The 144,179-nt window shown below is 37.9% G+C and overlaps 5 protein-coding genes and 2 long non-coding RNA genes across 56 annotated transcripts; 1 reads left to right on the top strand and 6 right to left on the bottom strand.

Annotated features, from left to right (window-relative positions):
* Positions 1 to 37,037: 37,037 nt before the first annotated feature.
* LOC147516895 (uncharacterized) lies at positions 37,038 to 39,733 on the bottom strand. 3 transcript variants are annotated; one of them, XR_015211253.1, is made up of 6 exons: positions 39,689 to 39,733; positions 38,211 to 38,275; positions 37,996 to 38,108; positions 37,560 to 37,658; positions 37,296 to 37,450; positions 37,038 to 37,207 (listed from the first exon to the last, which is right to left on the bottom strand). It is a non-coding gene; the product is annotated as an uncharacterized LOC147516895 (long non-coding RNA). The 3 variants fall into 3 exon arrangements; XR_015211252.1 differs by having other exon boundaries at positions 38,211 to 38,270; XR_015211251.1 differs by lacking the exons at positions 38,211 to 38,275; positions 39,689 to 39,733 and having other exon boundaries at positions 37,996 to 38,132.
* A 3,884-nt stretch (positions 39,734 to 43,617) lies between these two features.
* LOC147516894 (uncharacterized) lies at positions 43,618 to 77,752 on the bottom strand. Of its 42 annotated transcripts, none has more exons than XR_015211247.1 (20): positions 77,565 to 77,752; positions 69,372 to 69,442; positions 69,212 to 69,265; positions 69,038 to 69,120; positions 68,782 to 68,870; positions 68,476 to 68,500; positions 68,171 to 68,367; positions 67,312 to 67,908; positions 67,088 to 67,227; positions 66,700 to 66,911; positions 66,330 to 66,555; positions 66,084 to 66,212; positions 65,680 to 65,777; positions 65,027 to 65,099; positions 64,882 to 64,934; positions 46,191 to 47,815; positions 45,857 to 45,995; positions 45,584 to 45,697; positions 45,089 to 45,238; positions 43,618 to 43,967 (listed from the first exon to the last, which is right to left on the bottom strand). XR_015211247.1 is itself a non-coding variant. In XM_086589369.1 (18 exons), the coding sequence occupies exons 13-17, from the start codon at positions 47,369 to 47,371 to the stop codon at positions 45,146 to 45,148; spliced, it is 543 nt and encodes a 180-aa protein (XP_086445495.1). In that variant the 5' UTR covers positions 47,372 to 47,489; positions 47,569 to 47,627; positions 47,710 to 47,815; positions 64,882 to 64,934; positions 65,027 to 65,099; positions 65,680 to 65,777; positions 66,084 to 66,212; positions 66,330 to 66,555; positions 66,700 to 66,911; positions 67,088 to 67,227; positions 67,312 to 67,656; positions 67,746 to 67,908; positions 68,171 to 68,319; the 3' UTR covers positions 43,618 to 43,967; positions 45,089 to 45,145. The 42 variants fall into 42 exon arrangements, 31 of the variants coding, with proteins under 31 accessions (XP_086445495.1, XP_086445499.1, XP_086445514.1 ...); XR_015211243.1 differs by lacking the exon at positions 77,565 to 77,752 and adding an exon at positions 69,778 to 70,105; XR_015211246.1 differs by lacking the exon at positions 77,565 to 77,752 and adding an exon at positions 69,778 to 70,105 and having other exon boundaries at positions 69,038 to 69,117.
* Positions 77,753 to 78,080: 328 nt separating this feature from the next.
* On the bottom strand, positions 78,081 to 79,423 carry LOC147516893 (tRNA-splicing endonuclease subunit Sen2-1-like). Its single transcript, XM_086593413.1, has 3 exons — positions 79,186 to 79,423; positions 79,016 to 79,064; positions 78,081 to 78,843 (listed from the first exon to the last, which is right to left on the bottom strand). The coding sequence occupies exon 3, from the start codon at positions 78,825 to 78,827 to the stop codon at positions 78,081 to 78,083; it is 747 nt and encodes a 248-aa protein (XP_086449539.1). The 5' UTR covers positions 78,828 to 78,843; positions 79,016 to 79,064; positions 79,186 to 79,423.
* A 7,584-nt stretch (positions 79,424 to 87,007) lies between these two features.
* SCO2 (protein disulfide isomerase) lies at positions 87,008 to 100,657 on the bottom strand. 7 transcript variants are annotated; one of them, XR_015211237.1, is made up of 5 exons: positions 100,055 to 100,623; positions 99,845 to 99,971; positions 98,954 to 99,041; positions 94,028 to 98,560; positions 92,186 to 92,397 (listed from the first exon to the last, which is right to left on the bottom strand). XR_015211237.1 is itself a non-coding variant. In XM_086589354.1 (4 exons), the coding sequence occupies exons 1-3, from the start codon at positions 100,415 to 100,417 to the stop codon at positions 98,968 to 98,970; spliced, it is 564 nt and encodes a 187-aa protein (XP_086445480.1). In that variant the 5' UTR covers positions 100,418 to 100,623; the 3' UTR covers positions 87,008 to 87,407; positions 98,954 to 98,967. The 7 variants fall into 7 exon arrangements, 3 of the variants coding, with proteins under 3 accessions (XP_086445480.1, XP_086445479.1, XP_086445481.1); XM_086589354.1 differs by lacking the exons at positions 92,186 to 92,397; positions 94,028 to 98,560 and adding an exon at positions 87,008 to 87,407; XR_015211234.1 differs by having other exon boundaries at positions 94,028 to 99,041; positions 100,055 to 100,657.
* Positions 100,658 to 107,091: 6,434 nt separating this feature from the next.
* On the bottom strand, positions 107,092 to 107,889 carry LOC147516891 (uncharacterized). Its single transcript, XR_015213759.1, has 2 exons — positions 107,834 to 107,889; positions 107,092 to 107,320 (listed from the first exon to the last, which is right to left on the bottom strand). It is a non-coding gene; the product is annotated as an uncharacterized LOC147516891 (long non-coding RNA).
* Positions 107,890 to 121,489: 13,600 nt separating this feature from the next.
* On the top strand, positions 121,490 to 121,998 carry LOC147516890 (transcription factor LRL2-like). The gene is made up of 2 exons (XM_086593412.1): positions 121,490 to 121,563; positions 121,620 to 121,998. The coding sequence occupies exons 1-2, from the start codon at positions 121,490 to 121,492 to the stop codon at positions 121,996 to 121,998; spliced, it is 453 nt and encodes a 150-aa protein (XP_086449538.1).
* A 4,909-nt stretch (positions 121,999 to 126,907) lies between these two features.
* Positions 126,908 to 128,224, bottom strand: LOC147516889 (uncharacterized). The gene is made up of 2 exons (XM_086593411.1): positions 127,781 to 128,224; positions 126,908 to 127,597 (listed from the first exon to the last, which is right to left on the bottom strand). The coding sequence occupies exons 1-2, from the start codon at positions 128,222 to 128,224 to the stop codon at positions 126,908 to 126,910; spliced, it is 1,134 nt and encodes a 377-aa protein (XP_086449537.1).
* Between the last annotated feature and the right edge of the window lie 15,955 nt (positions 128,225 to 144,179).

Below are 144,179 nucleotides of genomic sequence, written 5' to 3'. Positions count from 1 at the left end.
AATTTTTTAAGTCCAAACGACCCAGCCATGTCGCCCAAGAGAGTCCCCAAACGACCCCGCCATGTTGTCCTGGAGATTGCCCAAACGACCCCGCCATATCGTCTAGCAAAAAACCAAGAGTTTTGTCTCAAATGACACGCACAGACCACTTGAGTGTACAATCAAACTACATGGTGAGGTCGTTTGAGTGTACGCTCAAACTACTTGGTGAGGTCGTTTTAGTGTACATTCAAACTACATGGCGAGACCGTTTGAGTGTACATTCAAACGACCTAAGGGGTTAGTTATGGCGAGACCGGTTGGATTGGTTGTTGGGCCTGGGCTTTGATGGAAAACTTGTAATATGGCAAACTTATAATATTTCTTTTTTTTGCGGTTTGCCCAATACAGGACCCTTTCTTTATTATTTGTTTAAAACTATGGCAAGTGTGGTGTCAATCTAACGAATGCAGGTGGTGTGCAACCAACGTTGGATAATGGCAATGGAAAACGTAAAGATTGAAAAAACGATTAACACCCAACTGAGATGGTATCCGAACATGGAAGTGATCTTGGTTGAGGTGTTATTGGAGGAGGCTGCTAGTGGGGGGGACAGAAGCCTGATAATGGTTGGAGGACAGAGAGTCTTAAGTGAACTGCTAATGAAATAAACTGACGACTAAATATGATTTTTGTATCTGACAATGTCCAATTGAGGTGATGGTTCACAAACTGGTGAAAGCTCAACTGGTGTAGGTGATGGTTCTCAAGCTGATAGTGGAGTGAAAAGCTAGAGTTAAAAGCACTACCCCAACTGCCAAAGAGGGTCAGAAGTCTCGGTTCTTTGAGACATACCTGAACCCCATTTTTTAAGGTGTTTACTGAAGCGGTTGTTGAAATAACAAACTGATGGAGATCTTCTTGGGGCAAGATGAGGAAATGAAGACACCTAGGCTGTTTAGGAAGCTTCATCAGGCAGGGCTGTGAGGGTCAATGTTAATTGTGGTGGTCATGTTATGAACTCATTAGTTGTTTGTGTTAGGAACTCTTTATGTGCAACTCTCTTGTATTTTGGGAGTGCATTAGTTGTTTGTGGTTGTTTCTTTACAGGCAACTTTCTTGTGTTTTGGGAATGCTCATTTATTTTGAAGTTGTTATGAAGTCATTACTCTGTTATGAACTCGTTTATTTTGAAGTTGTTATGAACTCTTGACTATGTTAGGTGTTGACTGTTGAGTGCATGTGATGATTGGGTTAAAGTGATGTTTCGGTGTTGGTTTAGGTTGGTGTTTGTGTGCAAGTATGTTTAGAAGTGTTGGTGATGGTTGGGTTAAATTGGTGTTTCGGTGTTGGTTTAAGGTGGTTGGTGTTGGAGTATGCCACTGTTGATGACATATTGTTGAAATCCTTTTGTTCAAGTCGAATAGATCCAAATGAGAAGTTTGAGTTGGAGTATGACACCGTTGGAGACATACATGTAGCAATGTGTCAGTACTCGTGCAATAGAACATATATTACATCTAATCTACATACTCATAAACAATTTGGGTGCCTACTTCAAATGTCCCTTGCATATTCTTGTTCCACTTGGTTACTCTGACATTTGGGCCTGCTCTTTTGTGCATCTTCCACAACATGGGTCTCATTATTTGCAAGTTCGCCTCTTTGTGGTCGCTGCACTCGTATAGTCTCTTGTTTCTGTAGTGACGGTCGTACTTGTTTGTCCACATTAGATGGCTCTTGTATTGGAGATAGTAGTTGCTGCTGCAGTAGTTGTTCTTGCGCTTCAGATCCTGGTACATACCGATGCCCATGATAAATCTCTGAACAATTGCATATCAAATTTATGACTATAGAAGCTATGTATGTTAGGCCTTTGATCGATCTACTGAAAAAATTATTAAAACAGAAAATGTACGAAACCAATCAAACCAAACTACCAACAAACCATAAGGCAGCTAGGTATGGTAGATTAAGGATTTTTCAAAGTCTGTTATGCTAGAGTAACAGATGAATGCATACAATTCTACAAGCACATTAACTTTGGTAGTGTCAATTCTTACACAGGAGAAACAGAAAAATCATAAATTGACAAAAAAGGGTTAAAAACCCTCATAACCTAATTGTGTTCCAATATAGTTCACCTGATTGTGTTCCCTCATAAGCTCCATTTACCCCTGGTTTTCTAACTTGTTCCCGATTGTAAGTACATCCAAAACGATGGTACTCAACAGTGATGTTGTTGTCAGGTATAATCAATTATGCATGGTTTTGGAATACACGTCAAGAAATCTACCAATATAGATGCTCGGGAAGTTTGTAGCATATAATAGCCCCAAGTAGTTAGTACTAAAGATAACAGTCATTTAGGATGATTTATATAGGGTTTTTTAGACCAAAAGTTACCTGGAGTAACGCCATCAAAAAATTGACCCACTCGTGAGCGAAGGCAAATCTTGTTAGGGAGAGCTACTTTAACCGCAATAATCGTTTCTCTATGCAGGTCTTTCTTTGGTTTCTTTTTCATTGGGCCATCTAATATATGAATGAACAAAATAAAAACACACAGTGAAAAATTACTTTACATGACAATACGACACAGGAAAAGGTGAATGATAAGATAAACATGATCAATATATAGTCGACTTACCTATTACACAATCCAGTCTGCTGTGAACCTGAGCCACGAAAGGAGCTGGAGTTTGTGGAGTACAACAAGGTGAACTTTGACTTTGATTACAAAGCCCGACTGTTGTCTCAAAGACGGGAGGCTTAACATGACAGCTTCGAGCTACTTATAAACCGTTTCACAACGTATATATTAAATGCTATGACTATGCTTTCACAACGTATATGTGATTTAATGCGCCTTTAATAAAAATTTGAACAATCTTGTCTATATTATTAATTATTAATTTAGCACAATGTCTAACGGGAATGGTTGCACATCACGAAGAAAATGGTGCTAATAATATATCGTTAACCATCACCTTGTATGAAGGGCGGCAAAAGTTATTTGATACAACGTTTATTAACTACTTTTTGGTGATAGAGTCTGCCCTAGGAATATACGATGTTCTATTATGGTTCCGACATTATTTAATGACAAATATCAGTATTGAGCACAAGTACAATAATGCAATGACAGCAAAGGTAACCCTTTTACCTTTAACCTCGATCACATTCACCCTCGCACCACCTCCATTATTGTTGTCTACACATTAATTCGTTATTTAATGCACATACAGAACAAATTTATAAGTCAAATATTTGAAATTACGCACAATAAAATTACTATGGCAAATTAGTTAATATAATATAATAATAGAGAAATGCTAGTGAGCTACCCCTCTTTGGCTCTTTCGCGTAGCATGGTCATACCCCGTAAGAATACAAGAAAACTTAAGTTGGTGCTTGTATACATGGGAAGTTCACATTTAATACGCAATAAAAAGTATTCTCTCTGTTCCCTCTCTATTTTTCAACCTTTTTTAAGAATATTGTGCCGTCGCAGAGTTGTCTCCTAATCCTCATGTTTTCACCAAAGTACATTGTTTCAGTGGATGATTGTTTATGACCAAAGTATATGAAGATTAAGGACTTATGTCAAATATACAAATTAAAGTGCTTCAAATTTTACAAACAAGCCCATTCATGTATATACGAACACTGTTAATGTCAACATGCTACCCCGAAAGATAACACGGATGTGAGGGTGTAATATTATTGAGATATAAACCAAATAACGCAAATGAAACTTGCTACCTTCATGCATGTCCCTCTTCGCACTATCTTCGTGCACCGAGTTCAACATGTTTACATTCGGGCCAGCGCGACTACCTGCATAACCAATCAAAACAAAATCAAACTTACACAACATATATTAAATGCTAACATTGCATGGATGTTAAATTTAGACATTGTTGAGTTGATTGTAAGACCTAATAGTACTCTGTAAGTCCAGGTTGCATATCACAAAACGGTACTAGTACATCGGTTACCATCACATATACAGTCTCAAGGGCAACATAAGGTTATTAGATATGGTTGCGCACTACCTTTGGTGGTTTGTTCCCTCCGAAGAATCGTGTTCCATTTCGATTCTAAAATAAACTACCCACCAACAATTACCATTATATACCAATTACAAGTATTTATATCAAATATTATTAATTTACAAGTATTTAGTACAATTACGAGTATTTTTCTAATTTAATAGATATATAGCATAGAAATAACATTGTGTATAATTTTTTTTCTTTATAATTGCATTAACATAGATGTACCCAAATAGTTGCAATAAAAACCTGTTTACTTGCACAGATGTCCGACATCTCCGTTCCTTCAAACACCGACTTCAACATGTTTGCATCCGGGCTACCACAAGTACCTGCATAACCAATGGAGAGAAATGTGCATTACAAGTAACCCATTTACATCAAAACATAGTCATCCTTGACTAATTTACCTTCGATCACCTCCTCCTCGACTTCTTCTATGCCACTTGCACAGCCTCCACTAATATTATCTACACCAATAAAATTTAATTCATATACGGTAAAAAAAAAAGGTGAGCAACTCCAACATTTATTGGTTGTCGGCATGCACCTACCATATTCAGGGCGAGGACTAGGTTGTGTTACAGTAACGACAATATTATCAGTTAAATGAGAAAAATGCATAGCTCTCAGACTAGACCAACTTCCTACATAACAATAAGGAAAAAGGTAAGTTAGAATGATGAGTTTTAACAATACCACTTCATTCATTTTTCTCTTCAAGTATACGTACAGACCAAGATTTAACTACAATGACAATATAATAAAAATCATGTCAATCTAGAAAACTTATACTGCTGAACAAACTATCATACACCACCAATAATGAATCAATTTATAGTTGGACCCCATTACTTGAAGGCATGGTTTGCCTTCCTCGAGTCCCTGTAGATGGTGAAATATCTTCAAAAATATCCGGTTGAGCTTCCGTAATATTGTCTTTTTGGCCAGATTCTTCCAAGTCACTGCCACTATCTGCACTTGAATATGTTAATGCCTTAAATAGACCTTCTTGTTCAAATTCATTGTGATTATTACTCAAACCATTGCCACCACCCATTTCAACTAGTCGACCATTTTTCAATATCTCTGCACGCAACAGTTGTAACTCTTGTGGGATTTCTTCATCAGGAATTGTTTTCAATAATAGTTCAACCAACTCTTGATAGTCATAACGGCGCACCTTCTACAACAAGTCTAACGCTAACAATAAGCAGATAATGAAAACAACGTTGAAGATATATAAACTAAAAAAACCTCATCTATGTTTTCATAATGTTGTCAATAAATACTTAATCTAGGCATGGAGGATACTGGTATGGGAATTGGGAAGGCAAATTGGTGGTGGCTAAAGTAATATCTTGTGTACTTCTTATCCACCTACACCACATAAAATACAATTGTACGTTTCGATTAGAATAAATTCCTTCCACTGAATTAAATACAAGCAATTTTTACGAAAACATAGATAACGGCATGTTTTTATTACATTACTTCATCAAAAATAACATATTGAGCTGATGAGAACCTATGCCGTAAAAAATTCAGCAAAAAGAAGAAATAATTGCCACCTTTTTAGCTTTCCAACAAAAAGGCATCAGTAGGTTACACTTACAAGAATTATTTTGAAGTCTAAACTAAATGGATGGGATAATTACAGTCAACAGATTAAAAAAAAATAGTGGTAAAACAAAATAAGCAATTCATTGCAAATTTACCTCTTTACTGCACTAATTCATGAGGAACAACTCCATTAAGGAAAATGGTTGAGTGCGACTCATATAATGCTCCTGATACCAATCTAGATAAATTGCATTTGAAGTAGAAGGAAAGTTGACTTCAACTTCACAACCACCCTTCCACCAAACATTCCACTCCATAATACATCTTTCCAAAAAAGAACCATTTGCTTTAGGATCCCACCTGAGTGGCTGCTCTGGTATGTGTTAGTCAAGCCCAAATTGACGTATACATCGATCAGGCATATACCTCTACACGGAGTCGAAATGGATCATCCATGTAGAGACAGGCAGCACGCGAGAATGGCGAGAGGCAAAATGAGGAGCATGTACCCATTTATCCCACAGCTGCCAGATAACCTAATAGAATAGAATCAATACTAGTAAGAAAGTAGACAATAGTTTGGTACAGTTTGATGAGTTGTGGGTACTAATTTTATACTAACCTGATCTTCACCAAGTGAATCCAACTCTTTGCTTAGGACCTTATACACTTGTTTTGTACAAGGCCGGAATTTGGAATTTTTCCATCTGCAAGCAACAAGGAACACAATTTTCGATTCCCATTTCAGTGGGTGTATGCGGAACCATTCATAGAACCATGCCTACAAGCAAGTTTTCAAAAGTTAATAAAAAAACAATAAGATATACAGAATAAAAAAATGATCAAGTATAAACGGGCTATACGTACCAACAACAACGTAGACGAACCACAAATATTTTTCACAAAATTAGATTCCTTTTCTAGCTTGTTCCTTTTCTTTGTTGTGGATTTATGGCAAAGTGACGCTCGACTGAGCGCTTTAAATAGATATGCAAGAACAGCAGTAGCCCAAGCATAGATAGCACACACCTCTGTATTAGCTAGGTATTTTAGGTACTTGGTGTGCACGCAATTGTCGCCACCTTTTGAAAATATTGTGCTCCTAATGAGGTACAACACATATGCTATTGTGCGTTTTTCCTCATCAACAACAATTCCAGTGCCTTTAAATGTATCTCTCAACCAGGAGACATGAACGGATTTCCTTCTAATTTTATCTTCTGGAGGAGATACTCCCAAATATTTTAAACAAGCTTGTTCGGCAGTCAATTCTGAGGTGTTGACGATTGCTTCCCCAAAGGCATTCAAGCCCAATATGTGGGCCACATCCTGAAGTGTAATTGTCATTTCAAATGACGGGAAGTGGAAAGTATTTGTTTTTGGCCTGCAACGGTCAACCAGAGCCGAAATCAGGTCTCTATCAGCTTGGAAATGTCCAATTTTCCTGATGTTTTTGAAACCCATTGCAGAGATAAGCTTCTTCTAGCTATGACTCAACTTCCATTCTTTCAATTTTTGGTTGTGCTCATGAATCTGCACAATCGGACGCTCATATTCACCACTTACACTTGTTATTGGTTGTGAAGTCAAATAAGCAAACCGAAACCGGAGTAATAAATACCAAAAAATTACCGCTCCATGCATTAGTAAGGAAGATATGTGGCGACTCTGCATATACAAGTATTGATTATTTGTTGCCCCTCTCACCATCCCCATCTCGTCTGGAGATATACTAAAATAATGCAATAGATTAGTATAATCAAACTAAGACAATATATACACAGATGACAATATAAACCCCTTTCAGAAAATCAGATGTCTACAATGTATAAAACAACTAAGACATATATTCCGTTAATCTATCCAAGTTTATGTAGCAAAATCATCGTTCTCATATATTGAATGTTTGTAAGAGATAACAGTGAACTATAGACATATGTGGAGGTAACGAAGGTGAGTTCTCAACAAGTGCAACCAAATCACACTCTCAACCACAACCACTGCATGTAAAGAGGTATCCCAAAAACTCCTCTTTCAGATTAGCGATGTGTGTCAGAAAGATGATTGGAAGTCTTTTCCAAACAGGAAGCACGATTGAAAAACTATTAAATAAATTTCATTGTTGCAACACTCCATTTTAGACAAGTCAGCATTTCTAAAGAGGATCACTGCATTAATTTAAACCATGAAGTGAGCGGAGCTTATAACTTTGTCATGTGTCCATTTGAGTTCACTAAGTATGCTACTTCATTATTTAAAATGTTGGTTTTTGACTGAAGCTGATGGTGCGAAAGAATATGATATATTACTTCATGAATCAGACATAAGTTAGCAACTCTCCATAAATACTTTAATTCTTGACGCTAGTGACTCTTTTCTCAATTTGATAGTACGGGAAATACTCGAGACATTATCACAACAACAAAACTACTAATAATCTGAACACATACCCTAGTGACCAAATCACAAAAAACCTTGAAAATTTTATCAATTGTACCATCAATTCCAGCTTAGTGCATATTTGTGAAGCGTCATTACTTTGTGATCGAAACGTTTTTTATTTGTTTTTAACAATTGATTGGCAATACGTGAATTTCGCATACAAGTTTCAGTAAAAATATGTAAGATATAAGAGGAAAACATGTTACCAAAACCACGTGACTTTAGACGGTGGAGATGGTGGGTTCTAAGACGCTGGTGGTGGCGGACGTGGTACTCGGTGGAGTGTGAGGGAGGGTTTGTGTTTATCGAAAAAGTGAGGGACGGTTTCTGCAGTAGGAGTAGTGTTGGAGAAGTTTCATAGAGAGGATTATGAAAAGAGGAAATGAAAATTTGCTGACGTGGTCAGAGACAGGAGGGAAATTTGAGTGATTGCATGGATTTGATTTGAGGGGTGGGGGAAATTTATGTTGAAATTGTTAGTTACTTTATTCAGGAGAGCGATGGAACATTTCACTCGCTACAGATATTATTTCCTGAAATATCATGGTACAATATATATATTTTGAGCAAGGCCCAAAATATTGGCAAGATATCTCATTTTTTGGGTACACCGAGATAGAAATATCCGATATATCTCAATCGAATATTGAATCTATTTTTTTCCGATATATTTCACAATTTCCGATATAACGATATATATCGACCGAAATATACGATATATCCGATATAAATTGTTGACTTTTACCGATATTGTTGACTTTGACCGAATATTATTGACTTTGACTGATATATTGACGATATTTCTGATATAATCGACAATATATCCGATACATCGACATACAAAACAAAATTTTGACTGGTCAACAAAAAAATGGATATCTCTGATATTTCTGATATATCTCGGTTTTTTGGTACATCGAGATATTCACCGAATTCGATATTTTGGTCCTTGATTTTGAGCACACATCATCTTGCAGTCTTGCCCAGTTTCACTTCATGCACCGTAGAATTTAGGGGTGCAAACGGATAGGTTCGGATTTGGATATGCCTGTATGTATCCGAATCCGAATTTGAAAATTTATACCGATATCCGAATCAGATATCAGATAATATCAGATCCGAAAATTAATATTAATTAAAATTTTATTTGTTTTGAATAATTCATTTTACCACTATAAAAACTATATTATAAATATATATATTTATCATTTATTATTATTATTATTTTGTTATTATAGTTTATATTATTAGTTTATGATTTTATATAATATTTTATACAATAACAAATAAATTAATTAATTATATATAATAACTATTAATTTTTTAAATCGGATCGGATATTTTCGGATGCGGATATGGCAGTATCCGAATCCATATCGAAAACCAGTTCGGACATAAAAAAATTATCCGAATCCGATATCCAAAATTTTCGAATGATATCCGATTTTTCAAATACGAATTCGAATGAGATTCGAATATTTGGATATCCACTTGCACCCCTACCGTAGATTTAGGCATTTAGCTAAAAGGGACTAAACTAGTTCAACAACAATGACAATGCTTATCTAGGTTCTCTTCTACAATTTGTCCATAAATTGTCCATGCAAAAAGAGGAACATGCTAGGTAATGTTGGGGTTGTCCCTCACCATGAGGCAAACGTACGCAGCTTAGAATGGCATGAAGTATGACACTATTTGTGGCTTAATGTTTATATTCTAAGTTGCGTACTTCTGCCCATGCTCTTCGCTGCCTCATGGTGAGGGACGATGGACAACCCCAACATAATGGACAACTGCTTCACTTCCTAAAGCCTCATCTAGAATTTATGTTGTGATCTTAATCATCGATTGAAAGATGATTTTTTTTAATTTGCAGTTTCATTCGTCCACAAATATGGGAAATAAATTTTTTAATGGTAGATTTAACAGGCCTAAATGAATAGGCTAATTAAAACCCTACTTTAATTATACTTGCAAGGGCACGAGGTCTATTGTATTAGACAAGCGAGAACGAGGTCGAACCCACAGGGATTGCTATCTAGGAATAATTGAAATCTAAAATCTATTTAACCTAATCCGAATGATTATGGTTGTTGATTTGAAAGTGGTTTGAATTAACAATTGAAACTATCTACTTTAACTATACTATGAAAACAGTAAACTTTAATTAACTATGAAGGGTGGTAAAACTAAGGCATTTGAATCCACCCTAGACAGTTGTAGGTTCTCTTAATTAACTAATCTAAAGTTCTCTTTTGAATCACGAGTAGCATGAGAGAAAGGAAACCCTAGCTTGCTCGAATATATGATCGTTAAGTCCTAATATGCATCTATGTATGCGCGGTTGATTAGAATTTCAGCATACAAACGTATAAACTCCTAGCAAAAGTTGTCTTCTTACAGCACAACTTCTCACAACCTTATATAGACATTAAAAGCCGATGTTTAATTAGATAATAACGACACTTAACCTAACTATTGATTAGTCAAAACATGGTATCACATGCTAGATATAACCAATGAAAGAAGCTATATATACTAAAAATCTACTTAAAATCAGTATGAAATCGATCACTTAAACATTATATAATTCGAGAATAGTAAACAATGAATAAAAGAAATCCTACGCAAGTCTAGGGCTTCATCTTTTTTACTTCTTTTTTGACTTTTTGACTTCTTTTTTGAGAAAGTCGAATTTTTTGTGACTATTGTTAGTCATAGAAAATTTGGAATTCGATGTAAATTTGGCAAGAATGAAAATATAAAATTCGTAGAAATTCAATTAAAAATTCTCAAAATTTTGTAGGAAGCCATAATTATCAAATTAGAAATAAGATGAGCGTTAACATAAATAATTATGCAGTGTGTGATTGCGCATAGTGTCAGTGTTTTTGGTTTTATTATAACATCCAATTATATGTGGTATAGGCTATAGACTGTATATAGGCCCTAAACCGAAAACCTTATAATTTTTGTGTAGGATCTCAAATTATACATGATTACTTCTCGAAATGAATTTATCAATTGAATTTTGTCATGTATGTATAATTTTGAAGGAATGAGTGTATGTGCATAACTTAAGATAATGCCTATGATCCTCTTATGCCTAACTTTTGCTTAGTCGCTTTATGACTTCGATTTAATCTAAAGAAATGGTCACTCAATTTTGACTAGTCTCATGAGTATCTATTTTGCCATCACCAACATATAAACTATGCTAAGAGTAAAGCATATTCATTTGTATGATTTCAACTAGGAAGAGAGTGTATGTCAAAAGGATTGGCATTTTGGGTGCATGTTATGTGATTCTAGTTAACTGACATATGCAGAAAATAGGTTGTACGTAATTAGACATGTAATTATTACAATCAAAATTATAGAATGATATGCTACAGCAGGCACCAAATGATCTACTGACTTAGTAACTTATATGAAGACCATGTGGGAAGTACTTTAGATGAGATTGTTTGTTGGCACAATTTCCTTCATTTAGATCAGTGTAATCAAGTTAGATCGTGCACCCGTTAGTATTGCATCAATATCAACACAAACACTTCCCATCAACTTTGTTCTTCTTCGCGCCTAGCATTAAATGTCACATCCATTCACAAACTTCTCACAACGGACTTGAATCATCATCTGAACCATACAACTCTTCGTAAAAAGTGCCCCTCTTAGGCCCACTCATCCTTAACTAATCACTAGTTCTCATTCTCACACTAGTTCTCATTCTCACAACTTCACTTCAGTACTTCATCACACTCCAAAATCAAAGTTTCAGTTATGAAATAGAGAAATCAACAATGGCGATCCAAAAAAGTAAGTTGATATTTAATATTTTTAAGCTTCTTGTGTACGTATCTTAGTGGGGAAGATGATGAATAGATGTATTGGAGTATTGCAGTTGTTATTACATATGATTGCAAAGTTACTTCATTTTTACATATTCTCTTCATCACACGTATGGTCATCTCCTAGATCTGCTACAACAACAAAAGTTTCACACTTACAATTTTAGTTACAGAGTTTTAGACACTAAAGTGACAGCCTTTTGGTATGTTGCTTCATTATCCTTGGTAAAGTGTGACATTAATTAGAAGCAAAGTGTGAATCATATGTGTATGTGTTTCAGTACCATATCTAGTATAGAAGCACTATCTATTTTTATGACAAAATCTTATTTTTTTGGTGAACTGTTCATAATTTTTTTTCTAGACTTTAGTGTACCAAATTCATATTCCTACTTGTAAACTACCATATATTAGCTATGCATAGATAACAAGTTGGTTTTTTTCGCAATTCTTCTGCATATATATGGCAGAAATATTTTATCTTGACTAGTGTTGTTATGTTTTTTACATGTTCCGCATCAAAGATGCAGAGCAACACAAAGTGAGGACTGAAACATACAACCTGTATGATAGAGTTAATTCAGTTTAAGCTTAGTTGAGGGAAGTGATAAGAGACCAAAACTATAGTTTTAATTCCTTAATAATATTACATTTAGACCAATTATGTGTATAATAAATAAGAGTTAGTACTGTTTACGTGTTTTTGTATATTTCAGGTCTTGGAGTCAAATATGTGAAGAAACATGTCACTGTTGCAAGAGAAAGGAGTAAGGGTTGGTTGCTAAGAAAGATCCATGACTAAAGGCCAAGATTCAAGGAGAAAAAGCCTTTTTAAAGCTCGGTCAAAGCTAAAAAGTCAAAGTCAACGCGGGCAGAAATATAAAATAAAAGTCAACAGAACTTTCGCAGGCCATATCTTTGGACTCAGACCTCGGAATTGGGCCCACTATATGTCAAAACGACCGGCTCGGAAAGTGATTTCTAATGGTCTAGGTTTTGATCCAATTAGAGGAGTAAAAGTAGACGAAAAGGCTGTTATAGTAATTTCCAATAGAGAAACCCTTTTTGGACTTAAGTAATTATATTTTGAGCTTGATTTCATGACCCAAAACATAGCTCCAAAGCCCATGTACAAAATTATAAACCTAGCCCTCTCCTATATAAAGAGGACTAAGGCATAACTAATTAGATACTTAGTTTTAGTTTTTAGAATAATTTTCTCCCTTCCCAGTATCTAGGATTTAATTCATATAACTCTTTTATTAGTTTTAAGTTAGTTGATTATTCAATACTTAGTCTTTAAGATAGCTTTAAATTCTTAGACTCTCTTCCATTAGATTAATAAAAGCCAAGTTATTATTATTATAATGTCTTCTTCTTATTCTTCTATTAATAATAGTCTAATGAATTCTAGCTAAACCTCCATTAGAGGGGTTTGATGAAGCTTTGATAAAGACTTGATGTGTTAGTTAGAATTATTGTTTATTAAAGAGTTTAACTCTTGAGGTTAGTTTATTCACCATGAGAATGGGTTAAATTTCCTCACATACTAATTATTAGTTGGTAGAGATTGCCATGAATAATTAGGGATCAATTATTTAATCTTTATTGGTTAGGATTGCAATAATCTACACTAGCATATTAGGAATTTATCTAAGTGAAATCAAATCCCCCTAATGCATTCTCCATATTCACATCTTAGTATTAAATTGTCACAGTATAAGTTGAAACATCTTAATTAGTTTAATCATCATATTAGTATAATTACAATCCATTACTCTCATTGATTTTGTTAGAATAGATTAAACTAGAGAAACCTTACGTCTAAGAAACTAAGAGTGGAACGAATTCTTTACTCCACCATATCGCAAGATAATCGAGAGTAGAAAACTTTGATCATCTAGTGCTAAAACCTTTTTATTTTTACTTATTCATAGCATAATTAATTAAGAGTGATTAAAACTATATTTTTTACATTTATCAAATGGCGCCGCTGCCGAGGATTGATGAAGCTTTGATGAAAACTTGATGAGTTAGTTAGAATTATTGTTTATTCAAGAGTTTCAATCTAGAGGTTAGTTTATTCACCATGAGAATGGGTTAAACTTCCTCTCATGCTAATTATTATTTGGTTAGAGATGTCATGAATAGTTAGGGATCAAATACTTAATCTTTATTGGTTAAGGTTGCAATAATATACACTAGCATATTAGGAATTAATTAAAGTTGAATCAAATCCCCCTAATACTTTTCTTCTTATTCATATTTTAATATTAAATTGCCTTAGTATAAACTAGACCATTAAATCTTCATAATTAGTTATTTTTATCATATTAGTAAATTCACATCTATAAATATTGCTCTCACCATTGTTTTCTTGTGTTTGATTAATTGAATTCTATTTATGTCTTGGTAATTTAGGAGTGGAACGATTCTGTACTCTATATATTGCATGAGTATACATGTGAGAGTAGGAAATAAATAATTGATAACGTAAGATCAAGTTAGAGAAATCTAGTTTAGTTTTTACGGGTTATCAGGAAGTCCAAAATGAATTGAAAAAAGTGAAAGGTGCTTTAGGTGCTGCGGTTTGTAAACTGGTGGAAGATGTTGCTCAACTGATGGTAGAGTTTGCACAGCTGAAAAAGCAATTTTCTGAATTGGTTAAAGACAAAGGGACACCAATATTGGAAGATGACATTAACATTATAAGTGTCTCTTCTTAAGAAAAGAAAAGCTTCAAGACTCCTCCTTTTGTTAAAAAAGGCAGACAATTGTTTAAATCACCTCCAAAGTCTGCAAAGAAAATGAAAGTGGTATCAATGTGGAGGTATCCTCACTTGGCCATATACAAAATATTTTTATTTAGGTGAATGATAAATTAACATTAAAATTTGTTTTCTTTTCTAGGCTCAACCTGACAATGATATTGAAGATTATCCTTTCAAGAATTTGAAAGAGTGGTTGAAGCCACATAAGTCATTGACTACTAAAGAAGCTAACTTCTTCCGATAGATATTTTCACTATCTGCCGACTCGAGGTAAAGGGTGTCGTCTTTTTGACGTTTTTTTTTAAACGCTAATTAACTCATCCACCAATTCAAATGCCTTAATTTCTTGGTTGTAGGGACTTCATTGTGCATTTCACAAGGTGGCAAGAGACACGAAGTACATTCAGATGCCTGCTAGGGAATACTAGTGTGAGAAGCTTTGTATGTTGATCACCAGACACAAAGTACATTCAGATGCCTGCTAGGGAATACTGGCGTGACAAGCTTTGTATGTTGATCACTGCAATTAATGTTCGATTTACTTCCTTTTAAACTACTAGTGTTGCTCTAATACAATAGTTATTTGGTGCTTATTCTTATATTTGTCGCAGATAGTCTTTGCTTGGTGTGCATACCTAAATGACAAGGAAAAGCACTCAACTTCCACCATAGGTCGGAGCTACTACTATCCTGCCATGATCATGGGGGCGACTTCAATTAAGGTATCAAGCAGAAATCAATTTTTTTGAGAATAAATGAGACATGGACTCAATAGTCAAGCACTGTAGTGATATTAGTAGAGATGTAATTTATAGTGATGAATGCCCATATATATATATATGCATGACAATATTAACTGCTTGCTGACCAATCTTCACTCTTCATGTCTATTTTGTGCATCCATGCATGATTTTCAATTTCCAAAATATTATTTTGTACGAGACTGAATCAGAGGATATTGACCTCCTAGAAGAATTATGGGCGATCCACCTGGAACACCCGATCCACGAATATCGCTTGGTAAGATAATTTTGCAGTACACGATGTGGTATAGTATAAGATAATTGAATATAATTTGATTTATAGGTCTAAGTGATAAGCACCCAAAACTGTAATATTAAACCCCGAGAGATATAGCATTTTGGTGGACTATGTGTTTAATAATCATGTAATAATTATATTTTCGTACTTTTGTAGGTTTCCGCATTTAAAATGAATATAATGATAAAACATGCGTCGAAGTACGGGAATACTGGAATATTTGAAGTTTCCCACTCAACCCCAGTGAAGCCCAACAGAGCCTGACTAGAGCCAAAGTTTCCAAAAGAACAAAACCAATACAAAACGGGTCCACATATAAAGAAGTAGCAAACTTCTGAAGCTCAAATCTGATAAATCGGGGTGCCGACGTTGGCTAGTGAACTGCCAGAGCGACCAGGGCGACAAACTCTACGCAAAGACAGAAAGTTGTAAAAACGCCAAAATCGGTGCCACCAATTGGACATACTAAGTGGACCCACTTTCGGCGGGGGCCAAAAGGCATGACGAGTCAACATAGGCAGGTGGCAAGAGATGGTCACAAAATTGTGCCACCTTGCAATGAGAGAAGACACGCACTGCTCAAAGATGGAAATGAAATTGAGCAAAGGGACAAATACAAAGCACAAACGATCGAAACATTAAATGAAGTTTTGTTTTCAGAAAACAAAACTTTGGTTTAAAGGAAGTCAAAAACAAAACTTTGAATATCAAAGTTTTGAATGTCTCAAATGGAGAAACATACAAAACTCAATTAAATCATTCTCCGGTCTCCACCGGCTATATATATGAGGGGTAGCCTTCATATATTTTCCTTCAACATTTTATGCTCTTGCTTCCGCTTTTAGCAGAGTTAGTTTTAATTCAAAGACTTACATTCCGTCATTTACTTTCCAAAGAAATTTTAAATATCGTAAGTCATTTTTACCCTTTAATAATACCATTTCTTTTCTAGTGTAATTCCCTCGTCCCCGCATTTATTTACTTAATGTATACAACAAGTTTTATTATTCCTTCAATGACCATGAGGCTAATCCCCTGGGAGAGGTTATGTTTACTTCGTGTGAGAATCTGGATTGACTTGTTAATATTCTAGAATCACTACTTAGAATTAGGCATAGATTAGACATCCGGTCCCAAAATGATCGAGATCGCATAAATTTGGAGTGTTGATGCTCCGCAACAGCCTCGGGTGCGACTCTATAGTGTCAGACAGCTCTCCAATTTGTCCAGTTGATGTGGAATCGAGCCAGGAGCTGAAATAATATTTCAGAGATGAAATATTAGTTCAACTCCTTATGCTAGTGTGATGCTCGAGAGATGTGGGCATGCGCTAGGGATCAATATCGACGCCGCCCCTACACACGAGACGAATTAGAGATGTAGTGATGTGGTAATATAAACTGTTAAAAATGATTTTTGCATGAGTATGATTAACTCTCTCCCTGTTTCTCTATTTTGGTTAATCTACATATAATCACTGTAGTAATTTACATTATTTGCATTACCGTTAATTTAATTAAAACCAACTAAAAAACCTAAAATCCTACTCACCAAAAGTTGTAATTCCAGTTGTACTGTGAACTTTTTCCGAGCCCTAAGGTTTGGACGATCCCTTACTCGACTTATCCTACCAAACCCACGTGAGTAAGGTAACTTGACTAAAACGTACGACTATACGGACTTCGGACTTTGGACTTTGGACTTGGGTCTTTGGACTGTGGACTGTGGACCTCGGACTTAAGAAAATAAGTAACTGAAAACAATAAACGTTGTATAAAGAGTGTTTTATCAAATGGCGCCGCTGTCGGGGAAGGACTCTGGACTTAACGTAATAACTGGAATATATCAAACATAAACCCCCTCCCCTACCTCTTCATTTTTTAAATTTCTATTTCTTTTACGATACTGACGTGTTATGTAACTGTTTGCCTTAACTTTTTCTACTAACAAATATCTGTGAACCAAGTTTTGTTTATTTTTATTAGCACAGTTTAAGTATTTCGTAGGAACTTGAAGTACTGAACTGACAAAAGAGTCTCGACGAGACTAAATTAGTAGCGAGAGACTAACCTCGAGTATCAACACTCGGTTTTCGTGTACATGCCACTTTCCTTTTCAAGACTCTTTTGGACTCTCTTGTCCAGGTTTAGCAAGTAAGTTCACAAGCTCGAGTTAGTTTGATCGTAATCACGAAATCGCGGGACACCGTGTTTCAAATCCTTAAACTCCTCAAACTTTGTCGAAGATATTATTTGGTTGTTACTATAACCTGTTTTACCTTGCATGTTTGTGTGTGGCATAAGAACTCTTTGCATATAAATGTGGTTCGTCATTACATATTCACGCTTAACACGATCAATATGATTCAATATATTTGGATGTATGTGTAGTTTCAAACCACCGCTTAGAATATTTTTGTATGTGTATGTTACATCAATTCACGACGCTGTATTCATTCATCTATATGAGTTCGTTCTCGACATTCTCCTAGCTCACATATAACTTACATATATAGTTGCACGATAAGTAATATAGATTTGCATGTGTAGACTTTCTGCGTAAACTAGTATATGTTAATTAGTTTCTATTTTGGCATCCATCGTTTTTAATTGCATATTTCGTAATCACGTCTCCATAATACATTAATTACGTAAACAAAAAAATAATAATTAATTAATTAATTAATTAAAATAAATAAATTAAAATAATAAAAAATAAATTAAAATAATAAAAATAAAAAATAAAAAAATCATAGTAATTAAAAACTTCATCTAAATCATCTTAATAACACCTCGCATAATACACCATCATAAATCATCATCCTATTCCATCAGTGCCTAGGAAACTTGAAAAAAAAATTGAGGTTGCCTAATTAAGGAACGTGCTAGCACGAACAACCTCCCTCAATTCTCGGGTGACTGTCTGTGGAATATTCACACGCTATCCTAGCTTACCTCGCTCAAGTTAGCAATTTCGAAGACGGTTTCACCTCCTTCTTTCCTTAATTCTAAAACCTCCACCATAACTCGCTCCTTATGAACCTTAAATTAAAATTTATATTTGTATGAGACTACGGTCCGGTAAACATAAGGAATTAGAACTTACATATCGGCCGAAATACAATAAACAACCGCTATGCTATCTCCTAGACATAGTTCCTCCTCCTCAGAAACCAACCTCGTCAAACATCTCCATTGCCATCATCTCCCCGTAATTATGGCCCAGAAAAATCCACAAATGAGAAACCCCTTTCGATTTCTATACTGCCTTACAAGAAGGACCTGCTTCTTGCATTAAATTCGATGCTATTGTAGGTGATTTTCGAATTCCGCCAAACATTTTCGGTTTGTTACCTGTTTACCATGGTCTAGACCATGAAAAACCGTACAATCACCTTCGTTGGATGCAACAAGTAGTCACCACTTTCCACCATCTGACTGTTACCAATGAACAAGTCTTGCTTAGGTTGTTTCCCTTCACCTTAGTTGATAAAGCTTCAATTTGGCTCATAGGCGAAGCGCCGCAATCCATTGACACATGGGCCAAACTCGTACAAGCATTCATGATAAAGTTCTATACTCAGAAGAAAACTACATAAATGCTTCAAAAGATTCAATTCTTTCGCCAGCACCCCCAATAATCCTTTTCGAAAGCATAGAGCAGATTTACTGATCTGCTTCTCGAATGTCCCCATCATCAACTCGACACCGCTGTATTAGTCCGTTCATTCTTTAATGGTCTCTCTGACCATCAAAAGGAAACCTTAGATATCATGAACGGCGGTTGTTTCATGGACAAGGGCGCTACTGAAGCATACACGTTTCTTGAGAAACAAAGCTTCAATGAAGCACCCATCGGGGAAACACTTATTCTTCTAGATCTTCTAAAGACACTCCTACCAAAGTTACGCCTATGTTCGAGGTCAAACCCGATCCGAATTAAAACTCTAATCGAGTCCCTAAACAAAAAGGTTGATGCTCTTTCGGTACAAGTAAATGATAAAAAACCCAAACAGGTCATGGCTGCCAACGCTTCCCCATGTCCTCTTTGCTTAAGTCCGGAGCACGCCGATTCTTATTATCCTTTGGTATACGAGAGCCCTCCCCAACCTTCTGAAGAGGCTTGTGCTTTCAACATCCCTAATGCACCTTGGCGACAACATCCGAATTTAGGTTGGGCACCCCCTGCCCAACAACATGCTCCTCCGGGTGTCAACAACGTTCATGTACGACAATTCCTATCGTCAAGGAAATTCTCCGCAATTCCAGCAAGGGCAAAGTAATTTTCCAAACAATGCAAATATAGGGTACCAAAATAACCGCAACCTTGTTCCCGCTAATCAAGGATATGGCTACCAAAATCAACCCGTAAATAATAACCGTGAACTAGTTCATGCTGTTCCGCTGGTACAATCCACAGCCGATAAAACAGCGGAAACTTTTCTGACATACATGAATCAACAGAATCAAATCCTAGCTTCCATCCAACAGTCTCTTCAGCTGTTAGCTCAGGATAAAAGTAAAAAGGGCGTGTTCCCTGGCCAAGCAGTTCCAAACCCTAAGCCTACAAACACTGCCTTTGAACTCAACAATGCACCAGGACTTGGTAATCCAAGCCAGGGTGAGGTAAATGCCATTACCACTCTTCGTTCTGGCCGAACCATTGACAATAAAATACGTATGCCAGACGAGGAATCGACGGAAACCACGGCTGACGTCCTTCCAACTCCTACTTCGCGAACCTATAACGGACGGTTGTACCTTCCAATTCTACACCCACGCCCCTAGGGAAAGACGCCATCGATCCTTATGTGCGATTCCGCCTAAAAGCTCCATTCCCCGCCCGCTTTGGTAAAGAACAAACGTGACAAACATTTCGATGAGATCCGCGGAAACCTTCAAAAATTTGACCATGAACTTACCTTTCCTAGATGCGCTTAAGCATTTACCCAAGCATGCCAAGTTTTTGAAGGACATGTGCACCACCAAACGACGCATCTAATGTTCCTCAACAAGCGTTCCTCATCGAAAGCAGTTTTCTCAATTACCACTACCAATGGTGTGGTAAAGTACAGGACCTGTGTCGACCAACCGTATTCATGCACGCCATGACAAGTATACCGCTACCGCGACTTTTTAGACCTAGGTGCCGTGTTAACCTACTTCCTACTACTACTTATTTAAGCAGTTAGGTCTTCATGAATTAAAACCTACCAATATGACTCTGCAACTTGCAGATCGCTCCATCAAGTACCCAAAGGGCATAGTAGAAAACGTCATAGTCAAGGTCCAAGATTTTTACTACCCAGTTGATTTTGTCATTTTAGATACTGAAGTGGCTTGTGACTCCATTCCTATCATCTTGGGACATCCTTTTCTTGCAACTACTAACGCTCTCATAAATTGTCGGGATGATTCAATGATATTGTCTTTTTTCGAACCTTTCTCATTTAACTCAACGATTCAAATTAATGAAACAATTTCCTGATCCTATAATGGAGGGCGAGATTAGTTTGGTTGATAGACTGGAACATGATTATTTCACAAACTTTTTTCCCCTAGACGAGATACACCAATCTCTTTTTTTTGATAATCCTAAGTTTGATGATGACTCGTACATAAGGGATGTCCACGCATTATTAGAGTCGGTACCACTATTTGATCCTACTACTGCGTTGCAAACTGATTTAGAAGAACCGGATTTGCTATCTTCCATTGAAGAGATGATCCCTCATGAATCCTTGATCCCCAATCCTCCAACTCCGGATTTAAAATCTCTACCCTCTGATTTGAAGTACGTGCATCTCGATCTCGATGGTAGTCACCCTATAATAATTTCTGCTCACTTGACTACCGACGAAGAGGCACCTTTGATTCATGTCATTCGTGAACAGCGCTCCGCTATCGGATGGTCCTTAGATGATATCAAGGGAATAGACCCTAGCATATGCACGCATCACATACATCTCGATGACGGCACAAAGACATCGCGAGAACCACAACGCCGCCTTAATCCCGCCATAAAGGAAGTGGTGAGAGAGGAAGTTCTACATTTACTTGATGCAGGTATCATATACCCTATTTCTGATAGTGATTGGGTTAGTCCTGTCCACGTTGTTCCTAAAAAGTCCTTCATTCAAGTGGTACAAAATGAAAATGGTGAGTGCATCTCCACTCGCATTCCATTAAAATGGAGAATTTGCATTGACTCTCGCAAACTTAATGCAAGAACACGTAAAGATCACTTCCCTTTCCCATTCATTGACCAGATGCTAGAACGTTTAGCCGGTCATGCTTACTACTGTTTTCTTGATGGCTATTCCGGATACTTCCAAATTGTCATCGATCCCACCATCAAGAAAAAAGACAACTTTCACATGTCCCTTTGGAACCTTTGCATACGCATCGATGCCTTTTGGTCTTTGTAATGCCCCGTGCACCTTCCAACGCGCATGCTTCTTCACATTTTCGAGTGATATGGTGGAACGTTATATGGAAGTCTTCATGGACGATTTTTCCATCTACGGGAATTCCTTTGACGACTGCCTATCCAACCTTTCTAAAGTATTGATGCGTTGCGAAGAGAAAAATCTGGTACTCAATTGGGAGAAGTTTCATTTCATGGTTACTAAAGGACTTGTTCTGGGTCATATTGTTTTGAAAGACGGGATAGAGGTTGATAAAGCTAAAATTGTTAAAATTTCTTCGCTACCTTTCCCACGTACAGTTCGTGATATCCGTGCCTTTTTTGGCCACGCTGGGTTTTACAGGAGATTCATTCAGGATTTTTCTAAAGTTGCTCAACCTTTAACCAATCTCCTGCTTAAGGATGCGGTATTCGACGACTTCAATTTCAATTGTAAACAAGCTTTTGATACTCTAAAAACCGCTCTGACTACTGCTCCTATCATTCACCCCCCCTGATTGGTCTCAACCATTCGAACTAATGTGTGACGCAAGCGACTTTGTTATTGGTGTCGTACTAGGCCAACGACGTGATGACAAACCCGTTGTCATTTACTACGCTAGTAAAACTCTTAATGACGCTCAACGTAATTACACAACAACTGAGAAAGAGTTCCTAGCTGTTGTCTATACTTTGGATAAGTTTTGCCCTTACCTAGTTGGAACATCCACCATCGTATATACTGACCATGCCGCACTTCGGTACTTACTCGCAAAAAAGGACGCAAAACAACGATTGTTCCGCTGGATCCTTCTCTTGCAAGAATTCACCCTGGAAATCAAGGACAAGAAAGGAACCGAAAATGTCGTGGCCGACCATTTATCAAGGTTGGTTGGTGACATTGATAGTGATTCTGAAGCCATCTGTGATTCCTTCCAAGACGAATATTTGTACTCTATTTTCTCATCTCCATGGTACACGGATATCGTTAACTACCTAGTTACTGAGGAACTTCCTTCCTCTTGGTCACGTTCTGATCATAAAAAGTTCTTATCCACCGTAAAATATTATTTTTGGGATGACCCCTACCTCTTTAAGTATTGTTCCGACCAACTCATTCGTCACTGCATTCCCGACTGGGAGCACACCGACGTATTATCCTTTTTCCATGAACAATCTTGCGGAGGTCATTTTAGTGGAAAGAAAACTGCGGCCAAGGTATTACAATATGGTTTTTACTGGCCTACCCTTTTTTGCGATGCACACGAACATTGCATAGCTTGCATTCGTTGTCAGCACCTAGGTCGAATTACCAAACGAAATATGATGCCCCTAAATCCTATCTTGATTGTGGAAATTTTTTATGTTTGGGGCATTGATTTTATGGGACCTTTCCCTATTTCTCAAGGTTTTTTATACATTTTAGTCGTTGTAGACTATGTGTCCAAATAGATTGAGGCACTCGCATGTCGCTCCAATGACCATAAGACTGTCGTGAAATTTGTTAAAGAAAACATTTTCTCTCGTTTTGGTGTCCCTAAAGCTATCATCAGTGATGGGGGTACACATTTTTGTAATAAAATTTTTGGGTTTTTAATGAAAAAATATGGAGTTACTCACAAGGTTGCTACTCCATATCACCCACAAACGAGTGGCCAAGTGGAAGTCTCCAACAGAGATAAAGTCTATTCGAGAAAAAAACCACCAACCCATCAAGAAAGGATCGGTCTCTCCGCTTTTATCGGATGCCTTGTGGGCATACCGAACAACATTTAAGACACCTATAGGGATGTCTCCTTACCGCATTGTTTTTGGAAAACCTTGTCATCTGCCAATTGAACTTGAGCATCGTGCCCTTTGGGCCATCAAAAGCCTCAATTACAATATCATCAAGGCAGGCAAGAAGTGAAAACTGCAATTAAATGAGCTTGAGGAGATTCGGAGTGATGCATATGATCTCTCGAAATCCTACAAAGCTAATATGAAAAGAGTGCACGACAAGCACATTTTTATGTAAGGATTTTAAAATTGGCCAAAAGTTATAATTGCATAACTCCGTTACACATTTTTCCCCGTAAATTGAAAACACGATGGTCTGGTCCTTTCATTGTGTCAGCTGTGAAACATTATGGGGCAATCTCTTTGCTTAATCCACAAGATAACAGCGAATTTCAAGTCAATGGGCAACACCTAAAACATTACCACGAATTACGCTCACCAGATGTTGAACAGACTCTTCTTTAGGATCCGGTCTACACAGACTAGATGTTTCGTTTGGCGTACTCAATCTTGTTTCTATAGAGGGTACGCCATTTTGGTAGTCGGGCCATCTTCTATCTCATGATCTCCATAGTTCTTTGAAGTGTGTGGTTGTTGCAAACTTTGAACCTTAGTCCACAAAAACTCTATTTCAGAACCGAAAGTATAAATGTCTTCTCGCAACACGAGCAAACGTGCTTTTCGTAAACGATGGGTACCTAAAATTTCACCTCCTTCCTTCTCTTCCCTTTTCTACTCTCTACCTCGCAAACTTCAGCTAATCATTTTGGTGTAAGTCTCACTCATCACTTAATAGGGAATGGTCGTAGTACTTTTGCTCGTGAAACGACGGCGTCTGCGAAGGATGGGCTGGTGTATGCATTGTCATACACCCTTCTGTCTAGGCCCTAACTTCCTATCCGATACTAGCCAGTTTAAGGTATACTTTTGTCTGACACCAGCTGCGCAGGATAATCTTCGTCGCCGCGCAATTACCCCATAGGTTGGGATTCGTCTTGAGAATCTGACATTAAAAGACCCGACTCGTCTTGAGGATCTGACGTTAAAAGACTCACCTTGTAAATATGTTTATATTGTTGCCTTGTCCCTTTGTATTAAGTTTTACACATGAGATTCGTGTCCAACCTCAGATGTTGCATACTTGGAACACAAACGGGCAATGGATTCCACCAAACCAACCCTAGAATTGGTTACTTTGAGTTCCCTTGGGGTGGTTTGAGGATAGCCGTATGTAATAAGGGCAATTTTATTAGACCGTAGCGCGCACGGTCCAGGATGGTATTGTCCTGCCCCTAACCCCATAATATATAGAGGTAAAGCCACAGTCTGGCTGGATTGGATTTGCTCTAGATCCGACATGACAGTTGTCTATGATTTAAGATGGTGACTCTTCTGGACATCTAGTGTTTTTCACGTATATCTCCCTTGTATATAAATAAAACCCTTGTTTATAAATAAAACACTCTCCTTCTTTTCAAAAACTCTTGTGACCTTCAAGAATGACTCATACAATTAGATAGCATTTTTCGTGCCGATTGTTTCGATATCTCATTCGTCCAATTCGGAGTCCGAACGAGTCGTGGGTAAGCATTTGAATTTTTAGGCTTAAATCGGGCTTTAGGCTTGATTTGGGCTTGGGAAAATTTTTTGGCCCAACCAAAATATTGAATTCTTGGTCCATTTAAACACGAAAAACCCAAAAACACGCGTCACCCTTACATTCTTCTTCTTCCCAAAAAACCAGATCTTGCCCCCTCTCGCTTTAGTCTCGCATGAGACAGGCCCACACTATATCCAGTGTCTCGCTAGCTCTTACAAACTCGACCACAATTCCCTTCCGTCAGCAAGTCTCATTTCTTCCCCTCATCATTAATCATTATCCAGCCTCTCCCTAAGACCAGTAATGGCCGGTAACAGGCGTATTTGTGTGGAGAAAAATTTTGGAAATTTATTTGAAAATGGGATGTTTGCTCCATTCTTTGATAATGAAATTCACTCTAGAGGATGGGAGTACTTTTTATATGATAATGGATGGCTTTATTCCAAGGATTTGGTGATGAAATTCTACGATAATGGGAGCTTTAATGGCGACCATTTTTGGGTAAACATCAAGGGTGTGTAATGCCCGAAGTCACACCTGCTTTTGCTCTCCCGGATCACGGGCATTCCTCTAGTCGACCGCGTCGATTCGGCAGCAAGCAGTCCGTGTACCCACGGACTTACGACCTAATGCTTGACACGCTAATCGAGGGAGAGTACAACATAGACGGGAAATGCGCGTATCAGCGCTCGGTGCGATGGAACTAGCTGGTTGTGACTCAATGGCTGGGACTGAACGTCATCGGCACCTCGAAGCCCTCAAACATCAACAAGACCTTCCTCCACCTTCCCTAGATCCTGCAGGAGCGAAAGGGTCACATTTTTTTCAAATCTTCTACAATGGAAGCTCCAAAGATGATTCCAGAACAATCTTTCCATTCGTTGCTGAATTCTCCGGCATATGGACATCTTTTCAGAGACTACATCACTCAAGTTGGTTGGAACTCTCTTATTCTACACCCGGAGCAGACGTACTCCCCAGGTTTGGCAACTTATTTTTATGATCACATGGAAGATCTACCAGCTGTCCAGGGTTTCCCTTTGAATGGTTTTACACTACGTATTGGTAACACCAGACACTCTTTTTACAAGCCAACTGTTGTTATGGCCCTAGATCTTCCTCCTCTTCAGCCAGACCTCCCAATTCAATACATGATAGAGAATGACTTTAATGACTATTCTAGGGAAGATTTTGCTGCCCGGTATGGCGATGGCATTGCCCACGTCAGAGAACGTGCCGAAGCTGGCCGATGGCCAGATTTCACTATTCCACTAGCCAGTATGACCATGAATGTTGGAACTACCATGTTATTTATTTTTCAGTCTTGTATCATAGGGGATTGGCATTTTTCCATTTGCATCAAAGTCAATGTAAGACATTCCATGCATTGGCCCAAAGAACATACCGCCTTTGACATTACGCACCTAGTAATTGAGAATCTTAAGAAGGCTTATATAGTCTTTTCGGCAAAGACTATATCACTCGCCAATTTTACAACATGCGGGATAGTGAGGGCGTACTTCCCACGCTTTGCCACCTTTTAGATTTGGGTAAAGGTTCGACTCTATGTGTCCAACAAACAAGATAATTCGTTCTTTGCAATTTAGGACATGGCGACGCCCGCCGGTATCTAAAGAAAGTTCATTCTTTCCCCGATGATGATAAAATGATAGCTCATCTAGACAATGCAAAAAGAGGAAGTGGAGTGAAGTCTGGAAAGCTATGATAGATTGGAGGGATGCAAGGGAATGACATTTCTACAGGGACGAGGCAAGGATGGACTATCCCCTAGTTCAAGGTTGGGGCAATGTGAGTTGATGCATGTACATATTTGTTTTACGCTTTGATGTGAAATAAATAAATAACCTAACAAAGGTGCTACTCTAACAACGATTGTGCTTCTACTTTTATGATGTATAATATATAGTGTGTTACAATAAATTTCTGTGGAAGATGTCAGCTAGATTTTTGCTCAAAGCCTCTCAGGTATACTCTTTCTTCCTCTTAACACTTTGAGGACACAGTGTCCGACTGTTTGGGGGTGGTGAGAACCTTTTGCAAAAAAATAGGCATGCATGGTTGTATATAGTTTACTTAATGTCTAAATAAACGTATTTAGTGACAAATTCTCGTTTCCCTTCTATGATGAAAAATATTTAGAAATCTCACCCTAGCATCAGAATTAGGACTTGTTCTTAGAAACTTAATTTAATACGTATGCAATAGTTTTTACATCTTTTCAGAAGCATTCATGCACTGACTATCATTAAATGTACACAGCAGTAAGTTTCTGGGACCCACGGTTAGACAACTTAGTTTTCATATCCTGTAAGAATCTAACCAAAAGCCTCAAAATGTGTGATATATGAATAATGACACAGAGGAGTAGTTCTTCCGAATAGAGAAGTTCACACGTCTACTTACTTGATCACTACCCAAATCCTAGGCGAGAATTTAGGCCTTCTTTGGATCGATATAGCCAAAAATTCACACCTGTAAAAATAAAAATTTACTGCTAATCGCTCCACTGAACCTTTCATTAATCCTTTCTACTTCACAAAAAAAAATCATTACCCATCTATTAACCACAAATAAATAAGCCTACCTAGATGATGAGTATGAGAAATAGGATGAAGTGCAGAAAAATAAGAGAAAAACCTTGTCACAAATCAAAATCAGTTACCTATTTCAGAAGAAAAGAAAAAGAAAAAAATAGAAATATGTTTCCAAAAATCAAAAGAAATATCAAGGTTAGAATTCCCCCCAAAAAATCAAATCAAAAGGGAATGCAAAAGCTTGAAAAATCCAAGTATGGAAACCCATGTTAGAAGCAGGAAAGAAAATAAGGATTCTCTAATATAAATATCTCGAAGACCTTATTCTCTCATACTTATCATTTTTGAATTTTCCATTCCATTTTTTTTTCTACACTACCACCTAAGCCCCATAACACCTAATAAAAACCTTTAGCTCAATTAGGAATAGGATAGTGTGATAATAAGTAGTAGTTGTGACTTCTCGACCTCGACTCCTCTGACTGTCATTGAGTATGTGAGGAAACATGTGCCCACTGCACACTGGAGATAGCAAAGCTTGAGTGGAAAAATAAGAGAGAAATTGTGTTTCGACACATACCTGTGAGAACCTACTTAAGGACGCTATCCAAAGGATCCAGAAACGGCCCTACTCGTACATTTCAATATTAGATCACTGCATGCATGCTCATACGTAGATGTTTCAATTATTGTATGTATATTAACTTGAATTTCGAAAGAATAAAATCCTTGTTTCCCCTGCTGGTGAGATGTCTAGATACATGAGATTAATTAAGGAAACAAGCCTTTGTTAATGAAGTCGCCAGTAGTATAAATGAAGTTTGTGAGTATCTTCTCTGGAAAACTCTCACGAGGCTATAACTCGTCCACTAGGGAATTCCTAGTGGTTCAAGGCCTTGTTGCATACGGTCAATGCAACCGCACTCTGCGAAATGAGGTTTAGCTTAGGACAACACATTTTTGACCACTTATCATTTTAATGTCTCCTCTTTGCTTGAGGACAAGCAAAATCCTGTTTGGGGGTAGTGTGATAAGCACCCAAAACTGTAATATTAAACCCCGAGAGACATAGCATTTTGGTCGATTATGTGTTTAATAATCATGTAATAATTATATTTTCGTACTTTTGCAAGTTTCCGCATTTAAAATGAATATAATGATAAAACATGCGTCGAAGTACGGGAATACTGGAATATTTGAAGTTTCCCACTCAACCCCAGTGAAGCCCAACAGAGCCTGACTAGAGCCAAAGTTTCCAAAAGAACAAAACCAAAGTCGTAAGCGGGTCCACATATAAAGAAGCAGCAAACTTCTGAAGCTCAAATCTGATAAATCGGGGTGCCGACGTTGGCTAGTGAACTGCCAGAGCGACCAGGGCGACAAACTCTACGCAAAGACAGAAAGTTGTAAAAACGCCAAAATCGGCGCCACCACTGGACATACTAAGTGGACCCACTCGGCGGGGCCAAAAAGCATGACGAGTCAGTATAGGCAGGTGGCAAGAGATGGTCACAAAATTGTGCCACCTTGCAATGAGAGAAGACACATACCTGTTCAAAGATGGAAATGAAATTGAGCAAAGGGACAAATACAAAGCACAAACGGACAAAACATTAAATGAAGTTTTGTTTCGTAAACAAAAATTTGGTTTAAAGGAAGTCACGTGAAAACAAAACTTTGAATGTCTCAAATGGAGAAACAGCCAAAACTCAATTAAATCATTCTCCAGTCTCCAGCCTATATATATGAGGGGGTAGCCTTCATATATTTTCCTTCAGTATTTTATGCTCTAGCTTCCACTTAGCAGTAGTTAGTTTTAATTCAGCACTTACATTCCGTCATTTATTTTCCAAAGAAGCCTTAAATATCGTAAGTCATTTTACCCTTAATAATCATTTCTTTTCTAGTGTAATTCCCTGTCCTACATTTATTTACTTAATGTATACAACAAAGTTTTATTATTCCTTCAATGACCATGAGTGATCCCCCTCGGGAGGGTTATCTTTGCGTGTGTGAATCTGGATTGACTTCGTTAATATTCTAGAATCACTACTTAGGAATTAGGCATAGATTAGACATCCGATCCCAAAATGACCGAGATCAGACAAATTTGGAATGCCGATGCTCGAATAAACAGTCTTGGACGCCGCCCAAAATGTCTCGCTAACTTATGGTGTCGAACATGACTCTCCAATTTGTCCAAATTGATGTGGAATCGAGCCAGAGCTGAAATGATATTCCGTAGATGAAATATTAGTTCAACTCCTTATGCTAGTGTGATCTGCGCTCGAGAGATGTGGGCATGCGCTAGCTGGATCAATACTTTGACGCCGCCTCCTAACACGAGGCAATTAGAGATGTAGTGATGTGGTAATATAAACTGTTAAAAATGATTCTTGCATGAGTATGATTAACTCTCCCTGTTTCTCTATTTTGGTTAATCTACATATAATCACCGTAGTAATTTACATTATTTGCATTACCGTTAATTTAATTAAAACCAACTAAAAAACCTAAAATCCTACTCACCAAAAGTTGTAATTCTAGTTGTGAACCTTTTCCGAGCCCTAAGGTTTAGACGATCCCTTACTCGACCTATCCTACCAAACCCACGTGAGTAAGGTAACTTGACTAAAACGTACGACTATACGGACGTTGGACTTTGGACTTTGGACTTGGGTCTTTGGACTTCGGACTTTGGATTGTGGACCTCGGACTTCATAAAATAAGTAACTGAAAACAATAAACGTTGTATAAAGAGCGTTTTATCACTAAGTACAAAGCAGAAGCTTCAACTAATTATGTTTCGATGTGAGTGTGTAGTGGTTCGTGCCAATTGTGAACAACTACCATTGGTGGTTGTACGTCTTTGCACCTGAACAGAAGAGGGTTGTCATTATGGATTCCCTAACTAGTTTAGCACGAATATCGGGAGGGGAGCAATCAATGAAGAGAGTGGTATGATATATGCTAATGACCAATTATGTGATCATAATTTTTACAACATGTTCTGAGTTATGCCAATGCCATGACTTACTTTTGTGTTTGTTTTATTAGGTCACCTACATGTATCACATCATGTCTCTACTTGGAGATGAGTTCACTGGGAGCTGTACAGTTAAAGACTGGAAGATTGAACAATTGATCGAGAATGTTCCACAACAGCTGAATGGGTAATCTCAATTTTCAAGCATAAATTTGCAACAACCTTGGCTTGTAGAGTTACTAAACTATTTGTCTCTTTGTAGATTCGATTGTGGAGTCTTCATGATGAAATATATGCAGCTTTGGGATGGTCACAAACTCTCCGAAGAGTTTTTACAGGTAGTTACTTAATTTAATTGTTCAAAAGCACCATGGTTTTATTTATTCACACATCCATTTTGACTATGCATGACTGTATATGCCAACTTGCAGGCGGACATGCCATATATTCGGAATAAAATTGCCGTCGAGATGGTGATGTATGAGTTGAACAAATCACAACCACAGCTGGACAATATATATGTAACTTTGGGAAGTTTTGAATGTTTGGGGACCCTCATCATGTGCTTTTGAAAACTCTTATTAACTTCAACATGTGGATGCAATGATTTTGGAAACTAGGGATGTATGTTATGTCGTATTTTGCCACACTGTCCATGTAATATTTCGAAGACTATGTAGCAGGATTGAAGTTAGGATTTGTACCATTCCAATTTCAATGTGCCGTGTTATGTACTGTGTGTGTAATGTGGATGAATATTTTGGTGTCAATGCATGAATATGTTACTTGATCAGCACATGCAAGCAGGTAGGTGATCACATCCAACAATTACCTGTTTAAATTTTGTGTAGCTGCATGAACCCATGTAAAATATTTACTAAAGGAACACACCACTGCAGGAATGGTTGTGAATGTTGTTGTTTTTCCTCTTTTCTTTTTTAGGATTTCTACTCTTTTTGTTCATTCAAGATCCTTAATGTTGTTAAACTGCATAAGTTATTAGAGGAAGTTATATAGCGGATGCAACTAATTTTTCTAGTAAATATTGTTGGGCAGAGATATGTCAGTGGAGTATGACACTATTTCTGACATATGTGGAAATTATACGTATTGTTTGGTACTATGGAGCCGAACGGAGAACAAAATTGTTGTGCTTTACTAATATTTCATTCCAAGTGACCAAAAGTTTGCACTTTATCTTAGTCCAGTAAATGAAGATTAAAAAGTTCGAAATACAAACAAAAGAGGATAAACAAATTTGGTTACAGATTAATTGTCAGGGATCATATAGCCTAGGTATAATTGTTTGAACCACTCACCGTTTTGATCAGATACATCATACATGTTACTCTTCCATTTAACTACGTACTGTACAAACTGTTGCCAGTGTGGATCACATATGTTGAAATTCTTCTGTTCGGCACTAAAGAGTCAAACAGAGCCAAATGTGAGATTGGAGTTTGGGGTATGACACTGTTGGTGCCATACATGTACTAATGTGTCTGTTCAGCAATAGAGTTCCGAATATGAAAAGTCAATGTATTATGTCACTGGGAGTGACATAACTTTGACGTATGACAAATATTATGTTATAGTCCTGCACTGCCACAAAATATGACGATATATGCCGATTTTTTAGCAAACCGATATCGATATTTGACAAATTATTGCCTCGTATAGGTAGGGCTAGTCATCGAGTTACTTGAGTACCCGAGTCAAGTTTTGCTATACTGAAGCTCGACTCACACATGTAGAAGCTTGACTCGAATTAGTCATCGAGCTTGCTCGACTCGTCCAAAGCTACTAATAGCTCGAGCTCAACTCGGCTCGACTCGTTTTGCACTTGGAGCTCGATGACATACTTCTCCAATTCCATCTTTTCCTTCTTATATTGCCTCGTTCATAGTCTACTTGATAGAAGGGTATGTAATTGAACAGGCCAAAATAATCTAACACCAGCCAAAAGTTCAAAACCACAACAAATTAGAGTAAACTGACTAGAGTTACTCAAAATTGATGGATATTTTCTGACAAACTCGAGTTTCCTTAGTTTACAAGGAAAATTTCTGACAAACTTAAGGAAATTAATTTAACTAAAGAAAAAGTACAAGGGAGTAAACCGACTTGAGTTTCAAATAGAGTACACGGGAGGAACTAGTCTTACATACAATTTTGAGTACATGTTCATCCATTTATATTGAGTTTTGAAAATTCTGACAGAGTCATTTTTAGTGTAACGATAGGTTCCGCAGTTAAAGTGGTTTTCTTCTTTCTTGACTCCCTTTTCAGTGCATCTTCAAGTCATTCAAATCCCTTGCAACTCTCGCATTTCAAGTACTTCTTTCCAACATTTAATCCATGCTTGGTAGTTTTTATAGTCCTCCTTCCCTTACAATCATTTTGAATGCAATGACAGTCTACCCAAGGGCACTCTGCCATCCAATGGCCTACTTGACCACACTTAAAGCATTCATTTGTTGATGAGCTTGATCTGATCCCAGAATTTTTTTTCAAGAACAACTTTATCCAACCATTGCAGATAACTTCGACATGTCGAATGCTGGCACTTCAAGTATTTCCTTCCCGGATTCTTTGTTGTTTGCGATATGCCCAACAATCGGATACCGTCATATGCACCTTCCTTACAAGGAGAGCACATAAATTGGCACTCAATAGCTGAGTGTCCAAGTTGATCACACAACTGACATTCAACCTGCGGTCAACAACTCAAATATATACTAATTCAAGAGAGTTGAAACAACAAAATTTTCACATCAATGAAAGCTCAAGAAAAGTGCAAAAAGGGGGATAAAAGGTCACTACATCAGGTTTTAAGTAGTGTAGTACGTGCTTCATGAAACTGGAATATAGTGGCGAGGAAAGACAAGAACTTATTGCCTACCAATATGATGTCTTAGGTGTGTTGGGTATGCTTCTATTATGAGTTATGTACTAGAGAGACCAATGACTAGTGTCCAACTTTCATTACCTCTACTACTTCCACACGACACCTCAGATCCAACACCAGCATTAGCACCATCACTGCCACTACCACCATGCCCACCACATTCCCAGCAAATACTCGTATTAGATATGTGATAGCTCAAATTCTTATACTACAAAGTATCTAGACTCACCAACAAAAAGAATAAAAAGAGGAGAGGGAAGCAGCATTGATAGCAACTCAAATGAATAAGTGTGCATCATTATTAAACAAAACAAAGTCTATCATATTTCCTCGACTATTTCTTCAGACGTTGATTTCGTACTTCAAAAAAAAAAAGTACAAGAATTCTACATTTCAAAATCAAATGAGTTGCAAAATTATCTATATGTGCATATAGACTCAATAAAATGTTCAAAATTTATCGTAAATTACCTTCATTGTTGCAAAATTAGAGCTCGCAATTCGATTGTTTGCACCTTGATTCAAATCTTTCAGTAGCAATAATGGGTGGTCGTATTTGGAAGATGCAAAAACAATATCAATTTGGTGGGTATGTATTCGCACCATGAAGAGTCAAACTCGTGTTTGGAAGATGCAAAAATCAAGGTTTGAAGCTGTTCAAAATATTCATCTGAGATCTGACGTGGCAATGGCGAGTTTAGTGGAGGGGTTTTGGTAATCTCTACTATTTCATTAGGTCAATTTTTATTGCTAATTTTTATTCCTCTTATACCATGGAAATGTGGGGGCTATCGTAAATGATCTTCAACGGGGTATTGCAAAAGCGATCTTTGAATGTGGGGGTATCGCTAATTTACCTTTTTTATTATTATGTGGGTCCCACAAAAAAACCAATGTTCTTGCTTTTTTTAAATTGCTAAGTTAACAAAGACGAAAAAAATAAATAAAAAAGATGAGGAAAAAAGATAACGATTAAAAAAACAAAAACTAAAAATACGTTGGGGCTCACTGTTGAAAAAAAAATTAGATTTGTGGGGCCCACGTGAGCTTTTAAAAGAACTTTTGATTTTTCTCTTTAAAATTAGAGGACTATTAAAATTTCCTAATTAATTTACTCTAATTAGTGGAAACTTTTTTTAATCTAAAATTTGATATTTTCATGTCGGCTCCATCATAATAAAAATGTAAGTCTCACGAACACTAAGTCCCCACTTCATATTTTATCTTTTTTTTGTTCACTTATTAATAAAATTGCTATATCTATGGTGGAAAAAAAATTGACATAAACTAAATAATATGATTAATAATAAAAGGAAAATAATAATATAAAAATTATTTATTTAGTTTTTTTAAGTTATATAGGACCTACAAAATAATAATTAAATAATAATCTATACAATAAAACACAACATGATTTCCACTGTGCAACAGACGTCAAATTATGCCACAGTTACTAATCTATAAAGAAAGTACTGTGCAACAAATGTCAGATCATCTAACAGTCAGTAATGTATAAAGAAATTATTTCACAGATGTTCCGTATCAACTCCACGGACACCATGTTCCTACCAGTAAAGAAACCTAAAATAAAAACAAATAATAGCTCTTCAATGCACAGGATTATGTTTTAAGCCACATTTCGTGCATTCTATAAACAATGCATAGTTCCAGAAATGAACGTTAGTAGAAAAACTATTTACATAGGTCGGACTTTTTTCCGTATCTATATTCAAATTGTATACCCCACTATAGTCCCTACCTCAAATTGTATACCTCAACCACCATAGTCCATTGGGAAAAAATTTCAACCCCACTTTTTTTGCGTCCAGATTCTCTCCCACAACTGCTTCTGTCGTAGTTGGTATGCCATTTATTACTTTACAAAACTATTTTCTGATACGCCTCGCCTCAATTTCCAGCATGACAGGTTAGTTTTCCTTGGGAAAAAATACATAGAGAAACTAATGTCTATCATTTATGCAATAGGTGATAAAGATTGTGTTTAGCATTGAACAAGAGATGAGATCTATTGATTTTAAAATGAAAAGTTTGTATACTATAAGGAGTGTCAAGTGTTGAGCTCTGATACCGGTAAAGATGTAAAAAAAATATTTTATCAAAGAGAAAGAATTAGGTTTGCATGAAAAGGGTAAAAAAAATATATATATCACTTATTATAATTAGATATACTACAAATTAGCAGAAAAAAAACACAAAAGAATTAAATATATTCCCACTTCCATATTTACCCTTTTTATTATGTGGGTCCCACAAAAAAACAATGTCTTGATTTTTTTTTCTATTGCTAAGTTAACAAAAACGAAAAAAAATAAAGATAAAAGATAATGATTAAAAAAAATAACCAAAACTATGTGGGGCTCATTGTTGAAAAAATATGTCTTTTTTAGGTTTTGTGGTGCCCACATGAAAATAAAATAACTTTTGATTTCTCTCTTTAAAATTAGAAGAACATTAAAATTCCGGGTTTTTTCGGCTTAACCACCACCCCCCCCTTCCTTTTGAGATAACCACCCATTTTGAAAATTATTACTGATTGCCCCCCACTCCGTCTGTTACTCTGTTTTGTGCGTAATTGACGTTGGTATTTTTCATATTGATAATTTTGGCCCTACTTCAAATTTGTAAAAAAAACCCCATTTTTAACATACATCTTTGACCATTTACCAACCTTCTAAAAAAAATCGGAAAATTAGAAAAAAAAAAAATCTCAAAACTAAAAAAAAAAATGAAAAAAAATTGCAAAAACTTGAAAACAAATTAAAAAATGTTCGATAAAAGGAAAATGCAAAATTATAAATAAAAAAAAAATTGAAAAAACTAATCGGAAAAAAAATTCTAAAAAAATTTCAGCAAAATAAAATAAAATCGAAAAAATGAAGAATGCTCACTTTGTAGTCTGTACTGAGCCTTAAGACTACACAGGTTAGGCAGACAGGAAGATGAAGAAGACCAAAAGGTTAAAATATCAGGGAGAAAAAGTTTAATTGTCCAGCTACTTTCCCAGCATGCAGACTTGGCATATCTTTCCAGGCATCCGAATATGGAATGTTGTGAAGAAAAAGAAATATAATCAACTAATTAAGCTCAAACCCCAATTCATTAATTTTTTTTGGCTCCCAGGGTGTTCTATAAGAAAGCTTTAATGAATAATACATATAATCTTTCAACGTTCACTTTAATAACCCAAGACTTAAAAAAAGTTCAAATGATAAAAAGAGTCTTCTCCATTCTAGTTTGATGCAACCAACCTGCATAGAATTTATCACCACAAATAAAAACCTTAAGCATAATGTAGGTACCCTCATATTCAACGACACACTAAATACACAAAACTACCTGAAACATGCTACTTGTATGTACTTTTCACGCAAGGAAGCTAGAATTTCTTCCCTATTTTGCTTGTGAACGAGCAGTGTCCAGCTGTACAGATGAAATGAATGAAGTTGATTCCTAACAATCTCACAAACTTTCCGCATGGTCTCAGGTTTGGCCTACCAATCAACCCAATATAGGCATATGCGGTTTTATTAGACAAACATTTTCTTGTGAACATCAAAGGAAGAAAAAGAAATAAGAAAAATCGCAAAGTAAATTATTTACCGAGTAAGACACGTAGAAAACAGTGCACCTTAGAAAAGGAAAACTCTTACTTTTCCAACTTGCATGAGTAAGCTTTACAGTGGATGTCCTCCCATTTACCTACACATTTTCAGGTTCAAGACTTCATTATGTTGTCATCCTCCCATTTACCTAGACACATTTTCAGGTTCAAGACTTCATTATGTTGTCCTCCATGCATTTTTAGGTTTAGAACTTGAGACACATTTCAAAAGCTATATTCAAACAAACATTTTGTGATCAGGGGTGGGCGGGTGGCTCAAGATAATTTGCAGTACCATGCGAAAACTAAAAAAGCTTAGTTCCACTTCAATGTCTCAACAAAGAAAAGACATAAATTTCTTTACGCATTGACTGAGAATCATATGTGAGCAACTTATACCCAAATAAAGAAACGGAGCACTTGAAATAAACTTACAATAAAGCTTGGTTCCACTTCAATGGAGTTGTAGGAAAACCACTATCTCTTTTTCAATCGCCTTTTAACACACCAAATATATGTACGTCGGATGTCCACTCAAGAGTCTTTATCTGTCTTCAACGGTGATGTTATATGAAAAAGCTAATTTACAACAACTTCAGAGATATGCATGGCATGCTACCATTGTGAAGAAACATGTTGCGGATGCATACTTTAGCATTGTTCTCCAATTCAAAGGAAACTGCCAAGGGGTCCCCCCCCCCCCCCCTCTCCTTTTCTTGCAGCATTTTCAACATAATAAAGTTAGAATAAAATATTAACAAAGTGCTATATATTGGGAGAAACAAAATCAGCATTTTCTAACACAGCTTGCTCGAGAACTGAATTGAACTGCAGCCCAAGCTCAATGCTATACATTAACAAAGTGAACATTCTATGATTGGATAACAAAGAATAGCATAACATATAGGTAGCATAACAACTACCCACGCATTAATTTCATCAGAATTGCCACTAAGCACATCATATTTTGGAGCAACTGCTGTGATACATCATGTCTATAACACGTACAATCAAGAAGTGGAAGGGCGTCAATAGGGAGGGCACAGATCAAAGCTTGCTGGTTGAAACCAATAGGTGAAAGATTAGTGATCAAAACAAACAAAAAGTTGCTCACGAATCAAAATATGCCAAATCTATGTTTAAGAGTGCGACAAGTAGCCCCTTAACAATAAAACTTCAATTCTGAACATTTTCAAATCAAAACAATCACTTAACAAATCGCAATATACAAGCAGTACAATGTATCAACTAACACTACGAAAAACAATCTCAAGTTAACAAATCTTTGATACGGTAGAATATTCTTCTTAATACCAATGCAAAGATCCAAACAAAACAACCAAATCATACAACAATAATTCAAACAAAACACCTAAAAATGTAAAATTTCAACCATTTTCAAATAACTAACATCAAAACACCCAAATCTAACAACGAAACAGCAACCAACTCATTTTAATCCAAAACCAAGCTAAATTACAATCCAATCCAAATTTCAAATATCAAATCAGATCCAAAACCATTAAAAATGATATTCAATAGATAGATACTCGAATAGAGATTGTAATCGTACCTCTAAAATGCTGAAATAATTATATTTCAAATTCATGATCAAATCAGATCTGGTTTAAGAAGAGAGAGAAATTGATAAAGTGGGAAATTGAAAGATGAAAAAAAAAATGAATAGAGAATCGAGGTGAACACCGAAATCACAATCAGCTTCTTCTTCTCCCAAGTTTGGTGAGTGAATTTGAAAAAGATTTAACCAAAAAAAATATATGAAATTGAAACTAACATCTGGCTCGAACCCACGACCCGATGGAAACTAAGCTCGTAAAAACCAATTGGGATCCGTTCCCGACAGTGTCCCGTTTCAAAATTCTAATTAGAACTCATATCTCGAGGTTAATCGGCTACTCAGTAGCAGTTGGATGGCGCTCAAAATGATCCGGACCATCCTTTATTATAATTTTGTACTGTAGCAGAAAAAAAAGACCATATCTTTCTAGATGGATATATATCACACGTCATTTAAATCTGAATAACGGAGAATATAATAAGTGTATCAAATTGAAACATAAAAAAAATTCATTAAACAATGAAAGAGAAAGGAGTTTTGAGAGGTTACCTTGAGAGAGTGAAGAGGCACGACTGACTACTGAACTCAAGCCTCAAGATGTGTTCTTGGAATTTGTAACTTATTGAGAATCACTGATATATTGAAAATATCAGTTTGATATTTCCGACTGAAATATTGAGGCCTATGATAGTTTGAAAATATCGGATCCCATTCCACATTATACCAGTCGATAAATCAAGCATATTGGATGTTTTTGGATCAGGCACCAGTCTTATGCAACGGATTGACCAGAGACCAACTACATTACCATAGAAAAAATATTTTTTGCCTCGTTTTAGCTTGAAGTTTTTTTCATGACTTCTCTTCCTTTCACATGTACAACTACCTAAATATACCACTGCTAATATATGACACATAGCTAAAAAGTGTGTTACATCTCTGACTAAGTTCTTTTATTGAGTAACTTCTTATTCTCTTCGGACATTGCTCACGAACTCCATCGGTGATTGTTTGTTCATCTACGGTATAGTGTTTTAAACATGAAGAGGAGACTGTGTCACAACCATTTTTCTCTATATGAAGAACTAACAATGTCTTGGCAACACCACCTTCAAGGCGAACTGTGGTATGAATTGAAGGTCGGGCCATGCAAGCAAGCGAGCATTTCTACTACTATTATATTCTGATACAAGGACAACATACTCAGAATGACCAAGAGAAGGATGATAACTGTAGGCCACAAAGTCCACACCATACTGAATTCCTGACCTCACAACCCAATATTTTGCTCGCAGATGAGAATACACCTTGTAAGAAATTGGAAATAAGGCAGTTGATGAAGTCAAAGATAGCCCTATTTCCAATTTCTTACAAGGCGTATTATCATCTGCGAAAGCAAAAAATCGGGTTGTGAGGTCGAAATTCAAGATGGTGTGGACTTTGTGGCCTACAAAATCATCCTTTCTCTTGGTCATTCCGGTATGTTGTCCTTTGTATCGTAATGTAATAGTAGTAGAAATGCTCGCTGTTTGCATGGCCCGACCTTCATGCCACGTTAACCAAGGTGGTGTTGCCAAGACATTGTTAGTTCTTCATATAGAGAAAATGGTTGTGACACGCGATCTCTTCATGTTTAAAACACTATACCGTAGAGGAACAAACAATCACCAGATGGAGTTCAGAGCAATGCCGAGAGAATAAGAAGTTACCGAATAAAAGAACTTAGTCAGAGAGGTAACACACTTTTTAGCTATGTGTCATATATTAGCAGTGGTATATTTAGGTAGTTGTACATGTGAAAGGAAGAGAAGTCGTGAAAAAACTTCAAGTAAAACGAGGCAAAAAATATATTTTCTTTGGTAATGTAGTTGGTCTCTGGTCAATCCATTGCATAAGACTGGTTCATGATCCAAAAACATCCAATATGCTTGATTTATCGACTGGTATAATGTGGAATGGGATCCGATATTTTCAAACTGTCATAGACCTCAATATTTCAGTATGAAATATCAAACCGATATTTTCAATATATCAGTAATTCTCAATAAGTTAAAAATTCCAAGAACACATCTTGAGGCTTGAGCTCAGCAGTAAGTCGTGCCTATTCACTCTCTCAAGGTTACCTCTCAAAACTCCTCTTTCATTCGTGTAATGAACTTTTTTTTTGTTTCAATTTGATACACTTATTATATTCTCCGTTATTCACAGTTAAGTTCGATTTAAATGACGTGTCATTTGTTACTATATATATGTGTTAGGGTTTAGAGTTTATGGGAATTATTTTTTTCCCTACATCTAATTTACACTAGTAGATTTAGTAAACACGTGAATTTAATGCTCAAAGAGTGTAAATTTTTTACGTGACCTAAATAGAGAAGTCTGAATATGACAGCAAAATGGACCTTTATGTGAGAATCAAATACGCTTACGAAGTATTTAATTTTTTTTTCCAATCTGTGGTTCTGATTTTAATGTCTTGAACACGTTTCAAGTTTGAAAATTAAGTTAAAGAAAAAAAAAGTTTTTAATGACTTGTATTATAGAGTCTACACTGGCTCTAGACCATATGCATTCTTTTATTAAAGGATATTTAGACATTTTTGTATGATTCCTAAATATTTCAACTCCTCGTTCTCTTTTTTTTTTTTCTCTTTTTCTGTTCCTCTCCTCTCTTTTCCTTTAGCGGCCTCATTTTTTTCTTCTCACCCTCTTCCTTTTATACCTCCCTCCTCTCATCTGGACCGTCCATCTGTCCTGTTATCCCATGGCTCTCCTTTAGACTGTACGCATGCCACGTCCGCGGTCTTGATTCACTACTCCTCCGTTTCCTTAGTTATGTTGCATCCTATCTCCTGCACCGCTGACTTAGTCCAATCTTCCCACATTGTGTCACTACAAATGCCCCTTCTCGACTCCGGAATCCTGTTAATGGATCCGGGGTCGAGAACTCTCATTGTTATTCTCTTTCCACCGCCCATGTTCTTTTTTCTTGGTTTGCGTGTGAGGTGGGCTTCAGTCATCATGCGCATTTTCAGCCGCCGCTCGTACCTTGCGCTGGCTGGACTGTCCGCCTAACTCCTTGAGTTCCACAAATCCCAATAATTACACTTTTACCCCTCCCCTGTTTAAACTCCCCTCCCTCTCCCTATTCCTCATTTTGTTTTCCTCTCTCCCTTTGCTTTCCACTGCTCTACCATTTCCCCTTCTCCAATCAACCTCCAGTTTGTGTGCGCTTCCTCGGTCTCCTGGCGGTTATTTCATCTTTCCGGACCTTTACTCAGGCATAACCACTCTCTTTGCTTCAGTCGGTACGTTTTCTAGGCTTCCTTTATTTTTGTTCAAGCTAAATAGTTGATTCTGTTTGTATCCCGTGTCTGTCCTTCTGTTTTTCCGATGTTGGGCTCTAACTCCGGCGACTCTTCCACTTCTCGCTCACATAGAGTAGCGTTTCCGCATCCTATTGCCCCTACGGCGGCCCTCTCCACCTCCGGGCACCAAGTCCTTTTACTACCTCCACCCTCGCGATGTCGCCGCCCTAATTTGGACGCAATTAGGGGAGCTTATGGCCTTCTAGCCAACATAACTTTAGAACACGTGCCATCTATCACACACTACCCTCACCTGGTTCCCCACCGTCCGGGGTACTTTTTAATCACGGTGGGTCAAATTATCGCCAGTCTACGGTTGCCCCTCACTCTCCTGGACGTCAAGGTGTGCAATTATTTCAACATCCCACCCTGTCAAGACATAGGAAATTTTTGGAAGATTATGTATGCCGCGAATGCATACAATAAAACCGGCGAACCTAAAATCACTAGCCGCGATATCTTCTCCCATTATTTCATTAAGAAAAGTACCAAAGACGTCGGTGTGGGATACCAGTCTTATTGTGTACGCCCTTAGAAGCCATCACTCTTGCTCCGTATCACATCCTCAAACAAAGTGTGACATCATTATCCTTTAGACATATCAGGACAATTTATGTACGTAGACATTCACTACACCAGAAAAAATGTTTACCAACAGTTATATCCGTTACTTATATTTTTACCAACAGTTATATCCGTTAGCTCTAAAACGTTACTGTCATTTAGGCCAAATTTAGTAACGGATATAACCGTTATTGAAATTATAGTAACAGTTATATCCGTTACTATAATTCTTTGTAACGGATAGCCAATTGTTGATAGCCCGTTTAAATTTGTAATTTCTAATGGATACATGTGTTAGTAATGTTTTGGCGCCTTACTTTTCTAGTGGGAAAACAAATTTAGTTTGTGACGGATATATCCATTAGTAATAAATGTGTCATACTATTTATAACAGAAATATCCGTTACTAAACTTTTGTCAATAAAAAAAAAAAATTATATTATTTTTTCTGGCTCAAAGAGCTTCCACACTACACATCTAGCTTTAGCACATCTGATTATTCCATCTTATAGAGATCTCATTCCACAAACTTAATCAACATATGAATAACAAGAAACAAACCACTAATTAATTAAACATTATTATAAAAACATAAACATCAATCCAAATCCCAATTTACAAATCAAACGTATATAAAACTGACTTCATCTAACCTAATCTTATGATGTCTAATATGTTGTCATAGAAAATCGAATTGTATTGGTCGACACTGGTCGCCTTTTTTTGCTTGATCTCCGAGTGTGCCCAATCAATTTATGGGCATCGCTTGGTGAACTGGCACCTAGCTTTGACTAGCTCATTTATGTGCATGCTTAAGTTAAAGTTGGTCAGAACATTAATCCCTCTGTTTTCAATTAGTATAGTGTCGTAAGCAGGAGCAACCTTTTTTAGAGTACCTACAAAAAAAAAATATCAATTAAAGTAATAAAGCCAAGTAACAAGTGAATAACAAAAAAAAAACATCCAATTCAATACTAAAGGAATAAAGCCACAATCCAAATCCCAATTTACGAACCAAACATATATAAAAATGATTTAATAACACAATCACATCCATTTAAAGCTACGTGATAAGAGAACACAAACACAAAATGTAGTCTCAAACTAAAAGTGTTATTGGTCTCAAGTACTGATTACATCTAGAAAAATCATAACTAAACAATGAATGAGATTAACAAGGACATACTTTAGGTATAACGTGGAAACCCCGCTATCATAGCTAGCTTTTAGAATCAATAAGTTGACTGGCCTGTGTGTCATCCTAAATCTAGACCTTAATGAAAATGAAGCTATTTTGTCTCAATAACCACATTCTGTTGTAGCCAAGAGAACATGCAAGTCTGGAGACACAAAACCAGTGTCACTATACCGAAAAGAAAGTGAAATAAAGATAAAAATAGAGAACTAACCATTCAGAACATAAGCAACACTCACCCTGAACAAGCATACCACTCAATTATTGTTATCCTCAAGTCCATCCCACTTTGGGAAAAAGTTCAACCTTCCTGTCACATTGTATTCGAACTCTTGACCAAAGCCTCTATCGAAAACGCCCATTGTCACATTGTATTATAAAATGCTAAGCTTCCTTCTGTCTTTATGTCCAATTGGGACAGGTAAAGTTGTGCCGTCCCAACGGTTCTACATTTCTGTTGGTTTTCGACTCCTATTCCAGCAATTTCTAAATAGAGGAGTGCATTGGGGGGTCTGTTTTCCTATTTTAATTTCTAAAACATCATATAGAACCCGATTATAGAAGTGAGTTGGTGATGCTCTCTCACTGGTGTCATCATAAAGAATTCAACAAAAGGAGAGCAGCAAACCATAAACATACATAAACAGTAAGCATGGTTGATATTAAATTCAAATACAAATTGTCCGACACTCATCCATGAAGCCCATACAAAAATAAGTTAAGGGCTGAATTTTGGTGGGGATATAAATTGGACATGACTTAGAAAAATAAATACGGGGATATGAGAAGCCCAAATAAAAATGAATATCAACAATTGCAAACCTGCATATGGCGAGGCCAACGATTATGAACTCCAACTTTTGCCAAATCCACAATTTGTTACCTCTCTTCAAGGCTTGCTCTACTTTTACTATACATTGGATGCTCCCTGACACTCATAACATATTGAGAACCATCCGTCCCATTAATCTCCTGAAACAGAACATACTGCTATAACTTTTTTCTTTCTCTTCAAATGTTTTCAATTCATATTCATATTCTTGTTCTTGATTTTTTTCTTTTCTTGTTACTTTTTTATTGGATCTATGATAAACTACAAGTTGTCCACTTGTTCAGATGACTTCTTCCAGGATCCAGGAAGTATTTTACGACAAATAAAAACTTACAATCCACATTAAGTGGTTTTATGATGGTTTAAAAAGTTAAAACCAGCCCAAACAAATGTTGTGCTTCATACAAGTTGAATATAAACTTGAGAATGATCAGAAGGTTTTCAAGACATCCTACATGCTTCAGGAAAACCATCAGAAAAGATACCTGTCGAGCCTGAAAATTTCCTAGAATCCCAAACGCTTGCCTCGCGAGGTCAGCAGACAAGTGAACAAGTCTTTGCAACTTATTCTCCTTCACCGTTTTCAAGATCCACTGTGGCTGGAAAAAAAAAACAATATTTAGGCCAAGTACAATATTTATACGTGCACCAATTCAGAATATGCAAATGGCCAACTACGGATTTTAGACCAGAATCACCCGACCATCCAGACAACGAAAATGTATGTTCAATGGGATTATCCCGCAAGTGGAACTTACAGTAACAACATTTTCTGTGTGGCCAAGATATCTCCAAATGGAAGGCCCTTCACAAACCACACGAGTTGCGCTGCAGCCAACAAACCAAAGATTGATAGTTGCAAGTTGCAACACCTCTTTTAGTAGCAGCATCAATAACCTACCACAACAAAGTACATACATTAAAGTAAAGGTTCCACAAATTTCTTAAAATACCTTTATTATTACTTGTTTCAGCTTAACTTTAGAAGCGATCAGACATTATAACTAAAACTCAAAAGCAGTATTTCTAAGATGATTAAACATGGATTCGAAACTAAAATTGGAAATAGTTGCTTGATATCTCCAAAATTACCTTCCTTCGCACATCATCAGAAATTTCTGAATCCACGTATATGGATTTGATGGATAGAACCAAATCTGCCTTTGTCCCAGACTCCTTTCCGGAAAACAGTAGTTGTGCTTGCTGAGTCCTGTTGGAGTGTTTGGTATCTTCACGCAATCCAACATGAAGATAAGAATTTTACCCTTAATGCAATTATAGAAAGGAATTGCCGATTAAAACATACTTGAATACAATAATATACACCAATATATAGAAAACAAAAATTATCAACTCAGATATTACTTTTTGATACAATTGTTACTCTACCTCTGGTTGAGTTATCAGTCAATGTCACATCTAATCCCCACTTCGCCGCTACTAATTTAGGCAATTAAGGACCGTAACCTGCATTGGGGATTTTCCGAACCAATTTCTTTTGAAACCTTTGTTTTTATGATACCTTACAAAAAACCTTATTTAAGAGTTCCCAAATCTCTTAGGAAACTTTTGAGATGCAACTACCAAGTTAAAATTATAAGAAATTAGATCATGAAGTTTCAAGACTATCAAGTGTACCATGTCAATATAGACATTACCTACTATGTCCTAACTCACACCACCTAGTAACCTCCTTCAAACTTGGAGTCACTATATCAGCTATTGGGAGAAGGCGAGAAGCTCCTCCTCTCAATACAGGTCTACAATGTTAGAATGTGAGCCCTACACAACCTGAAAATGCACAAAAATGCTACTCTTGTAGTTAATTTCTTGAAACAACACCTCTAGTTGTATTAAATTGATGGGTAAAGCAGTGGATAAGCTATTTGCAGTCATGTTAACCCACTAGAAAGTAGAAAATAAAGCCACTTAATTGTTTAATAAGGGGTATATTCATTAGGATATTCAAGGTGCCTTAGAGGCTTAGATGCATATATAACATATAAACTGTCCAACATGGAGAATATCAGCCAACACATGTGCAATTTATAACCAGAAAAATATAAAATAAAATCAACCATCGAATGTTTATTAAGCATGTATTCCTTAAGACTCTCATAACCTCGTAACATATAAACAAATTATCTTTGTCATGATTATAAAGTTCTAATAATTCTCTTCATTGTTTTTCCCTAACCGGGATATCACAGAAAAGCCTCATTCATTTTGTTAAGGAAACAAAGTCATTAAAGTCTAATATACACCTGATACATCAAAACAGCACAAAGAAGCTCCAACCCCAGCTATTAAACCAATAAAGATTTAACCTTTTACTTCAAAGTTAGACTTAGCCGCAACATGAAAACTATCGCAAACCAGTAGACATACACCCTTCAAGAAGTAAACACTACAAATATGAGATAAAGGAAAACGGAAAGGAATTTCTAATCGAAAGCACATGATAGCTTACTGAAAGTCTTCTCTCAATCATTTAAAAATCACTTGGAGAAAAATCACTCTTTAAAAAACCTTGGAACAAAATATAAGAAATTAAACCACTGTATTACCAAATTTGAAGAACACGGATAGAAAAGAGAACGAGTGAGCTTACCTAATCTGCTGCTACAATTGGGATTAGCCTTTAAGAATGCTTCTCCATGCCTACCAAGATGCGCCAACCTCCTGCTGGAACTAGTTGCTCGATCGAGATCCAGATTCTAATTACAACGAAATCCGAGACAATTGAGAGAGAGAGAGAGAGAGTTTACCGGGGAGCGATGAAATTCATTGTTCTAACTGTTAGCTAGGGTTTACAATGAGAGAGAGAGAGAATCGAAGGGGGGAGATGGGCGCCTGACCCAAAAATTGCCCACATCATTCTTTTCTTCCCTTTTCGTTTTTTTTTATTTTATTTTCGCTATTTCTTTAATTGGTTTATTACTTTACTCACGGATACAAACGTTATACAATATCACACTAACCGTGACAAAGTTATTCAAAATTATTAAAATTATTATTTGCAATATTTTCTAACGATTGCTTCATCTACTAACGGATACTTCCGTGATAAAGTTGGTAACAGATATAACCCATACTGATGTAAAATTAACACTGTTAGAAAATTGCAGTTCTGGTGTAGTGATTCCTTCAGATTTAAATCTTAATCATCTCTCCTTCATCACCCGTGGTGAGTATCCTTATTCTTCCCTTTTTTTTTATTGCATTGTTACTGTTATGCTCTAACTCGCTGTTCTTCTCTGTTTTGTATAGGGGTGTCTCTTTTTGCCGAATTTCCGAAATCCGACCCGAAATTGGTCTGGCTCTGGGTGTAGTTTTCATGGGCCGATTTTCCGATTTCCGAAAATTCCGAAAAAAAATTGGATCGGATTTGGATATAATTCTAAAATCCGATCCGATCCGAAATTTCCGATATTATTGCCAATTTATTCCGAAAATATATACTTCTCTCATTATCCACTTGATTAGATCTCGACCGTTTATTCATTTTCTAGTTTTTTACTTCCAAAAACAAAACAAAAACATAACCTAGCCGCTACTTCCCCACTTGAATTGGACCACTCTACTGTCATTACACCGTCTGCCATAACAACAATGATATGAAAAAAAATGTCATTGAGTCATACAATGACTTCCAAACCAATCCAAAAGCCAAATTCCAATAGATAGAATATTATGTAAAGCTACTTAGAGTCCAAGACCATAATCTATTATTTATGCATTACTTCACGCTTTCAATTTCCACACACGAAAAAAAGATTGAAACATTACAAATACCCGGACCTCAAATGAGAATGCAATGCTTGCTATTGGTGGCTCTGTGTTCTTTTTTTCGTTTTTTTCTGGATCACTTGTTTGAATGAAAATGGGTTTTCTCAGTAAACAAGTGCGTATTGTTGTTGGTACATTGGTGTTATGGACATGGTTTTCTCTCCCTACAATGAACATTGGCGTATGATATTCCAAAAATAATTGAAAGTAAAGAGATCTTTGAAAATTTACCAAGTATTCCGAAATTTCCGAGTTATTCCGAAATTTCCAAAATTGGAAATATATTTTGAATCCAAAAAAAAATTGGATCAGATTTGGCTAGCATATTAGGTTCCGAAAAAAATTTGGAAAAACTCCGAAAGAGGTTAATCCGATCCGATCCGATCCAAAGTCACCCCTAGTTTTGTAGGTTGGCGGCCGGACTCCAAATCCCAACGCTACTCCGGCATCTCTTGTCCCATTTTCCAAAGCCTCCGTGATCTCGGCCCTGCTCGAGCCGACCACCTAGGCGTCCACCCTACCACAGCCAACCCGCTGTTGCACAAAAATCCCCAGTCTACAAACTTTCCGCAGCTTCTCAGCTCCCTTTTACCGTCCTCCCCCTCCCAAGGAGCGAAAACCCAGAGCCTCTCCGCCTTCCAAAAAAAGATCCCACGTCTCTTCCTCCCACCACCGTCGTCCTCACCCCTCGTCTCACTCCCTTAGATCTCGTGATTCTCCCGCATCCTCCGCTAGGGGTGTAAAATGGGCCGGGCCGGGACAGCCCGGCCCTCAAATCATAAAGCCCATATGATTTGAGGGCCGGACTGGCCCAGCCCCCTTATGCTATGAGGGTCGGGCCTGTGAGGGCCAACACTTGAATTATACAGCCCTTGCCCTCACCTCAGCCCCCTTTAGAAAACTGTGGGCCGGGTCTATGGGCCGGGCTGTACAACTTGTCAATTATTCAAAACTCTTGAATACAACTTGTTTAGACTTCATTAACATATTTAGTTTTTATCAGATTTCATTAACCCGATTAACATATTCATTACAAAAAATTCTTGAAAACCTATCAAACTTCATTAACATATACTGATAGAATATATGAATATATTCTATAGGATAGAGATATATCCATATAATACAAAACAGTATCCTATAGAATATATTCACATATTCTAACAATATATTCATTACAAGAGAGAGAACCTCCATCATGACATTATAATGCATAACTAAGGGTATTATAATGTAATTTTGTTTAGAAAATCTTAATATCAATGAGGGCCTTAATACGGGCTTTGTGAGGGCTTTAGAGAGTCGGGCTGAGGGCCGCCCTCATGTTTCCATATCTAGGCCCTTACCCTCCCCTCAAAACATGAGGGTCGGGCCGGCCCTACCCTCAAATTGCATGCGGGCTTAAATTTGAGGGCTTTTTTTGTCTATGGGCCGGGTCGGGTCGGGCGGGCCGAGGGCTTGAGGGCCGTTTTTACACCCCTATCCTCCGCTCCTAAAGACATCCCTTCATACCGCTCCATTTCTAACTGGGACGACCAGTACACCTCTCCCAACTCCCCAACCGACGACATAGATGTTCGCAAACAAAAACTGTTTGATAGCAACTCTGATGATGAAGATGTGATTGAGGTTTCCCCAACTGAAGTGAGGGCTCCTGTGGAAATGCCCATGTCCAAGAGGCAGCGGACATCAGCCTCTGAAGAATCAGTCACTATCGCTCCACAGACCTCCGCATCTGAAGAACCTGCCCCCATCACCTCGTCACTTCAACCCGCAGTCTCTTCCCCCCACGCATGCCAACCTGGCAAAGAACCAATTCCACTTGCAGCTCCGGTCTCTAAATCGGCCCCTATAGAGGAGTTCTGTCCCATCTTCAATGTGCGCAACCGCCGAGTGTCAACAGTTGACTCCGCATTGGGCAATGCGGCTGTAGCCTCCTCCCTATTCTACAACGCTCATCTGCCCAAGGACATCGCCTATGCCGACGGGGGTTCTTTTGATCAGCACCGCACCTCTTTGTATACCAACTGGGAACAGGTACACTCACCTCTCTTTCTGATTCTAGGTGAGCTTGGACATTTCCTTCATGATCCGCGGCCTTTTCAGTGCCAAGACCAAGTTGGCCGCCTTGGAGAAAGAATTCCACGGCCCTTCTGGCCTAAAAGCTGCTTATGCAGGGCTCCAATCCGATCTAGCCGCTGCTAACTTAGCTAAGCTCAAAGCCCAGGACGAACTCCAGTCCGCGAAATCATCTCACCAGAAATACATGGATACGTTCAACGACCGTCTGAGTCGTCAGAGGGAAATGCTCCTCGAACAACATCAACTCAATCTAGCTGCCCTAACTCAACAACACCAGGCTGCCGTTGACACCCTCAACCAAGAGCATAAAGATGCTGCCGCCGCCCTACTACAACAACAAGAAGACTATGGCTGCCCTTCACGAACGCTTCAAGCTTCTTGCTGACAAAAGGATAACCAAGAAGATCTAAGAGGAGCTTGCCCGACTCACAGGAAGGATGGCTTCTACCTGAAAGGCCTACCACCCCAGTGGTAGGCTCCCCTGAGGACGCCAGAGAAGTAGCGGCCACCGAGACCCTTCCCCACTCCCCGGTACATGAAGAAATCTCCAACTCTGCCGCGGCTACCAAAGAGACCCCTGCTGCAACCCTGGAGAACATCACTGCAGCGAACACCACTGTACCTACCGAAGAAGTTCCTGATGTACTATCTGCCAACGACTCCCCATCTGAGATGCACTAGAGATCCTCTTTTTTGTACTTTTTTGTAATAAATAACTTTTACCCCATCTCGGCCACTAATTGCAGTACACTTGTTTTGTTTATATTTGGATATTAATCTCTTTCATGCGATGTTTGATTTTGTCTGGCATATTTGTTATCTCCTTATCTCTTGACTTTGCTACTCGTTTAAACCGCGTTGTACCTCTGTCTCCAAGTTTTCCCCCATCCCACCTTTCTTCTGTGGTCTGGTCTCTTTGTTTTAATCAAATGTTGCCCTTGCCCTGTCTTTTTCTCTTTGTTTGGCTATTCAATCAATTGTAAGCCAATCCCCAAGCCCCACGTGCAAATTGCATATCTTGTCCACGGGCCCTTTATTCAACTCGTGCCTTGCATTAGTGATAAGCTCATTCCTTCCGCTATTTTTGCGAAGGTTGAGTATATCCGCGAAGGACTCCTCCCCTCCGCTATCTCTCTCCATGTCTGGGTTCCATGCCCCATGTGTGATTCGCGCCTCTCCTCTGCGAAGGGAAAAGGCTCCTCGCCTCCTCTATCTCTCTTCATGCTTGGATTGCATGCCCCATGTGTGAGTTGCACCTCTCCTCCGTAGAGGGCTCACCCCACTCCGCGTGCTCTATAGCTTCAACAAGTCGATTGGGGTAACTTGTTTTGCCCCAAACTCAACTCTAGCCTTGTATCAGCGAAGGGCTCATCCCCTCCGATATCTCTCTCCACGTTTGGATTCCATCCCCCATGTGTGATTAGTGTCTCTCATCCGCGAAGGGCTCCTCCCACTACGCGGGCTCTATAGCTTCAGCAAGTCAATTGGGGCAACTCATCTTACCCCCGACTCCCTATAGGCTATAGCCTTGTATCAGCAAATGGCTCGTCCCCTCCGTTGCCTCTCTCCATGCTTGGATTCCATGCCCCACGTGTTATTAGTATCTCTAATCCGCGAAGAGCTCATCCCACTCCGCGGGCTCTATAGCTTCAGCAAGTCAATTGGGGCAACTCATTTTGCCCCCGACTCCCTTTAGCCTTCTATCAGCGAAGGGCTCATCCCCTCCGTTGTCACTCTCCTTGCTTGGATTCCATGCCCCATGTGCGATTAACATCTCTCATCCGCGAAGGGCTCTATGACTTTAGCAATAGACTGGGGCAACTCATCTTGCCCCAGGCCCCACTCTAACCTGGTATCAGCGCAGGGCTCCCCCCCCTCCGCTAGCCTTCTCCACGCCCGGACTCCATGCCCCATGTGTCATTTGGGGCAACTCGTCTTGCCCCAGGCCCGAATCCGACCTTGTTTTAGCGAAGGACTCATCCCCTCCGCTGTCTCGTTTGTGTTCCATGTCTCTTATTTATTTTGGATTCTTGCCCTTACAAAAAATAGCATCTTCTCAAAAGTGTTGTCATATTATATATTTACATACATCTACAAACTCTTGTCATAGATTTCCATTACATTCAAGTGTGAAATTTGTTTAACATCCTCACGTTCTACGGTTTCTCTATCAATTTGCCCTCCTGTGTCCGCAATCTGTAGGTGCCCGCCCCTCCGATATCCACCACAGTATAGGGTCCCTCCCAGTTCAAACCCAGCTTTCCATTTTTCTCTTTCCTAGTAATAGGTGTCACTCGACGAAGCACCAGGTCACCTATTTGGAACTGTCTCAGCTTGACCCTCCTGTTGTACTCCGGTGGTACTCTTCCAGTTTTATACAGGCAATATCTCTTCTCTCTTCTGCCAAATTCAGATCCGCTGCTAAAATTCTCCAGTTTGAGCCCTCCTCCACAGCCTTTGTTCATGTTGTAGCTGCCACCATCTCATAAAGGATCACGGCCTCCACTCCGTAAGCCAATGAGAATGGGGTCTCTTGGGTGGACAACCGAGGTGTGGTCCGGTAGGCTCATAGTACATGATTCAACTCGTCTGCCCACGCCCCCTTCTTATCTTCCAATTTCCTCTTAAGGTTGTTCGTGATAGTTTTGTTGGATAACTCTGCCTGTCTGTTGCCCTCGGGATTGTAAGGGGCCTACAAAAAAGTAATAAGAGAAGCGCATAGACCAATCAATCGTATCGGTCGTATTTTTGAATTTGGAATGAAAAGAGGAGTAATGCTTCCTAGCACGGGACACAAAATAGGACCACTTAGATCGATATAGCATCCAGAGAAATGTTCTAACATTGAGTAGAATCGAACATTGAAGAGATTAGTTGACAACAGTCAAAGGGCGAATGGGACTCAGATTTATTGCTATCTTAGAGTGATGACTCATCGTTGAGTGAGACAGCATCGGTTGCAAATGTTGAGCCACTCGGGAAGAGGTACTTCTACACCTTAAGCAGCCTTTACCTCCTAAACCAAATCTGATCGATCAGCTAGCTCTCGACCTCCAGCTGCTAGACTAGAAGAGAGTGATTCCCCTTTTCCACAATAGAGACATTCCTTTGATAGTGGTTAGCCTAGCCTTTAGCCTCTTAGATCTATCCTTTCCCCGATCACGATATTTCTCTTCGTGTTTTCATGCTCCCTCTTCCCTGGCATTATAACTTGGAGGTATGGCTGAGAGAAAGGCTCCACACTCTCCAAGTGGTTGATCTTAGTGTGCTAGCCGCTGCTTTAAGATGACTTTTGATAACGAACCTACTTATCTACCTACCGGTTTTCCCCAAACTAGTTATGGAACCCCTTACGTGGGATATATGTTCTATCTTGATCTCGCCTTTCAACCCTCGGCCGGCTGTGGTGCTTATAGGTAGTCGGTCTTTTAAGAAATCCCGCTTTGTTGCTTTTTTGCTTTTCTTCCAAAAGGTCCATCGAAAGAAATCGAAATGTATCGATGGAGTCTACATCGTCACGTAGCGTTTCCAACTTAGGTTTCATGTAGTTCCATCAGGGCCAGCCCAGTTCTCTTATCCATCGGTCCAATGCACTGGGCTCATCTCATGGAGGGAAAAGCCAAAAGTTGTGTTGTTCGCCGCCTCCTCTCCCATGACTTTCCGGACCAACCAACCTGGATCTGCCCTCGCAAGTCTCTTTGCATTTTGGGAGCAGAGCATGCAAAATCGAGCAATGGATCTTAGAAGAATTCCACTTTGAACGGCACGACTCTTTCTATTTCTGCACTGGCATTTGAGTTGTCTCCCCTCCTCTTTCAATCGACACACTTGACGCAGATAGCTCCGGTGGCCTCGGCTCCTGCCTCTATCAAGAGGCGGCAGCAGCCCCCACCTCCACAGCCACAGCATGGAGGAGCAGCTCCTTAACCCGCACTACAACCAATCAAAAATTTCTCCATATCGATATATGATGCTAAACCAAGACCTAGATAGAGAAAGAGGGCTGCCCCTTTTTGGTTGGCTCTTCGAGACAAGCACTCATAGGAATGGTGCTAATTCCCATGTTCCTTCTAGTCTCGTTTGGTTTTGAGAGCCTTCCCCTCCCCGATGCAGAAGTCATCCTGGATTTTTTTGATTCCGTATGCCGGGGAAAGTGCGACCTTTCTACATTAATTCTTAGAAAAAATTCCTCGGTCTCTATAAAACAGAATGAAAAGCCCGGGTGAAAGCAGAACCAAAAGGAGAGAGGAAAGCGGAAAGGGGAAGAAGTCTAGTGCTAGTTCTTACTTAAACTTATTTTTCTAACTCCCATTTTTTAGTGGTTTCTCTCTTATTTGGATTGAAAAAAGACAAAATTTCCCTTTCTTTCTCTTCTTTTTTCCCTTCGACGAATTTCAGCTATGACCAATGCCCTGCCTAGCTGAATAGGCATAACAAAGCTACTTGAAAAAAGGCAAGGTGCACTGCACCTTGGATTGAAATCGACGAATTTCATTTTTGCCAGAGATCTTTTTTTAGAAAGATGAAAAATGAATAGAATAATGAAAAAAAAGATAGAATCTAAATAAAGGCGTATACGCGGGAAGGGGGTGCACTACTTCATTCAGGGGGCCTTGCCTCATTACTTCCCACTGGGCGAGAGGTGCACCTAACCCACCTACCCACTCATCAATCACGGCGTTCAGCTGACTTGTACTGATAGACCCCTATTGTATTGGAATTAGGCGCCCTTTGACTGTTGTCAACTAATCTCTTCAATGATAGAACATTTCTCTGAATGCTATTTCGATCTAAGTGGTCCTATTTCGTGTCTCGTGCTAGAAAGCATTATTCCTCTTTTCATTCCAAATTCAAGAATACGACCGATACGATTGATTGGTCTGTGCGCTTCTCTTATTACGGGGTAGATAAATTGGTTTATGAGCTATAGGTTGATGAACTGGAGACTGGCCTGGATTACGTACCTTGGGGAAATGTTCTGATAAACCCTCTTGTCCTTTCCTTTGTTCTTCCTGTTCTGGTGATTTCTAATATGACTATGAGGAATGCTTGGCCCGTACTCTCCAATCCTACTCGCCTGGTCTCAATTAAAACTCAAAAGAAAACTCGTTCTTAGGTGGATCACTCAGTGCCTACCTTTGCAGAATAAAGAGAAAGTCAAGCTCTCTGTCTTTGATTTGTGAAGCATTGAGAGTTCCTCCTTTGCGTAATAGGTCCGATCCAGCTGCTTATGCGATTGGTGCACAGAAGTAATGGACAGACGGAAGGAAAGGGGGCTTGATTTGCCAACTTAGCTCAATCAATCAGTCGCGCGGTAGTTGCTTCCTTCCAACGTGCCTTCTTCAATGGCGACTTCTAATCCGGGATAATCGATAGCCAAGGATGCACCAGAGACTGTAACAGCGCTTATAATACTAGCTCGGTTCCCCGATACATAGAGGCTCTGTAAGAGTTTCATCGTCCTTTCCTTTGCTTTGTCCCCAGATTTAGATGTTGGAAAGTCTGCCGGACAGAGGTCATATCATATAGCAACCTTTCCCACCACCGAACCCACTGCTTTATCCAGCTCCAGCTTAGCGCGCTTTATCTATTGAGATCAAAGTGACGGTGCAGATCCCCTTTTGGCCTGGTGACGGCTTGGAATGACCGGAGGTAATAACAAACGGATAGAAAGAATGGAGTATCTAACTCATGCTCATGTGAATGATGCCCTACCTCACAGGATCTACCTCTACTTTTAGGTGTTATGTTAGGAATAAGAAAGCATCTCCAACGGATCCGTATCACATCCGTCCATTACAGGGAATTTAGAAAGTTGTCTCGTTCTTCCTCTCGTCCATGCAACAGTAGCAGCATTGCTCACTAACTCTTATGGTCAGTGGTAAGTCAACGCGTATGTCTTTGGGTGGTCCCCCTCATCTAGCACTGCCACTAATCACAGTGCTTTCAACCTATCTAAGAGAAAGTCATAGAGTAGTTGAGCTTATGAATCTACAAGCTTCAAAGAAGATCAAAGAATCCCAGCAGAAGAGGGAACAAGCTACCCGAGCTATCACACAGAGGTAGTAACAAGGTTCAAAGAAAGGGTTAAGGAATGCGATTGGAGAATGCTTTCAGAGTTGTGATCTAGCTCTTTTTCATAGGGTGCTCATAAAGAAGCTTTTCAGGACTTTATTCATAGACCCATTGGATATGCACATATCATGCGAGATCCCAGCCTCGTTGAACATAAGATATCCTAAACTAGCGATACAGCTTAAGCTTTTTAGCCTTGCAGCGAATCCTAAGTTCAGGTCTTCTAAAGTCAAGATGAGACTTCGAACCTTCCATTCTTTAAGAGCTAAAGGGAGCTCAAAAGCGCCTGTTGCTAGTAGGGGTAGAAAGGATTCGGAATTCATTCTTTAGATCAACTTCATCGGAGAAATCCAGTTCTACGGCTCATGGTTCGAGCTCAGAAAAGAAAGAAAAGAAGTCAAGTTCAGTGGGCCGAATCGAAGTCATCCTCCTCACGCTTTCTACTAGTCGAATAGGTTAACAGCTTCTGCCTATAGGCCCGTCTTTGCGTTTAGGCTGGATACATTCCTTTCAAAGCCTCAAACTCGTGATAAAATCATTGATTTAAAGGGCTTATAGAAAGAATTTCCCTTGGTATGACCTTATCTTCTCCATTTCTTGGTGCAACCTCTCTCTTTTCTTCGGCATAGCGATCCCTATTCTCTCCATTGAGTGTTTCGTACTTCCCATTTGAACTGAATCCGCACTTGCGCTTCTTCAAAGTGATTGTATTCAGCGGCATAATTGTACTACGGACCACTGACCTCATCTCATTCCATCAATTGGTGTCGGGTTTACCAATCTTAGTATGAAAAGATGAACTATTTCCCTGTGCTTTGACGGAGAAGTGGCGCTTAGAGCGAACGACTGACTCTCGCAATAGCAGCAGTAACCTGTACAAAAAGTAAGTCAGGTGCTTATGAGTGGGGCCCCTTGACGAAACTCGATCAACTGATGATTCAACTCGATCAGATGCCACTGATGCGTAAGACATTGAGTGGCATCTGATCCCTTTTTTGTAAGCTGCTATTGATAGCCCCCTTCTTACAAAAAGAACCTGGCCACCTTTGCTCCCGTAAACTGAGTTCCATTGTTTGCTATGATGGCATATGGCAATCCAAACCTGCAAATAATATTCTCCCATAAGAACTTGACGATTTGCGTCTCCTTCACCTACTGCAGGGGTACCGCTTCAATCCATTTCGTGAAATAATCAGTGGCTGCGAGCATGAATCTCCGTTTGCCACTGGGCATGGACAGCGGTCCCACTATATCCATTGTGCACATAGCAAAAGGCAACGGACTTGAGAGATTATACAGAGGTTCAGCGGGAGCGAATATCAGCTGGAAAAATCTGACATTTGTCACATCTTTTAGCAAATTCCACAGCATCTCTTTTCATGTGGGGCCAGAAATACCCCTGTGTCAGTAATCGATGTGCCATAGTTCTTCCCGCTGAATGGCTCCCGCAATCTCCCTCATAATTCTGCCAATACCTCATAGGATAGCCGCGGACCCAAGCATTTTAACAGTGGTCCATTGAAGTTTTTTCAGTACAACTCTCCTTCCAGTAGAATGTATCTCCGAGAAGTTTGTTCCCATCTCCTTCTTTCCTTCTTATCTGTCACTTCCTTTCCCGCAAAAAAGCCCTTAATTAGCTCCATCCAGCCCTCCATTTCTTCCGCAACCTGACAAATATCTATCGCGTCCTTGGTGCTCGGTTTCTCCAACCTTCCCACTCGTATTGTTCTTTCTTCCGACCCGGGAATTGCGGCTACTACATATGCCAGGGCATCGGCGTGTCTGATCTCTCCGCAGCCCAAATGAAGGAACCGGAGTTTTGTGAATTTTGCAGATCGTTTACGCAACACATCCAAATATCTTGCCATCCTGGGGCATCGGGCGGCGAACCACCCATTCGCTTGACACACCACTAAATTTGAATCAGAATATATTGTCAACTCCTTCACCCCCAAATCTTCGGCCATTCTCAATCCCGCTATCACCACTTCGTATTCTGCTTCATTACTGAATACTGCGAACCCTAATTTCATGATTTGCTCTATTCTGCCATTATCAAGTGTAACCAACACGACTCCTATGCCGCTGCATGCATCGATAGCCGACCCATCCGCGAATACCCTCCATCCATTCCTCTCATCCCACGGGTGTATGAGGTTTGGTTCTCCCTCCCTTTCTAGTTCCATGACCATTTCCTCTCCCCACGTGGGATCCTCTGCGGGAAACTCTGCTAGAAATTTAGCCATCGTGTGCGCCTTTTCTGCGGTTCTTATCTGATATTGTATCTCATAGGAACTCAACATCACTGCCCACTTCAACATTCTACCAGATTTTTCTGTCTTCAGTGCTTGTCTCAGAGGCAAATTTGTTACCACCACCACCACATGCGCTTCAAAGTAGGGTTTCAGCTTCAAGGTTGAGAAAACTAATGCCAAGGCATACCTCTCAATTCTAATGTATTGCGTTTACGATCCAAAGAAGGTCTTGCTCAAAATATACCGGCTTCTCCATCTTGTCTACCACTCGAACTAAAACTGAAGCTAATCGTGATACTCGCGGCCCCCCAGTATAAATACAACTTCTCCCCTGTCTCGGGCCGTGACAACAAAAGCGTTTTGCCCAAATATTTTTTCAATTCCTGAAATGCCTCCTCACACTCCGCGGTCCACACAAAATCCGGTGTACTCCTTAACAATCTGTACAGCGGTCTACATTTATCGGATGACTTGGAAATGAATCTATTCAAAGCCGCGACCCTTTCTACTAACCGTTGTACTTCCTTCACATTCTGCGGAAATGGCATCTCTACCAGGGACCTTATTTGCTCGAGGTTAGCCACGATCCCCCTATGAGTAACGATATAACCTAAAAACTTTCCCGTAGTCACCCCGAATGTACACTTATCAGGGTTCAGCTTCAAGTTGTATTTCCGTAGTATCCCGAAGGTCTCTCTCAAACCCTCTATATGTTCCTCTTCCGACATATTTTTCTCCATCATATCGTCTATATAAATCTCAATTCCCTTCTGAATCTTGCTTTCGAACATTTTCTCCCCCAACCGCTGAAAGGTTGCCCCTGCATTCTTCAAACCAAACGGCATCCACCAATTCATTTACTCGCGGCATGGGATAACTGTCCTTCAGGCATTCGAGATGTACATTAGTAAAATCCACACACATACGCACATTTTCATTCTTTTTTGATACCGCGACTATGTTAGACAACCAGTCTGTGAACTCAACCTCTCGGATTATCTCCGCCCCTTTCAATCTAGCAACCTCTTCTCGGATCCCCTCGGCATATTTTGGCCTAATATTGCGCATCTTTTGCTTCACGGGTTTGGCGTCTTCTTTCATATGTAAGTGGTGACATGCGAATTCCGAGTCCAACCCAGTAACATCCTCTATTGTCCAAACAAAGACATTTCTATTTTCTGACAAGACTGTATCAACTTACCCCTCCATTCCTCTGGCAAACTGGATCCTATCGACGTGAACTTCTCCTCTTCCCCCTTCCCAATATTCACCACCTCAATCTCATCGAGCGCCTTTAGATCCGCCGATGTCTCATCCTCCCCCTCTATCGAGGTGCAATGTAATTGCTATGTCTGCCTCTTCCTAGGATTGGAAGTCTCTCCTTCTGGTCCACAGATCAACCGCTTCACTGTTTTCCGATAACTGTTCTTGGCAGTTACCTGATCACCGTAAACCTCGTATATGCCGGTAGGTGTGAAGAATCGTATTACCTGATAATACGTTGATGGGACCGCCTTTATCTCGTGAATCCACCACCTTTCCAAGATTGCATTATACTGCGAAGCAAAATCTACCACCATGAATCGGGCAAAAACTGTCACTGGTCCTGTTGTCATGGGCAATAAGAGTTCCCCCATGGGCTCTGTCATACTCCCGTTAAATCCATACAAATTAGTCCGCGAAGGACGCAACTGCTTAAGATCGACTCCCATTTCCTCCAAAGCACCTCTGAATAACAAATCCACTGCACTTCGACAATCAATCAACACCCTTTTCACCATGTAATTTTCCATTGCTACTGTACTGACCAGTGCATCTTCATGTGGTGAGTCCACTGCTCGTAGGTCCGCGCTACTAAATACGATTGTGTCCTTTTCTGCTGCCGCCACCTCCCTCTGCCGTGGTCTATCCATTCTCTCATTAATTTGCTGGATGCTCGCGGTTCGCCTCATCTTGTCTCTATGAGCATTATGACTCAGAACCTCACCGCTGTAAATCACATTGATGGTTCCCAATATTCTTACCTGCGGCGGTATGCGGTTCTCATTCTGGGCCTCTCTCACAAACTCTCCCATCCTCTCTTTCTCCACCATTCTCTGAACCAACCATTTTAGAGCGTAACAGTCATTCGTCTCATGATTCCTTATCTGATAATATGCGCAGGACTTCTCTGGTATCTCTATTGGCATGTTTCGCAGTTCTTCATACCCCGACAGATTCTTTATTAAGGGCAAGATCGCCTATTTAGCGGAGTCTGTTCCATCTCGCGATATGGCTTTCTCTCCCTGTACTCCTTTCGGATGCTTTCCCGGCTTCCTTCTGCTTGTGCTCTGTATCCGCAGTATCTCCCACTTTCTTTTTCCGATGTCTCTGCTTTTCGGTGTTCCCGTTTCTTCTCCAAAGACAACACTGCCTTCCCTGACCTCTTGGAATCTTTCTGCATAGAATCTTCATATCTTATATACTTTTCCGCTTGCGAATACAGCTCATGTAACGTCGTGACCTCATTCCTGGCTACAGATTGGTGCACTCCTGTCCCCAGACACAAGCCTCTCTCAAAGGCTATCACCGCTGTCCTCTCATCCAGATTTTCAACTTTCAGTGTCTCTGCCTTGAACCGGCACAGAAACTCCCTAACTGATTCCGCAGACCTTTGTCGCACGTTGAATAGAGCCGCGATGTCTACCACCCGCTTCCTCTAATGTATGAAGTGATCTATGAACGCCTGCTCCAATTCCTGGAAATTTTTAATGCTCCCCACTGGCAATCTGTAGTACCAATCCGACGCCTCTCCTTTAAAGCTAGCCGGGAACATCATACACCGTAGACAATACCAAGACTCTTGCCAGAGTGGCATCTATTGCCGAAAATGATGGATGTGATCCGCTGGATCTCCTTTGCCGTCGTACCTCTCGAACCTCGGCTGGGCGAATCGCTTTGGAACCTTCGAAGCCCATATGTCATCTGCTAACGGGTTGCGATTCAAGCCAGCCACCACCTGACTGCCGCTCCTCTGTGCTCCTTCGCCTACCGCCGGTTTGCCTCCCTATCATTGTCTATCATTTCTTAGACTTGCTCCATTGTCAAGCCAGCTACCGAGTTTTCCACAAAATTCGGTCCGGGCTCCTCCTCGTCTTCAGATTCCTCATTTTCGGACCCCTCACTTAGCTCTTCCCCGGCTTCTTCCTCCGCCTTCTCTCTCTCTCTTCTTAGCTCATCGTTCTCCTCTCTCAGCCTCTTAATCTTTTCTCCCATCAGTTGTGTTTCTTCCGCTGCTCGCCCCTCTTCTCGTTCTTCCCCCTCCTCAATCACCGCTTCTGGTGTCGGTTCCTGAACTCTCACCTTCTTTGGCCTACCCGCTGCTCTCTTTGGTGCCATTTCTAAGTTGCTTTTCTCTAGTCTCCACAGACTGAACCCTAAATATCTCAACTCCTCAGTCTCTCTTTTTTCTCTTTCTCTGTTCCTCTCCTCTCTTTTCCTTTAGCGGCCTCCTTTTTTTCTCATCCTCTTCTTTTTATACCTCCCTCTTCTTATCTGGACCGCCCATCTGTCTTGTTATCCCATGGCTCTCCTTTAGACCGTACGCATGCCACGTCCGCAGTCTTGATTCACTACTCCTCCGTTTCCTTAGTTATGTTGCATCTTATCCCCTGCACCGCTGACTTAGTTCAATCTTCCCACATTATGCCACTACAATTTTGATCACAAAGATATATGATTTTAAGTCAATCAACAAGTAGCGATTGTGACCCTGGACCATCAGATAGACTGCTCCGACATGTGCATAGAGAAAATAAGAATTACCTAACTGAACAAACAAACGCGAAAAAATTACCTCTGCTTTCAAACTTCCTTCTCTCGCCACTCTTTCGCGTCAACAAGTCTCAACTACTTTGTTGGAGATATGATTTTTCTGTTTTATTTATTTACTTGTTCTTTATGTGTATGGTGAAACTATCATTGATGTGGGTGTATTTAACATTATTATTTCTATAATCAAGAAATAAGGCTCAACCCCTTGGTTCTAATTCGGTTGAGTATAAACTCCCTCCCATCGACCCATATCACATAACCTCCCTATTATTTAGGTCTCGTTAAATAACCTCTCTGTTTCTATTTCCCATTTTATTTTATTTTCTTTTTTACCCTTTTGGGATTGAAAATTTTCCGACTATATGTAAATGTATTTTTACGTAGTCAAATATATGTGTAAAACTATATTTGCATAGTCATTGGAGCGATAAAAACGTAAATTTACATATAACTTTTGGGATTGAAAATTTCTCCCGACACCTGACATAATATATGTAAATGTATTTTTACATAGTCATATATATGTAAAACTATATTTATATAGTTATTGATTGGAACTATGAAAACTTAAATTTACATAGTAACTTTTGGAATTGAAAATTTTCCGACACCTGACAAAATATATGTAAATATATTTTTACATAGTCATATATATGTAAAACTATATTTGCATGGTCACTGGAGCTATGAAAACTTATATTTACATAGTAACTTGATCTATGAAAATTTAAATTTAGAAGAGTGGTTTACAAGTCTGCGAAAAATAAAAAATTATGCATGCTAAATTGTTTTCACATAGCATTTCTTTGAAATTGACCAATCTAACATCTGACATAACGAACTCATGTAATTTTATACGACCTGTTAAAATATATTTTTACATAGTAATTTGACCTATGAAAAATTAAATTTTCATAGAGAAAACAGGTTGATCATAACTTATGCAAAATTATTTGAAATGAGCAACAGCCCAAAAAGATTTCATCTTTGAATTGAAAAAAACTTGACTTTCATATTCAAAATATTCAAAGAGATTTCATATTTGAATTGAAAAAGTAGACAATTCTCAGATCCGATTTTGAGTGGAAGAAACAAAATTTCCAAGTCTTGATATTGTTTCTCAAATCTAATTTGTTTGGCTGGAGAACAACAAATTTCAAAAGAAATTGATTGAGAGAAAGAAAAGAAATATTTCGTATTTGAAAAAAAATGAAAGAATGAGAGAAAGTGAGAAAGGAAGAAGAAAGAGGGTAGTAGAGAGAGGAGAGAGGAGAGAGAGGAGAAGAATAAGAGTTTGTTTTCTGCCATTAAAGTACTTCAAAGCAATTGCTGTTATACAAAAGTTAATTTCTTGGAATGAAAATTTACACATTTGAGTTCAGTAATTGATTTTATCCAATTCGTATAACGTACGTACAAATCCTTCAATGAAAACATTGGGTGGAGAATCAAATGAATATTATTGAAAACTATGATGTTGAACCTCAGTGTTTAGTGGAAATTGTATTGGGAGCCACATACTGAGCTATAATCATTGACAACCTACAAAGCTTGACGCCTTGCCTTAGCCAAAATGAAATCCTAATTTCACTAAACATCCAACTGGTTATATATTGCTTTAATTATCTGCCTTATCAAGAACAGAATCAGTTTTTTAGTGTGATAAATAAAGTGACATGACCCTTCAGAATCAGTTCTGATCAACATTTTGAACTCACACAAATTAAAGTTAGTAACATTTCATTGAACATTTTGGTGGAAGTTCTGACCTTCGTGCTTCCTCTCGACTTGATGCAGAACAATAAGCTGGTGATACCACGAGCTACAACAAATTTTTAATCAGCGAGGCCTGAATTTGAATGTAGTACATAAGCCTAAGTTTGGTGTCATGACAAGATGGGTAAATACACGCACCTAACATACACCTGAAAAGTATAAACTCCGTATTCTCGCAGCTTGTCCCCTGTGACCATCCAGCATGGCACCTCTAGCAAAGATAAACACTGAAATCCTTAACATCAATGGTTTAATACTTATGCGCACTATGCACAATTAAAGTCAAGTATGGGAACCTGATGCACTTATGCAAAAGTGACACAACACCAGATCCAGAAGCCAATTAAACAAATTTCAAAGCTATCTGACGTCAAAACCCAAAAATATATAAGTTCTGCAATTGTAAACATAGCTATTGCCATAGGCAGTTACTTTTAAATGAAAGCACAAAGTATAACCCAGCCACATGTCACTTGTGCAGCATCCAGTCCAAGAACAAATCCTGTTTAGAACATACTGATAATATATTTTACGTTTCCCTATCATTTTTCACACTCAGGAAAGAGCAAAACTATAAATTGTAATGCCAGACAAGTTCCTAATTATGGACTGAGACAGAGCTGTTACCATACTTATTAAGTTGGTAAACTTTTCAAGCTTTTAACATGTGGGAAAGAAATTTTAACTTTTCAAGCAAACATAATCTAATAATAGTAACGTGTTTATGTTCCTTACAACTTTTAACATGTGGGAAAGAACTAAAATATAAATCATAACGCCATGCCAAGTACCTGGTAGGATGAGTATGAATCCTTCTCCTTTATGTGCCTAGGACCATTTGCATCTTTCTACGCTATTCTTCTGGTGGTAAGAATGTCTGAATATGTACCTGAAAGAGAGAAGCAAATCACAAACTGCAAGGTGCATCAAACTAGTAGTGTTTAACCATTGTCATTGTCAGTGTTCGTGTTATTATTGTTGTTGCTAGTGTTGTTAGTTCCAAACTTCAGTTCTATGTTTTACCACATGGATCTCGTTTGCAGGGGCAACGAGTTATGGTCTACCTTCTAGAGGTCAAAATAATAGAAGAACTCAAGTGTCCAAGGAACAAAAAGGATTAAATGTTAATGACAGGTGTACAAGTTCCAATTACAATGGCTAGAGGAAACTAATTAACAAGAGAAACAATTCTTACATTGCTTCATATAGAAAGCATCCCAGTGACCAAGTATCTGTTCTCTCATCTACGTCTGCATGGCTTGGGCAATCCCACCGCTCAGGAGCTCAAAATGGTGAAGAACAGTGCTCTGCTTGCTGCACATTCCTAAGACAAGAACCCAAAAATCCCATTTTAAGTATGTCAAGCATAAGTATTTCATGGATTAAACTATATATTTGATAAAATCACTAATCTATAGCCATAGTTTCTTAAAAGTTCTACCTAGCAACACTGACATGCACACGCACACGCACACGCACACGCATCTTTACGGGGAGGGCTCCTTCTCGAACTCCCTGAATAACTTCTATTGGTTTGCCTGCTGTATCGTCCAGCAGGACTGATACTTCGCAACCTCGAACTTTTCCTCGGACTTCTTCTGGGACTAGTACCTGAACTTCTCCTTGGGCTAGTACTTTGGTACCTTTTAGGAGTTGGACTCGAACTCCTGGTAACAAAATACTAAAGTTACTCCAGCGCATTACGAGCAAAGAGATAGGTTGCTATGCTCATTTGAGCGCTGCCCTCCTTCAGTGGTGCCTCGGTGCATACAAGGTGTATAGATGACAATTAGGTGAAACTAAACTATTACCTGGATTTGCTATACTCATTGTCTGAATCAGGGTATTTATTTGCAATTTTATCCGATTTCATTTATGTGTCGTGCCCATTGTTCAGATGATCTCCTTTTTCTTGGGCAAACTCACCCTCTTCATGTGATGAATCGTCTTTTCAGTCCATCTTTCTTTTGCTGATCAAAATCTGCTTCTTTTCTAGAGATTGACTGAGGATGCTTGTCTACGGCTATACAAATTAAAGACAATAAAACCAAGTGAAAATTCTTCATTATCAAGTGAAAAAAAACACAATTTTGAGGCCTTGGATCCCCGCATACACATTGCCACACGTGGGAGACATAAAGAAATGAAAATATCTGAGCAACAAAAACACTGGCTATGACAACGTCAAATATGGCATACCAGGATCTTCGGAAGATTTTATCTCATCATGCAAAGAATTTATGAAGGCTGCAGGAGCAGATTCTTGAGGATGAGCTACATCATCATCAGATTCGCTGATGCCACTATCAGTCTCCAAATCACTTGAGCTATCAGAACCCCTAAATAAAAATTAAAAGACAAGGTAAAGTAAAGTAAACTTCAGGTAGTGAAATTTAAAACAACACAACAGATGAAAAGCAGACCTTTTAGACTTGTGTTTTGATCTCTTATTGTGGCGTCTTCTCCTCCTCTCCCTTCGCACATCCTCTTTTTCCTACCACGTCTACGGCTATTTGTTTTTGATGTTTTCTTCCTTCTACGCCTTCCATCACTAGAGCTTGAGTTTGATGGTGAAGAATCAGAATCACTAGAAGAAGAATAGGAATCTGAACTCGGGTCATCTGAGCTTTCGGAAACAGATAAAGAGTATCTCCTTTTGCACTTCTTCTTTCGGTCCTTCAGAGATTTTTTGTGTCTAGTTGTTCATTTTTCATCAGAACTATCATCAGAAAAGGAAGCTTTCCCAGTTTTTTTAGCCTTCCTTTTTTCTGCAAATTGTTGCTGACATGTTACATAGAGGGCTAACCAGAAAGGGAACCAGTAATAAATCTAGAAGAAATATATTATACTGACTTACCTTTTTCTGCTATGATTGCTTCATTAATTTGTTTTCAGAACCTTCACGACAATCTACAATTTTCACAAGACAACAAGGTTTCCCATCCTCTGAACCTGCCTGCTTCTCAATACAAAAAACAGTGTCCATTCCTTTTACAACTTTTCCGAAAACGACATGCTTCCTGTCAACATAAAAATTGTTGGTCATGCAAAATTTCATTTTAAACAGCATAAAACCATTACAAGCATTAAATAAATGATTAGTAGAGAGGGAAAGGCGGGTCAAAAGGAGAAACAAAAAGGCACTATATCATAATCCATCACAAATCCACAAATGCATTTGATCTTTACAATTACAAAATTAAGAGTAGGCATATAGATGTTTTTTATTGGTAAGAGAAAGTACACACACTTAAACACATGGATATATAAATAGAAAATTACCCATCCAAGTGAGGTGTAGCCTTCAAAGTGATGAAAAACTGAGAACCATTTGTGTGCTTTCCAGCATTAGCCATTGATAGAAGACCAGCCTCGTTATGTGATAGCTCAAAGTTTTCATCTGTAAAAAATAGGGCAAACCGTTCCTCACCCACCCCACCCCACCCCCCCCCCCCCCCATATACTTTCTCCACCAGTGCCTACAAAGTAGGGAATATTGTTACTTGTTTATCTTCTCATGGAAAACGGAAGAATAAAGACAGCCAAACCAAATACTACAAAGATATATGGTAGGGAAAAAATTATACCATCACGCTTTGAGAAATCACCACCCTGCCATAAATTTAGTACCTCATTAGTGACTCAAACAACAACAGAAACATTTAAAATAAATTCATCAACTTGAATACAACATAATACCTCATTAGTGACTTAAGCACATGGGAGGTGTTAGGTTGAATTTAACAAGATAACCCTTATTCTACTTTGTGTACAGCTAATGCTTTTGTTGCTAGAAGCAAGAAGCCTCAAAGCTTAAGCCTCAGACTCCTCACTCTTCTCAAAACTATGTTTGAAAGTAAGAAAACTTAATCTTACATATATATATCAAGTACCTGAACCATAAATCCCTTAATTATGCGATGAAAAAGTGATCCCTTGAAGTGTAATTGCTTTTTAGTACATGGTCCAGTGCCTTTCTCACCTACAAAAAAACATAAGCTTAATTATTATTGGAGAACTTAATACGTACATAGTTACATGTAAAGATGAACTATATGAACTTTTACATTCAAAGCATCATTAATTATACACGGACCTACTTAACCAGCCTACTAACGAATAATCGTTGATTAACATCGAGACACGCACCCACATGTAAGTCAATGCAAACCAACGCTATCCAAGTAATGAGTCGCAAAACTAGGTTACATAAGTAGGTCCAAGTAGCACTGCTGATAGAGCAAAAGCGAAGCGGTAATCGAATCATTGAGAATATTGAGTATATATGAACTAATAAAAGGAAGTGAACAAAAAAATACAAACCTGTGCAGAGTGCACGAAAATTCTCATCTGTCTTGGGGACGACATCTGAAAATGCTGAAAATTTTCATGAGAAATAAGTCAACATATGCCACAAGAAAAATGCTGGAATCATTTGAAAAATTTACTAAATTGCTCATAATAAGTTCATGACTTTATTTACCTCAATATCAATCACAACATCCAAAAACACAAGAGGGTTCTTGCTCTTTGCAATTTTTCCTCACTTCACAACTGTAGAACTAAACCAACTTTAGATAAACACATCGAAAATTGAAACAATTCCTCATAAAACGACACATAATCCCCGAGCAAGACACATTGGTAGATACTACTAAAAATTTACACTCTTCGAGCATTAAATTCACGTGTTTACTAAATCTACTGGTGTAAATTAGATCCAAGGAAAAAAATAATTCCCATAAACCCTAAACCCTAACATATATATATGACACGTCATTTAAATCGAACTTAACTGTGAATAACGGAGAATATAATAAGTGTATCAAATTGAAACATAAAAAAAGTTCATTAAACGAATGAAAGAGAAAGGAGTTTTGAGAGGTTACCTTGAGAGAGTGAAGAGGCACGACTGACTGCTGAGCTCAATCCTCAAGACGTGTTCTTGGAATTTTTAACTTATTGAGAATCACTGATATATTGAAAATATCAGTTTGATATTTCAGACTGAAATATTGAGGTCTATGATAGTTTGATATATCGGATCCCATTCTACATTATACCAGTCGATACATCAAGCATATTGGATGTTTTTGGATCATGCACCAGCCGTACGCACGGATTGACCAGAGACCAACTACATTACCAAAGAAAAAATATTTTTTGCCTCGTTTTAGTTTGAAGATTTTCACGACTTCTCTTCCTTTCACATGTACAACTACGTAAATTTTTTTTTTCCTCAAAGGTTTGCATATTATTATACTAAACGCGGCGTTGACACGCCGATATTGTCGTAATACAGATCTTTACAAATGAAAGCAGGTGGCCTGGCATGCCAGCTCATGTAACGTGCTAAAGAAATTCCTTGCTGTGCTAGAGTATCAGCTGTGGCGTTTGCCTCCCTGTAGATGTGAGTTAGAGACAGATTGGTGAAGGAGGAAAATAGTTTGCGGATATCCTCTATAATTCCAAATACTTCCGCCATGGAGTGTCCCCTGTCATTTCCTTTAATGCAAATAAATCGAGTCGCCTCGAAGTAAGCTCTGGATGTGTAACCGTGGATGTTGTATGAGGCCGCCAGAGAGAGACCAAGTCTCATTGCCAATGCTTCGCGAATGAATGATGTGGAGATAGGGACAAAATCGACCGCAGCTGCGGATGAAAGTCCCGGGCCATAAGTCCAGATAACACAACCCAAACCCGGCGGACTGGGTTTCCATGGCAGGCGCCATCTGTGTTCAAAGTGATGTGTGGAGGTGCATTCGGCTTCCAGCAGGGGTGGACTAGCTGTTTCATTCTCTTGGGTTTAAGGAGTAGCTTTTGGGCTTCCTTTGTACTTCTCCAAAAAGCCAGACTAGCTCGTAAGGTACCTTGTGGCGTTACCCTTTTGTGCTCAAATAGTCTCTCGTTTCGACTATTCCAGATGCTCCAGCAGAGGATGGCGAATAATTCTATAGCAAAAGGGATACTGCCATGCATGTTCCTCAGCAACTGTTGGATCTTTGTTATCCAAATTTGTGGGGTCTCATTGAAGGGGACAGAAACTATTTGGGGAAGTGGACTAGTTTGCCATACGGTCTGGGTAAAAGGGCATTCATGAAAGAGGTGTTGTCAGATCCGGGTGGTTGTTACGAAGATGCAAATGGCGTTAATGTTCAACCCAAATCGGAATAGATTTGAGGATGATTTCAGAGCATCTCTCGAGAGTTTCCACATGAATACTTTCACTCTGGGGGACACTTGAGTGTCCAAATGATCCTCCAATCAAAGAGAGGTGTTGTGTTGGTGGAGTGGAGGCGTGGTAGCCTGATTTGACAAAGATATTTCCCATTGATTGAAAGAGTCCAAATTCTTTTCGGGGGTTGGCAATCGAAGGAAAGTGGGATGGAGATGATCCGTTTGGCGATATCTTCCGCCGCCAGTGGTAGATGATGTTTGACCGCCATTTTCGCGTTGTACTATCAATTAGGTCGGAGACGAAGAGGGGCCGATCTTTGTTAGTCAAGGACATTGGAGCTATGACACCTTTGTTTCCTGAATCCAAATTGCCGGTGGCAAGGTTTATAGAAGTGCCATCACCTATTTTCCAGCCCAAAGCCTTTATGTAGGATCGAAAGCGAGCTTTGAGGATATCTTTCCGACTCTTGAATCAGTTGGGTTTGGGCGCATCGTTAAGAAATCATGCTTCCGGAGATATTTTGCCTTTACAATATCAACCCATAGGGACTTGCTGCTTGCAATGACTGCCCATGCTTTTTTTGCTAGAAGGGCAAGATTTGTATGTTGAAGATTGTGGACTCCCAAACCTCCCTGCATCTTTGGTTTTTCAATAGTATCCCAGTTAACCGAGTGCACTGAGCGAGTGTTGATGTCATGGCCCCAGAGGAATGCGCGCCGATGGACATCAATTGGCTGAGTGATCATTTCCGGTAGTTTAAAAACCGCCATTTGGTGATTTGGAATAGCGGAGCAAACCGCGTTGATGAGTGTCAGTCTACCCGCTTGAGAGAAGGTAGATGCCTTCCATAGTCTGAGTCTTTGTTGCAGTCTCAGAAGAATTGGGTGGAAGGACTTGCTTGTAACTCTGCTGAGGCAAGTGGGACTCCCCAAATAGGTTGTGATTGGTAGCTGTTTTTTGATGCCAAATACTGATCGAACGCTGTGTTTGAAATCTACCGTCGAATGAGGGCTGAAGAGCATATCAAATTTATCAAAATTCATTTGATGGCCCGAGGATTGGCAAAAAAGTTTCAAGGCAGCGACCATTTCATTAACTTCATTGATGTCGTTGTTGCCAAAGAGTACAAGATCATCTGCGTAGAGCAGGTGGTGTATAGTTGGCACACCACGGCCAATGGAGATTCCCTTTATCAACTTGGACTGTTGGGTATGAATGAGATGAGTGGAGAGGACCTCCATACTTAGGATGAAGAGGTATGGTGACAGCGGATCCCCTTGACGAATACCTTGCTTTGGGCTGAAGTAGCCGCAAGGTCGACCATTGACGATGACCGAGTAGGATACGGACTGCACACAGAACATCACCATATTGCACCAGTGGTCATTGAAGCCAAAAGAAGAAAGAGTTTTCCTAAGAAAATTCCAGCCTATACGGTCATAGGCTTTAGATAAGTCTATCTTGGCACCCCATTTTTGCGAAGCTTTTTTGTTTCTGGTGTGGATGTGGTGAAATAGTTCATTTGCAATTAGGATGTTTTCATGGATGCTCCGAGAGGGAATGAAAGCACTTTGGAAAGGTCCTATAATCTTGTGCAGCAGTGGACGAAGTCGATTCACTATGACTTTGGACAAGATTTTATAAGCCACATTGCAAAGGCTGATAGGACGAAAATGAGAAGGGTGAACAGGTTTTTTCGTTTTTGGTATAAGGACGATGTTGGTGTGATTTAGAGGTTTAGTGAATTGAGTAGTGATGTAGAATTGTTGGATGAAGCTAGTGACGTCTTGACCGACGGTATCCCAGTAGGTATGAAAGAACTTCCCAGTAAAACCATCGGGTCCTGCCGATTTATTTGCTGCAATTTGGAAAGCTGCTACCTTGATTTCTTCCTCCTTTGGGATTTTGATCATGTCAATGTTGTCCAGTGCAGATACCCGTGATGTAAAGGAGTTGAAAATTGTGCTTGTCAGGTCGTCATCCGACTTGTCAAAGGATTTGTGGAAATGTTCCACAAAAACCTTGGAGATGGCTTCTTCTTCGTGTTGCCATAAGCCTGCCGTGTCTTTGATTGCGACTATGCCATGTGCTTGTCTGTTGATGATAACAGACATATGGAAAAATTTTGTATTATCATCGCTGTCTTGGTGCCAGGTAGTATTTGCCCGTTGTGCCCAATGCCTTTCTTCTCGCAGCACTAAGTTGGCAAGGATCTTTGCCAAGGCCTTTTCTCGTTGGTCAGTCGCTCGAGTGCGGGCTGAAGGAGGGGTTTGGTGGATATCAGTAAGTATTTCCTCAATTTCACATATTTTCTTTGCCGAATTTCCAAAAACATCAGCTTTCCACCGAATGAAGTTTTTCTGGCATAGTTTTAGTCGTTGTGAGAGTTGATAGGAGCTAGAACCTTTGAAGTTTTGATTCCAGCTGTTTTGTACTGGGGATTTGTTATCATGATGTAAAAGCCATGCATTTTCAAAGCGAAAAGCGGTGAAATTTGTGAGAAGGTGGGTTTATGGCACTAGTGAAAACCAAGACTTTGTGATCTGATTTCTGAGAGAATACATAGTTAAGTTGGGAATTTGGATATAAAGAACGTCATTCCACATTACAAAATAAGTGATCAATGGTTTGAGCAACTCGAGCTAGGCCATCGCGCTTGTTTGTCCAACTGAAGCATTTCCTGTGAGGTACATACTGCATTAGATTGCAGCTATCTAGCATGTCTGTGAGGAGAGGAGTTTACTCTTCCCGGTGTAACCGGGACACCACCTATCTTGTCTTCCTGGGAAAGCACCTTATTGAAATCACCAAATATTGCCCAAGGACCCCGTATGTGTATACCAATAGCCGAAAGTAGCTGCCATTGAAGTTTTCTTCCTTGATGCTTTGGGTGGGCATATATACCAGAGAAGGTCCAAGTAACTGTTGGTGTGGCGATACAATGAGCAGTACCATGTATTATCCAGCTATCAGATTGCTCGATGTTCACCGACAGATTATTTGTCCATAACAAACTCATACCACCAGATCGTCCATTTGAGGGGACATGAAAGTAGTTTACAAAACCTTGTCTTTGGATTGTTTGGGATATCTTTGGAGATTTTACCTGGGTTTCAACAATAAGAATCATCTCCGGTCGAAATTTGCGAATTTTCTTAAGCAAATCAGCACCTGTCGAGGGGTGACCAAACCCTTGACAGTTCCATGAGAGGAGACTCATTGAGGGGGTGGGGGCTGTTTACGGCCAGCCACCAACACCGTTTCAGTACCCTCGGATATCTCCGTGGAAGTAGTATCATCGTCATTGATTTCCGTAAGGGAGACCGATGCATTATGGGTAGAACTGTCCTCAGAAAGTTTCATGAGAGTGAATTTTCGTTTGAGGCTTGGTGATTGAAAGAAACAGCTTTCCAGAACTTGGTTAACATCTAGGATGACTTGATTTTTTGAGGCATCTAGTTTCTGTTTCTTCATGCCTTGAATGGGTATCGAGCATTTGCCTCCGAGGAGCAATTCGATATCAGAAGTGGGTGATATGTGTGAAGGTGAGGGATGATGGGAAATAGAGGTTGGAACAAGTGAGTGTGTTTGTTCTGTAGGTATGAATGAGGGTACAGCTGTGAACATGAGCTTCGTCGTTTGCATCTCTATAGGTGGGGTGTCAGGGATGAAGTCAGAGGAAGGTAGAAATGTTTGATTTGGTTCAAGAATAAGTTGTGGGGTATGATAGACTGTGTGGCAGAGAGTAGTTGGGGTGGGATTTTGGATTTTTGTGATGATTGGTTGGCCCTTCAAGATGCTGGATGCAAGTCTTGGCTTATATTTCCTGACTGGAAAGGGTTTGGTGGGTGTAGGGGAAGTGTCCAGATCCTTGAAAGTAGGGTGCATGATTGGTAAGATTTGCCCGGATCCTTGAAAGCAGGGTGCATGTGGTGTCACCCTAAAATCAGGTGGTTTGAGTGTTAAACATGTGGAGTGGGTAGTAGGTAAAGGTGGATGTTCCGTGACAGCCGGGGTTATGATGTGTTGACTAACTGTTGATTGAGGTTGGGGGACAGGATTGATCGAAGTCTGAGGAATTTCCGGGTTACTATGATGTGCATTCTTGGTTATGTTTTGCTATACAGATACAGTTTTCAAGGGGTTGTGGAATATCAGAGGGTGTTGATCATTGGTGGGGGTGTGGTGATGTTTGTTTGAATTGAACCGGAGCTTTGATGTGAAGAGAGGTTTTGTTCCGGTGAAAGGGTCAACCCGTTGATAGCCTGGAGGGGGTATATTTGCAGTACATTGTTTATAGCTGTGCCCGAGAATGCCACATCGAAAACAGACCAGAGGTAGATGTTCATATGCATATTCAACCCAGATACTCCCAAATGTGGATGGGAGTGCTGCACCAGCTGCTATTGGTTTATCCACCGCTATTTTAATTTTTGCTTTCACCATGCAACGAGGTGGTGCATCATCTTCCGTTCCGTGAGGGAATGCTAATGAAAAGAACTTCGCCACTTTTGGGACGCTTACACGATCGAGAATACTACTTAACCGCTTGTTCGGCATAATAGCAATGAGGGAGGTTTACAAGATGAATCCGAAGATAGCTTCCGGAAATGCTCTATCTAGAGAGTATTCCTTCCATGGTCTTAATCAGAAAGTAGTTCTTGCCGGATTCCATGGTTGATTTTCTAGGATGAACTCTGATCCTCCCGTTACTTGAACACAAATTCAAAGAGCCCTCCCCGGGTATACCATTGATTTAATCGGTCGAATTGGATCCCAAGTCAGTAGTGAGATCCAATTTGATAGTGTTGTACCCAGTTTTGTCCACAAGTATCTTCCCCATTAGAGTGAAACTGTTATGCTTATTGAAAAGTAATGTCATCCGATTATCCAGTGGGAGAATATTTTGACCATCTGAAGGTAAAAGATACGTGTCTTGTGGGGTGGAAGAGTCCTCCGTCAGTGGTGCCTTACCTTTGTTTCTGTAGTTGGAGGGCAAAGCATGGGTTCCGTGGCCAGTAGTTGTAGTGGTGGACGACCCTAAATTAATCTGCAAAGAAAGATGTCGGTGGTCTTTATTTGTAGTGTCCATTGGGTAGACGTTGGGTGGTATGTGAAAAGGTGTTGCTGTTGGAGTGGAAGAAGGATGAAGTAACCCTTTTATAGGTGGTTGTACCCAGCAGGTGGTGCTGATGGTTATGCTTTGAAAAGATTTGTGGCCACAGATACTCTGATCAGTGAAGTTACAGAACGTCCAGCATGTTGCGTGGGGGTTCATTTGAGTTCTGTAGAATGGTATAGTGCCAAGAGTGGTGGTGATGATTGCCTCCTGAAAAAAAGAAGTGGACTTGACGTTGAGTGGTTGGAGTGATTTTGGGATATAGGTGATAGGTGATACAGGAGCGTGTACAGTTTGGTTTTTGGGGAGGCTGAGTTGGAATGGTGAGGAAGAAAGGCCAAAATTGGATTGGAAAAAAACTTTCAGGTTAAGTTGGGTATGGACACATGATTTGCCCCAACGAAATAATCGGGCAGGATCAAGAAGGGATTGTCTGTTGCCGTAATTTTTGGAAATCCAGCAAAACTTCAACTAACCCTGTGAGACCTTTCCGATGTCCAATGGGGGTGATGATCATGGTAAGACATGACACAACCTTTGTCTGATACATTTTTTTAAAACCAACCAATTTTACCCTCATCATCAAAACATTATCCTGCTTCATCTCCACCAACTACCTCTTGAAACACACTTCTTCATCATCAAAAACAGTATCCTGCAATCTCTGCAAAAACTTGACCGCCTTGCTCACGTTCAGGAGACTAGATGCCTTCATTCTCACAGAACTCGTGTTTCTGATGAGCACTTGCTGTCATCACTACTTATTCAACCAAGAAGGTAACAATCGTAACATTGACTGTTATCTGCAAGTTGTGAGTTTTGAAACGAGATCTCTTTTGAAACTACATAGGCAGAAGGCCAACACATCAACACATAGCTAAAAAGTGTGTTACATCTCTGACTAAGTTCTTTTATTCAACAACTTCTTATTCTCTCGGCATTGCTCTGAACTCCATCTGGTGACTGTTTGAAACATGAAGAGGAGACTGTCACAACCATTTTTCTCTATATGAAGAACTAACAATGTCTTGGCAACACCACCTTCAAGGCGAACTGTGGCATGAAGGTCGGGCCATGCAAGCAAGCGAGCATTTCTACTACTATTACATTCTCGATACAAGGACATACTCGGAATGAACAAGAGAAGGATGATGACTATAGGCCACAAAGTTCACACCATACTTGAATTCTCGACCTCACAAACCAATTTTTTTTGCTCGCAGATGATAATACCTTGTAAGAAATTGGAAATAGGGCTCTCTTTGACTTCATAAACTGCCATACTTTCTCAATATTTTGGAAGCAGTGATTCTTCCCAACAATATCAAGACATTTTAGAAAATGGCAATGTAAAAGCTTCCTCCAAACTCAACTCATACCATTGACTATCTTCATTGCTGTGATAATGGGATGACCAAAACACGCTCTATTAAGTAGATCAGCTTGTTCAAGCCCCACTTGAAGAAGTACAAACAAGGCCGACAAGCAATCCACATGCCTTTGACTGGGATAGAGAAGATTGAAGTTGTGCAACAATTTTTGACATAGGATTTGCAAGAGCAATAGCTTTTGAACCCTTCCCTTCCATCTTGTGTTTAAATCCACCATCATTGAGATGGGGAAGTAAGAGTTAGATTTTGACAAACCGAGAACTTGTTGAAATGATAATGAGGAGACCTTTGGACATGATGGATAGCATCACGAAGGTCCCGTCCCAAAAATACATTAGAACAAACATAAGGAAGATGCACCATAGTTATTTGATTTAAAAAATCGATGCAATGCTTCTTAAATTAGACTTCCGTGAACTGTTTTTACTTGATAATTGACATAAAGTTTCCTATCGATCGACGTAAAACCGGCATAAATTATTTTCTAAATTACAAGATTCTTACTCAAATCCAAGATCCGGTTATATGTTCCTCGTGACATTGCTCCGGATTCCATCTAGCAAGTATTTGTTCCTCGACAATGTAATGCTCGAAACATGAAGATGAGACCCTATCATGAACATTATTGATGTGAAGAAGCAACAATGTTTTGGCAACACCATCTTCAAGTCGTAATATGGCATGAAAAGAAGGCCAAGCCATCAAGCGTGTTATATCCTCATTGCCTTTCAGTACAATCACCGCATATTTAGAGTGAACCAGAGAAGGATGATGACGGTATGCCACAAAATCCACGCCATATTTAATTTCAGATTTCACAACCCAGTTTTTCACTCTAAGATGAGAATAGGCCTTGTAGAAAATCGGAAACAGTTTTCTCCTTGACGTCATAAACTCCCATAGTTCATCATTCTCGAGACATTTATCTCTCCATACAACCTCAAGACACTTTAAAGAATGACAAAGGTAAAAAGCTTCCTCCAAACTCAACTCATAGTGTTTCTTATCCTTACAGGCTGTGACAATGTGACAACCAAAGCAAGCTTGATCAAGTAAATTAGCTTGTTCAAGCTCAACTTCAAGAAGTACAAAGACAATATCGATCACATCCACAACACGATCCATGAGCAATCCAGATGCTTTTGATTCAGTTAGAGAATTTTGAAGCCTTGAAACTATTTTTGACATGGGATTTGACAGAGCAAAAGCCTCGAAACCTTTTCCCTTCCATCTTGTCCCAAATACAACCATCGTGAAAGATAAAAATCTAGGGAAAATGCGTAAGAATTAATGTAATTTAACAAATGACATTTAATAATAGACAAAAATAAAAACATCAAACCTGATAATTTAAAAAGTGACAAATAAAAGAGGTTGAAAGATGAAGAGCGCATAACAAGAAAATTTGTAAAGATTATCTAAGATCGATATGAACATACCGGATGTTAGAATGAAAGATGTTGTCTCAAAGAATCGCCACTTCGAAGCCTACAAAAAAGAAACCAATTTAGACAATTGAAAGGGCGCCACGGTAAAAAATTTTAAAACCGAACTGGTTCCAAGAACAAAATAAAAGAATTGCTATTAAGAAAAAAATTCTTGTGTTAACTTGTAAACGTAATTCAGTTGCACTGAATATTATGAAGTCACACATCCGACCACTGGGTTCCTTGGGGATGCGGCACAGTTGTGCAGTTGTACCCTAGTTGGTACTTGGTACAAGCCTACAAGGCAATCTTTTTGCGGAACAAATAAGAGATTTCATTTGTAAATTGACTAAATTCTGTTTTGAAAGCAGGGGTAAAAAAAATCTGTGGATGAAGAATATCGGTTCCATTAGAACTTGGGGCACGATTGATCGGTTCCGTGCTTCCAAACTATGGAGAGTAACGAGCTAACTCATTTCCTTCACTATGTTGTGTTGTGCTCAAAGAGATGGTATAATGCGCTAAAGTGGATAATTCAGTTTTGGGTGTGATACATTTTTGCGACCAACAACAAATAGGAGTATTTGGCACCACACTTATCGACAACCATGACCTACCCAATTCTGCGAAAATAGATATCCCAATCGGAGTTAGCTAGACACAAAAAGAAAAGGTAACAAAATGGAAATTCAAATTAATGCATATGCAAGAAGTGAGATTGTAGCAGAGCAACATAACGAAAAAAATAGGTAGAAAATGAAACTCACAAACTATTAGAGGACAAAACAAAACTGCACATAATCTATGATACCAAAAGATCAAAACTACCGTGGCCCGCCTTGATGTAAAATGCCACAATATTCATGCTAGCCATCAAAGACACACTTAAAGATCACATGGTGCACAAATAGAGTCTATAACAACAAATCAACAAACTATGAGAAGTTGATATGGGTCCACTTGGACTAAATTCATATGCAAACCTCAGAATAAAGCAAAGTTGGTATTCCAGCAGAAGAATGACACTAAAAGTTTGTCTTCTGTTAGTAAAGGCTTCAACTGCAAAACCACTTCCCGAACTGCAAAACAGAAAAAAAAAAAATCTATGGAAAATTAAGCTCCACATTAATATTTCATCTGATTAGGGTAATGACTATGGAGAATCGAACCGTGAAATAGAATGACATCATCCACAAGTTCTTCTTCTAATACTGAGCAAAACCCAACACCATCTAACCTCTTCATATAATGTTCGATTAAAAGCCAATAAATCGAGCAAAAAAATTGAAAAAATCTATTCTTCCAATTTTAAAATAAAACCCTAGAAAAAAAAATCGGTGCTCGCAACGAAAAAAATCGCTACTTACCTTGCTAAGATGTCAAGGTTAAAAACTCGTAAACCTATTTGCTACAATCAAAATTCGTAAGAAAGTATGCAAGGGTTGATAACCATAGCTAAAAATACTGGGCATCCGTGGGCAAAAGTCCATTTTCTTGTACCAAAGCATAGTCACATGCATCATCCATGATTTCAAACGGTTGGGCCCAATTTAGTGCGCGAATGATCAGTGCTGAAGTGAGTGCTTCTTTCAACTTTATGAAAGTTTCGACACACGATTCATCAAAATCAACATATTTCTCTAACATATGTGACAATGGTCTTGCTATTCTGCTGAAATCCTTGATAAATCGATGGTAGAATCCCGCGTGACCTAGGAAGGCACGGATATCTTTGACAGTCCTCGGCTTGGATAGATCCTTTATAATATCAATCCTTGCCCGATCTATTAGAATCCCTTCCCTTGAAACTTGATGACCAAGCACTATCTCTTCATTTACCATGAAGTGACACTTTTCTCAGTTTATAACTAAATTGCTATCGCAACAACGTTTAAGGACTAAGGAGAGACGGTGTAGGAAATTCTCAAAAGATGATCCAAAAACTAAAAAAACATCCATAAGAACTTTCATATATTTCTCTACCATGTCGTCAAAAATACCCATCATGCAATGCTGAAAAGTGGTCGGTGCATTGCATAGACCAAAAGGCATATGACGATAAGCGAATGTTCCAAATGGACATGTGAATGTGGTCTTTCCTTGATCCTCAGGGTGAATATGAATCTGGAAATATCCTTAATATCCATTAAGAAAGCAGTAATAGGCTTGTCCAGCTAATCTTTCTAAACATCTGATCAATGAAAGGTAATGGGAAATAATATTTTCTCGATGTGCTATTCAGCTTTCTGTAATAAATGCAAACTCTCCATCCAGTCTGAATTATGGTTGGAATCAACTCATTGTCTTCGTTCTCAATCACTGTGGTTCTATACTTTTTTGGTACAACTTGAACTGGACTAACCCATTAACTATCAAAAATAGGGTAGATAATGCCGGCGTCAAGAAGTTTGTCGACCTCTTCTCTAACTACTTCCTTCATCTTTGGATTAAGTCTTCTTTGTGCTTGCTTAGAAGTTTTGGCATCTTCGTCCAAATGAATTCTGTGTTGGACTATCATAGGGTTGATCCCCTTGATATCATCAATCGTCCAACGTATGGCTTTCTTATATTCCTTTAAAAGTGCTACTAACCTGGATTCCTGATCCTCAGTCAAATCTGATGCAATGACTACTGGGTAGGTTCTTAAATTTCCCAAGAAAACATACTTGAGTGTAGATGGCAAAGGCTTCAATTCTAGCTTAGGCAACTCCTTCTTAAGCTCTTTAGTTGGTCCATTGGGCAAAGGTGATTCAAATTTCGCTTTGAATGTGCTATCATCAATGACAGGTGATGAATCCAATATTGCATTGATTGCCTAGACACTAAGTTTCTCATAGTCTAAGTCTGTTAGAGCTTTCAATAATACGTCCTCAAGATACAAATAAGTCAGATGATTCTGAGCTAACGTTTCAATCATGCATACCTCGTTCACAGCACAATTAAACCTCCTGTGGTTGCTGTAACATATGGAAAACGTTGGTCTCGACTCTCATATTACCAAAGGATAAAGTCATATTACCATTTCGATAATTGATGAGCACATTGGCAGTGGCCAACAATGGTCTGCCAATAATGATTATGTAGGTTATGTGTCAAGTACTATGAAATCAACCGGATAATAGAAATCTTTGATCTTGACTAGGACGTCTTCAATGATTCCTCTTGGTATATTAACTGATCGATCTGCCAACTGTAAAGTAACATCAGTCGATTTAAGATCCTTCAAGCCCAACTTCTCATAAACGAAATACGGTAGAAGATTTACACTTGCACCCAAATCTAATAAAGCTTGCTTTTCCAAAGAATCTCCAATTCTGCATGTAACAGTGGGACTTCCAAGATCTTTTAGTTTTACAACCGCTAGATTCTGTAGGTACGATGAACATCTTTGAGCCATAAAAGCTTATTTCGGAATGTTGATATTCTTTTTCGCTAGATCTTTCACAAACTTGGCATACAAGGGAACTTGCTTGATGGCTATAAGAAATGGGATACTAATCTGCAAATTCTGAAAAACATCGCAAATTCCCTTGTACTGGTCTTCCTTCATGGTGTTAACTAGCTTTGAAGGAAATGATGCTGGTTGATTCTTCAAAATAGGTTCTCTCCATTCAGCTTCAGTTGGCTTGGTAATAGATATTGGAGTGACAGGTACGGTTGAGTCACTCGTGACGGCTTCTTCTTACTAATTTCCACGGTAGTTCTTTCAGTTTCTTTTTCAATAGTTTCTTCAGCAGATGAAGCAACACTAGATGTAACTGGTATGTCAAAACTGGGTGCAATGGTGGGAACATAAGTTATCATGAGCTCCACAGAATCTTTTCCTGATTCATAGACAATCTTGTTATCACATTCTTGCCTAACCTCAAAGTGGTGACGACAGAATTAACTTGGTCGTTCGACACCCCTTCCTTTCGGATTTGGCTCTGGCTGGCTTGGTAATGCTTCTTTCGATCTCTCGGTCAAGGCGGCAGCGATCTGTCCTATCTGGCCTTGAATAACACTAAAGTTATTCTCTAACTTCTGGGTTATTTGATTTGGCTATTTCAACTCATTGACAATGGTGGTGATAGCTTCTTCAATATGTGGGATAACTGTTTTGCTCGTCTGAGAAGTAGGAGCAGTGTATACACTCATAAGATCTGGTACTAACTCTTTGTTGGTGCTGGCTTGGTATTACTAGTTCTGGTATGACTATTGATTTCTGTATGATTGTTGGCGGTCTTGGAACTGATTAGATTGATTTTGGAAACTAAGAGAAACGTTCCTCTTATTTGTGTTATGTGGTTTCCAATAATTATATTTCTTATTGAACTAGTTATTTCTTCCAAAAGATTTGATATTGCATGCCTCTGCATTGGTATCAATATAGTACGAACACTCTTCAGTAGTGTGGCCTTCTTCAAAACATAGCTCGTATACTGCATGAACAGGCTTGGGTGGATGAGGTTTAGCTTGGAAAGTAGTTGCTCTTAGAGGATTCATAGAGAACTGATCAAACTTCTTGTTCAGTGTTTCAAGGCTTGTTGTTAAACTTGCCATAATTGATAGCTTGACCTGGATCTTCACGAACTTGGTTACCAAATTGCTTCGACACCCCTTCCACTCTAGCTACGTCCTCATTGCTAGTCCTCCATTGTTGAGTCTCTTTATAGCTAAATTATCAAGAAAGTTGTAGGCTTCCTCTCCATCCAATGATGTAAACTTGCCTTGATGTATTGATTGTATCATCTGCTTGTCCATAGTAAAAAGTCCTTGAAAAAAAAAATGAGCCAGTGAGCTTTTATCATAACCATGATGTTGACATGAGACTAACAAATTATTGAATTTCTCCCAACTTTGATGATATTCTTCAGTCACCTTCTCTTTGAAATTGTTAATAATGGCTTGATGCATGACATCTGTCTTCTAGGGTGGGTAAAACTTGTTCATAAAATTCGTTCTTAATTTCTCCAATTGTTGATTGAATTGATCGCCTGTATTGTTAACCATTCAAATATTTTACATTCGAGTGAGAGCGGAAAAAGAATCAACTTGATACTCTCATATTTGATATTCTGGTTCTTGAAGGTTCTCAGAATTGATAGAAATTTGTTCATATGTGATTAATTGCTCTTTTGTATGTATAAGAAAATGGATCTCACACACACTCAAATACAATTATTCAATATACCTCGCTCACGTGCATGTTGACATATAATCCAATCGAGCAAAGGTTTCGTCCCAAACCTAAAGTCCTGAACACGTGTTTATCGTTCATTGAAACCTACTCTCTAAGGAACTTACTTGTGCGAATTTTTTTTTATTGATGTTGATTAAACTACTTTATTAAGTTACTTGGATTTCAAGTTACTAAAAGATTAATTTTTACTAATTTACTTAATACAAAAGAGAGATAGAAAGAAAGAGGGGTAGAGAGTTAAATATACTCATGCAAATTAGCTACCATATATTAGAAAACCTGTCACTGCATTCTCTAATCTGTTTTAGATTCATAGACAAACCCGAAACGAACTTGAGTGTCGATCCCTAACAAAAATGCACCTATCTCTAAGTTCATCATGCTAGCATAATGAATTGAACTGATATTTCATCTCTGAAATACCTTTTCAATTCCTAGTTTCACTCTACACCAGTCGTTCAAATCTTAGGGTATGATTTTACCAGAGAGTCGCACACACGACTAGACCCATTGTCACCTGGGTCGAGCACGCGACCTTGTCTAGAGTTCCAAACTCCAAATTTGGTCGATCATTGTTATTTTGTGACAGGATGTAAAATGAAACTTATATACCTAAGCAATGATTCAGGCCTCCTAAAACGACTAAAACGAAGCCTGTTCTTCACAAGAGCATTATTAACCCTCCACCAGGGAGGGTTTTAGCTCATGATCCTAAATAAGAAATATAATAGATGATTTATATGAAGTAGAAGAAGAGGAGATAAATCCTAATTTTACAAGAAGAAAAGATTTTTATTACCAATTGAGAGTGAAAGATATTACAAAGCTTAAGCTTACAAAACCAGAAAGCTAAAAATGAAAACTTGGAAACTTGCTTGGGAGGAAAAAAATGTGTAAGTCTAAGCTATGGAGTAAGTGCTCTCCCCCCAAGACTCCCACACTATTAAGCATATCAAGAGAGTGTTTCATTTCCACCCACGTGAAATCATCCACCTTCATTTAATTTTCATCTTCCAAAATAATTTCTATCTTATCCATTCATAATCAAACAAATACTACTAAAAAAAGGGTTTATAATCTCGGCTAAAAGGTGAGATATTAGAGTTTTTACCTCGGTTTTCGAGTACACAAAAAACCGAAGTAACATCTACCAAGATAATAGAGTTTTCTAAAACCGAGATACTAAGCTACTAAATTATCTCAGAAATCTGACATCTTATCTAAATCTATTATCTCCGTTTTCTAAATCAAACTGAGATTATATGGAATAAAACCGAGATGAATTGTGATTGAAACCAATTAGTATAGAAGAAAACTGAGATGTTCTTTTATTGAAACCGAGATAATAATATAAAATTGTGATAAATTCTTTTGAAAAGAGTGATCATATGTACAACCTTTTATCTCACCTTTTTTTTTAGCCTACATAGTTTGTCATTTTTTTATTTTGTTCATTTTAATGTTTTGTTATTGTTATGACAACCTGCAACCTGCAAATAGAAAGCACTCTCCTGAACAACCACCACATTTCCCTTCATATTCATAAACATCAACACCAATCAACAAAAACAACCCAATATAAATAAATTTCTTTGAAGAATCTCATTTTATTAAATGAACAAGGTCGAACATGAACATAACTTCCAAAGAGTACTGCTGATCAATCATTGATAATAACTCAAGTATTGATTAGTAGTACTGATAACCAACCAAACCTTTTAAGTTTGATGCATCAGTTAATGACCTCACACCGATATACCCACTGAAATAAAAGAATAAAATTCAGCATATAGCCAAGATGTTGAAGGCTTGAAGCATACTAGGATTTAAAATTTAATTAGCAAACCTTGAATATGAAGGCTCATCGAACCAACTACTCTCTTGGCACACCGACCACCTTCTCAAAACACATGGAACGAATGCATTTGATAAGTTTACTTCCTGAGACTCCACAAAGGCATTATTGTACTGGTATAAAATGCAGACCAATGCTACCAAGGCCTACAACTGCAAAGGACCAAAACTTGGAATCCTTATGGAGTTCGATCATGTGGGCTCTCAAAAAATGCTTTGATTGCAATGGATAGCAAGATTCTAAATATAGGACGGAACCATGGACTACAACAGCAATGGATCCCACCAGCAGAAAGATAATTTTGTCCTATTCATGCAGGCCAACCTTCTGACCGATACCTTATGTTACCCCTTCATCTCTGATCAAACTAGAGTAGCCTAGGACAGCGTCTGAAGCGACAATTTGGTTAGGTCAAATATGTGAAGACCGAGTAGATTCGAACCTAAATAAATCTTATACCATGTATATAAAGCTATTTAAAATAATTCAAAAGAAATAACTGCTCCAAGAATCCTGAATCCAGGAAGTGCACCAAGGATATGGAAAGCACTTGCTCCAAAAATACTTGGTCCAAAAATCATGAAAAGAATTTCGCTGCCACTTGTAATAATTGTTGGTATAGCACGTACTCATATACAACGACATTAGTATGGGTTTCCCTTTTCTGTTGGGCACCATTCCATCTGTTTGTTATGCTAGTTCATTATGCACAACAGTCGAGACTATATGTTCTATAGAAACATTAACAAATGTGTATACAACTGAAACAGACAAACATACCCAAAAGTGAATAAATGGCCACTATCAGCAGACATTTGCATGTAATAAACTTCTAAAGGAGCATTCCTTCACTGTCTTAGCAATAATCCAGTCCATTATGCACAACAGTTGAGACTATATGTCCTGCATAAACATTAACAAATGTGTATACAACTAAAACAAACAAACATACCCAAAAGTGAATAGATGGCCACAATCAGCAAACATTTGCATGTAATCAACTTCTAAATAAACATTCCTTCACTGTTACAACCTTACAGGTACAGGTACAATGGCCTAACCATAGATAATCTAAATATGCTTGTTCAGATTGAACTTCAATCCATCTATAAAGGTAAACAAACATTCACTATCAGAAAATTGAACCTCAAACTGTAATAAACTTAAAAACCTTAACATTATCCTTATCAAAGCGTGGGATTATAGATTAAAGGGAGCTAGACCAAGCCACCTGATCGTCCCATACATTGTTTTGAAAGCCCACCAGCTAGCATTTGGAATCACAAAAATAACGAATTGGAGTGAGCCTAAGTTCGATCCATCCACTTGATTCAATCGCTAGCACCATTCGTGAACCAACCAAAAACCTGTTCCAATACACAGACAAAACCTTACTAGCCCTTGAAATATGAACAACATATATATTACTAAATTAATAGATATTCATGCCTATACACAGTAAATGCATATGCAGGATGCAATTACCTTCAGCAGTCTAATGCTTGAATTCAATTGCAACATTTCAAGTGAGTATGTAACAACTAAGCCTATAAATATAGGGACTATTGAACAATATCAAATGGTTGTACTACCCAAAACAAAGTTTCAGAACAGAAAACATGTCTCCCCAGCCTCATGTACACGAAACCAAATTGATATAGTAATACACACAAGAACAAATGTTAACCTAAAAAGATTAAACACAAACAGATTAAGAAGATAGAAGTGTACCAACTTTAAAAGCAAACCAAGTTGGAGCAAAGAAATCAGGACTTCCTCTAATCCAATTTGATTATAACAAGGATGGGAAGTGATAAAAGATCTGCAAATAAATAAATAAATAAATAATTTCAGGACAGACTATAGCACGCCCTGCAATATGTTACTACCGACAACTTAATAAATCTCTCGTTGATCCCACTACAAAAACCTTAATACATCTTCAAAAGAAAATACTTCTCTCTTATCAATTAAAGACATGTACGCAATCCAGCACCTCTCCACCTTAATCTAAGTTGTAAGTTTGTAAGACATTCTCTTATTAATTACTAACTTCACATATTAGCGCAGAACCTATCACTATAGCTAAATGTTTTAACTGTTATTTGACTGAAAAACATAAGAGCTAAAGTTTCAAACGTGATTACTGAAATATCAATTAAAACCAGAAAGTCAAAAAGGTCTCAGAACAATTTTAAAATCAATGATAGTAAACAAGGCTGGCAGCTAAAAAAGGCACCAATCACTCTATTGTATTATAATGGATACACAAGTGATGTGATTCACTACACTAAGACCACTCCATTGTTGCTTAGTTCATAGGTTGGAACAAGTGATGTCTGCAACTGTGAATCTACTAGTGTTGAAAACGAGTTTAGCCTTTTCATTGAGACTAGATTACTAGAAGTGTAGAACGACAGAAAAATGGATGAGATGATGGTACTAGTCAATTAGTAAATGCATCTGGCCCACTTCTTACTAAATAATCTTCACGGAATGTAAAAAGGCAAAAGCTCATGAAGAAATTTCTACCACCCACAAGAGCTTTCTTTGAAAAGTCTGCCATAAGAAGTCCGGCAAAATGTCTACTGAAATGGGTATAACAGGGAAAACTACCACTTATACCATAGCCGTTGATTTTATCAACAAGTTATAAACTTGTCCTACATCCATAAGATAGCCAATGGCTATAGATTAGAATTACAACTGGATTCATACGATGTAGAATGATCAACTAACTAGAGGTCAACATTATAAGGAACATGAGCAGTAAATTTAAAGACGTATGAAACACAGTAGAATATGTCTGTATAAGATGAAGCGAAAAAAAAGTTGATGTTGTTTACAGAACATGTTTTCAGTCACGAATTTCGGTTTTATGAAAAACAATCAACATTAAAAAAAACAAAAGCTTTCAAACTATACGTTTAGCAGAATAGATCAACAATTCAATTCAGTGGAGGAAACAATGTAAACCAAAAAGATATGCACAAACATGTCTTTAGGATTGTGCTATGGAAAAACAAAAAATGAACATTGAAAATTAGTATATGCATCTGGCCTAACAACTTAAGTTGTGGTCTATCAAATATTTAATTTTGTCTAGAAGTGCATAAATGTGATGGAACTAGTCAATTTGATAGCTATTTTAGGCCCCTAACATCACACTCAATTGTTTCCTACTGATTTAAAGAAAAAACTCAACAAAGAAATTAACTGGAAACAGATGGCTATCAGATAAAAAAATAACAATTATCATTCAATCTATTGCATTCCCATGTCACAACTTATAAGCAAAGTTATAGGAAATTATCATGCTAGAAATAAATGGCGCTTAGACCAATTGCTAGGTGCTTAGAGTTGGGAAGTAGTGTATTCACCAACTACTGTTGAATGTGAGTATAACGTCTTCGATCATACAAAAAACACTGATGAAACACACAAGAGATTACATGTAAGAATGCAAATTAGTAAATTGGAAAAGATACTTGGTTCTGTACTAACTAGTGAGCAGCCCAGGATTAGATAATCGGTTTCTAAAAAACCAAATCCATAAAAGTAAAGTAAAAAAATAAATTTTCATACCTGTTTTTGAGTTGGAGAGGGCAATACAGATGAATAGAGAGTTGAGTTGGAGAGGGCAATATAGATGAAAAGGGAGTTGAGTTGGAGAGTGGAGAAGCGAGATACTTGGGAGGCTCCTCAGGTCTGAATAATTGAGAGTCTGCCCAATTCAAATAAACTGTTTAGTGTGACTTTAAAAGTCCGCGTTCTATGTCCGGCTGCTCGCAGAAAGAGGACTCTAAAATCCAAGTTTTATCAAATTTCTATGTCTTATTGTGTTACACAAATTAGTACGATAAATTTTGAAGAAAGACAAAATTATTTAGGTTTGGATGATGTGATATTTGTTGAAGGGTGTTGTGTTTTAAATTCTTGTTATTCTAGATAACTGCTAAGCAGTGGGGTGTGAGAGAGAGGAAGAGATAGGTTTGTGGGTGGTGGGGGCGTGAGCGGAGGGTGGAGAAAAGAGAGGAAGAGATGAATTTGTGGGGGGAGAGAGAGAGAATTAGAGTTTGCTTGAGAGGGAGAGGAAAAGAAAAAAAAAGGAGAGAGAAGAATAGGTGAGGACAAACAGTAACCAACCAACTTAGGGTGTGTTTGTTAAATTTTAACTCATGGAAAAGGAAGGAAATAAAATTTGTGGTCCACTATGGAATGGAATGGAATGGATTGGAAATGAAATAATTTAAAATGGTATGTGTTTGGTAAACTGGGGAAAGGAAAGTAAAAACTGGGGAAAAGAATAATCATGTTTGTTTGGAAAAACTATGAAAATGAATAATTGTATTGTTGGGTCATGGGTGTATTAGTAGTAAGCCCTATCTATCTATTTCCTTTCCTTTCCTTTCCACAAAATTTTCAGGGGTTAGCTAAGGACACAAAACCTTTTCCATTTCTATGATTTTGTTTCCATATGGAAAAACCCATTTCCTTTCCATGGGTAAACAAACGCCTTAAAAACTATGGAAAATGTGGACCACTCTTATTTTCCTTTCCTTTCCATAGTGTTTCCATCAGAACAAACACACCCTTAGTTTTTGTTTGCAAAAACAAAAAAAAACCCTCTCTTTCTGCTGCCCAGATTGTTCTGCTCACTTAATCAGGAAATATCTTGTTGATAAATTGGAGTCGATTCTGTCCCGTTAGACCCTTTTTAAATACCTTTTCCATTTGTGTTTTAATTGACGCGGTGGTTTTCTTACTTTTAGCAAGGGTCACATAGACTTTTGCCAATTGATATAATTCAATGTTCCTATGTGCATATTTTGGGTTTTCAGTTTTTCTTGTTGATATCAAGTGGCGTGTGCGTGGACAAATTTTAGACAAGAGGTTTAGGCGACTTTTTTTTACTACTTGATTCGGTGCATGTGATAAATGGGGACTATTCTTAAGAATAGTGCTAGTGTGCCGACCAGTAACATTTAGGTGGTTTGGGTCAGATGTCTAGACTTTTAGCTTAATAGTCTTGAAAACTTAACTGAAAGAGAAAATGGGATCGCGCACACAAGGCAGTTGGTGGTTAGAGAAATCATAGGAGAGATAATCAACTAAAAGAGAGGAAATATAGGCGAGAGGTTAAAGGAGCTAAGGCTATTGGTGATTTTGTACTATCGATATCAACTGACTAGCTCAAAAAGAAAGAGGTATCCGTTCAATCTCTTAGAGTCTCCTGGAATGTTGAACAAATTGTTGGGGTTATTGGATTGAAGGAATTTAGTTGCGGATACACGATTACTCCTAGCTTACTGAAGTGATCTTTTCAATTGGATTCTTGTTGAGCTAGCTAAAGTGATGAATGAAAATGAACAGTTGAGAAGTGACAGCACCCATTTGAATTCATCTGAAACTGGAAAAATGAAGGGTTAATTTGAGAGAGATGGAGAGGGGAAGTAGGGAACTGTAGAGTCTTTAGAGACTGTCAGTGAGAACGAAAGGTTTTTACTGCTCCCGGAAGGATTCAAGCAATTACTATTTGTAATAAATTCCTACTCTTGCTCACACAGCCCACCCTAGGATGGTATCCCAGCCGTGGGTCATAAAACTTCCCTCCCTTGTTATATTTGATAATAACTAACAAATCCTGGTCCTTGACAACTCCTACACTTCCTAGTCCATTCATATACTACTTTACAATCCTAATATCAAAACATTATCACTCCCAATTCTTTAAATGTGAAAAAGTAAATAGAATATGGGGAAGTAAAATATACCTCAATTTTGGGATCACAATGCAGTCAAGAATCGATTACGTCAGGAGACACAGGGGAAGATCGCACTACTACAGAAAAGCTCACATACCACTGTTTTTAAGTATGGTATAAAGGTATGTTATGAAACTGTGACAATAGGTGGTGTGGTTGATGAGTGGTGCTAAGGACTCGCAGGAATCCCCATTCCTTCTCAACCATATTCGGCAGAGAAATGGGCTCATGGACCTTAATCATGTGTGTCCACGATCAATGTATGTCTACTGATGTAGTCCCTAAACAAAATCAATGATTCCCAAACAAATAACACACCCTACAAAGTTGTATATACAAATTTACACTGTGAAATGCCCATATACGTTCACTACGTGAAATGCAAAAGAACAGTTCACTTTTATAGAAGAAAAACAAGGATCAATTCTATCACATTGTCAAATAACTAAACAAAAAGGATGAAGGTAATAAATAAAAAGTACAAAGAAAAGTTCAAAGAACTAAATGCAAAACGACCATACATGGCAAGAATATCGGTTTTCACTCAAGTCCTTACACTACTCTCAAGAACTCCAAGAGCTTTCCCAAGAATCTGCAAGACAAAGAAGAATGTTTACAATAACCTTTTATTCGCACCCTTGTTGTGATTTTCTGAATCCACTCTCAAGTTACTTACTACTTTGGCAATCTCAAATCAAGCATATGACTTAAGGCGGTAGAACAGTAGAATTAAGAGAACAATATCAACCAGCATATAGAAATAAGATGAGAAAACACTCCAAACCAAAAAACAAAGAAGTGGATCCCAATTCAGAGTACAGAGAACAATATCAACCATTATATACAAGTAATAGAACTGTGACTTGCAGATACACCATCTGTGTAGACCTAATGTCAAGCTTCACACTGCTGAATTCTTTCTTGTTCGATCTTGAGCTCTAGCTCTACCTCCGTAATCAATTAGTCTCACACACCAAAACAGTAATACTAGCACTACTACTACTCTAGGTTTCAATCTGTAGGTCAGTAATAATACTACTACTCTTTTCTTAACTACAAAAGCACACACACCACCAGTAGTAGTACAAAAGCTTGGTCTATCCTCTTCTTCTACTCTCTGCACTAGCACCAGGTACACACTAGATCACACCACACCACCAGTACACACACCACACAACCACAACCACAACCACAACCACAACAACACCTGCACCAACACCACACCACCAGTACACACACCGCACCAACACAACCACACCACGCCACACCTGCACCGGCATCACATTCCTGCACAACCACGCACGCCACACCACAACCAGCACAACTACAATCACACCACACCACACCTGCACCAGCACCACACAACACACCACATCCATGCACAACCACGTACACCACACCACACCATGCACCACACACACCAGCGCCACAACCACAAGCACAAACACATAATATTTGAATTTAAACACTCATATAATACTACGCATGCACACCAATCTTCTTTTTTTTCTTCTTAGATGTTTCAATTTCTAGAAGTTTTAAGTTCATATGAGCACATGCTTAGAGGCTGGATTATTAGAATGCGAGAGACATGTGATTAGGAATGAGGGGCATATGATTCAATTCTAACAAAGGCAGATTCGAAAAAGAAGTAGGTCAAAAATATCTAATTGTGCTTAGAGGCTGGATTATTGGAACGTGAGAGACGTGTGATTAGGAATGAGCAGCAGCATATGATTCAATTCTAACAAAGGCAGATTCAAAAAAGTAGTAGGTCAAAAATATCTAATTGCCAGGCCAATTAACACACTACTACTGAAAACAGTAAAAGATGTATGAATTCAAGTTAATCTACCTAAAAAAGGGCTTCTTTGGATAACTCAGTGATCACTATGGAACCATGAACACCACAACAGACAAATTAACTAAAACTGTGCCAAAAGCAACCAAAGAAAAAACTATTTAGAAACTGCAATAAAGTAACAAAAATAACTCCTCGGAAGAAACCTATAATCCAAATCCAAATCCCAAACACAAAATCTAATACCTAAAAAAACACATCTTACAGGCAAAACCCCCCAAAAACTAAGAAAGCAATTTCTTTTTCAAAATTTCTGGTTCATATCAATGATATCATCAATTTGTGATGGAAAAGTCAATGCAATCAACCAAAAAGGTGCATATCCCAAACAGTTTAACAACAAGGAAGAGGGAGGGAGTACCTCAAGTTTTCAAAACAGATGGGTCTTCTTCTTCTTCTTTGATTGAGTCGTCTTCCTTTGCTTATGATCTTATACAAGAAAAGTTATCAACAAAGATGGGTCGTCTTCCTCATTACAACCAGGTTTCCATGAAGAACTAGAGAACGAGTTTTGAGAGAGGGGAGTCGTGATCGAGAATAATATTTTTAATCGTTTAACTTTTTTCACCTTTTTGGCTTTTATTTAAGTTGTTTGGTTTTATATTTTATCTTATTCTTTCTAAACACATAAACTAACGGATAAAATTGTTACCAAATATTAGAAGAATGCTCACAATAGTTCTTAGAAAATAAATTGAATTACACTAACAGGTAAGTTAAAAACTAGAGGTTAATTCTGTGAGAAAGGACATAACTTAAATATCCGTTAGCAATGAAAATATGGTGTGTTAAAAAATGACCATTCGGTGTGGTGGAAACCTATTAACATTACAAGGTAGGGCAGTTCCATTATTTATAAAAGGGTTCTTCACTTGTCAATCAAGTGATATATGGCAGGCTAGTGCCTTGGTCATCCAGCCTCACAAATTTGGCCTCAAATTCAAGCCAGGGTTCATTTAAATGTTCAAGCTCGGCTCATATTGTAACACAATGTTCATCCTTGATTAATTGGCTCCTATGATAGCAAGAACAAACTTGAGCTAGCCGATCCTGAGCAGCTAGTTCTTTCTAAAGGACTAGTCATGGCTGAGGGTGCAGCCATCTTGAAAAATGCAAACTTAGATACCACAACAACACACAATCACCAGTTTAGAGAACAATTAGGCTTTCAATTAATCATTAGAGACAAAATTAATCTCCTTTCCTTGTTTGTTGCACTAAGACACCCCTCACTAAGTCAAACAATTTGTTGAACACTTTAAACCCATTCAAAATAAGGAATAATTCTAATATCAAATTAAAAAACAACAAAAGCCATTAGCATTACAGTTCACCAAATTCTTATCACGGAGGAGGAACAATAGACAATAAATTGAAACAACAAAGGAAAAAAGGAAAGAAATTTATTACTGATGGAAATCACGAATTTCGAAGTAAACTGATATATTTAATAAATACACGTTATAAACACAATCAAAAGAAACCAAATATGAATTGCGAACTAGAAATGAGAATTACCAGATGAAGCGCGAATTAAAACACCGAGAAGCTCACAAATTGAACAAGCTAGGTTGTCAAAGTTGGGTTCCAAAAAGGGTGCCCTAGGTTAGAATGGTAGAAGTTGGGAGGAGAGAATAGCACCAAATCAGTTTGAGCGAGTTCATGGAGTTTTTTATTTTTCTTTTGCTTTTTCTATTTATAATTATTTGAGAGAGAGAAGGTTGGCAAGTGAAGGTTTGGCAATAAACTTTCATGCCACAGTCAAGCCTCTGGATTTAGTCTCAACTATGGGTTCTTTCATGCCACAGTCAGGCCATGGTAATCTAGTATACTGCATGGCAGTGGGGAGTGAGCAGAGCTGTGGAGAGAGAGAGAGAGGAGTTATTGAGGGGTGAAGGAGAAAGAGTTGGGCGAAGGAGAAAGGGCATTGGGGGCGAAGGAGAAACAAGAAAGGGCATTGAGAGACGCACGAACACCAAACAATTGACATTCTCAAGCTTGTTAATCAAATCATTCAACATAAACCTTCACAAAACCTCAATTCCAACATTAAAACATCATCGAAACTTTGAGTGCAAAGCTGATTCCCTCATCAACGACGATCAATTCTTCAACAAGATAAAAAATTGGGATTTTGAAGCCTAAATTGTTTTTTGCAAGCACAAAACATAGCCTACTTGTTGCTTTGACTTCTGAACTAAAGAACATTCCATCTACCCCAACTCAATAAACTCAAGCTTCACAAATACGATGGTGAGAAGACATGTCTGTAGAGTGCAACGCTCTAATACATACTGGTACTTGAAGGTAAATGGGTGTTTTAAATCAAGGAAAATTCTAATTGCTCTATTGACAAGTTCAAAGAAAGTTTGGCTCGTAAGAGGTATGCCAAAATCAAGGTCCAACTACTATGAAGCTTTTAGCCCTGTCGCCACCATAAGAATTGTCTTTGTCGCTTGCTTTTCAACATACTTAACTGCCCTGTCTATGCTAGAGAAATTGTCACAGAGAAGTAGGTTGATGTCATCTACCTATGCACTAAGGAGCAACTAACAAATGTGTCTACTACAAGATTTATTCCGTCTTTAAGTGCATTAATTGGTCAATGTTACAATTGACAAACACAAGCTAAATATTAATGAATACTCTCACTGAGTCACCAGCATTTGCATCCAACACTACAACGAGACCAAAAAACGCAATGACAAGAACTATCAAATAACGAATTATTCCTATTATTAACTCGGATTAAAAAACAACAAAATTATATATTCGGACAACCTCGTTTCAAATCAAGCTTCATTTGTCCAATTCAAGAAACCAACATTGGAAGAAAAAAAATTGATAACACACATAATAAAAAAGAAAACGTACCTTTAGTTTGACCAAACACTTTTTCATCTACAAAGAGTGGAAGATGGTAAGCTATTTTTGAGCTCAATGGGTATTAGAGAAATTTGAGATGGGGTTCAAGAATCAGTCATGATTTTGTTCTTCTCCAACTTCTTTCCACACACCTATGCGGTGTTAAGTATATTTAATCGGAATTATGGAGAGATGTGTCATTGGAGAGAATTATCGCGATTGATTGAGTGGGAGAGGAAGAATAGAGAGGAGTGACTGACTGAGGAGAAAGAGGGGAGTGTTATGGCGTAGAAATGAGAGAGAAGTTGAGGACAGTCATACAGAAACCTACCAAACAACATTTTGGGCCACATACCCCCACCCTAGAACGTTCGCTCTGCTCACTTGATTAAAATTTATCCAAAAGTAGGAAATGTATATACGTGGGGTACTTTGATAATGAAAAAAGAATTATTTTGAACCTAGTATATGGCAAATTGATCCCACAGTTTTGTGTAACTATAGCATACACTAATAAACCAATAACCAAAGTAGTTTCTACCATGGTATATAAATATTTCCCACTGTTTTCCGAAGAACTGTGGTATAAAAGTTCTCATCAACCGTGGTATATGTGTCATTCTGTAGTAGTGAGAATCAGGCCAAGTCATGGGAAGTGGAAGTGCATCATTGTCATTAGCAAGGTAGCTTTCTCTATCACGGGACCACCACCACCACTTGCTCTTCTTGACAGAGGAAATTGGGTGTTGTTAGAGACATTGGTGAGTGAGTGGAATTTATTTGAAAGTGAATGGAACACTCATGTTTTTAATCAAGAATTCTAAATTATGGTATTAATTTAATTGTTGTTTGTTTATTGGTTTCTCCTACTCTCCTACTTGAAGATGGGAGAAAGTGGAGGACAGTTAGTCGGACAGCCCATGCACATTAATGTAGAACACATTTATTTTTCTGCTGAAGCTGTGTATGATTATTCAAGATGGGGGTTGGTGGAAGGAGGAAGACCAGGGATTTTGATATTATTAGAGTTTGAGAAGATAAAAGTCTCACTTCCCCAGTTTACAAACTCATCCTTTCTTCCTCGTCCAGTTTTTTTTTTTTTTATTATCGATGTTTGATTGACCCATTTTGTGCATTACACTAAAACACTGTAAGATTTTTGTAATCCCGAGGTTGGAAATTTTAACTTGGATTATTTTGGCAACATGGGCCTTTTGATATTTTCTTTAAAAAAAAAGTGGACACAGTGTTCGTGATTTCAAATGAAATTGGAATTTCGACAAATGAGTCGGTATTCCCAACGAAATTCTGGTTTTTTGAACCTCTCGAAATTCCGTCGATTTTGAAATTCTGGCCAAGTCTTACATGGATTCTGATATGGCATAAACATTTAGTGTCCACGTCACCAAGAACGTAACAGTTGACCTAGCACGTACTCACTTTGTTGATTGATTTCAGTCAGAATCCAAGAGTATGTACTAATTGGTACTTAGTACATACTTAGATCATACTTTTATTCTCCAAGTTGCAAAACCATAAATTAATACTTAGATCAGGATTACTAAGCAAAATTGAATGTCAATTGTATAGGAATAAAGTAACAATAAAAAAGTTCTACCAACCAATGCCACATCTAGAAAACAAATAACATTATAAGACAAAAATACCAATGTATACAATGTACTTCACCGAAAGTGCAGAGTAATACAATGTACCTTCTATAAGACTAGGGAATACAATGTACTTTGGATGATTGACTAATTACCACATCGAATAGGATCCCGGCTGACATCCATCACCGGAGTGAGTATGTGTCGGGCCAAGTCTTACGTGGATTCTGATATGGCATAAACATTTAGTGTCCACGTCACCAAGCACGTAGGAGTTGACCTGGCACGTACTCACTCTGTTGATTGATTTCAATCCGAATCCAAGAGTATGTACTAATTGGTAAATCAAAGAAGCTGCGTTGTACTAATTGGTCACCACGAAACTACATTGTCCCAATTTGATTTTTCGACGTAGTTCACTGGATACACAAGCAAAGGAGAAATACTGAGAATACAATCTATTGTAACAAGTTTGGGGCTTCTTTCCAATTACTATCCTTTTACGTCTAGAAAACCTATGATTCTAACAGGTAAACACATTCACAAGGAGAGGTGATTAAAATGCGAACCACAAGATAATACAATCTTGTACACCAAATTAGGCACTTTCTTTTCTTAACTCTGTTTTCCTTTATTTCAACAAAAATCCTCATCATCACCCAATAAGCGTGATAAAAATTATAGAATAAATCAAAGAGATATTTGGGGAGGAAGAAAAGGAAGGGACATTTTGTTAAAAGGGAAAAAATGGATAATGTCATATGGTAGACCAAAGAAGTAAAGCTGATGGAATAAATGACCAAAGAATATACCACTTAGAAAATGGTCAAGGTGGTTTTCCATTATCTAAGTCCTCCATCACGTCAATGTCCTTGCGAGCAGTGATTTTTTGAACGTATCCTGCATGGTTAAAATGAATTACATAAAGAACCCTTTTTGTATCCATAACAGTTTAAAATTTTAACTTTTAACATTAGAGTTACTAATCCCTGCAGTCTTTAGTTTCTAAATGCAATGTTCCTAATACAAATTGAGGATGAGATCCAACCATTTAGTAACAACACCAGAACGAAACAACAAAGTAAAATGTTATTTTGGTGCTTCATCTATATTTTCATCAGTTGTGCTCATAAAGCCACCTTCCTAACTAGAGCAGTGGTGGATTGTCAAGATATCTCACCAAGCGAAAGATGCCTCACATTTTGGTTAAACTAGGACTCTAGGAGCATTTTCCAAAAGATTTTATTTGTTTCTCTATGGTCACTGACTGATGGAGTTGGCAATTTCCAAGCACGGGACTGCTGTAACAAACTCCAGCAGATTTGAGCACCCTCTCTCTCTCTCTCCAACACATAAATTCAGTCTAAGTAAAGCTCTCGTGTTCCTATACTCGTAGTATGATTCATTTTTTAAAAAGCATGGTTTAGATTTTATTTTTTGTATTCAGAAACAAGTCTGTATAAACATAAATATAATCTGCAATAAGTCTGAAGCAAAGTTTACTATTCCAAAGCAACACACAGCTTTCACAAATGATCTTTGTCAATCACTGAACGAGGCATTTCATACTTTGTTGATAAAGCAACACCCCGTAATTACGGATTACTATCACATAAGCAGTGTCCATAAAACAAGTAATAACTCTAAGCTTGAAACAATGTAATAAAAGTTTAAACTATAAAAGCTAAAGATGAAGAGTGTACCAATTCCTTGACAAGGGATGCATTTGCAAATAGTCTCCTTCCCTCTTCTATTATAATAACTAACAAACCCTGATCCTTGACAACTCCGACACTTGCCAGTCCATTCATATACCACTTCTTTACAATCCTACAAACAGAAAAACAAACAATACTTAATATCAAAACATCAAACGCAAAAAAGCAAACAGAATGTGGGGAAGTAAAGTATACCTCAATTTTGGGATCACAACGCAGTCGAGAATCGATTACGTCAGGAGAAACAGGAGAAGAATCAGGATAAGTCATGGGAAGTGGAAGAGCGTCATTGTCATTAGCAAGGTAGCTTTCTCTATCACGGGACCACCACCACCACTTGGTCTTCTTGGCGTTAATTCTAGTATTACTAGAAACAGGTAGTTTGTTATTAGTAGTTGTGGAATCTATTGGTGTAGGGAACTGAGGAGGAGACCAACGTGGGTTGTTAATTGGTATATCTGCTGCTTGGCAACGGATTGTGAATTTATTAGACGAGGAAAAAAAATGTGATTTATTGGAAATGGGGAGAAGAATGAAATTGGGTGTTGTTAGAGACATTGGTGAGTGGAATTTATTTCAATGGAACACTCATGTTTATGGTATTAATGTTGGACACGGGGGGTTTAAACTGTTTATGTATTGACTATTAAAGATGGCTTGGTGGAAGGAGGTAGACCAGGGCTTTGATGGGAGCGGCGCCTGGTTTTCATTATCTCTACCCGATGGAGACGAAAGGCTTGTTTTTGCTGATTAGTGGAACTACAATTTTAAGTTCCAAGTTTTTTAGAAAGCTACATCACGTCGGTCTACATGCCACGTGTTGCTAACATCATATCGAGGAAAAACATGTTTTTTTTATTTTTTTTTAAGTACTATTTTGGACTTGGACAATCAATTAGCCGTTTAGGGTATGCTTTGTAAATTTCATTGTTTGAGGATTGAAATAACTAGGTAACTTCTACGAAGAGGGGCGTGAGCGGAGGGTAGAGAAAAGAGAGGGAGAGATGGGTTTGTGGGTGGGGAGAGAGAGAGAGTTAGGGTTTGGTTGAAAGAGAGAGAAGGAAGAAGGGAGAGGAAAAGAGAGAGGGATAGGTGAGGACAAACAGACATAAATCAACCAACTTAGTTTTTGTCCGCATACCCCCTCCCTCCCCCCTTTTCCCAGATCATTCGTTCCGCTCACTTGATTATTTTTAATAAAATTAAAATTAAAATTAGACACTCATACCCGTACCCATGCAACACAACAAAATGATTGACATAAAAGCTAGTTATGAATTTTGTAGTGATCAAGTATCTTTTTCTAAGATCAGCTATGAATTGAATAGGTTTGGATTGAATTGATAATAGAAAAGAAATGAAACTCAAGCTTTAGTATTCATCATTAATGGTGGTTACAAAGTCGTTCTTTCTCTCTCTCTCTCTCTCTGCTTCGCTTTGGTTTTACAAAGTCCTTCTTTCTCTTGATCATCGCTATAGTCTTTCAGCTATAGTAGTGCCCAAACCTATCTTGATGCGTGTCTATTCTCTTTTTTCTCCTTCCTTTCCCCGCTTGTTCCTGTAATCATAAACGTATGCGCAAGATACCGATAGTTATATCGATATTTTGAGTTAGTTACGATATTTGGCCTGGAATATCAGGTTAATGATATTTGCCCACGACATCGCCCCCTCTCAAAACTTTCAAATTTCGATCTTGAAAATTTGAATGTTCCGAGAAACAACCGGGAAAAACCAAAAAATCAATCTGAAATACTCAAAATTCAAAATATCAAGTAGTTATTGTTGGAACAGAGAAGTCACATCAAAATATCAAATATAAAAACTCGCCTTCACTTTCTCTCTCTTCACTTATTCGCAAAAAACTCAAAACATTCAAACTTCACCACCATTAACAAACCTGAAAAGCTTCAATTTGGAATTACTCGTTGTCCTCTTTATCAGATTTTCCTGCAAACTTGATAGGTTAGTTAGAATAAAATTTTAATATGCTTACTTGCTATCATAATCGCTTTTCCTTTATTCTGTTTATCATTAATATCGCGTCTGTTCCTCTTCTTGAATTAAGAAGGTTAGGGGTTAGGGTTTGTACTTAAACGTTTTATCTGTACAACCACTATACTAACTAGATTTTTGAATTATATATTTTGATTTGTTTCAGTATGGCTAGGGAAAAACTTGTGTTAATTTTAGGCAAACAATCTCGAAACGATCCTGGTTTCGACGTCAAGAACGTATACTTTTGAGACACACATCATCACCTTGAAACCCGTCATTGTTACCACGAGAACTCGATACGTGTATAATAAATAATATTTTATACAATAGTACAGAGTATAGTGATAGTAGTATCGATGAAGGATATAATTCTAATAAAAAATTTATTGTTTCTAGTGATACCGATATGTCGAATGAAGGTATCGAGTCTGAAGATAGAACCAGCTCTTCTTCCTCAACCTCGACATCACAAAGGACTAAAACTGATGAACTAGCATGGCGCCCAACGTATCTTGCTGATGGCATAACATGCCATCCTTTTGAGACTGTGACCTTGGAATCAGAGCGTGAAATTATAGAGGACAACAACATATGGAGTGATGGCTTAAATCCTCATTTCTTGAAAATACCCAACTTAGCATTCGTTAGAGTTGCATATCAGATACCCGATACTGTCACTCTTCAACACTATGCTGGATGTAGGAAAGGTACCAAATGCCAAAATAGTGATGCCCAGTCAATCATTATCACTGTTGGGCAACTAGCTACTGGTTTGCGACTCCCTTTGACAGACCTCGATCGAAAGATACTGAACCATTTGACCATCTCTCCTTGCCAAGGCATGGGCAATTTTTGGAGATTGATGTACATTTGTAACTATTATAATGCGTATCTCGAACCTAATATGCGAGGATCCCAAAAAATCTGGCTCATCGACATTCAAACCCACTATACCTTTGTCGAACATACTGAAAAAAACAAAAACGGTTTAAATGAGCCTAGTGGTTATTTTTATCCCAAGAAACGAAGTAACCGACAGGGTATCATAATAGTGAATTGAGATAGTGACTTTAGATGGCCACTCTATCCTCTCATTATATCTGGTCAATGGGAGTCATCTGCTTTTGTCGATGTTCCCTTCTTGGTACACCGTATTTTTAATCTTAGAGGTACGTTATCTATGACTCCATCTCTTGAAACAAAATTTCGATACTCCATCTCGGACCTTTTATCTGATTGGCCTATCCTTGTGCCCTTGTTTCAGTACTAAAACCTGCGACTTCGAGAAGTCATGGAGAATCTACTGGAGTAATGGAGCTTCTGAAAGGCACTGATGAAAAAATAACTGCTAGAACTGGTGCTGATCAATATGGAAATCCAACCTCAAATGTCGACTTACAAGATGTTGACAATTATGTCGCTCCTTTATATACCTTAAAGAGTAATATGCTTAGAGGTCAAGATCCTTCACCTCCCCAAACTGTTGTATCTTCCCACGCTGCTCCATGTTCATTACGACCTTGTTCTTATGAAAAAGGATTTAGAAAAACTTTTGCTTCTTCTGAATTGCCTGATAACACTCCTCAATGTTATTTTGATTATATGATTAATGGTTTTAATATGACTGACGATCTTTTTCCCAAAATTAAACAAGAAGTTCTAGATTTCTATAATTATCCACTTTTGCAAGATGTATTTGATCACCATTGCTTATTATACACAGATATGGTATCTCGCATTCCTTGTGATCAAGACAAATCCACCAACAAGTTTCTGAATTCAAAAAAATCAACAAGTGGTAGTTCCTTCTAGGCTCCAATTCCTTCCAAAGAAAAACATGTTGATACTGGCTTTCATCAAAAGAAAAGAAAGGAACCTTGTACCACTCTACAAACTACGAAGGTATCTAAGAATGCAAAAACTACCACCACTACTGCACTTGTCTCTGTGCCCTCGAAATCTTCATCTATTCCAGCCACTATTCAACCCACTGCTCCATCCACTGCTCATGGTCCTTCTTCTTCATCTGAAGTTTTTGTGGCTGATTTTATCCTTCGTAACAAGAAAAGGGTTCTAAAATCTTCTTCTCTATTTTCTGATCCTCCAACACTTGGACTCGGAGAAGCTCTAGTTATGAACACGATTCTTCCTCGAGATCGATCAATGATGGCTGAAATTCCCATTACTGAACGATTTCACATTTTGTATTTTTCCCTCGAAAAGGTAAGTATATACCTTTGGCCTTACTCTTATAACGGGTTTCCCATTATTTATAATGTATTCAACTGCTGTATTCTTGATTTCAGGCTAAAGTTGCTGCGGACAGTCAGTTTGAGAACGATATGACTTCCCTCCGCCTTCTTAGGGAAGATAATGAAAAATTGAAAAAAGACAAAGAACAACTTCAATACTCTTTTGAAGAAGAAAAGAAAAAACACGCTGTCACCATCACCAAATTCAATGCTTCCGAAGTCGCTCATCAAGCTGGTTGAAGCTGATTAAAATATGAATTATTGTGTTTCCACTATGAAGAGCTTCAAACGATATCTTCCTGCCGATGTTATTACTCAATATAACCTTGAGTCTGATGATGATAGTGATATTCCGTCTGAAGCTGCCCTCGATGTTGAGAAAGAAGTTGTCCTAGCTGATACCATTGTAGCCGAGGCTATTAAAACTGAGAAAACCAACAATGAAGATGATATGGTAAAAACTAACCCCACCGAGATTGTGGCTACCCCATCTCTCATTCTTGACACATTTCGTCTTGATCCCTCTACTCTAGAGGGAATCGATATGCTTGCTGGTGTCGACTTAGATCTCGAGGCCAGATGCAATGTTCTCAGTCAACCCAAAACCTCCACTACGAGCTGAAATTTTCTCCAATTTGTAATATTGATACAATATATGAGCTCTCTATTTTGCCTTATTTTCTTAAACTTCCTTCGACATATGAAATAGATCTCTTTTGCTCCTTTTGGTTTGTTTATATTTATAATATATCTGTTAATAGCCTTTGACAATTAAAAACATATCTAAAAAGAAAATTTGAATTTTCGATACCACTCTACTGAAAAGTAGTATCAATTGATACTTAGTAATATTTTGAAAAGAAAATTAGACTTTCGATACCACTCCAATTAAAAGCAGTATCAATTGATACTTAATAATATTTTGTACTGAAAATTAAACTTTCGATACCACTCCAATTAAAAGCAGTATCAATTGATACTTAGTAATATTTTGAAAAGAAAATTCGACTTTCGATACCACTCCAATTAAAAGTAGTATCAATTGATACTTAGTAAGATTTTGAAAAGGAATTTGACTTTCTATACCACTCCAATTAAAAGCAATATCAATTGATACTTAGTAAGATTTTGAAAAGCAATTTAACTTTCGATACCACTCCAATTAAAAACAGTATCAATTGATACTTAATAATATTTTGAAAAGAAAATTCGACTTTCGATACCACTCCAATTAAAAGCAGTATCAATTGATATATAGTAATATTTTGAAAAGAAAATTCGACTTTCGATACCACTCCAATTAAAAGCAGTATCAATTGATACTTAGTAAGATTTTGAAAAGGAATTTGACTTTCTATACCACTCCGATTAAAAGCAGTATCAATTGATACTTAGTAAGATTTTGAAAAGCAATTTAACTTTTGATGCCACTCCAATTAAAAGCAGTATCAATTGATACTTAATAATATTTTGAAAAGAAAATTCGACTTTCGATACCACTTCAATTAAAAGCAGTATCAATTGATACTTAGTAATATTTTGAAAAGAAAATTCGACTTTCGATACCACTCCAATAAAAGCAGTTTCAATTGATACTTAGTAATATTTTGAAAAGAAAATTTGACTTTCGATACCACTCCAATTAAAAGCAGTATCAATTGATACTTAGTAATATTTTGAAAAGGAATTTAACTTTCGATACTACTCCAATTAAAAGTAGTATCAATTGATACTTAGTAATATTTTGAAAAGAAAATTCGATTTTCGATACCACTCCAATTAAAAGCAGTATCAATTGATACTTAATAATACTTTGAAAAGAAAATTCGACTTTTGATACCACTCAAATTAAAAGCAGTATCAATTGATACTTATCTTCGAGATCGATATATTTCTATAGATACCGTTATCTTTGAACCATAATTTTTGACCTGGTATCGAGATGAGAATCTACAGATCACTAGGATTATTGTTTCTTTGACCTGGTACCGATACCAGGATTCGAACTTGTAACCTTGCTTGAATACAAATTTGGTAATGGACCTTGTAACATTTACTCAATATATAAACTCATATTTACCAATAATAAAAAAATTCAACCAACTGGCTCAAAAACTAACATGCACTAAATTAACCACGCCATTAAACTTTAGTGAATTATCATTTAAACCTTAAACTGTCCCACACACAAATAACCAAGAATTACTTTTTAATTAATTTTCTTTATTTTCTTAGTAATCACCATTAAATTCTCTCGTTTTCTTACTAATTACCATTAAATTCCATCATTTTCTTGCTAATCACCATTAACCACTACAAGAAATGGGGTCTTTGGTGACAAAAAAAAGCGTCGCTGAATATTGTGAAAGCATAACTAATTATATTTCGGTGACGTTTTTTGGAGTGTCCTGCCATTGTGGACAATGATATAGTCGACAAAGATACATAGCGACGATTTTACAACGTCGCCAAAGATGAGATCTTCACCGACGATGCAAAACGTCGCTATTGTTTTTATTTCGTCGCTAACTCATTTTCGCATTCTCTACACAATAATGTCGCAAAAGATGTATTTTTAGTGACGTTTTCAAAATCGCCGCTAGTAATGCCTTAATAGCAATGTTTCTATCGTCGGTAAATATCCAAATTTTTTGAAAATTTTAGCGTTGTTCGCGACGTTATAATCATCACTATAAGTCCATTTTTTTTTAAAAAAAAATGGTGTTATTAGCATCGTTTTTAGTGTCGCTAGATATGAGCAACGTTTCAAATAAATTGTTGCTAAAATTTTATTTTTTTAAATTTATATTTGCATGTAGATTATTTAGCGATTATAAAAGAATCATTAGAAGTTGTGCCATTGTTTGTTTCTTTTTATATTTTTTTTCTCCCCAATATACACTTGGTCCCTTTTTTCCTGTTGACATACAACAATTAAACCTAATAAAATAAACAAAACATCAATTACCTAAAACTGTATAAGAAAGAGGTCAGACAATTTACTTTATTAATGATAATAAGAAAGAGTAACATCATTCTCTCAAAGTTTCTTATGAACTCATCTTACATAATAAAACTATAAAAAAAAATGACAATTTCTCAACTGAAACCATCTTCGCAAAAAACTTTGCTAACACGTGACACAATTGTACATTGATTTACCAACGGCCTCTTGCAATACAAACCCATTTCTTTTCTGACATAAGTTTATCTGCAGAAAAAAGATACGATTCATTAGACCTAAAGCTTTAAATGAAAGTTTAACTCTTCTTAAAATTAATTAATTCTTAAGTTTGGAAAACAATACATGTTATGTGCTTTGTGTGCATGACTGCATGCATGAACATACCTAAACACTAGTAACTTTGCATATAAAAAAATTCAACTTATTGACATTCCAGAGAGAATAACAGCGAATACTAGATAGATGATCATATTAAGCTAAAACAAACTAAAAAGGATCATTCCTTTACACCTTAAGAGAAGTCTGCAACTCCCTTTACTCCTAAGAGCACCTTGACTACCAATATAAAGTTCTCTAGTGAACCAGTTAATGTATAGTAGCAATCATTCCTCAAACAAATTTACAACTTAATACCTTAATCAAAAGTTAGAATCAATGTAATTAGGTGTAACAATAGGATCAAGTGCAACTCTGCATCAGCAAACAAACACAAATAGGAAGCATCACTATTTAGACAAGTAAAAGTAAGCAACATTGAACCTGTTTCATTGAAGAGTTATGCCCTCGCCCAATGTACCACAAGGAATATGTTAGTAAAGCCACCTCTTTGCAACTCTGCATCAGCAAACAAACAACATCGAGTCAAAAAAATTTAATGGGTATCCAATTTGATTTGTACATAACAGTCACCACCCCCCACATCCCATGATACCTCAACGGAAAGTTGAACTATATATTATAGGATTTATTGACGATAAACTCTAAAAAATCATTTCAACGAAGAAAAGGCCAGCCTCATCAAAAAGATCTCTTAGGTGATGACCATTACCAAAAATAATATGGCTTACTTCAGACCAAAGATATGAAGTAAAACAAGCAAAATACGAATCAGTAGATGGACTACCTGATACTAGCAGGATCTTTTATCTAAAATTCACCTTTATCTGCGTCATAGCCACAAACAACAAAATGACTTGCAAAGAGATAAAATCATAGACCACTTATTATTATTTAAGTAAAGAGTCATATGTTTCAGATTTGCACAAGCCAGGTCAACTTCTCTCTTTATAGAGAGAGAAAACTTCCTGCTGTATTAAAGTTTTATGAATAGATAAGGGAAAAGAAAGGAACTTTTGATTCCATCAGTACTCAGTTGGAGCTAAAAGTCAATTCTCAGAAAACAAGGAATTAGGAGAAATCGGGAAGTTGGATCTGAACACTTAGAATTGACCCAAAATAAGAATAAGAAACAAGTAACCCAATCACAGGTTTAAGCCTTAACAAGAAAGAAGAATAGTTATAGTGAATGATTTTCTCATGAGCAGAATATCAAATGTTTAGTTGTCATATTACCAGAAGAATGAACTGTTTCAATTGCGTTACATGTCAAAAGAAGTATAAACCAATAACTCACTAGAGGATTAGTATAGAAAACATAACTTCTTACCTGTATAACCTGCATTTACGTCATACAAGCCTGAGACACAAATATCCCCCAGTCATATTGGCTGAAGTCTTTAAGGGAAACTAAAATCATAGAACTCTTGAAAGTAATTAAACACGAAAAACAGTAACACAACTATAATCTTCAAACTTGGTGAAAGAATACCAAACTAAATTTGAAGTGATAAACACATGAAAGAAAAAATAACATGGATGCTTAACTAGATTGAATATCACAAAAACAGAAAGGACTCCACGAAGGGAAAAATAAATTGTAAGAAAATTAAAACAAGACAATATTATACCTTAACTTGTACTGGTCAACCAATGCGATTGTAATATAATTGCCGAAAAGTATTACTACAGAAAGTTCTTCACTACCAAGCAATTTGCACTGTGATAAGAAAAATATATCAACTAATCTCAGTCAATTTCATGGATGTGGAAAAATATAGAGATGACCCTAATATGCAGTGCAAATACAAATAAAATAAACGCTAGTCAAACTGCTACTCATCCTTGAGCAAGTCAAAACTATCATGTTCAAATTACGATATTAATATCATTTATCGCGAGAATAGTTGCCTATTCGGCTGTTCCCATTACTAGATTGTACACCTCAAATTAGTGCTAAAACTAAAGGAAACAGATAATGTACCTCCTCCACGTCCCAGTTGACCTTGCCTCTTTTTGTGTTTATTATGGTATATGGATGATGTAGATAGATGATGGTCGTTGAACAAAATAGAAGCGTATCAAAACCTAATTATCCCTCAATAAGTAAAGGATGAGTAGGGTATCGTTCCACTTTTAAGTGTATGTTTATATAAATGACATGACTGGAAAGGGGGTTTGAGGGATTAAAAACTATGATTATAGATATTGTATTCTAATGCTAAACTAAACTAAACTAACTAAACTATTGAGAATTTATAAAAGAGGGAATTCAAGAGATTATAATCCACCAATACTTTTAATCTATGACCTTCTGCTTCATGGTTGTTCTTACAAGTAGACTACAATTAGGCAATCGAGCGAGTGTCGATGCCCTCTTGGATGAAACATCGTTAACAATTAACTCTACTTAAGGTTGTTCCTATGTTTATACTATTAATATCTTATTTCCTTTTATGTAAGCTCGGGCAGCCATTCAATGTATTACCGAGAGCAACATCAAGGAGTACTTCCTAATAGGGCGGCCATTCAATGAATTACCACTTAAGGCAAACACAAAGAATACTTCCCCTAGGTAGCCACTCCCTGAGCTACCCCTTCTAAGGCAACACAAAAAATACTTTCCTAACTCTAAAGAACTATACTACTAGAAGAAAAGTAAAGAACACTAGCATGATATTAATATTGCAAAACATAAATCCTATTCTATACTTCCATCCCCTGGTGTGGGCAATGGAACTAATAACTAAAAAGATAAAAAACTAACCTGATTGAAGAACACCATAAACCAGAAGAATCATTAAACCTTAAGCACTGGCTTCATCTCCTCCCTTGAAGGAGAAGATTAGCCTTCCATAAAGACAGAAGAACACGAAGAACGAGAAGAAGAAGAAAAGTCGAAGAACATAAGACTAGAAAGACTAATTGATTAAGACTCAGCTAGTTAAAACCGAATATTTTATTATTAATCTCTCTCTGCCTCAAGTTCTGGAGACAAGAATATAAGTGAATTAGCAAATTACATGAGACACTTAGGTCCTCTATTTATAGGAGTTACAATGAGTTCTAGAAGCATTCCAAACTGCCATTTGTTTCCTAATACAAATAGACTACTTTCAGAGTCCAACTTCATCTCCAAAACTGAGAAGAAAGTGGCTACAGTGTTGTTTCATGCGTCTAGACGCATGATCCATGCGTCTCAGTCGCAAAAAATGCATTTGGACACGCGATCCATGTGTCCCAGACGCGGAAGTCTATTTTGTCTCTTCTACTCTATCCTTCTATCCTCTTTTGCGGGTTTTGGTCCAAGCGACTAATCCTTTGGCCTTGGGATTCCAAATAGGCTTTAAAATTGGTCCAAGTCGCATCTTTAATAGCTTCAATTCCTTGGCCTTCTCCATGATTGTCCATGGGCTTCCTATGTGATCCATAATGCTCCGAATTGCTCCGTTTTACCCCTTTTTCTCTAATATTCCACAAAACTCCCTCTTTCACCTGTAGAAGCATAAAACATAACTTACGAACACTTGAGGGTTAAATTGAGGGTTAAATTGTACTTTTTGAGCACTTATCACAACTCCCAACTAGCCTTTTGCTAGTCTCTTAGCAAATAAGATAAAAAATAGATAAGTGATCAAAATCACATCCTAATAACAAAAATAAAATCCTAACTCATTTTCACAGGCATTGCGATTGCATTTACCATATGCAACAAGGCTTTAAACTTTTAAGTTCCCCAAAAAGGACGAGTTATAGTCTCGTGAGGGTTTTCAGGTGATATACCCACAAAATCAATCAATAGCATGTTCAAGAATGATAATATTTTTCAGAGAGAGAAATTCCTTACCTACTCAGTGCTTACTCTAACAGATGGTCTCCATTGCTAACTACATTGCTGCAAAGACTCATAGATTATGATGGGGGATAGTAAAAATTGACAAAATTCTCAATCAAGGCTTATGTGTGTACTTAGTCAATCTCCTATACTCTCCTATCCAAGAAACGGAATCCCTAGTTTACCATAGGTAGATAATCTTAACTTTCAATCCTCACCGGTCATACTCTCAGAAGATAGTCTACTATTTTACCTCATGTATGTGGAGAAAAGAATAATGAATACGAACATCCCACATACTACCTTGAAAAACGGATTTCTAGATGAAATTAGTCTCATGGAAAGAATGTCAATCATATATGAAGTGTCGGGTCCTTCACTTTAGCATCCTCTCACCTATTCTAGACTTCGTATCATACTGTAGTGATAAGTCATGGGTTGTAACTTGGCTTGGGTATTGGTTTATAAAGGAAAGGTAAAAAGGATTCTAAGGTTGTTTCTAAAAACACTAAGGGTTTTGCTTCATTCTTTGGAAAATTTCTTCAAATTCTGTATTGCAGAGAAAATTCTTCCTTTGTCTTAGCTTTTCCATCCATTCTGTTCAATTTTTTTTTTAGCTCAGTGGTATATCCTTGATTAGTACTGGATATGCTTGTTTTCCACTAGCTTCTTTCACTTAGAACAGAATGATGGTCTTCATTGTATCTCTCTGGTATTTCCTTGTAATCTTCCTTTTGTGCTATTTCTTCCTCTTTGTCCCCCTCGTATTCTCAGAAACATGTGGGTATGGCTGATAAAGATTTTAGCTATACTCTTTGTCTGGAGTTGGGTAAAGGGTAAAGGGTCAAGGGTAAAGGGTAAAGGGTTTTATGAAAGAAAATGGCTTATTGTAAGGCTCAAAAGGGTTTTACATGATGGTCCTACTAGGTGGGATAAAGGCTGAATGGGTTCACTACTTGACTTATCAGTATGATACTCTGTTTTGAATAGACTACAAGACCTAATGGCTATCTCCCCAGTTGATGTCACTTCGTGATTAACCAAATCAACAAATAATGAGACTATATTACAACGACATAAAGAACTGAAAGATGTTGAGTCACTAAGACTCGAATTTTTCATAAGAACTCTCCAAAGAATGGGTATAAAGCTCAAGTCTCACGAGCTAAGTCTAAAAATTCTACTTCCAGTTTACTAGGGGTTTAAATCTCTCTTCTAGCGAAAGTACACAAAACTAACCAAGTACTATGGTGGTGCCTTGATAAAGAATTCTATCAACAAGAACTATGTCCGAGCATAATAAATAGTCTAAGTGGTAATGAAATCAACAATATCAACTATCTATAAAACTCAACACTAAGCAGTATAGAATATATATCCTAGACTCATCATTAAAATTTAATTTTCTCATGCTATTGATATAGAAACAAAAATATTTTTGTTTTTGAAATCTAATTTTCGAAATTCATTTCTCAAGTACACCCTCCCCCTACTTATGCATGCATTGACCTCAATGTATAAAGAAGTAAATGAAATGGATGAGAAAAAGGTAGGATATTACCATTGATGCCGAATATCAAGAATTAGTTCAAGAAACAAATTTTTAGGTCTTTTTACGTCAGATCCCCAAGACATAATGTGAGTCTTTTAAAGTCAGATTCTCAATAATTTTGAGTCCTTTATAGTCAGATCCTCAAGACTAGTATTCCCACCTCAAAACTGATCTCTTAACAACATGCTTACTTCCTGAAGACATTTTATACTCGGTCTACTAGAGTTATGAGACTTTGACTCCGGCGCTTGCAACTCCTCTCAGTAAAGGATAAAGTTATGAAAATATGAGGGCCCGACTATTGGTGGCACTTATACTAATGAGATCCTAAGGAGTCAAGCTTACGACGCTTGGCTTCCTCATACAAAAAACTTAAACTAGACAGAGTAACAGGTTTAGCAAGACATAGAATGTAATCCTTAAGGTGTGTAGGTAACTTACCCCAATTTTCTGCTTCAGCAGTGGTCTGATAAACTGGATCCTTGAGAAAAACGGCCTCCACGTCTCCAGTAGGTAACTCCAGAAAAGGCTTCAGTCGATGAGCGCTGACTTTGAAACGAGTCCTTCTCTTTATGTCTTCTACTTCAATAGCTCCAAAAGGTGTGACATGTCTTACTACAAATGGTCCCGTCCATCTAGATCTCAACTTTACAGGGAAAATTTCTAGACGAGAGTTGTTGACCAGAACCTTCTGTCGAGGTTCAAATTCTCTCTTCAGAATTCTTCTGTCATGTAATGCTTTAGTCTTATCCTTGTAAATCCTTGACTTATCATAAGCATCACTTCTCAATTCCTCTAATTCACTGATCTGAACCTTCATCCTTTCTCCTGCTTGATCTAGGCTGAAATTCATCTCTTTCACTGCCTAGTAGGCTTTATGTTCTAACTCGACAGGTAGATGACATGCCTTTCCATATACCAAGTGATAGGGCGACATCCCTATGGGTGTTTTGAATGCTGTTCTATATGCCCATAGTGCATCTTGGAGTCTAAGAGACCAGTCTTTCCTAGAAGGATTAACTGTCTTCTCCAAGATACTTTTGATTTCCCTATTCGAAACTTCTGCTTGACCATTAGTCTGAGGATGATATGGTAAAGCTAGCTTGTGAATTACTCCATACTTTGCCATAAGATTCCCAAATACACGGTTACAGAAGTGAGAACCGTTATCACTGATGATGGCTCTTGGTGTTCCAAATCTTGGTAGAATGTTCTTCTTCAGAAAGTCCACGACGACTTTATGATCGGCGGTCTTTGTAGGAACTACTTCAATCCACTTTGAAACATAGTCCACAGCCAGTAGAATGTAGGTGTGACCAAAAGAAGGCGGAAATGGTCCCATGAAATCTATACCCCCATACATCAAAGATTTTTGAGATAAGGATCGGTTGTTGAGGCCACTCGAACCTTTTCGAGGTCTTACCCAAAAATTGGCATCTCGGACATGCTTTGCAATAAACATTTACATCTTTAAAAAGAGTAGGCCAATAGAATCCAGCTTGTAATACCTTGTCTGCAGTATGTTGCGGGCCAAAGTGTCCTTCGCAAGGCTGATCGTGACAAAATGATAAAATGGATTCATGATTTGATTCTGGGATGCATCTTCGAATAATCTGATCCGAACACTTCTTGAATAAGTATGGATCATCCCAAAAATAATATCTGGCCTTTGTGTAGAATAAATCTTTTTCCTGCTTGCTCCAATGCGATGGTACCTTGTCGGTCACAAGATAATTTGCGATGTGGCCGTACCATGGTAATTCTGATATATTGAACAATTGTTCATCAGGAAAAGTCTCATAGATTTGTAAGCTGTCTTCTGTATTCTCCACTAGCAATCTAGAAAGGTGATCAGTAATGACATTCTCTATTCCTTTCTTATCACGTATCTCCAAATCAAATTCTTGTAAAAGTAGTATCCATCGGATCAACCTAGGCTTGGCATCTTGCTTAGCTAGTAAATGACGCAAGGCAGCATGGTCAGTATAGACAATCACCATTGAACTTATCAGATATTGTCGGAATTTGTCAAGAGAATAGACGATGGCTAAGAGTTCCTTCTCAGTGGTAGAATAATTAATCTGAGCTCTATTTAGAGTCTTGCTAGCTTAATAAATTACGTACGACACTTTCTTGTCTCTTTGTCCTAGAACGGCTCCTATAGCATAATCAGATGCATCACACATGATCTCAAATGGCTGGCTCTAGTCTGGAGCACGAATGATTGGTGCTGAAGTGAGTGCTTCCTTTAACTTCATAAAAGCTTCGACACATGAGGTATCAAAATCAAAGGCAATATCTTTCCTTAACAGATGTGACAGCGGTCTTACAATTCTGCTGAAGTCCTTGATAAATCGACGGTAGAATCCCGCGTAACCTAAGAAGGCACGGATATCTTTAACAGTTCTCGATTTAGGTAGATCCTTTATAATATCAATCTTTGCTCGATCTACTAGAATTCCTTCCTTTGAAACTTGGTGACCCAGCACTATCCCTTCCTTTACCATGAAGTGACACTTTTCCCAGTTCAGAACTAAGTTGGTATCGCAACAACGTTTAATGACTAAGGAGAGATGGTGTAGGCAATCCTCAAAAGATGATCCAAAAACTGAAAAATCATCCATAAAAACTTCCATGTATTTCTCCACCATGTCGTCAAAAATACTCATCATGCATCGCTGAAAAGTGGCCGGTGCATTGCATAGACCAAAAAGCATACGACGGTAGGCGAATGTTCAGAACGGACATGTGAATGTGGTCTTTATGGATTTGAAAATATCCTGAGTAACCATCAAGAAAGCAGTAGTAAGCTTGTCCAGCTAATCTTTTTAACATCTGATCGATGAATGGCAATGGAAAATGGTCTTTCCTTGATGCGCTATTCAGCTTCCTAAAATCGATGCAAACTCTCCATCCAGTCTGAATCCTGGTTGGAATCAACTCATTGTTCTCGTTCTCGATCACTGTGGTTCCAGACTTCTTCGGCACAACTTGAACTGGACTAACCCATTGACTATCAGAAATAGGGTAGATAATGCCGGCGTCAAGGAGTTTATCAATCTCTTCTCTAACTACTTCCTTCATCTTCGGATTAAGACTCCTCTGTGGTTGCTTATAAGTCTTGGAATCCTCTTCCAAATGAATCATATGTTGAACTATCATAGGGCTGATCCCCTTGATATCATCAATTGTACAACCTATAGCTGACTTGTGTTCCTTTAAAAATGTTACTAACCTGGATTCCTACTCCTTAGTCAAATCTGATGCAATGACTACTGGGTAGGTTCCCAAATCTCCCAAGAAAACATACTTGAGTGTAGATTGCAAAGGCTTTAATTCTAGCTTAGGCGGCTCCTTCTTAAGCTCTTTAGATGGTCCATCAGGCATAGGTGATTCAAACTTTTCTTTGAACTTGATGTCATCTATGACAGGTGATGAATCCAAAATCGCATTGATTGCCTCGACACTAAGTTCCTCACAATCTGAGTTTATCAGAGCTTTCAATAACTCGTCAGCAGGATATGAATGAGTCAGATAATCTTGTGCTAACGCTTTAATCATGCATACCTCGTTCACAGCACACACCACCTGTGGTTACTGTAACATATGGAAAACATTGGTTTCGACTCTCATATTACCAAAGGATAACGTCATATTATCGTTTCAACAGTTGATGAGTGCATTTGTAGTGGCCAAGAATGGTCTGCCTACCAAATGTAGGTTATATGTCGAGTACTATGAAATCAACCGGATAATAGAAATCTTTGATCTTGACTATGACGTCTTCAATGATTCCTTTAGGTATCTTTATTGATCTATCTGCAAACTGTAAAGTAACATCAGTCAGTTTAAGATCCTTCAAGCCTAACTTTTCGTAGACGAAATATTGTAGAAGATTCACACTGGCACCCAAATCTAATAAAGTTTGCTCCTCCAAAGAATCTCCAATTCTGCATGTAATAGTTGGACTTCTAGGATCTTTCAGTTTCATAACCGCTAGATTCTGTAGGTACGATGAACATCTTTGAGCGATAAAAGCTTCTTTCAGAATGTTGGTCTTCTTCTTCACTAGATCTTTCACGAATTTGGCATACGAGGGAACTTGCTTGATGGCGGTCAGAAATGGGATATTAATATGTAAATTCTGAAATACATCGCAAATCTCCTTGTACTGGTCATCCTTTCTGGTATTCACTAGTTTTGAAGGAAACGGTGCTGGCGGATTCTTCAATATCGGTTCTCTTCTTTTGGCTTCAGTTGGATTGGTAACAGATAGTGGAGTGACAGGTGGAGTTACTCGTGATGGCTTCTTCTTACTTACTTCCACAGTAGTTCCTTCAACTTCTTTTGCAACAGTTTCTTCAACAAGTGGCACAACACTAGATATATCTGGAATGTTAGAACTGGGCGGGATGGTGGGGACATAAGTTACCTTAGGCTCCGCAGAATCTTTTCCTGGTTCATAGACAATCTTGTTATCAACTTTCTTGCCTGACCTCAGAGTGGTGACAACATTAACTTGGTGATTCGACTGAGTAATCTCCTGGTTATCCACCTGCAGGACACCTCTTCCTTTCGGATTTGGCTCTGGCTGGCTTGGTAATGCTCCTTTTAATCTCTCTGTCAAGGCGGCAGCGATTTGCCCTATCTGGCCTTGAATGACACTAAAGTTATTCTCCAACTTTTGGGTTCTTTGATTTGTCTGTTTTAGCTCATTGACAATGGTGGTGATAGCTTCTTCCAGATGTGGGATAACTGCTTTGCTCGACTGAGGTGTAGGGGCAATATATCCACTCATAAGATCTGGTACTAACTCTCTGTTTGTGTTGGCTGGGTATTGCTGGTTTTAGTATGACTGTTGATTTCTGTATTGTTGCTGGCGGGTTTGGAACTGATACTGGTTATTCTGGAACTGATTTGACTGATTTTGGAATCCTGGAGGAAAATTCCTCTTATTTGTATTTTGTGGCTTCCAATAATTACCCCCTCGATTGAACCGGGTTATTTCTTCCTAAAGAGTTGATACTATATGCCTCTGCATTAGTATCCAGATAGTACGAACACTCTTCAGTGGTGTGGCCTTCATCAGAACATAGCTCACAAATGGCATAACAAGGCTTGGTTGACTGAGGTCTAGCTTGGAAATTGTTTGCTTTTGGAGGATTCATGGAGAACTGATCAAATTTCTTGTTTGGAGTTTCAAGTCCTGTTGATAGGCTTGCCATAATTGATATCATCGCTTGATTTGGGTCTTCTTGAATTTGGTTGCCAAATTGCTTCGGCACCCCCTCCACTATAGTTACGTCCTCGTTGCTAGTACTCCATTGTTGAGTGTCTTCAGCTAAATTCTCAAGAAAGTTGTAGGCTTCCTCTCCATCTAATGATGTAAACTTACCTTGATGCATTGATTGTATCATCTGCTTGTTCATAGTAGAAAGTGCTCGAAAGAAAAAATGAGCCAGTGTGCTCTTATCATAACCATGATGTGGACATGAGACTAGCAGATTATTGAATTTCTCCTAGCTTTGATGATATTCTTCAGTTATCTTCCCTTTGAAATTGCTGATGGCTTGCTGCATGGCATCTGTCTTCTGGGGTGGGTAGAACTTGCTCATAAACTTTGTTCTCAACTTCTCCCAATTGTTGATTGAATTGATCAGCTGTGCAGTTAACCATTTGGATGCTTTACCTTCGAGTGAGAGTGGAAAAAGAATTAACTTGATACTCTCATCCCTGATATTCTGGTTCTTGAAAGTTTTGAGGACTGATAGAAATTTGTTCATGTGAACATAAGGCTGAATATTGTCTGAGCCATTGAACTTTGGAAGCGTAGAAATTACTGATGCTCTAAGTTCGAACTGGTTAGCTTCTGTCTCTAGAAAAACAATATTGCTTTGTGGGTCTCCAATGATTGGTGAATAGAAATCACTCAACTTCTTCCTCTGTTGTGCTTGCATGGGTGGTTCTGGATTATTGGTGTCCAAAACACCTCCATCATTGCATGCGGCCATTGTTTCAATCTCATCTAGTATTCTTGTGAGTTGATTGTTGAACCTTGTCCACTGTTATGTTCTTACCGGACGATGATATGGAGGACGGGGCATACACTAGAAAATGCTATGCGAAAATGACGAAAAACTATCCTACAATGCTTGAATAATATACAACTATTCTAAATTATACTAAAATATAAAACTACTTTCCTTCAACTGGGTTGGGCTTTGCAGCTAGTATCTCGCCCGTTGTCTAAAGCTGTCTCTTCTAGGGTTATGGTGAATCACTTGGATTGCTTAAGTACCACAGCCCATAGACGATAGTCCGTTTGTCAAGATTCAGACAAGAAACACTAGAGTTTGATATTTCACTGTGTTGGCTTACAACTTCAATTGTTGAAAAAGTCCTAAATGCAATTATACTAGAAAGCAATAAAACTAAACTATGATGCAACTATACTAAGAATGAAATAAAAAGAATGAAGATCCGACTAACCTGGATGGTAGATCTTGTCTTCGAGATGTCCTTCAAGCTTCTCTCTTTCTCAAAAGGATGGATGATGTGGCTAAAATTACCTCAAAATCCAAAGTTCTAATCTTGAAAGAAAAAGTTAAACATAAACAACTAAAAATGGCAGCGACGCCATTTGACCTTGCCTCCTTTTGTGTTTATTATGGTATATGGATGATGTAGATAGATGATGGTCGTTGAACAAAATAGAAGCGTATCAAAACCTAAGTATCCCTCAATAAGTAAATGATGAGTAGGGTATCATTCCACTTTTAAGTGTATGTTTATATGAAGGACAAGACTGGAAACAGGCTTTGAGGGATTAAAAACTATGATTATAGATAGAGGGTTACATAGACTTACCCCCCATTACTAGTTGCCAATTAGTGTTAGCCCCCCATTTTCAAAAATATTAGTGATACCCCCCCATTTGTAAGATCCAACGGTCAGATTTCTTCATTTGAAAAAAAAAATTCATCTCGTAGCCGTTGGATCTTGCAATTGGGGGTATCACTAATATTTTTGAAAATGGGGGGTGGGGGGTAACACTAATTGCAACTATTAATGGGGGGGGGGGGGTAAGTCTAACTAACCCTTATAGATATTGTATTCTAATGCTAAACTAAACTAAACTAACTAAACTATTGAGAATTTATAAGAGAGGGAATTCAAGAGATTAGAATCCACCAATACTTTTAATCTATGACCTTCTGCTTCATGGTTGTTCTTACAAGTAGACTACAATTAGGCAATCGAGCGAGTGTCGATGCTCTCTTGGACGAAACATCGTTAACAATTAACTCTACTTAAGGTTATTCCTATGTTTATGCTATTAATATCTTCTTTCCTTTTATGTAAGCTCGGGCAGCCATTCAATGTATTACCGAGAGCAACATCAAGGAGTACTTCCTAATAGGGCGACAATTAAATGAATCACCACTTAAGTCAAACACAAAGAATACATCCCTTAGGCAGCCACTCCCTGAGCTACCCCTTCTAAGGCAACACAAAGAATACTCCCTAACTCTAAAGAACTATACTACTAGAAGAAAAGTAAAGAACACTAGCATGATATTAATATTGCAAAACATAAACCCTATTCTATACTTCCATCCCCTGGTGTGGGCAATGGAATTAATAACTAAAAACATAAAGAACTAACCTGATTGAAGAACACCATGAACCAGAAGAATCATTAAACCTTAAGCACTGGCTTCATCTCCTCCCTTGAAGGAGAAGATTAGTCTTCCATAAAGACGAAAGAACACGAAGAACGAGAAGAAGAAGAGTCGAAGAACATGAGACTAGAAAGACTAATTTATTAAGACTCAGCTAGTTAAAACCGAATCTTTTATTATTAATCTCTCTCTGCCTCAAGTTATGGAGACAAGAATATAAGTGAATTGGCAAATTACATGAGGCACTTAGGTCCTCTATTTATAGGGTTACAATGAGTTCTAGAAGCATTCCAAACCGCCATTTGTTTCCTAATACAAATAGACTTCTTTCAGAGTCCAACTTCGTCTCCAAAACTGAGAAGGAATTAGCTACAGTGTCGTTTCATGTGTCTGGACACATGATCCATGCGTCTCAGATGCAAGAAATGTGTCTGGACGCGCGATCCATGCATCCCAGACGCGGAAGTCTATTTTGTCTCTTCTGCTCTATCCTTCTATCCTCTTTTGCGGGCTTTGGTCCAAGCAACGAATCCTTTGGCCTTGGGCTTCCAAATAGGCTTTAAAATAGGTCCAAGTCGCATCTTTAATAGCTTCAATTCCTTGGCCTTCTCCATGATTGTCCACGGGCTTTCCATGTGATCCTTAATGCTCCGAATTGCTCTGTTTTACCCCTTTTTCTCTTATATTCCACAAAACTCTCTCTCTTTCACCTGTAGAATCATAAAACATAACTTACAAACACTATTAGTCCACTAAGATGGCTAAACAAGAGGCATAATCGAGGGTTAAATTGCACTTTTTGAGCACTTATCACCAGTGTTCCATTAGTAGTGGTCTAGATGAACAAGCAATGAGAGACCCATTTAAGGATATAGGAGATGAAGTGGCATCGGAAAAGGCATACTTCCATCTCTTCCCCTTCCTTAAATATCTCTAGATTGTGTTCCCACTGTCATTCATTCAGATTAACAACAAGTACTAAGTAAAGTAGTAGAAGATAAAATAAAGAAATGAGAGAAGGTAGAGTGAAGAGGGGTATATACATATTGAGGGGGAGAAGGAGAGCAGGAGCCGGAGAAGGAGGGTAGAGATCACGGTCGCTGTTTTTGGATCCCCATCCAAAAAGAGAGCTTCTACCAGACGTTTAGTAGCAGATCGTGTCCGAAAAGCTAGAATTACTGAAAATCTCAAAGCGCTGGAGAAACTTCTTCCAAATTCTGGCAAGGGCAATAAAGATGCTGCATTGGATGATATCATTGACTACATCAAGTATTTACAGCTTCAAGTTAAGGCCTTGAGTGAAAGGAAATTGGGTGGAGAAGCAACCTATGATCCCTTTGTTCATCTCGAGGGATTTGGCCACTATCTTGTTCATCAGCATATGCTGAATGAACCTCTAGAAGAGATAGTTGGAAGATTGATGGAAGTGAACATGTCAGCAGTGATCCAGCTGTTGGAGACCAAGGGATTGTATGTGATGTCGACGTCATTAACAGAGGAGCTTTCCAAGAATCTCTAGGGACAACTCTGTCTTCTACTTTTCTGGGGTCCTTTTATCCGAGATGGGAATCCATTTCTTGAGTATCGCAGACTTATTGTAAAAATTTGGAGCACATATGTTTAGAAAATCCGGGCCACTGAATAGCTTCAAAAAGAATCCTTTCTTTTCGGTTTAATACTTACAGGGAATTTCTTGAATTTAAGAATAACAAAACACACTAATTAAAAAAGTAAAACCCAATCAAGTAAATGTGTCATCTTTGGCCATACATCTGCCTAATCCCAACATCTTTTCCAAAAATAAAAGTAAAAGCTCTAGAATTTGATAATCAAATTATGATGGAGTGTACCTTCTACTGCAACGTTTCACGGTGGAGCCGGAAGGAGATTTGGTAATAGGTGGTGGACGGAGGCGAGGTTGCGCTCTTTGGTTTTCTTCGGTTCAGAGTGAAAAAGAGAGTGTCGTGTTAGGTAAAATTTGGGACCCTTTCAGTTTATCCTTTATTTTTTCTTTTTCTTTTTCATTTTCGTTTTTTTTAATCTTTTATCAAAAATTTCAAAAATCATAGGTGCTAGGTATCCAAAACTAGGGCGGTATGCCAAAACTTTGAACCAGTTGGAAACACTCAACCATTTGTGACACCAATAATGTTGGGATACAACTATCATCACCGACGTTAGATATCACCATCATTGATAAAATGTTATTTTCAACAGTATTTTTGTCGCCAAAAAGCTTTTATTTATTTTAATATTTTGAACAAGACTTTCAGCAACATAAAAAGCGTTGCCAAACACTTATTATCAAAAGTAAGACAGTGGATAAATTGCAACATTTTTTATGTAGCCAAAAATGACAATTAGCCACGTTTTTTTATTGTCACTAAAACTTTTGTCGCTAAAAAGCTAATTTGTTGTAGTGAACTTTCCTCATTTTCTTGCTAATCACCATTAACTTTTCTCATTTTCTTGTTAATCACCATTAAATTCCCTTGTTTTTATAATTTTTTACTACTGTAAAAAGACCTTCACCTGCATGATTCTAAACTATCTTTTGTAATCCTCTTACTGAAAACAACCAATCCTAAAAAAAAAAAAAAAAAAGCCTCTCGTTTCATACTTCCTTACTATTCTTGCTGTTTTTATGGTTCTTCTAGAATGGTCTCACTAGTCAGACTGTCCTACCATCGAGCATTACGACGATGAAGAAGAGCCAGCAGAAGAAGAAAAAGAAGAAAAAGAAGAAGAAATAATAGAAGAAGACAAAGAAGAAGAAGAATATGAAGATGAATTGCTTCGAGACCATATTGTTATGAAAAAAATAATGATGGGTCTTCGACTGACGGTGATGACGAGGATGATGGTGACGATGGTGACGAGAATGAAGATGGTGATGAAGACGAGGATGACAACGAAGATGAAGACTAATGCTTTCTTTATGTTATTTAGTTTTATATTCAATGTGTAACAACCTTATTTTGCTTATGTTGTCCCTTTTTAATGAATTATTATCGCCTTATTTTTGCTTAAACACCAAATTTTCAGTGCAATTCTATCAATGGTATTTGCAATTATTTAAAAAGAACAAATTTGAAATTCGATACTATTCCCCTGACATATTTGTAACCAAAAAATAAGAAAGAAAATATCCCTTATTGTTACATACCTTAGGCGTCTGCCTCCTTTTTCTTTGACCTGGTATCGAGCCTATGATATCATCTTGACCTGATATCAACACTTCTACCAATACCAGGATTTTCATCACGATCTTGACCTCATATTGACATTTCTGCCAATACTAGGATTTTTTTACCCGAACTCGACATTGCTGCCAAGAACTGGATTTTTTTTACCTGAACTCGACATTGCTGCCAAGAACTAGATTTTTTTACCCGAACTTGCCATTGTTGCCAAGAACTAGATTTTTGACCCGAACTCGACATTGCTGCCAAAAACTGGATTTTTTGACCCGAACTCAACATTGCTGCCAAGAACTGGATTTTTTGACTTGGTATCGAGATGAGAATCTATAGATCACCATGGTTTTTGTTTGACCTGGTATCGAGATGAGGATCTACAGATCACTAGGATTTTTGTTTGACCTAGTATTGAGATGAGGATCTACAGATCACCAGGATTTTTGTTTGACCTGTTATCAACATATAATTCTAGAGATACGAGGATCTGTGATATTTATATAGGTATTGCTTTTGGAAATAACAATCTCTTTATTGAATGCATAACTTCGAAAAAATATATCATGATACTTAGAATATTCTTTATTGATAAAATGCTTTCAAATTGCTTACATTTTGAAGCTTTGGTAATGTTACACCTTCAGCTCTTTTTAAGTAGTAAGCTCCATTGATTCCCACTTTGTGAATGATGTAAGACCCATCCCAGCTTGCTGCTAGTTTGCCATCCCCTTTCACTTTAGTTGCTTGAGTAACCATTTTCAAGACCAAATCACCTTCTTGAAAATGTCTTTCTCTCACTTTCTTGTTGAAAGCTTTTCTGAGCTGCCAATGGTATGTTTCGAGCCTTAATCTTGCTTGATCTCTTGTTTCCTCGAGATTGAGGACTTTTGCTGGCATTACTTCATTCATTATTTTGGCCATTCGTTAAGACTTTGGTTCTGGATGTTGATACCACCATTTCTGATGTGCCATAACCTAATGTAAAAGGAGATTCACCCAAGGCAGTTTGAGGTGTCATTCTATAAGCCTATAGAACGCTATTTAATTCATCCACCCAGAGACTTTTCTTGTCTTCTAGATTTTTTTTGATATTATCCATTATGGTTTTATTTGTTGCTTCTGCTTTCCCGTTACCCTGAGAATAATATGGCGCATATGTGAAAACCTTGTATGATTCCAAGAAAGCTTTTACTTTTCCTCCTACGAACTGTGGCCCATTATCTGATATAATGGCATATGGTAACCTGTATCAACATATTACTCTTTTGGAAAGAAAATTTATCACATCTTGCTCCTTTATGTGCTGTAAGGTTATGACCTCTACCTACTTGGTTAAATAGTCTGTGACCGCGAGCATGAATCATCTTTTACCTCTTCCAGGTGCTAGAGGACCGACAATATCCATGCTCCATAGCGTAAAAGGTTATGAGTTCGATACACAGTGTAACTCCTCAACTGGAACGTGTATAACCTTTCCATGTATTTGGCATTGCATGCACTTTTTAGCATAACGAAGACAATCTCTTCGCATATGGTGCCTCATGATTTTATTTGCCAATGATCTTCCAACTGAATGGTTTACACATTTTCCTCGTGGAGTTCTGCAATGACTAAATGTGCATCCTCATGTGATATACACTTCAGATGCGGACCTCCTGGATTCTTTCAATATAACTCATTATCAATCAATACATATCTTTGCGCTCCAGACTTGATTCTTTTGGCTTCATTTTTGTCCTCAAGTACTTTAACCTCAAATAAGTATGATATATATGCTTCCATCCATGATGCCCCCAGTGTGTTGATTTCCATAACCTCTGGTTCGTCGACATTGATGCTTGTCCTCTCCTGGATGCCGATGTGCAAAGTGCGACCCTCCGTGTTTTCTAGCATTGCTGTCACTTAAGCTAGGGCGTCTACATGCCTGTTTTCATTTCTATTGAGGTGTTGAAGCCTTATTTTACTAAAGTCCCTCAACTTAGTTTTTATAAAACTTAAGTAATCCACCATGTTATCACATTTTGCTGAATATCCTCCATTAATTTGGCTGACAACGAGCATTGACTCACTAAAAATTGATAATTCTTTCACTTTGAGAGATTTGGCCATCTCGAGTCCGGTGATTAATGCTTCGCACTCAGCCTCATTGTTCGATGCATGGAATCCTAATGTTATTGCTGTTTCGAGCCTTTGATTTTTGGGTGTAACCAATACAACCCCGATGCCACATCCCTTACTCCCAGATGATCCATCGACAAATAGTTTCCAACCATTTGTTCCATCCCATGGATTATCTGTATCGATAATATCCTCGGCCTCTTGCAGCATTGAGAACTCCTCCTTTTCCATGCCCCAACTAGCATCCTCACATGGAAAATCAGCCAAGAAGTCGGCCAGTGCCTGACTTTTCTCCGATACTCAGTTTTGGTATTCAGCACCAAATTCGTTTGTTAGTACTGACCATTTCGACATTCTTCCTGATTTGGTAGTGTTCGCCAGAGTCTGCTTTAATGGGAGATTTGTCATAATGATCACAGAGTGTGATTGAAAATATGGCTTTAGCATATAAGATGAGAATAAAAGCGCTAAAGCATATTTCTCCAGTGTCGAATATCATGTCTCTTCCTCGAGCATTGTTTTGCTTTGAAAATACACTGGTCTTTCAACACCCTTTTCAACTTTTACCAATACCGAATTTATATCAAATTTTGACACAGCCAAATAGAGAAACACACTTTTTCCCTCATCTAGTTTTGTAAGCGTCGAAATTTCTTGTAGGTATTTATTTAATTCAGAAAATGCTTATTCACATCCGTCATTCCAACATAATTTAGTATTCTTTTTAAGCAACTTGAAAAGTGGCTAACATCGATTAGAGTTTTTGGATATGAATATGTTGAGCGCAGCTATTCTTCCAGTCAGCCTTTGTATCTACTTTCTAGTTGTTGGAGATGGTATTTGCTGAAGTGCTCGTATCTGATTAGGATTAGCGTCGATGCCTCACTTGGTAACAATATACCCCAAGAATTTTCCAGAGCTGACCCCAAAAGTAGACTTCTCTGGGTTAAGCTTCATGTTAAATTCTCACAATATTAGAAATACAGTATCGAGGTCCTTCACATGATCTTCAGCTTTCATGGAATTTATAACCATATCATCGATATACACCTCGACAATTCGTTTTATGAGCTTCTTAAGTAGCTCCAACATTTTGATAAGTAGCTCCAGCATTTATAACCTTTGATAAGTAGCTCCAGCATTTTTCAACCCAAATGGCATTATGATGAAACAGTATATATCTCCATTAACGACGAATGCCGTTTTGAGTTGATCTATAATAGGCATTAGAATCTGAAAATATCCTGAATATCTATCACAGAAACTGATTAATTCGAAACCAGTTGTTCGATCAACCAACTCATTTATCCTTGGCATCGGATAATGATCTTTATGACACTTCTTATTTACATCGGTAAAGTCAACGCAAATTCGAACTCTACCATCCTTCTTGGGCACTACTACTATGTTCGCCACCCATTGAGAATGATCCACTTTTATGATTATGCCATTATTTAACATCTTTTGTATCTCAGCTTGCACCGCTTCTTCGTACATTGGTCTAACCTTTCGATGCTTTTGATGAACCAGAGTTGCATTTTCTTCCATATTCAGCTTGTGTGAACATATAGTTGGGTCGATACCGGTGAGGTCCAACATTGACCATGCAAAAACATTCTGATTCTCTTTCAAAAAGACCATCAACTCATTTCTTATAGTGGCAGACATTTCTGTACCAATAAACGTATGACGCTTACTTTCTCCTGTACCAATATCAATTTTTTCCACCGCCTCTATTGTTTTTATTTCCCAGGGTTCTTCATTTTGCTTTATCTCTCGTGTGAACTTTACCTGCTCATGTATCTGCATATCGGTGTTGGTAGGTAAAGCTTGCTATAACTGCTAGTTAGAGCTTTCCAAGGCGCCCCCAGTGTCTTGACTTTTTCCCTTCATCATCCCTTTTACAGTGACGAAATTACACTTTTTTGACTCCGACTGATCCCCCCTAATTTGGTGCAAGCCATACACTGTGGGAAATCTGATTACCTGGTAGAATGTACTTGGAACAGCACGCATATCGTGCTTCCACTTTCTACCAAGTATTACATTGTGATGGGATTGATGCTTTATGACCACAAACTTCATCATCATTGTCTGAGGTCCCGCCTGAATTGGCAATTTTATTTTCCCAACGGGCTTGGTAGAGCTTCCATTAAACCTGAACAAATTGAATTGTGGTGGCTTTAGATGAGTCTCATCGAGACCAATACCTGTGAATGCTTTCCAAAATAAAATATTCACAAAACTACCACAATCCACGAGTATCTTTTGCACATCATATCTAGAGATACGCAAAGTGATTAATAATGCATTATCATGCGGTAACATCACCTTAGACAGGTCATCTGGTACGAGCATAATTGCTCCTGGGATGCTAGCCGATACCAGACTCTGACTTACTGGAACAAGCTCGACATTGACCTCGAGCATTTCTTTTACCGTTGAAATCTTTCTTATTTTATCTCTCATGATTTTCTTCTATGGTATTTCCCCTTTGTAGTTTATCATGTATTGTTGTTGTTTCTACGAGTCTGACATCAGCCTTGAATTCTCGCAACTTCCCATCCTTTATTAGTCTATCAATTTTTTTTAATAACTGCAAGCATTTGTTTCTCTCATGGTTCTCAATCTTGTGGAATTGACAGTAAGGCTTGCCCTTCATCTCCCTGAGAGTGTATTTTGGCCAGGTCACGAAATCTTCTTTTGCAATCCTCCTTAATATATCTTCCGGTGTGGTATTGATGGCGATAAAATTACTAGGATCTAGCTCTTCTTTCAGTGTCCTCTCATATTTCCTTCTTTGTTATGGTTGATTATCCCAATTTGTATAATGCTCCTGAGGTCTTTTGTTATCTGACCTTGAGGGATCTTGACTCTCGTGTCGATCTCCATTATCTTTGTCACTCTTTCCTATCTCTGACACTTGCAATACAGTTTGCACAGTGGTTGCATTTATACCTTCTTACACTCTAATATCTCTGTCAGCTTTGTCATACAACTCTTGTAGACTTTTAACTTCTTTTCACAAGAGATATTTGTGCATATATGATCTAGGTATCACACCTGTTTGGAAAGCCATGGCGGCTGTTATTTCAACCTCGTCAAGCCTTTTGACCGATTGAGTTTCGGCCTTAAATCTCGCCAAGAAATCCTTCAACGACTCCTTCTTCCCTTGTTTCAGCTGGAATAGAATCGACACCTGTTTTGGCTTCACCCTCTGATGACCATAATTGGTGAGGAATCTTTCTTCGATTTCACGAAAACATGGAATGGTCCCTTAAGGTATTGTACAGAACCACTTCAATGATTTGCCTTTAAGGCTCGAAGAAAATGATCGATATAGTACTGAATCAATACTCCGTTCCATGATATATTGAGAACTGGTGTTGATAGTTAAAGAGATGGTCCATGGGGTCAGTGGTCCCATCATAATGGGTGAACTTTGGATTCTTGAATTTTGGAGGTAATGGCACCTTCTCTACTTTCTTTTTCAACGGGTTTCTACTTACATCATCTGCCAATTTATGAATCGAGGCTGATACCTTTTCTAGGAGCTTGTCCCCAAATTGCCTCTGCATCATCTCCTGCACCATTTCCTTTGTAATTGGTGCTTTTATCTCTTCCTCTTGCACCACTTTCGGTGTCGATTTCGCTACTGATTGCACCTTTTCAAGGTGGTTTTTTCTTACTTCCTCAATATGACTCTTCCTCACCACTGGAGTGCCTGAACTCGACTCCTCGCCATCTTTCTCGTACATAGCATCTACTGCACGCTTCTCATTCTTTTCTCTCACAGCTTTGTTTTCAGCCATTAAACTTTGTTATGCTTTTCCAAATCTTCCAACCTTCTCAACAAGGTTTTTAAAGATACCTCTTCTTCATGTATCTCATCTACTTCTTCCATCAATCTACTTACCGATCGCCTTGTTATTATTTCCTCTTTCTTGGATGCTGCTTGAGAAGTACTCCCTTCATTAACCATCATTGTTTTACTTGCTGTAGCATGCTTTTGGAGGCATCTTGACAAGAAAATGAATATTTCCTTACACAACTTCACTGATCTAACAGAATCTTCTTGAACACACCCAATTATTATGTATCTCAAAACTTTTACCCTTAGATTCGATCTTCGAAGAAAGAAGAAAAGAAAGATCTTTTCTTGTCTTTGAATCACGGACGGCGCCAATGTAGTGATCAAGTATCTTCTTCTAAGATCAGGTATGAATTGAATAAGTTTGGATTGAATTGATAATAGGAAAGAAATAAAACTCAAGCTTTAGTATTCATCATTAATGGTGGTTACAAAGTCGCTCTCTCTCACTGTTTCGCTCTGGTTTTACAAGTATTTCTATAATGAATCCAATGTCTTTCTTTCTCTTGATCATCGCTTTATATAGTCTTCCAGCTATAGTAGTGCACAATCCTATCTTGACACGTGTCCATTCTCCTTCTTCTCTTTCCTTTCCCCGCTTGTTCCTGTAATCATAAACTTATGCGCAAGATATCGACAGTTATGTCAATATTTCAAGTTAGTTACGATATTCGGGCTAGAATATTGGGTTGATGATATTTGCCCACGACAAATTTTTCATCTGAAATAGACACATAAATTTTCATCCTCCAAAACAAAATGTCCTTTGCATAATGAAGTTGTAATTTGCATATAGTATTATTACACAACAAAGTTTGAACTTAATTTGAATTGGCATGGGGTACCAAATTGTTATTCTTCAGAAGGTCAAATGATGAGATATGGGGTAATAATAATGAAAACTGAAGTAGAAGGAAGGAGAAGAAAAACTTATCGAGGACTATTCAAGTTTCTTTTGCTTCCATTAATTCAATTGTTGTTTGTTTGTTGATTTCTCCTACATACTTTCCCACTTGAAGATGGGAGAAAGTGGAAGACAATTAGTCGGACATCCCATGCACATTAATGTAGGACCATTTTTTTTTCTACTAAAGTTGTGTATGATTATTCATGATGTGGGTTGGTGGAAGGAGGAAGACCGGGGCTTTTGATACTATTATACTGCATTGTAGTGGGGTGAAGTAGTAGTATAGTGTTGAGGGATTAGTTGAGGTTCACCATAAATTTTTAGAGATAGATTGATGAGAGTTTATGAAGGTGAGAAGGTAGTATCCTTAAAGTTCATGACTTGTTTTTGAAAGAATGAAAACTTGTATTGAAACTTGACTAAAACTTAAATGGAAAAACTTGTATTGATGAGTGAAAACTTAGATTGAAACTTAAATAACAACTTGAATGGAAACTTTTACTGAAGAACAACTTGGATTGAAACTTGAAGAACAAACTTGAATGTGTTCAATTTTCCACGAGTTTGAACACGAGTTATCGTATGAACATCTGTGCCTACTACATGAAGTAGGCAATACTTTCCACCATCCAGGCGTCACCGACAATCAAGTGAAGCTACGAGTGTTTCCTTTCACTCTAGCTGGTAAGAGTCATGCTTGGCTTCTTTCTCAGAAGCCTGATTCTTTCGATACATAGGAAAAGGTTATGTTCTCCTTCATTAAGAAGTATTTTCCGCCGAAGAAAACAGATGAGATAAGAAGCAAGATACAGTTCTTCAGACAGAGTCCGAGTGAGACATTTTCCAAAGCATGGGATATATTCTCTGACCTACTCCATTCATGTCCTCACCATAAACTAGAAAAATCTACTCTTGTCCAATGTTTCTTCAAAGGTTTTCTCAAAGAATACAAAGTAACCCTTGGCATCATGAGTAATGGTAATTTTTTGGATAGAGGTATGGTGGTGCAACCGAAGCTTTAATCTTTCTTGAAAACTAAGCTAAAAAGTGTACCCATTGGGGCGACATAAATAATTCCAAAACAGCCCAGTGATCAGCTCCCAAATGTGCATTTTATTACCCTTACATTACTACATTACAACCCTTCTTACGCATAATGAAAAGACAACTCATAGCTTTTATTGCATTTTTCAGGTTATAGAGCAATTCAGACCACTTATCATCAAAGCTGCATCTTAGCACCCAAAGGAGCCTTATTTATGCTTATTATGAGGACCCGAAGCTGCTATGAAAAAGTGTTGAAAAAGTCAAAGTCAAAGTCAAAGGTCAAGGACTCCACACTAGAGGGCTGAAAGTCAAGTCCTTCTTTCAGAAGATCAGAGATAGATGTCCTTGAAACAGAAGAAGGCTTTCTCTATACCTAGCTTGATCAAGAAGTTATCAAAAAACAAAAGGAAAAATCAGAAAGGAAAAGCATAAAGTAAACATGGTGAGGTGTCTCAAATGCAATGGAAGAGGGCAAATCAGTCATTTGTATAAAGTAGGGGTATTAGAACTAAAAGCTAGGGAGAGAGAATGCACCTAGACTTATTCTAGTGTCGTTTGTTCTTAATTTTCAATTTTGTTATTTACTTTTGTTATTCAATCAAGCAATCATTTCTTATTTGTTGTTCTTTCTTTCAATCAATCATTTCATTTCTTCAATGTTTGTGCTTTCAATCTTTCATTCAACAAGTTTTTCAAGTATTCAATACAAATAGATCAACCAATACAAGTCTTAAGCTAAGAAAACTACCTTTCCATCTTCTTAACTCCCATTCATCCAAGCTATAAACAATTTATGGGGAACCACATCAACAACTTTGAGATACTAACCACAATACTAACACCAAATGGCACCACCGTCATGGATTGAAGGAGCAAGGATGCTTGGTTGAGCATCCAAGGAGGGAAATATCACTCTCACCTTTTCACTTCTTGTTTTTTAATTTTCGTTAATTTATTTCGTTATTTTTCAGTACTGACTTACTTTCTTGCAAATCTAGGTTCAAGATTGAACATATGTAAAGGGGCTGAAGCTGCTAACGGAAGGCGACTGAACTTGGTCGAAACCAGATGGGTGACCGCACGTGCATCCGTACCACCTATTGTGTGCGATCGCCCAACCACCTCAGCACACCAGCGTCCTATTTTTTCATAGTTTGATCGATTTTGATTCATGATTGTAACTAAAGCTCTAGATTTTGTAATAGAATAACATAAATAAGTGGAACTTGTTTGTAATAGATACAGATAAAAAAAAAAAAGAAAAAAAGAGAAAAACGAAAAACAAAGAAAAAAAATGAGTTTTTGATTGATTATGTGGATGAACATAAGTGAACACTTGGTTGAAGTTCTAAACTTACAAAGAGATTAGAGTTTTCATTGCCTTGGGAAGTTCAAGTGTGCTAGGCGAGTCATGAATCATAAGCTCACACACTATGAATCAACTTGGTAATCAACACTCTAACTAGGTTTAGCTCTAGTTAATCTAGGTAATCCATCTAAACTAGTTAATATATTAGATTAATATTAGTATTAGTTTATTACTTTTAAGTTTTGGGTCCTTGAAGGCAAAGTTGTTTAATTATTAAAAGCCCACAATTTGGCGCTTTTTTAGCAGACCTTATTTGTATATAAAATAGAGAAAAGCTCGAACGGTTGGGCCTGATTCTCAGATCACGCGCCAACTAACGTCGCCTTCTCCTCAGGCAATGTGTAAGCACGACTTGAGAGGTAAATTCTAAACCTCCTCAAAGCCCATGTAAGAGGATACCTTGTGTGTTCAAACATGTTTACATGATTGTTTTAAATTTAATTTATGCACTGCAATTTACATTCACGTATAAGGCTGAACTCGAGCCACATAACAACTATTGGGAAGTCATTCCCTAACGTAGATAAATTGGACAATGCTTGATTTTTGAAGCCCTAGACCAAACAAATGAATTAAAATCAATCAACTAGAGCCCAAGTAGTCACGATCCTTCAGAAAGGGACAAAAAATATAGCCATGAAGATTTAGAGTAATCAGTTACCAGATTCCGGTGGACCAACTACCTTCCTCACTCCCCTCTCCCAGATTCATCGTGAGTGAGATTCTTGGTAGCACACCACTTGGTGAAGTGATTGCCTACTCTTTTGAGCCGTGTAGTAGAGCCATCCTAGTCTCGTGCCCAATTATTCCTTTGAACAGGGTATAGTAAAATTATAGACCAAACAAAGTTTTCAAAACTCTATACTTGCAAAAATGAATTTCGATTGTTTGAGCATACCTTGCATCATTTGCGCATGTTAGGATAGTTTTGTTTTCTTGTTAAAAGTGCATGATACTACGTTCAGGCACTTCAAGTATTAGTAAAAATAAAACTTACTCAAGTAAGAGAGCACATCGACCTAGACAATCTTTGATTTCTGGCCCTCCACCTATTAAGATGGCCGACGAGGTAGTGCAAGTGGAAGAGCCTCCCTCCAACTTCTACACACCGTTGCAAGATGGGCCTCCATCTTGCATACGATTCACACCGCTCACGAGCGACTTTCGTATTCCACCGAATGTGTTCAATCTTCTACTTATATTCCACAGGTTTGAACATGAGTTACCGTACGAACATCTACGTAGGATACATGAAGTATGTAATACTTTCCATTATTCGGGCATCACTGACAATCAAGTGAAGCTATGAGTGTTTTCTTTCACTCTAGCTGGTAAGAGTCACGCATGACTTCTTTCTCAGAGCCCGATTCTTTGGATACATGGGAAAGGGTTGTGTTCTCCTTCATGAAGAAGTACTTTCCGTCGAAGAAAACATAAGAGATAAGAAATAAGATACAGTTCTTCAAATAGAGTCCGAGTGAGACATTTTCCAAAACATGGGATAGATTCTCTGATCTACTCCATTCATGTCCTCACCATAAACTAGAAAAATCCACTCTTGTCCAATGTTTCTTCAAAGGTCTTCTCCAAGAACACAAAGTAACCCTCGACATCATGAGTAATGGTAATTTTTTGGATAGAGGTGCAATCGAAGCCTTAACCTTTCTTGAAAACCAAGCCGAAAAGAGTTCCCATTGGGGCAACATAAACAATTCCAGAACATCTCAACCCAATACATCTATGGCTAGTGGTATTTTTGAGGTGAAATCTGATCCAGAGATCAAAACCTTAATCGAAACCCTCATAAGAAAAATAGATGCCCTCACAACGAAACCAAAAGACCAAACTCCTCATCTTGTCATATATATAAATACCTCACCATGTAATTTCTATTTAAGCTTAAATCATATAGATGCCGCTTGTCCATTGATTCACAAACCTATCATCACTTCAACCAGAAGAAGTGTGTTCTTTCAATGTACCAAATGCACCACGGAGACAACATCTAAACTTCGCATGGACCAATAATCCACAAACCTATCTACCTCTAGGCTTCAATAAGCCACCAAATGCATTCAGACAAGGACAAGGTACCTATAACAGAGCATTGGTTCCATCCCATTTTAACCAGAACTACCAAAACCCACCTATCAACAACCAAAGAGACCTAGTTCCCATTACACCATCAACTAGTTTCCAAACAGATAAGCCCACCGAGATAATGCTATCTGTCATACAACAACAAACCCAAATCATAGCATCCATGCAACAATATCTAAACATGTTAGCCTTAGACAAAACCCAAAAAGGTGTGTTCCCATATTAAGCTATTCCAAATCCTAAACCAACAAACACAGTCTTTGAAGCAACAAGTGATGTGAACAAAGCTGGAGCACTAAAAACTCTTTCATAATCATTCCATCTACATCTTTTCCACGATGTATTCCTTCTCCATTCCATTCCACCTTTTGCTTCAAAAGGAATACATCAATAAGGTAACCGGACCAATCCCCTTGGAGTGTGTGGTTGTAAGTTTCAATGCCTTAGTCTACGTATCTCACATATTTTTTGTAAAACACTTTTTACTCGTTGTTTGAGTAAGTGTGAACTTGTGGAGTAAGTATACAATTTTTCCTTTCTTTATTTTACACTTCTTTTTAAAAAAGAGTTGTTTTCTCTGTTCTTTAATGCAAAATTCTTGATACATCAATAGTCATGTGATTTTTTAAAAGAAAAACGGGCAATGAATTTTACACAGACCAACCCCTAGAACAATGCAATCTAGGGGCGGTTTGAGACCAATTTTTGCTTACTAAGGGTCGCCTATAGCACTGATCTATTCGCTGGGTTAGGACATTCTATGTCTTGCACAGTAAATCCCCCAACTCGCGTAGCTGAAGCTCTGTTTGTCTAGATTGGGTTCGCCCCAGAGCCGACACGAAAGTTGCCTAAGAATATCTGTATGGTTTGTTTTCTACAAAGAAAATTAGCGTTTAGAATCACAACTTTTGAAGTATGGGTTCCTTAAAACATCTCACCTTAGTTTTCAAAACTAGAGGATATAAAAATGAAAATCATACGCCCCAAAATAACCAAAATGATACCGGATTCACGTATAATTTTATCTTCTTGTAAAAACCTCTATATGGTTAGAGATATCTTTTGCTTGAAAAAAAAAACGAGGCGTCTCCAAATGAGAATTAAACAAATAGAGTAACCCAAAGTGATACTATTCTATGTGTAATTCTATTTTTTGACTCCACCTCTCTATTTGTCTCCAGAATCTGACGTTAAAAGACTCAAACTTGTACAAAATTTTCAAAAATTTTACTTTTCTTCTCAAAATCTTTTCCATTCCCAACCTCTCTCTTTCTCAAAACTTTCAAAAATTGTCAAAAATGTCTTCCGTTAGGAACAAAAACCCTCCACCTAGCAAGACTAGATGGATAAGTTTCAATAATTATGTGCGAGCACTTCCTAAAGAACTGTAGCTGAAGATATGGACATATATACCAAAAAACATTCCTAGGTTGGGTAAAAGTTCATACACACATAAGAGATGCGCTATGAGAGAAGGCTGGTGCTCGAACTGTCAAAACCAACTTGCCCTGGTCTTCAACCTCATAGTGAAAATTCAATTTTCAAGAATTTCTTGTGTTAGCCACCTGCTTATCGAGCACAGTTGAAGAGAGTAATCCAACCATCAGGTTGGGATTGACTAAAGTTTTCAAAAACTTCAAAATCTTGGGAATCTGACTTAAAACGACCCACCTTTTTAAACTTTCAGTTCATATTCAAAAACCCAAAAAAAAATTAATTAAAATTTTCCTTCTTTCGTTTGTGTATATTTTTCCCTACAACTCTTTTTCGTTTTTTTCTTTCCTTTATTTTTTATTCACCATTGGATGTGAGTGTACCATACATTGTTGCATGACATTTTTGATGCTGATCGTTTTAGTACCTCACGGGTCAAGATCGGACGAGTAACGAAGCGCGGATCGGCTTTTGAAGTTGGCAAGGCACTAATGATATGATCGGAATTGCAGCAGCACATGGCAAAGCAGACTATGATTCAATAGACTTGATTGAATTGCAAGGGCTTGAACAAGGGCTGAGACTTGGATTGCAAAAAGGATATCAAAGAATGAGGGCGCAAACAGACTCGACTTGTGTAACAGCGTACATGAAGGATAAAGCGCAATACCCATGGAGGGCACATCACATGATGAAAGAGATACATGACATGATAGAACGGCTAGAAGAATTTTCAATTATGCATGTATTTAGAGAAACAAATAAACTAGCAAATATACTAGCATCTACCTTACCTACTGTTAGTTATATAGAATATAATCTTAGTTCTTTTTCAGAGGATGTAAAAAAGATTATATATGATGATGCCACGGGCAAAGAATATGTAAGAATGTAACTGAGCTATGATTTTATTATGAATAAAATAGGGGTAAGGGACCTCTCAAAAACCCTGCTTGCCGTTCAAAAAAAAAAAATGATATGATCGGAATTAGCTGATTTCATTTGGGCTTGGGCCAAAATTTCAAAACACTTAAAGAGGCACGTGTAAGGCACATGCCATCAAACCCTTATAAAGCACGTGACCGCCCGACCGTCTCCATCTTCCCTAAATTCCTAAATCCAAACCGCACCTAATTGTAAGCGCGTCCGCCTTTCATAAGCACGCGACTACCCGCTCACCCATACACACCACCACCTCAATTTTTAACCCCCATTCCAATCAGAAAACCCAATTTCATCAATCCCTACTCTAAATGGTGCGAGTTCTAAAAATTATGCCGAAGCAAAATTTTCAAAACCTATTCAATTATGATATATTTGAAGTGCACTTCAAGGTTGAGATTAGAAGAAGAGGATGGGAACCCTTAGTTTTGTTGGAAGGTGTGAGTTATTCTCCCTCTCTTACTCTTTCGTTTTATAATCACATGCATAGAGAGGAGGATGACCACAACATGGTTGTCAAGGATAGATGCACGCTTGAGCTCACTAAGGAAGTGGTGAGTGAGGTTTTGGAGATTCCTCTCAAGGTCTATACACAGGAGGAATAGTCCCCAGACCACAAGACCATCGATGTGATGATGGCCGAGACTCTTCTCGAGGGGGTGAAAAACCCCAAGTCACACTGTACGTTTCAGAGTTCGCTACAGAAGAATCAGTTGTCCGTATCTCAATGGACAGCCTAAAACTTGGTAGACTCAGTCAAGCCCTCTGATATCGGTAAGGCGATGCTCCATATTCTATGGATTCTTCAAGAGCAGAAGAACAGCTTTTGCATCGTCTCCTTCATTTGGGAGCAACTCTGCAAACTAACCCAAGAAGTCCACCGCCCCTATACTAGTGCTGGTTACTGGGATCATGCATCACTGGGGGTTCGATGCTACAGATGCCCTAGTGGAGGTCAAGGTTGTGATCAGCTCCCAAATGTGCATTTTATTACCCTTATATTACTGCATTACAGCCCTTCTTATGTTTAATGAAAAGACAACTCATAACTTTTATTGCCTTTTTCAGGTTACAGAGAGAATTTCAGACCACTTATCATGAAAACTGCATCTTAGCACCAAAATGAGCCTTAATCACGCTTATTATGAAGACCAGAAGCTTCTATGAAAATGTCAAAGCCAAAGATCAAAGTCAACGGTCAAAGCCCTCAACTTAGAAAACCAGAGATGGAGGTCTTTAGCACAAAATATGGCATTCTCTAAAACCTATTGAAGTTTTAGATAGTGGTAGTAACTTCAAAAGAGTTAGTTTTTAGAAGTGAGGTTCATCCTAAATTGTTTAGAGTTTGAGTGAAGGAGATGTGAAGAAGAAATTGATAGGGTTATATACTAAAAGCATTACTTTTGTAATAGCTTTAATTCTTTATATTTTGAATGAAAATCATATGGGCAAATGTTATGCACAATATATATGTTATTAGTTATATGCATGTGTCTAATACTTTATGTTGTAGATGATATGGTGTGGATACACATAAGATCATATCATTAGTACCTTATAAAGTATAAATAATCGTTCACAACCTAGATGTATTTGGACAAACCATTGGTACGGTTGTAGTATAATATGGTATTAGTCTATCTTGACTATAGGATTACACTAGTACACTTTGTGTGTATTGAACAGGACCAAGTTAGGTTGTTTCTCTTTATATTGACTATATAAGAGAACAAACGCCTCTGTTATTATGGATACTTGTCCTCTTAATCCGGATATAATAACGGGCACTTATGTGCATTGTACATTGCTTTAAATCATCAATGAGTGAGATTTATTTGTGAATCAACAAACTCGATGTATTGGGTAATGACATTGTATGTAAGGTGTGTTGTTGATTATAGAAGGAATCCGTGTCCCGCAAGAAGTCGGGCTGATGATGTCCCTTTGAGGAGCTCATAAGGATTGTCATGTAAACCCTGTAGGTGGATTTGATCCGACATGACAATGAGGTTGAGTGGTACTACTCAAGAACATAAGAAGTTGATTAGTGTAGTTGTCAGTAACTTGACTTAATCAACGGACATTCGATATCTTAAACACAGGGAGATTAACGAGCATATAATATGGAGCCCATAAACGTAACACGTAATTTGGGATTAGGGCGGTAGTGCAACAATGGTCTTTAGTGGAATAAGCCATTTGTTGACGGACTTGGGCCGTGTGTTCTGGGAGAACATGGGAAGCCCAAGCCCGTCAAGAGGCCCAACCATAATTTCTCTTTATGGTCCCTGTTGTAGCCTATAAATAGAAACCTTTCTTCTTGGCCGAAATTCACTATTTATCTGGATTGAAAAGAGAGGCAAGAAAAGATAGATCCAAAATTGGTTCTAGCTTTGTGAGAAAGAAGGGGGTTGGTAAATCATTGCCCACACAACGTCCAATCTATTGAAAGGAATATAACAGAAGATCAAGAGGTGGTTGCTGATTTCATAGCTATTAGATTCTCAGAGTTATCTTAGCTGGATTTACAGGTATGTTTTCTAATCTAAAATTGTGAGAACCATTAATTCCGCTGCACATGGTTTTCACGGTTTGTAGAAATATTCATTCTGAAATAACGGTTCCTACAGAAATGTAGACTCTTGTATGGATTAAAATGGTTCTAAGCTAATGAAAACTTTAAAGCTTTGATTGTTTGTATTGAAATAACTTTAAAACATGGAAGGAAGATTGATTAAAACTTGAAATAAGGACAAGTAAACAAGATTGATTGAAAGGAAATAAAACAAGTAACAAAGATTGATTGAAAGGAAATAAAAACAAGTAAATAAGATTGATTGAAAGGAAATAAAACAAGAATAAAGTAAAAACATGAATTGAAAAAGAAGACAAGAAATTAAACAAATCAAATGGTTTGGATACGAAAACAATGGATGGTTTCTCTCTCCCTTGTTTTTTGCTTATATACCCCTATTTTTGCCTTTTACAGATTTGCCCTTCTCCATTACAAATAAAACACCTCACACATCACTTTTGCTTTTTGGTGCCTTCTTGACCAAGATAGGTTTAGGGAGAAAGTCAACATATTTTGAGATAAGGGCCTCCACCTCTAGTCTTCTCATTTGAAGGCTTTGACTTTTGACCTTGACCTTTGACTGTTGACTGTTGACTTTGACTTTTTCAGCACTTTTCCATAACATCTTCTAGTCTTCATAATAAGCGTGATTAAGGCTCCTTTTGGTGTTAAGACGCAACTTTTATGATAAGTGGTCTGAAATACTCATTAACATGAAAAAGGCAGTAAAAGCTATGAGTTGTCTTTTCGTTAAGCGTAAGAAAGGCTGTAATGTAGCAATATATGGGTAATAAAATGCACATTTGGGAGCTTATCACCACCCAAAGATAGCATCTTGCTTGTCCTCAAGCAAGGATAAGAGAAAAAACTAAGATCACAAATGAGTGATTTTTTATAAGTTAAACTAATCTCGTTTCGCAGAGTGCAATTGCATTGACCATATGCAACAAGGCCTTGAACCACTAGAAATTCCCTAGTGGACGAGCTTTAAGCTTCGTGAGAGTTTTCTAGTGAAGGTACTCACAAATTTTTTCTATTTAGTACAAAGGGTCATGTTTCCTTATTTATTCTCAGAGGTTCATCCATCTCATTAGCGGTGAATAAGGACAAGCTCCTTTGAACTTAGAATAAAATATATACAATAATTTAATCATATAAAGATAAATGTACAAAACATGAGCAATGAAATGCAAAAGCATAGTTGTTTCCAAGGCTTTTGGAGAGCTTCCTTAAGGTGGGTTCTCACAGGGGTGTGCTACAATCACAACACTCTGATAGATTCACTCAAGGTTCATTCTCTCAAGTGCGTGCAGTGGGCACTTATATTCCTCGCATACGCAAATGACGTCTAAAGAAACCGGGGTTGATTGATCACGCTTGCCACTTACTATCACACCATCTTATTCCTAATCGAGCTAGAGGTCTTTTATTAAGAGTTAAGGGACTAGGGTGATGGTTTAGAAAGAAAAAGGAAGGGAAAACAAAATCTGATAAATTGAGAACTGGGTCTTCAAGATACTTGTAACCAGAGAAGAACCTCGTTTTGTTCTTTTGCTTCCGAATTGTGATACATTCTTTAACCCTTTGGCTTTGTGACTCCATATGATTTTGAATTTTAGGAGTTCTAACTTTGCTTTTGTTTGTTTTTGATATTGTCTCATTTTGATTTTGAACTTTTGGGAGATTCGATTGTTTTGACTCCTTTGAATTTTTGGAGTTTTTGGTTTTTGATAGGTATTGCTTTTCTTATCTTTCTTATCTTTTCTTTTTGAAGCAAATAACTGTTCTGTTTTTTAACAAGGTCCTCTATTCTCTTTTTCTGATATCCATCCAGTTCTCAACTTGTCAGTTGGGTAAGTTTTATATTGTGTGTTGTAACGGGTTAGGAATTTTTGGTGAAAAATAAAAAGGCTTGTAGAAAAAGGTGAAGGCTCAAGAGGGATAACTAGAGGAAAACTATCATTTTGGGGTTTTAACGTTTATTTGGCTATATCAATCCAAAAAGTGCCTAAATTCTCTCAAACGATATGGCGTGGTGATCAAGCAAGTGTACTTGTGGTCTTTCTATCCAGAAATCCTTTGTGTCATCACTCAATAATCATTCAGATGAGGCTTTTGGCTAGATTCTCACAGGATATAGAACTCAATTGTTCTAATCTTGGCTTCAGAAAGTCACTGCTATATACAAACAAATCCTGATGCATGCCATTCATGAAAAGATGTAGAAACTATTGTACGTATATTAGTCTAAGTACGAAGAACAAGTCCTTACTCTATTGCTATAATGAGACTTCTAAACTTTTTATTCATCCTAGAAAAAGGAAACAAGACTTTTTAATACTAAATGGAAAAACATTTTTGGTCTTTTTCGTTTTTTTTAGAAAGGAAGAAATATACTATTATATCTAATATATAGAAAATGCATAGTTTTTACAAAATATTACTATACCACCCCCAAATAGAACTATGCTTTGTCCTCAAAGTATGAAGAGATAAGGAAAGAGATTACCACAGAAACATTAGCAAAAATGGTGATACACCTGTATTATATTCTTCGTGATGAAAATACGCCACCCCTAAATAAGTTTGGGGCGTGGGTTGTTTGATATAGAATGAGAAATACATGATTTATTATACTAAGGATATTTATTCTACTATAAAATCCGTTTGGGTTTTTTGTATTTTTGAAAACATGCATGAAACAGAAGATCTAACATGCATGCATGATTATTATTGCACTAACGATAAAAAGTGCGAAACGTAAAGTATGTAAACAACTATCTATACAGACACATATGAAATGTGTGTGTGTGGTTTTTTATTTATTTATTTATTTATTTATTTTTAAGAATTTTTTTTCTCAATCTAAAGGTATCTCTAACCATATCGAGGATTTGACAAGAAGATAAAATTATACGTTGATCCGGTATCATTTTGGTTACTTTGGAGCATATAATTTTCATTTTTATATCCTCTAGTTTTGAAAACTATGTAGAGATGTTATAAAGATACTCGTACTCAAAAGCCATGATTCTAGACGCTAATCTTTTAAAAACAAATCATAAAAGGTAATCTCAGGCAACTTTCATGTCTGCTCTTTATTGAACCCAATCCAGTCAGATTGTGGCTTCAGTTATGTGTGTTGGTTGTTTACTGCGCAAGACATAATGGAATGGTTTAGCTAATTAGACATTAGTGGGTGGTGGAACTAGGTCTTTTTGGGGGATTTTGGTAGTTCTGGTTAAAATGGGATGGGAACCAATGCTCTGTTCTGATGGTTGTATGTACCTTGTCCTTATCTGAATGTATTTGATGGTTGATGTGATGATATGTTGGTGAGCAAGGGACAATTGGTATCTATATGGTTTAAGCTGAGACAGAAAATGCATGGTGATATATGCGACCCTTAGTAACACATAACTGATCCTCAAACCGCCCTTAGAAGAATGGTGATTGCGTACTTCTAAAGGTTGGTCTATGTGGAATCCATTGCCTATTTTCTTTTTTTGGAAAAATCACATCACTATTGATGTATCGAGAACCATCTATTATGAGAATGGAGAAAAACAACTATTTTGAAAAAGAAATGTAAAACAAATAAAAAGAAAATTGTATACTCGCTCTATAAGATCACACTTACCCAAACGATGAGTAAAAAATGTTTTACAAAGAAAATGCAAGATATACGTGGACTAAGGTTCTGACACTTACAACCACACACTCCAAGTGGAGTGGTCCGGTTACCTTAATGATGCACTCCCATGGAATGCATCGAGAAAACATAACATGAATCTTTTATAGTAAGATGTTCAAGACTATATGTGGGGTCGTTTTAAGTCAGATTCCCTAAGACTATGCGTATGATGGATGATAAGATGTTAACTATATACTAATAGTCTAAATAGTTGGGGATCTTTATAGAAAAATATATAAAAGCATAAACCCCCAAACAGAATGAAATGATGTATTTGTAATGTAAGATGCAGAATGATAAGAAAATGTTTGTGTAACCCATCATGGAATTTATGCAATAACCCGTCATGTTTGAATTGTCCAAAAGAGTGAGAGGTTGGTAGTAGATGTCCTTTATGAGGCTTAATTGATGGGGAATAGGACATACTAGGTTTTTCAACTACTGAA

Source organism: Coptis chinensis, chromosome 2 (genome assembly GCF_015680905.1).
Source record: "Coptis chinensis isolate HL-2020 chromosome 2, ASM1568090v1, whole genome shotgun sequence".
NCBI lineage: Eukaryota > Viridiplantae > Streptophyta > Magnoliopsida > Ranunculales > Ranunculaceae > Coptis > Coptis chinensis.
Note: the sequence above shows the minus strand (reverse complement) of the source record. Positions and strands in the feature narration are given on the sequence as shown.

Excerpts from the sequence above, each read along its gene's own strand:
- LOC147516893 (XM_086593413.1), bottom strand. The coding sequence starts at position 78,827 with ATGGTTGTATTTGGGACAAGATGGAAGGGAAAAGGTTTCGAGGCTTTT.
- LOC147516894 (XM_086589357.1), bottom strand. Across the intron at positions 46,364-64,881 it reads AGTCGAGAGGAAGCACGAAG|GGTAAAATTCTTATCTTCAT; the intron begins GTCAGAACTTCC and ends AATTGCATTAAG. Across the intron at positions 45,254-45,583 it reads GAAATTTTCAGGCTCGACAG|TATGTTCTGTTTCAGGAGAT; the intron begins GTATCTTTTCTG and ends AAGTTATAGCAG.
- LOC147516889 (XM_086593411.1), bottom strand. The coding sequence starts at position 128,224 with ATGCTCGAGGTCAATGTCGAGCTTGTTCCAGTAAGTCAGAGTCTGGTA. Across the intron at positions 127,598-127,780 it reads TTCCAAGTACATTCTACCAG|ATACATGAGCAGGTAAAGTT; the intron begins GTAATCAGATTT and ends ACCGATATGCAG.
- LOC147516890 (XM_086593412.1), top strand. The coding sequence starts at position 121,490 with ATGAGAGAAGGTAGAGTGAAGAGGGGTATATACATATTGAGGGGGAGA. Across the intron at positions 121,564-121,619 it reads GCAGGAGCCGGAGAAGGAGG|ACGTTTAGTAGCAGATCGTG; the intron begins GTAGAGATCACG and ends AGCTTCTACCAG.
- SCO2 (XM_086589353.1), bottom strand. The coding sequence starts at position 100,417 with ATGTCTCTAACAACACCCAATTTCATTCTTCTCCCCATTTCCAATAAA. Across the intron at positions 99,972-100,054 it reads GTTGTGATCCCAAAATTGAG|GATTGTAAAGAAGTGGTATA; the intron begins GTATACTTTACT and ends TTCTGTTTGTAG. Across the intron at positions 99,042-99,844 it reads CATCCCTTGTCAAGGAATTG|GATACGTTCAAAAAATCACT; the intron begins GTACACTCTTCA and ends TTAACCATGCAG.